A 144,179-nucleotide genomic window follows, 5' to 3' on the forward strand; every position below is an offset into this window, starting at 1 on the left:
CTGGACAACCTGGCCAATCTAGGACTCAAACAACTTGTTGACACACCCACCCATGTAGCCGGACACACGCTTGACCCTATCTTCACCTCCTGCAATCACATCTCCTTCGATCGCACCACAGCTCTCCACTGGACGGACCACAGCTGTGTTCACTTCAGCTACAAAACCACCCTGATCCACAACCGCCCACAACCTATTCCTCGGAGAAACTGGAACAAAATCACCTCCGACCAACTCCTCACATCACTCAACCAAAACCCTCCCACCCTCTCATTGGACCCAAACCAAGCGGCCACCAATCTCAAGCAATGGATCACCCACAGTGCTGACGAATTAGCACCCCTGAAAAAACACCAGATCAAATCAGCCAGCAAAAAGGCTCCCTGGTTCAATGATGACCTTAAAAAATCCAAGAAGCTATGCCGTACCCTGGAGAAAACATGGAGAAAAAAACCAACCACCGACAACATATCCACCCTCAAGGCAGCCACCCGCAAACACCACCAACTGATTCGATCCGCCAAGAAATCAGCATTCAAGGATCGTCTCGACAACAACACTCACAACAGCAAGGAACTTTTCAACATCGTCAAAGAATTCACCAACCCCACCGCAGCATCTAACGACATCACTCCCTCCCAAGACCTCTGCGATGCGTTATCCTCCTTCTTCTACAACAAAATTGCCGACATGCACAACAGCTTCGAGAATACTCCCGGCGCTCAACCGTCCCCTCCCCCCCCCTCAGATCCTACTCCGCCAACTAACAACCTCACCGCCTGGAACCCAATCACCACTGAAGACACCATCCGCCTAATGAACTCCATCCACTCTGGCTCGCCAACTGACCCCTGCCCCCACCACATCTTCAACAAAGCGGACTCCATCATCGCACCCCATCTCCGTGATGTCATCAACTGCTCGTTCAACTCTGCCACCTTTCCAGAAAGCTGGAAACACGCCGAACTCAGCGCCCTTCTGAAGAAACCCACAGTAGACCCCTCTGAACTTAAAAACTACCGACCCATATCCCTCCTCCCATTCCCGGCCAAAGTCATCGAGAAAGCCGTCAACAACCAGCTCGCCGCCTTCCTTGAATCCAACAACTCCCTCGATCCATTTCAATCCGGGTTTCGAGCCAAACACAGCACCGAAACCGCCCTCATTGCAGCGACTGATGACATCCGAACACTACTGGACAACGGGGAAACAGTGGCCCTCATTCTACTCGACCTCTCCGCCGCTTTCGACACAGTCTGCCACAGCATCCTTATACAACGCCTCAGCAACATCGGAATACAACGTAAAGCCTTGGACTGGATCACCTCATTCCTCGCTGGGAGAACTCAAAGAGTCCGACTTCCCCCATTCAACTCTGAGGCCACTGAAGTCATCTGTGGCGTTCCACAAGGATCGTCACTCAGTCCCACCCTCTTCAACGTCTACATGAGTCCACTCGCCTCCATCGCACGTCAACACAACCTTAACATCATCTCTTACGCCGACGACACCCAGCTAATCCTTTCCCTCACCAAAGACCCTAACACCGCCAAAACCAATCTTCACGAAGGCATGAAAGAAGTAGCCGAATGGATGAAACATAGCCGCCTAAAACTCAACTCAGACAAAACGGAGGTGCTCATCCTAGGATCTTCCCCCTCTGCCTGGGACGACTCTTGGTGGCCTTCCGATCTGGGCACAGCACCCACACCCACAGACCACGCACGTAACCTTGGCTTCATACTAGACTCCTCTCTCTCGATGTCCAAACAAGTCAACGCAGTCTCATCCTCCTGCTTTAATGTACTTTGCATTCTCAAAAAGATCTTCTGTTGGATCCCCCTCGAGACAAGAAAGACTGTCACCCACGCACTGGTCACGAGTCGACTGGATTATGGTAACACACTATACGCCGGAATCACAGCAAAATTACAAAAAAAACTCCAACGCATCCAAAACGCATCAGCGAGAATCATATTAGACATCCCTCGCCAAGATCACATCTCCGGACACCTAAAAGACCTCCATTGGCTTCCCGTCAACAAAAGAATTACATTCCGCCTTCTCACCCACGCACACAAGGCCCTCTAGGACCCGAATGCCTCAACACCCGACTGTCCTTCTACAATCCCACCCGCCAACTAAGATCGTCCAATCAAGCCCTCGCCGCTGTCCCGCGCACCCGAAAATCCACCATGGGTGGCAGATCCTTCTCCTTCCTTGCTGCCAAGACCTGGAACTCACTCCCCACTCACCTCCGCCTTACTCAAAACCACATCTCCTTCAGAAAAGAACTTAAAACCTGGCTATTCGACAAATAATGAACCCCTTACCCAAGCGCCTTGAGACCCTCTGGGTGAGCAGTGCGCTATACAAATACCTGAACTTGAACTTGAACTATCCTGTGTAAGCAATTTAATCTTCGTTTTTCTTCTTTTCATCATATTTTTTAATTTCGTGAAATCTCTGTGTTGTTCCACACGTCAGACATCATGCCAATTTACAAAGTTTCCTAATGTTCAGATTTGTCCATCTGGACCTTTTTCCAAGAACAAGTACAAACGCCCAACTCCATCAAAGGCAATATTTTATTAACCCAATGCATTTCGGGCAATTCCAGCCCTTCATCAGGGGTAACTGCCTCTGATCAACAACATATTCCTCCTCCTCTCTATGTTCAACAAAAAGTGCATTGAAGTAATATAGTTAAGGCCATGGCCGATGGTGGCTATTTCACGGTCCTGTGTTTGGTGCACAGCATTACCATAATTTTTCAAGACTTTATGAAAAAAGAAGACCGAGTCAGCAACTTACTGACCACCTGAAGAAGAGTCTGCACACATTTCAGCCATTCTTTTAAAGCCCGAAAGCAGCTGAGGATCATTCAATGTGATAATAGAATACCAGTAAAGCACTCATCCAGGAGGTACCAACACGCTGAAACTCAACTTATCACATGCTTGAATGTCTGTTTGAGGAGTACAGACCAATAAATGAATATATCATGCAAAGAGGGGATGCTACTGTGAAAGGCATGATCATTGAGATGGACCAAGGGGGCCTAGTTAAATGCATGACAGAGAAGCTACTTCCTTTTGAGCTCTTCACATGTGAAGTCATCAAGGAGGAATGGACTATGGGCCAAGCTATCCCATTCTTGCACATGCTACAGGAACAGCTGAAGGTGGTGTCTGCAATGTATGCAGGTGTGGAGGAACAAAAAGAAGCATTTGAGTTGGTGGAGAGTTTAACCATTTGCTTATCTGAAAATACAAGGGTGCAAAGAGGTATTGTGTCATCCAACCATTACATTTGTGCCACAATTCTGGATTCACTGTACAAACCATTACTGCACACTTTCATTCTTTTTTCAGACCAACTACAAAACTTGGATAGCTGTGAAAGTCAGTCACTTAGAAGAAATAGAACGGCTGAGAATTAGAGGCCTGCTCTTCCAGGGCACACTAAGTACTGCAGGGCAGCCAGCTTCAAGTTCAGCCTTAGAGCCTGAGAGCAGTGCAATTGGCTCACAGCAGCCAAAACTACCAAGAACAACATCAACAGCAACAAGAACAGGAACATCAGCCCTAAAATCGGCACAGGAATGGTTTTTACAGCAAGGGCTTGTTAAGTCCAGTGCTGATGCATAGGCAAAAGAGGCAGAGGAATGCGGAGCACCCATGAGCATTGAGCGGATGGTCTAGGCCTAATTGGACGACCCAACAGAGGTCTACATTGATCAAAACCCATTGCGGTATTGGTATGGGAAACAGCGCCAATGGCCAGTGCTCAGCAGGCTTGCCTTGTCACAAGTAACCCTGGGCGTAGTTCGCGTAGTAGCGCTACGCGAAGCTACGCGAAGTGCACTTCGCACTACGCGAACTTCACGTAGCACTACGCGAGCTGCCTAGTAGCATGTTCGCACTGTGCAAGATGCGTTTTCAATGATTGCAGAATGCGGACAAGCATCCGGCACTGTGCAAGCATTGAAAACGGCATCTTGCACAGTGCAAGCTGTAGTTTTCTGCTGCTCGAGTAGATTATTACTCGAGCGGCAGCTTTCTCGAAGTAACAGGTAGTTTCTCATTGAGAGCGGTTGCGAGCATGCGCAACCACTCACAATGAGAAACCTGACCTCCTCGCGTTAAGAATCTCGCCGGGATGTCATTTTGCTTGCTCGCGGTCGCGAACATGACGTTCAGGACCGCGAACAAGCAAAATATGACCGCTGCACTACGCTGCGCTGCACTACGCATGTTCGCACTGTGCTACGTGCAGCTCGCGTAGTGCGAAGTTGCGAAAACTTCGCAAACTCAGCAAGCGTAGCGTAGAGCTTCGCCCAGGGTTAGTCACAAGTGTCTCTTCTGAGTGTGTTTTCAGTGCTGCTGGTGCCGTTCTGACAGTGAGAAGGACCCGTCTGACCAGTTGATCAGAGGTTAGCCTTGATCAAAATGAATCAGCACTTTATACCACCGGATTATACCATACCTGTAGTAGCAGAGCAGGAAGATGATGACAGTGACTCAGGTGATAGAAGTAGTGTGTTAGATGACCTATTTCTGGGCAAACCACCAGAGTTTGAGGATGAGCTCTACTTCCCTGACAACTAGGTTCTTTCAATTTCCAGTTACTTTCTTTCTTTCTTTGACGCCCCCCAAAAAAAAAGTTATAGCTAAGGAACAATATTTACTTTATTATTTATTTGTGTGTGTGACTATCTTTCTGGTTCACAAATCCATCACCCCGCCGTCTTATTCTTTTTATTGCTGGATCAGAGTTGCAACTGTGTAAAGTCAACAAAGAAGTAAAGTCCACTCCTGACTCGCCCAAAAGCCATTTCTCAAGCCAGACATCGGATAGGGACTTCAAACAAATGTGTGCCTGCCTCCAACACTGGGTCATGACTATCTATCTATCCTTACCTAACCTAGACGTACTGCCCCGGAAAAACAGGTAAATGATGGCATGCATTGCATGATGAGTGATTGTTGTTTGTTGTGAATGTCTATTCTACAAAGTAACACAAGTCAGTCTTTCCCTTCTCGTTGTTCATTAACAAAATGTTACTACTACAGGCCGATCCCTTGCATTTTGAGTCAGGAGTGGACAAGTGTGGAGGACTCACTCGGGAGTCAGACACTCTTGATATGGACTCGGAGTTGCACACCATGACCACCATACTTGCAGCCAGGGTCAGGTCAGGAGGATCAGAGATGATTGTTGGAATAACTCAGGGCATGTCACCAGAAGAAGACAGATTTTTTCTCATTCACTGTAAACAATCAATTTGGATGATTGATGATGACTTTGAAGTGGCCTAAAGGTAAACAGCATCAGAGACCAGACCTACATGTCTGTGTGGTGGTGGTGGGTGGTGAGTGTGGTGTGACTGACAGCAGTGAATTGATTTTGTACTTCATTTGGAAAATGCATGTTCCTGTGTGTATACTGTGTATGTGTGCTCAGTGCTGTCTGACCCAAATCCGAAGCTAAGTAGAGTTTGGCTGGGGGTGGCCTGTTGTTGGAGGTAACTGCCGTCAAGAGAGTCTGATTAAGCCATGCTGCCTCTGAAAGTCTTCTTGTTGCACTCCTCCTTATGCAGTTTAATCTTTTGTTTTCTCCTTGATTCTCAAATATCTTTTTTGGTTTTCCATCTACAGGACCTTTAATCTGTGCGATACTGGGAAAACAACTCGCACTTACCAGACCAAACAGCATCCGCCAGGCACCCAAAATTCATGGGCGGACAGTCCAATAGGAATGCGTAGATGCAATTCCCAATTTATAAAGTATCTTTCTTTTTTTCTTCAATCATTACAACTGTGTGTGCTGTGTTTATGTTTGCTTTTTACTCCTACAAATCATTTAATTGTATTTGCTAGCTTTCTAAGCCCGGTACAAGAGAACGTAAATATAATGTATTTACCTTGAGTCTCGCTGGGGGAAGACAGACAATTGCATAATTATTATACTTTCCTGTACTTGTCTAGCACCACTCATCATCAGGCATGCATTTCCTTTTCCTTCTATACCAGATTTATGACGGCCGGCCACCAAGATGAGTGTTGTCCATGTGTAGTGTTTGTCTTTATCAAACCTTTCCCTCAATCCCCTTTCCCAATCTTTCATCAACCCCTAACCCTCTTCCCCCAGGCGGTGTGATTTATTGAGGTGAGACTTAACAATGTTTACACCATTAATTGATGACACACTTGGAGGGGCGGATGTGTTGAAAGCAACACAACAACTCACGGCAGGGTGAGAAGAATCTTATTCTTAACTAAGCTCATATAGTCCACACTGGCAGTGTATATATCATACAATTTCCACCCCAGCCAGCACAGTATATGATATATTTTTGCAGAGGAATATCTCATTGCCAGCATCATCATTTAGGCACTAAATTAATTTGCATCTGAGCTGGTTAGGTACAGTACATAGTAGCTAAATATTGTTCTGATTAATTCAATTTTCCATTGCATATCATACTCTTTTCTTGTGTCTGAGAGTGAGTCTGTTCTAGTAGTCTAGTCTCTGTTGACTGTTATCAAGCTTGCATATAATAATAACGACATTAACCTATTTTTTTTAATTTTAGTTTATTAACTTCCCGTTCGATGCATTGTCCCCACTCTCCGAGTTCTTATCCCACAGTTCTAGTTCGCCTAGGAGAAAGTGGAACCTCGCTTGATGAGTTTGCCTTCAATATCAAAAGAATCACTAGCAATGCATGCTGCTACTACTACCACCTCCAGGATGGCACCTGAGGAAACCATGGAGTCCTTGCTTCATCTAATCAGGTAAGAGAAGTGAACTAAGGTTGATTGATCATTGTTGAGCTGCCATAATTCTATACAATGGTAATTCACCCCCACCCCCTCTGAGTCCTTAGGGGTTAATAAATTATATAGTAGTAGCAGCAGAGTAGACTGCAGAGACTATGACGAGAGAATAGTAGGACAAGGGAGGGTACCGCATCACAATTTTGTTTACACTATAAGCAGACTTTTAAAACTGTGTGCAGCAAAGGAAGCACTGAGAAGTACAACAAACAATCAATATCCCCACCACATTTGTCTGAAATCATTCAGAATCATAAAATGTAAAAGTATGAAAAGTGTATTATTCCCTGAACAAAATACCAAATCCACAATGGCCCACCCCTCTCCCCAACCCTAACCCCAACCAATGTCCAAGTAGTGTTCAAGAAATGTCCATAAATAAAGAAAAAGCCAACAATCCCCTAAATCCCACCCACCCACCAAAAAAAGGATTTGAAAAGTGGGGGAAGAGAGCACTAACGGCGGGTTAGGAGCTTCTGGAGGTGCCTCTCCACTCTTTCCTGCCTGGCTTCAATATCTGCCAGTCTTCGCAAGATGTGGCGCTCATAATGGCTGAAATAGGGGGGAGCAGCAGTGGTGGTGTGGTGGTTGTTGGGGCCTGGCCGGGGCCAAGAGCATCTGCAGCAGCTTCTGCCTCATCCTCCTCAGCCACCACCCACTGGTATTCGCCCCTGATGGCCTCCATTTTCCTCCACCGGGTCTGGGCTGCAATCTCCTGCCTGGTCGGTGGAGCAGCAGGAGCAGCTACATATCAAGAAAAAAAAGTCACATTGTAAACAATGCTCTTAGCAAAACACGTAGGAAATTATGGCATGGGTATGGACGGAGGTGATTGATGATGGGTGGGTAGGAAGGAAACATAATATTGCACTTGAAAACTACAATGAGTCAAGGGAGGAGTCTGAAATACCACCTCCTCAACCATTTGAAGAAGAAAAAAAAACATTCCAGGCAAGTAAATGTGAGACAAACATTACTACTGAGAAGCACCATAGTTCCTTATTCTCCTTCCCAAGAAGTTTTACATTCATCATTGCATTGTTCTTCGTGTATTTTGTTGTTTATTCTTCACCCTTGGCTTTGCTACTCACCGCCATTTAGTTTTTTGTACATTCTCTCAATCCACTCTTTACCCTTGAAACTACCCATCCATCCATATAGCCATCAATCCAAAGTTCCAAACATGGCTCTCTGTCTCACTCTAGTCTCATGATCTCAAGTACAAACCTTTCACCAACATACATTTGTAATTTGACATTAACCCACCCATGTATTTTTAAATGTATTGCATTAAAAAAAACACCACAGTATTCTAATCACCCACCCAGGCAGGTATCCTTCCACACACTCAGGCAAGCTTCGTTCCTACCCGTATACCAACCTTTTATCCATCCTTCACCCACCCATGCATCCTAGCTATCAGCCACCTATAGTACTAATTATGCATCCGGAGCTTTCTTTCACCCATGCAACCTTCGCTTTCAGTCATATTTAATACATTTCATCCAACCTTTCCCCTTCCATCCTTCCCTTTCCCAACCACCCATAGTTCAAGGTTTTGTTCTTGAAACGTTTTCTGCTGAGTTGAAGATAAGAGTGGCCATTAGTTACTCAGATCAACTTCAACTGCTGCTGTGTTCACCTGTTGTTCAGAAGTCAGCAAAACTTCACCTTTACAGTGAGGTTATAATTATAATTAATCTATATATATAAAAACGAAAGTATGTCTGTCTGTCTATCTGTTTGTCCTCTATGCATTACTACACCATTCATCTGATCGCCATGAAACTTTGGGAAGTTGTTGTGTATACTCCCGCGAAGGTTTCTGGCATAAACATTTTTTAAATATCGGCCCCAAAGGGCCCTCATGATCTTTCGAATACTGATGTACGCACCAGACGGTAAAACAACAAATCGTGTTTCCACAAGCACTCGAATAAATAAATTGAATTAAAACACCATTCATCCGATCGCCATGAAACTTTGGGAAGTTGTTGAATACACTCTCGCAAAGGTTTCTGGCATAAAAAGTTTTTAAATATCGGCCCCCAGGGCCCTCATTATGTTTCGAATACTGATGTACGCACAAGACGGAAAAACAAAAATCGTGTACCCACAAGCACTCGAATAAATAAATAGAATTAAAACAGCATTCATCCGATCACCAGGAAACTTTGGGAAGTTGTTCAGTACACTCCCGCAAAGGTTTCTGGCATAGATATTTTTTAAATATCGGCTCCCAGGGCCCACATTTTCTTTCGAATACTGATGTACGCGCAAGACGGAAAAACTAAAAATCGTGTATCCACAAGCACTCGAATAAGTAAATAGAATTAAAACAGCATTCATCCGATCACCAGGAAACTTTGGGAAGTTGTTCAGTACACTCCCGCAAATGTTTCTGGCATAGATATTTTTTAAATATAGGCTCCCAGGGCCCACATTTTCTTTCGAATACTGATGTACACGCAAGACGGAAAAACTAAATATCGTGTATCCACAAGCACTCGAATATGTTAATGTTATGTTATGTTATGTTAACTGGTTTTTTTGTAGAGCGCACGGCTACTCAAAAAGAGTGTCCCGGCGCTTTTAATTGAAGCAGGCTGCAGTAAACTAACATAACACCTTTAAGAGAATAAAAAAACAACAAAATGGAAAACAGAAAACAGCACACAAAGACGACCTACTGGACAAACAGCCAGGTCTTAAGGTCCTTTCTGAAGGATAATAAGCCAGTGGATCCCCGAAGTGAGAGGGGCAGGGAATTCCATAATTGAGGCGCCAGTAACCCAAAGGAGCGACCACCCAGACGCGCTCTCTTCACCCGTGGGACAGTAGCCAGAAATAAAGATTCTGATCTAAGAGAGCGAGCTGGTTGGTAGAAAGTCAGTCTCCTCTGGAGATATTTCGCTCCCGACGCATGAAGGGCCTTAAATGCCAATGTCAGAGCCTTAAAAACAATCCGCTTGTGGATTGGGAGCCAGTGCAAGGTCTGGAGCAAACCCATAGCGCTGGTACGCCTGTTCACTCCATAGACCGCCCTTGCCGCAGCATTCTGTACAACCTGAAGCCGCTGTAACAGGTACTCCGGCAGGCCCAGGTAAGTAAATAGAGTAAATAGAATTAAAACAGCATTCATCTGATCGCCAGGAAACTTTGGGAAGTTATTGAGTACACTCCCACGAAGGTTTCTGGCATAACATTTTTAAAAATATCAGCCTCCCAGGGCTCTCATAATCTTTCAAATACTGATGTATGCAACAGACGGAAAAAAAAATCGTGTATCCACAAGCACTCGAATAAATAAATAGAATTAAAACGACAGTTTGAAATGTTTTCCATATTAAAATGAATAAGTTTCAATAAAAATTACACAATGTAAATTGAATGTTATAACGAGTTTCCTTGAATTTCCTTCATTCGGAGATCGCAGCAACGAGCGACGGGTGAGCTAGTTGTCAATAATAAGCAAGCAATATGACTTACCACCGCAAACCACTGCCACTGGCTCACCCCCTTTTGCTGCTGCATCTGCAGACTGGCTGGTGCCGTCTGTGCTGGCCCCAGCACTGGTGGTCAGCGCAGCTAGAAAAAAAAGATTAGACATTGCTTCGATGCCAGATACAACTCCCCCTATTAATTGTTTTATAGCAAAATAAAAAAACACCACACACATCATTCACTACAATTTGGATACATTACAGACAGTATCTCCTATAAAAAAATACCAGGAAGCATGATTTTGTTTTTTGAAAGTTTAAAAAAAGCCTGAAGTCAAGGCAAGAGACAAGCTGTTAAGGAGTCGCTGGAGCTATTGATTGATGAATCTGATGTTTTGAAAAAAATAGCATATGACCTTTGTTGGCTATTGCAATGGGGCTGTCCTCCTTGTACATCTTCCCACACATGGTGAACAGTCATCAGTTCATTAACTGCTGCTAATAATACTAAGAAGCCACAACTTTGGGGGTGCCCAACGTGACCATTGACACTCTTGTTTTTGTGATTATTAGCCTTCTCATCTGTTACATGTGTAGAATACCTTACTTGGGCAATGGGCATGCAATCTGCACGGGAGAGGAGTAGTAGTACTACGTGACCAATGGGTTCTCTGAGTATTAGAGTATTACCACTAGGCAGTCCACAAAAGGGTAGAGGGAAAGCTGACTGAAAAAGCATAAGAAAGGAAGCTATAGACAGACAAGTAAGTAACTAGAGACAGTTTGACGTAAAGTAGAGAAACTTGAAATATAGAAAAGAAGTAAATAGGATAATGCAGGAATAACAGGAATTTAGAAATGGATTTATCGAAGAGGATTTGGAAAAATAATATATAAACGGGTAGACGTCACATTATTCAAAAAGGAGCAGAAAAATTAGGGGAATTAATATATTAATGTTAACACCAGGAGGACTTACTGGGGTCAGCAGAGCCATCGGCCGAGGAACTCTGGGAGGCACTTTCAGGTCCAGCTCCCGGACCCTAACCCACCTCAGCCCTCTTCTTGCCCCTCGATGCTGATGTAAAACATAAAGATGAAAAAATATTACTGGCAATAAATAATATCTCCCCAAAATATATTTGACAGGCAAAGACAATCACAAAAACATTGAACTTTTCAAAATCAGATCAACTAGTAGTAGTATATCGCGGGCCAGCCTATCCTATTCAAAATTTCCAAAACATACCAACCTGGTCACTCCTGTTAAAATTTTAGTAAACTGCATTTTGGAATTACTAATAAAAAAAATCATGATGTTTGCTTCTCAAATCTCATTCGCAATCTCTCAGACTCAAGTCAACTCCCTTTGAGAGGCTAATGCACTAATCACTAAGGGTTACAATGATGTTGGGCAGACGCCCTTATGGTTCTGGAACTGCCCGGCCTTAGGATGGCGTTGCAGACACGACGACTGCACTAGTCTACTACGAACTGATGTGATCACCCATAGGCCATAGTGCGGTCGCGAACCTCCATTTGTCAATGGAAGCTTGTGTGGCAGGCGAAGAAGACCTGCAGCACAAGCTTCCATTGAAACATGGATTTTGATGTTCACAAACATCCCTGCACCATCTGTGCGGCATTGGCATGCACCATGCAGTTACGAAATTACAATAACTAATTGCAGAACGTCTTACATAATCAGCAGTAATCACATCTGCCCAAGCGAGTGGCACCAAGTATGATTTAATAACTAGGGGGTCGATTACGATGGCGGACGGAAGGACGACCGCCGGACTGGAGTAGGCGGAAAATGCCTTTTTTCAGTCCGCCTGCCGCGGGCACTCCGTCCGCCATATTAGGATGGGAAACACTGTCAAATGTCCGTACGCGGCGGAAAAGCACGCACCGCCGTGGAAGTACACCCGACCCCGCGGCGGACGGAACCAATCCAGAGTCACTGCCATACGGAATGACGTCTCCGACTGTCCTCCAAATCATGATGGCGGAAAACACACATCAATTCGCTGCCGAAAAACAACCTGCCTGAACACGGCGGAATCACCACAGCGGAGATACAACACATTGCAGAGATACCCACCACAAGCAGGTTGCCGTCATGGACCCAGCGCTACACGCATTTCCGATACTCTTCGTGCTCCATCACCAGCAAGTCATGGCCAATCGCCGACGACGACGCAGGTACGCCAAAACACCAATTGCTGTCAATAGGGGAATACCTGCCAGGGCTGTGACGTAGGGGGGGGAGTGTCATGTCTGAGAAACTGCATTTACGATCGCACCAATATATCAACAATTCAAGTACACTACCAGGAAAGACAACGACAAACCACGACACATGATTGACTTGCTTTATTAAACATAATAGGGGTATAATCGTACACTACCCAAGAGCATGGGCACTGGGTAAAACAGAGCAGGTACATCTGAAGCAGCACATGAGGGCACAATGCAGTATCATAACAGCAACAGGGCAGTGTTTACAAAAGAGCAGGTACATCAGAGGCAGCACATGAGAGGGCACAATGCAGTATCAGAACAGCAACGGGGCAGTGTTTACAACAGAGCAGGTACATCAGGGCAGCACATGAGAGGGCACAATGCAGTATCAGAACAGCAACAGGGCAGTGTTTACAACAGAGCAGGTACATCAGAGGCAGCACATGAGAGGGGCTAAGTGCATCAACAGTCTATGGCAAGGCACAGGTACATCAGAGGCAGCACATGAGAGCGGCTAACTGCATCAACAGTCCATGGCAGAGAACAGAGCAGGTACATCAGAGGCAGCACATGAGAGGGGCTAAGTGCATCAACAGTCCATGGCAAGGCACAGGTACATCAGAGGCAACACAAGTACGTGGGTCAAGCGCCCCGTCCCAAGGACAGTAACAATGCAAGGGTGGTTACAAGGGACAATCGAGACACAAAGTCAAATTACATGTGAGTGATGGGAGCTACACCTCACAGCACAGAATCTGGTGGACTGCTTGAACTAGTCGCCTCGGACACACTGCCAGCACCAATACAGGAGTGTGAGACACAGCCACAGCTCGAGTGACTGACACTTGAGCCATAGACCCAGACACACTGCCAGCACCAGACACAGGAGTGTGAGACACAGCCACAACTCTTGTGACTGACACATGAGCCATAGACCCAGACACACTGCCAGCATCAGAAACAGGAGTGTGAGACACAGCCACAGCTCTAGTGACTGAAACATGAGCCATAGACCCAGACACACTGCCAGCACCAGAAACAGGAGTGTGAAACACAGCCACAGATGTAGTGACTGACACATGAGCCATAGACCCAGGCACACTACCAGCACCAAAACAGGAGTGTGAGACACAGCCACAGCTCTAGTGACTGACACATGAGCCATTGACCCAGACACACTGCCAGCACCAGAAACAGGAGTGTGAGACACAGCCACAGCTCTAGTGACTGACACATGAGCCATAGACCCAGACACACTGCCAGCACCAGAAACAGGAGTGTGCGACACAGCCACAGCTCTAGTGACTGACACATGAGCCATAGACCCAGACACACTGCCAGTACCTGAAACAGGAGAGGGCACAACTGACACAGTGCTACTACATGATGCATGACAGCGAACAACAGACACAGTGCCACTATCTGACACATGAGAGTGAACGGCAGCTGACCCACTAGGACCACTGAAGTGATGAGCCACAGGGCTGTATGGGCCAGGAGGCAGGGTGGCTCTGGGAGCTGGGGACAGCTGTACTGGAGCGACATTGGGGTGGTCAGGTCTCACTGGTGTGTGTCTCCGTTTCTTTGTGAAATGTAGCGGCACCCTGGACATGACTGGACTGGTAAGTGTTGTGGCCTCATCAGACACCAAAGAAGGATCATGTGCTTGTGGTGGTCTGCTCTCTGTGGACGTGCTGGACCCTGCTTGACGTTTGCTGTGGCCCTGCCTTCTGCCCTCTGCATCATGTGTAATGCGGGATGCAACAACAGTGTAGTCCTGATTCTGCTTCTGGGGGGTGTGGATGGGAGTTGAGGTATGTGGGACTCCACCGCTGACACATGTGTTTTACGTTCCTTCAACAACATCAGCCTCAGGGCAGCCAGGGGTGATGTATGCCTGTCCTTGATGGAGCTCATGTCCATGGGAGAACCCTTGGCCCTGGGATGTGCCTTGGACGTAGGAGGTTTCCTGTCTCTGGAATGTCCCTGATCCCTGGATGGTGCCCTGTCCCTGGGAGCAGACTTGTCCATTGTAGTGTACCTGTCCTTTGAAGTGTCCTTGTCCTTGGTAGTGTCCCTGCTCTTGGGAGGTGCCCTTTCCTTTGTAGTGTCCTTGTCCTTGGGAGTGTCCCTGCTCTTGGGAGGTGCCCTTTCCTTTGAAGCGTACTTGTCCTTGGGAGTGTCCCTGCTCTTGGGAGGTGCCTTTGCCTTTGAAGCGTCCTTGTCCTTGGGAGTGTCCCTGCTCTTGGGAGGTGCCCTTTCCTTTGTAGTGTCCTTGGGAGTGTCCCTGCTCTTGGGAGTTGCTCTTTCCTTTGAAGCGTCCTTGTCCTTGGGAGTGTCCCTGCTCCTGGGATGTGCCCTTTCCTGTGTAGTGTCCTTGTCCTTGGGAGTGTCCCGCTCTTGGGAGGTGCCCTTTCCTGTGTAGAGTCCTTGTCCTTGGGAGTGTCCCTGGCCTTGGGAGGTGCCCTTTCCTTTGTAGTGTCCTTGTCCTTGGGAGTGTCCCTGGACTTGGGAGGTGCCCTTGCCTTGGGAGTACCTTTTGAGGGGGATGCGTCTGTTACATGTGAATCCCTTTCCCCCAACACCCCTTGAGAATCCTGTGTGTCAACTCCAGTGTAGCTCATGTCGTGATGGGTGAAAGATTTCCATGTCTTAGGGGACGGTGTCTGTGCCTTCCGTGCCCTGCCTTGCTGCCTGTGGCTGCTTCTAGTGCAATACCCCGAAAATGATGCATGGTCTGAAATTTCACTCTCCCCTGAGACATCTAGTGGTGTGGATGGGGGAACAGAAGCAGCACCCTGTCCATGCGACTGAAGAATAGCTGAAGACACAGTGTTTGCTAATGACTGTACTGTTCTGTGGAGATCAGCAACATCGCCATGCATCCCCTCCATGAATGCTTCCACCTGCCCCAACTTCCTATCGTGGTCTTGGAATGCATTGATCATGTTGGTCTGCCCTACACACAGCTGTCACAGCAGATCAACAGCCTCAGCACAAAGTGCACTTTGTGGCACAGGGGCAGAGGCAGCGGTGCCTGCGCTGAAGGCAACTCTGCTCCCCCTACTCTGGCGAGCACAAGCAGTACTTGTTGCAGTTGGTGGCAGTGTGGGCCCTGTGTGCTGTGTACCGACTGAAGGTGTTGATTGCCCACTCCCTGTCTGTGACAACAGTGCTGACTCACCACCACTGTCTGAGGATGAGGACGATGGTGTCTCCACATGTGAGTCCTCAGGGACGGTTCTGTCCCCCTCTCCGGGGCTGCCCCCTTCAGTGTCAGTCTGCGTGTGTGTCATCTCGGATCCGGACGCATTGCCACCACTCATCTCCGTCGTCTGTGTGTCAGTGCCCTCGACCAAAGCTGGAAGAGAGGGAAGAGATGTTAACCTAAGTGCCACACTCACGTACTGAAGGTTACAAATTCACACCTTTCCTTACAGTTGATTGACATGTAGCACCCATCCTGCACGCGAACCACCCCTACCAGACATCCTCATATCAAATAACCGGGGGTGCCTGTGAAACATGTACATCATACAAACAGGGCAAGTGCATGCAGACCACCACACATGTCATGCCATGGGACCACAGACCTCACCAGCATGTACTGAAACCCTCAACTCCAATTCAACTGGTATGTCCACCTGGCGGACATGGATGCTTACGCTCACTCCGCAAATGGCACCAACATGCAATTGCTGCAAAACATACGCACCACGGATGTCACTACTGTGTCTGAGCACCAATACGTGCATGCACTCACAAGTTACAGACACACACAGTCTGCTTACCGCTAGTTTGCTGTTGATCCCCTCTCAGCCGGGCAGACAGGTCAGGATGCGTCACAGCAATTATACGGTGCATAAGAGGGGTCATGATGCGTCGGGCAAGGCGGCTTGATCTTGGAATAATCCCCAGTGTCATCTCCGCAAAATTCTTGCTGAGCCTGGATATGTCGTCCCAGCGCTTGTGGCAGTGTGTGTGTCGTCTATTGCACACCCCCACTGCCCGTACATCACGTGCTATGGTCCTCCACACGGCCTTGCGAAGGTGCAGCTTGACCTACCATGATGGGAGACAAGAGGGGAACGTCAGTGGACAGTTTGACATTCACAAACATCGTAGAAACACGTATCTTCATGCAGCCATGCTCAGTACAACACATGTGAAGGTCCCACAGCACACCGCCAAGCTTGCAGAATCCAGGAGTCAGTGACCACCTCATGCCCACCAACATGTTACCCACTGCACTTACCACCTGTCCGGGGGCACCGTAGAGCTGTTCATAGTGGGTGAGCACACCGTCCACAAGGACATCCAGCTCCACTGCGGTGAAGGGACGAGACCGGACGTCTCACACTCTCTGCATGGCAAGGTCCAGGACTGTGACACAACAGCAGCAGTTGTTGGATAGCTCAGCAGCAGCAGGTCGAGGTGACGGTCGCAGGTAGCAGTTGTTGGATAGCTCAGGAGCAGCAGGTCGAGGTGACGGTCGCAGGCAGCAGTTGTTGGATAGCTCAGGAGCAGCAGGTCGAGGTGACGGTCGCAGGCAGCAGTTGTTGGATAGCTCAGGAACAGCAGGTAAAGGTGACGGTCACAGGTAGCAGTTGTTGGATAGCTCAGGAGCAGCAGGTCGAGGTGACGGTCGCAGGCAGCAGTGGGTGGAAGCAGTGACTGTGTGCAGAAGATTTTCACACATATATAGGGCGCTGAGCTCATATCTGTGGCACACGTCTGCAGCAATTGATTTTCCCTGGATGCATCATTCAAAAAGAGCCAATGACTCGTACTGGTGTGGCGGTACACGGCTTCCGCTATTTTTGAATGCACTTACGCGCCCCGCGTAACCTTTTTCTATTGGCTACATGTGCACGGACCATCACGGTCACACACTGGCAACCGCATGTGCGCGCTACCGCGACGGTGCATCATTTGAAAATAATCACTCACTGGCGTCGCTATGGCGGTGCACGCATTCCGTGGGGGCGGTGCAGGCTAACACATACATTTGAATATGCAATTTGAAATGGCAGTTGATACCCCCCTTACAGTCACATTGCGTCACCCGCCGCCGGTCCTGGCCGGTCACCCACTGTCAGTCCTGGCCACTCACCCACCGCCAGCACCCTGCGGTGGGTGACCGGCCAGGACTGGTGGTGGGTGACCGGCCAGAACCGGCGGTGGGTGACCGGCCAGGACTGGCGGTAGGTGACTGGCAAGGGCCCCCCATGCCATGGTGACCTCAATGCACAGGCCGCTCACCCACCGCCAGCACCCGGCGGTGGGTAACCGGCCAGTACTGGTGGTGGGTGACCGGCCAGGACCGGCGGTGGGTGACCGGCCAGGACTGGCAGTGGGTGACCAGCCAGGGCCACCCATGCCATGTTGACCTCAATGCACAGGCCGCTCACCCACCGCCAGCACCCGGCAGTGGGTGACCGGTCAAGATTGGCGGTGGGTGACAGGCCAGGACCGGCGGTGGGTGACCGGCCAGTACTGGCAGTGGGTGACTGGCCAGGGCCACCCATGCCATGGTGACCTCAATGCACAGGCCACTCACCCACCACCAGCACCCGGCGGTGGGTGACCGGCCAGGACTCGCGGTGGGTGACCAGCCAGGACCGGCAGTGGGTGACCGGCAAGGACTGGCAGTGGGTGACCAGCCAGGACTGGTGGTGGGTGACCAGCCAGGACCACCCATGCCATGGTGACCTCAATGCACAGGCCACTCACCCACTGCCAGCACCCAGCAGTGGGTCACCGGCCAGGACTGGCAGTGGGTGACCAGCCAGGACTGGCAGTGGGTGACCGGCCAGGACTGGCGGTGGGTGACCAGCCAGGACCGGCAGTGGGTGACCGGCCAGGACCAGCGGGCTGTGGTGGGTGCTGCAATGTGACTGTAAGGGGGGGATCAACTATCATTTCAAATTGCATTTTCAAATGTATGTTATGTTACACTGCATTTCTAAAGCGCACAGCTACTCAGAGTATCCCGGCGCTGCTACCCCGAGTCCCCACCGCTAGCTGAACAGAAAGAGCCTCTAAAAGAATGGACTCAGAACAAAAGTGTTTTTAAATTCTTTTTAAAAATAACCGGATCAGAAATCCTCCTGAGGGCGAAAGGAAGCTCATTCCAGGGTATGCCAGCCTTACGGGTGACAGAGCAGCCGCCTAACCTATGGCGAGAGAAGCGTGGGTTCTGAATAAGGAGTTGGTCCGAAGACCGCAAAGTCCGAGAAGGAATATAGAAAGAAAAGCGCTTCTGCAGAAAGAGTGGGCCCAAACCATATAAAGCCCGATGGACAATGGCCAGCATTTTGAATTTCAAGCGAGCCTCCACTGGGAGCCAGTGAAGGTGGCGGAGATGGACCCGCACGCTCTGCCTGGAACAGAGACCCGGAAGGAGACGAGCAGCCACATTTTGGACTACCTGTAATTTTTTTATCAGATGTGTTAGCCTGCACCGCCCCCGCGGAATGCGTGCACCGCCACAGCGACGCCAGTGAGTGATTAGTTTCAAATGATGCACCGTCGCGGTAGTGCGCACATGCGTTTTGCGTGATGTGACCGGGATGGTCCTTGACCATACAGCATATGTCAGGCTTAATTGCTGTGTCAACGATCATCTTCTGTGTTGGTTGAAGGCGTCCCCAGATGGCGTATGTACACACACTGCATGTCTCCGCACACATGTATTGTTCATAGTTATACATGTGTGTCAGGACATGTCCGGAATGCTGCAAGAATAATGATGTCAAGTCAATGGCCCGTGTCCACGTGTGACATTCATGTCCATTTGTTGCATGTGTGCTCATACTGTTGGCCTTGCCAGTGGTTAACAAGTGATGTGCACCCAAGTTGCGTCTGATGTGCATGGCGACGTGTTGACATCTTGGTTTTGCGGACACACGTTTCCATTTGTACACATCTACAGAGTACATCAAGGGTGTGTTCCCACATTTAGAAGCTGTTGTGAGTGTGTGGTTTGTGTGTGCAAGTAACAATGATGGGGGTGTACATGCATTCTGTGTATGCGTGTAGGTGGGGTCATGGGTGCATGAAGACAAGGAGGGTGTGTTCCATGTTCGTGTTGTGTGTGCACGTACATGTGTGTCTGTGGGGACGCTTGTCCACATTTGGGCCCTCAGTCATGTGTTGTTGCCAGATATTACTACATGTGTGCACGTTACATTGGACATGTTTGCACACAGGATGTTGTTTGTGGGTGAGCATTGTGTGTGTAGTTAGCTGTATTGCCTTATATATTGGTCACGTCACACATATGATCACTGTCTGCAACATGTATTATTTGCCTTGTGTTGGTCAAGATGTGATAGTGTGGCACAGCTATGCGTTGTTGGTCAATTGACATCTGCTACCATCTACTCCCACACAGGAGGGCTCCAAATGTGCATCGACCATACACTGTGCTGGAGGACATGGTTAACGAGGAGGTGATCCGCAAATTCTGGCTTGATCGACGTAGATTGCAGGAGCTTGTGGCACAATTGTCACCTCATCAGCAGCCACGCAGGACATATCCAGGAGCTATTACACCCACAGCAAAGGTGATGGCGGCACTTCACTTCTTTGCAACTGGCACTTTACAGTACACAGTTGGTCATGCCGGGGAATGTCCCAATCCATGTTCAGCATGGTACTGCGGGATGTTCTGAATGCCATGATGCATTACAAGGATGATTACATCCATTTCCCATGTCCGGCAGAGTTGGCAGCAGTCAAAGGGGACTTCTATGCCCTGGCCCAGATACCACACGTAGTGGGTTCCATTAATGGCACACATATTGGCCTAATTCCACCCCAGGCACGTGAACCTGTATTTCGGAATCGGAAGCACTACCATTCGAGCAACGTGCAAGTGATGTGCCTGGCTGACAACATCATCTCCCATGTGTGTGCCAGATTTCCCGGCTCCGCCCATGACTCACACACCCTGCGGAGCAGCATTGTCCCACAACTGATGGCTAATCTGCGTCCATAACGTGCGTGGCTTGTAGGTGACAATTGTGTTGTATGTGTGGCATGGTGTTTCCACCAATCCTGGTAATGATATTTGTGTCTGTCATCCCCCCACCTAGGCGACTCTGTGTACCCAAACCGGCCGTGGCTGCTGAGCCCCATACGGAATCCTGCTACCCCTGGTGAAATGTGTTATAATGATGCCCATGGGAGGACACGTCAAGTGATAGAACGTACTTTTGGACTGCTGAAGTCTAGGTTTCGCTGCCTTGATAAAACTGGAGGGGCCCTACCATACTCACCAGGCAAAGTATGCCAAATCTTGATTGCCTGCTGCATGCTCCACAACCTGGCCTTGCGCAATAACATTGAACTGATCATGGACCCTGAAGACCAACAGGTTGCTCCGCCTTCCATCCGACCCATGTCCACTGATGAGGATAGTGGGGAGGAAGAAGGTGTGGACCAGAAGCATCAGCTAATTGATCGCTGTTTTCTGAATGTGAGTAGCTACCTCTTGTGCAGCTAGACAATGCGTGATGTATGTTTGCTGGTGATGTGTGGGTGTGGTGTGTCTATGCTGCCTGTTCTGGTATGTTCTGTTTGCAGATGTGTGTGTGAGATGTTGTACATGCAATGCTCCCTGATGTGTGTCCTGTGATCCACTTAATTGGTGATGAGTGTGGTTTGTGGGATGTTGCAGTACAGTGTGTTGTGATGGGTGTGAATCACTTTCCTGACCTGTGCTTGTTGTTCTCTCATTATCCCTAGGTCACTCCCACAGAGGCATGATTCTCCAGAACATTGATCCCTGCACCTGGTAATGAAAATTTATTAGACAAACATGTGATTAAAACATGGAGGTCACACAGCATAGAGTGTTAACGTGGAGTTTATTCACAGGTTGTGGATTGATGTTGGTGCATATTTACAAGTAGGTGTTGGGGGGGAGTGAGAGTTGAAGGTCATGGCAGATGAAACACCGTGGGGACACCACATTGTGTGATGTCCACCTAGTCCAACAGACGTGTGCCAATGCTTGGCATTGTGGGGCAGGATAGTTGACTGGGTGAACGGCAGGCTCAAGGAAGGGTGAAGTCAGTGGCGGCCCATCTTCGAGCGGGTAGATGGTGCACTTCCACTGCTCTCAGCTGCATCAAGCCTCGGACGGCCCCTCCGTCTTGGAACCGGAGCGGGGACAGCTGTGGAGGCAGGTTGGTCAGGGTCCACCTCCCTGTCCGTGGCCTCAGGTGATGGTGGCAGTGGTGTTGGTGACCTGTCCCGCTGAGCACTTGGGTGAGGGGGTGGTGGTGTGGCGCGGGGCAACCACTCCCTCCACAGAGAAGTTTGCTGGCCCATGAGGTCCACTATTTGGCCAATGCGAGTATCGATGGACCGCAACAGTTGGCTGCTCTCTTGCGAGTCTTGGTGGGCCCGATCGGACTGTGCCTGCGACCGCTCATAGGAGGCATTGACTCTGGCGATGGCTCCCAGGGTCTCGGCCCCAGGATGGGGTGGGTCTCCTTCCTGACCTCGCCTAGCAACTACACTCCTGGTTGTGAGCTGTGGCCTCACCTGTGTCCTCTCCCGCCCACTCTCCCTGCTAGCCTGGGATGTCGATGGCCCATCATCGGGCGATGGGTCAGGCAGGGTGGCACAGTCAGGAGTGGTGGTGGTGGTGGTGGTAGCTGCACAGCTCACAATGGCAGGTGTTGGTGTAGTGACACAGGCCAAGGTGGTGGAGGCCGGGATGTCCTGGGAGCCTGATGGCCCTGGGAGTCTGCTTGGGACAGCATCGTCCTCTGCACCCGAGCTGTCAATGGGATCGTCCCCAGAGAGTCCTGGCTGTGAGGGAGGCGACTGGTGCTGGTGGTTGCTGCTTTCGCCGGTCAAGTTGCGATCACCTGAGGGACAAGATTTTCACAATTAATGCTGTGGACATGACATGTTTTTGGTAGCAACATTACAAATCACTATGGAATCAGGACATGGTTGTTGTTGTCATCATGTTGTTGTGGTTGACAGTAAAGGGCAATATGGTGGCGTGGAGTTGGGAAGGCAATACTTGGATATGTGTGGTCCTGTCCTGCTATTGGATGTTCCCCCTGAGAAGATGTCTATCTACCTATCAGTTTGCATGAGGAGATGCACTGGTCACCAAATGGTGGGCGGACTCAATCTTGCTCTGGGGTGAGACATGGGTGCTGGTCTCTCACACACCCCACCCACCTCTCACTCACACCCACTACCCACCACCACCCTCCCGTTTGACATGGGGGCCTGTTGGGAGTTGTAGTGCTGGTCTCTCTCACACCCTACCTGTCTCTCTCACACCCCCACCCCCCACCACCCTCCCTTTTGACATGGGGGCCTGTTGGGAGTTGTAGTGCTGGTCTCTCACACACCCCACCCACCTCTCTCAGACACCCCACCCACCTCTCTCATACCCCCCACCTACCACCACCCTCCCTTTTGACATGGGGGCCTGTTGGGAGTTGTAGTGCTGGTCTCTCACACCCCACCCACCTCTCTCACACACCCCACCAACCTCTCTCACCCCCCCACCCCCACCACCCTCCCTTTTGACACGGGAGCCTGTTGGGAGTTGTAGAGCTGGTCGTGCCACCGCCTCTGGATCTCGTGTTTGGTGCGTGGCACGGTCCCTGACGCATTCACTCTGGTCACTATCCTGTCCCACATGTTGTTTTTGGTTGCCAGGGTGGTCTGCTGGACTAGGGTGCCGAAAAGATGTGGTTCGACACGGATGATTTCATCCACCATGACCTTCAACTCACTGTCTGTGAACTTGGGATTTTTCTTTGGTGCCATGGTGTGTGATGTGCAAGGTGTTGGTGTGGTGGGGTGGGGTGGGGTGTGCAGGTGTGTGGTGTGTAGGGATGGTGTTGTTGGGGTTTGTGTGGTGGGTGTGTTTGTGTGCAGGTTGTATGTGTGTTTGTGTGTGTCTGCTGTTAGTGGTATTGTGGCTATTGCTTGCAGCTATGCTGTGTTGCAAGGGACTGTGGTAGTGGGAGGGATTCATTTTATACTCTGTGTGGTGGTGGTGTCCCAATGGTTGTTGGCAATGAGGTGTTCTGGTGGTGTGGTGATTTTGGTGCTTGGGGGGGTGTCATTGGGGCTTGTAGTTGCTGGGGGTGGGTGTTTCAGGTTGTTGGGTGTCCTGTTTAGTGTGTTTTCTATTTACTTCCGTCTGCCATTTTGTAAACGGCTTGACGGCAGTGATGGTATTTGTGTGGTCCATCCGCAGTCATGGTCCGTTTTGCGATGCATTGTTTCCGCGGCGGTCGAGGACGGTGGTGAGTTCCGTTGGTATGGCGGCGTTATTCTAATCGCGCGGCGGGACCCTCCGCAGGTATAGCCGCGGTTGGGCCTGTTCCCGCGGTCATGTTCATCCGCGGCGGTGGGTGTTTCTTTGGTACCGTCCGCTTACGGCGATCTTTGGTGTGCTCCGTCCGCCGCGGACGGTGTTTGATGTGATCCGTCCGCCGCGGTCGGAGTTTCTTGACATAAATATCCTAATCGCAACCGCGGATTCTCCGCGGTGCGGTCGGGAGTGATTTTGCCACAACCATGGCGGACGGAACACGTTTCTGTCTGCCATCCTAATAGACCCCTAGGTTAGGTGGGTAGCGCCACATAAACTAAGAACCTGTCTAGATTAACAGATTATTGCAATATATCTGAAAACTCAATTTCCTTGCATGTAAGCAGCATGCTTGCCATTATGTGGGAAATAAATATTAGCTACACCATAGAACACAGGTAATAATAAAAATGTATTGTTGGACCCGGCCTCATGGCGTGGTCCTACCCCTCCCGCATGGCGGGCCCAGAATGACATCGGCCCTCCGCCGAGCCTCGGGCGGCCCCTTTTGCCCGACCCTGCACGCCCCAACACTGCCGGTCCGGTTACCACCCCGGACCACCACTACCGGCCTGACTCCATCTTGGGCCCATCACGTCACAAACCACGTCCTGAGCACGAGGCCTCGCCCGACTCCATCTTGGGCCCACCACGTCACGAACACGTGGCCTCGGCCCCGGCCAAGGCCCCAGCGAAGCCCCGACATCGAGGCACCAAGATCCACCCAGGTGGTCGAGTGGCCACTCAACAGATCCAAGAGGAGGGAAGTTTCGATGGGCCTCCAGCCATCCCCGGACGCCTGGTATCGATCGCCCTCCGGCCTCCCTGGGTGCAGGCTCCACCCCCCTGCTGGGTGTCTGGACACCATCATCCCGGCCCCTCTGACCCCCAGGCGCGAGGGTCCGGACATCACAGGACTCCAGTCCTATATCTGGGCCAGCCCCAGAGTAGGACGCCAGTTGTATCCTGGACTGGAGAGCCCTGCTGACGCTGTCACGGCCGACACCAGAAGAACTCATTAGCCTGTAACCTGAAGCTACCCTGGGAGCCTGCTGGTGCTGCCGCGGCCCACCTTCGCTGAACCCTCTTGAGAGCCTGCTGGCGCTGCCGCGGCCCACCTTCGCTGAACCCTCTTGAGAGCCTGCTGGCGCTGCCGCGGCCCACCTTCGCTGAACCCTCTTGAGAGCCTGCTGGCGCTGCCGCGGCCCATCTTCGCCGAAACCACCTTGAGGCCTGCTGGCGCTGCCGTGGCCCCCTCTCCGTTAAAGACCATCTGTCGAGTCCTGCTGGCGCTGCCGCGGCTCGACCTCTCGGAACCCCCGGCTCGAGGATTGAGAGCTGTGCGCAGGGTATCCCTTCCTGCACCCGTACTGAGACTGTCCCGCTACCCTGTCCCTTATTTATGAGACTTTACAGATCCCTCGATCTGCCTGTACATATTGCTGAGAACAAGCAACCTTTATTCTTGATAAAGCCTACGGACTTAACTTCCTGTGTAGTATCCGTTTGTAGTGTTGTGGTTACTCTGCTGTACGATCCTAGGAGAGGACCCTCAACCAGGAGGCCTCTCGATAACGCTCGGCTACTTCTCGACGGAGAGGTGGACCTAGGGGTGGTCAGTCAGACATCTTCTGCCTCCCCCAGGATCGCCTTTCTAACATTGGTGGCAAGCGACGGGATCCGAGCCGACGCAGATCGTACAGAGAGTGATTCACCCACTACCGAGAAAAACACACTACGACCATGACTACTCAAGAAACCAGACCGACTACGGAATTCCAGAAAGATAAAATGGAAGATTACAGTCATAAGGAATTAAAACAATTCTGCAAAGACCTGGGCATCGCTACCACTGGCCTAAGCACCAAGGAGGACTTTAAATCGGCCCTACAAGCATGGGTGGAAGCCGGTGACATGCCACCCCAGAACGAAGATAACCCGGGCTCGAACGGACGCCCGGAGACCGAGACGACCCCAGCGGGGGAGAGACCCGCAAATCTAGGCACGGGCCTCCCCCACGAAGACGCCCGAGAACGAGAGAGGAACCGGCTCCACGAATTGGAGCTCGCCCGACTCAGGCTAGACGGAGAACTACAGCTGACGACAAAAAAGATAGCCCTCGAGCAACTACGGCTAGAAGGAGACCTGGAGGAGAAACGAAGACAAAGAGACCTCGAGGAAAAGAGACACATGCTCGAGCATGAGCGTGGCTTAAAGGAACTAGAAATCAAGGCCAAAGCGAACGATGCCAGCGCATCCGGGGGCAAGACCTCACCCCCTCCTGTGGACACGAAGGTGCACATACCCAAGGATGTCGTCAAAGAGTACCATAAGAATGACGACATCCAACAATGGTTCAAAGCCTACGAAGTAGCCATGACCGCCTTTCGAGTACCCCTCAAGGACTGGGGCGCCGGCCTTTGGGGGAAGTTCGTCAACGAGGGGAGAGACGCCCTGCTAGAGCTTCCTGATGCCGAGATGACCTCGTACGAACACATGAAAACCGCTCTCCTCACTCGCTACAGACTCACCCCCGAAATGTACCGGCAGCGATTCCGAGACTGTAAAAAAATCCCCGGTACCACATGGGTGGAGTACGTGAACTTTTACAGCAGAGCCTTCGAGGGGTGGATCAAAGGCAGCCAGGTCACCACCTACCAGCAGTTGGTCGACCTCATTATATGGGAACATCTTTCCAACAACTGCTTCGTCGAACTCCGGCAACATCTCCTCGACAGCAAATTGACAGAGCCACGAAAACTCGCTGTCGAGGATGATAGATGGGTGAGCACCCGAGTCACCCGGAGCCCGATGGGAGACTACGGCCGGGGATCCCCCGGAAACCACCGACCACGAGGCGGAGGAGGAGGCCAGAGCAGGGGCCGAGATCCCCCCACGGGGTTCTCCCCTACCTCTACTTCGCCATCCCTGGGACGAAGGGGGGCCCCTCCAGCACGACCGGGGCCCCGACCGAACGTTACTTGCCACAGATGCCAGCGACAGGGTCATTATGCGAATGACCCTCTCTGCCCGATGAACCAGCGACCCGGCACCACCGGTCCTCCGAACCGCCAGATCGCGGCCGCCGCCCTGGGTACAGAAGGAGGCGAGGAAGAGGACAACAACCCCGAGCAGGCCGAATTGGAGCCCGCCGCTATGATCCTGGCGTGCCTGGGTGAACGAGACATGGTCCCCCGAGACCCGATCCCAGGCAACACACAGAAATACCGCCAATGGGTCACCATCAATGGACGCCGGGCCGAAGCCCTCCGTGACACTGGAGCCAGCGTGACGGCGGTCCGCTGCCACTTGGTGACCCCAGAACAAATTCTACCCAATGTCCTGTGCCCGGTACGGTCGGCGGACAACTCCGAGAGTTTGTATCCCCTTCGAATGGGGAGGGGTGTCGGGTATGCTGAAGGTGACTGTCCGGGACGATGCCCCCGTGGACTGCCTCCTCGGGAACGACCTGGAAAGTTCCACCTGGGCCCACGTCGAGCGGAGAGAGCATCTGGGGATGCTAGGCCTTCCTGAGTGGGTCTGTGCGACCACTCGATCCATGACCGCCCGGGCCTCCGCCCCAATCGACGATGCCCTGCCAGAAGAACCGGAGTGGCCCGCACCTCCACCGCCCGCCGTCCCCGAGGACGCCGACCCTGAACCCGGCCCCCAGGGGCCCAGCCACGAAGACCTCACCGAGCTCGGCCACCTTCCAGAACTAGCTCAATGGCACCAAGAAGGTGGCCCCACCCGCGAACAATTCCGGCAGGAACAGAAAACATGTCCCTCCCTCGAGGGAATCCGACAGCAAGCCACCACTCAAGCCGCTGGAGACCCCTCGGGGTCCCACTGGGTCTATTGGGACCACGACCTTCTCTACAGTGAGCAGAAGATTGCCAAACTAGGGGCCAGCCGGGTGCTGGTCGCTCCCCTCCGATTCAGAGACTTCCTCTTGAACTTGGCACATGACGTGCGCCTCGCCGGGCACCTGGGGCAGGACAAAACTTACAGCCGCCTGGTGAACCATTTCTACTGGCCGAAAATGCGCAACGATGTGAGTAATCACTGCCAATCCTGTCCGACCTGTCAAGCCAGCGCGAAGAGCGGGGGAAGAGTCAAAGCTCCACTCCAGCCTTTTCCCGTGGCCACCACCCCCTTCGAGCGAGTGGAGATCGACATAGTGGGACCCTTGGACCCCCGCACCTCTCAGGGGCACCGCTTCATCCTTGTTCTGGTGGACCATGCCACCCGCTATCCTGAAGCCATCCCCCTCCGAACCATCACGGCCCCAGTAGTAGGCCGAGCCCTAATGGGGATCTTCTCCAGAGTCGGCTTCCCCCGAGAAGTCGTGAGTGATCGGGGCACAAACTTTATATCTAAATATATGCGGTCCCTGTGGCAACAGTGCGGGGTCACATATAAGTTCACCACCCCGTATCACCCCCAAGGAAATGGGCTTGTAGAGCGGTTTAACCGAACACTGAAGGGGATGATCAAGGGCTTAGAAGAGCCGCTGCGACGCAAATGGGATGTCCTACTGCCATGCCTCCTGTTTGCCTATCGCGAGGTACCCCAGAAGTCTCTGGGATTCAGCCCCTTCGAACTATTGTATGGGCACCCGGTCCGAGGCCCCCTCAGCCTGGTCAAAGAAGGCTGGGAGACGGCTGTCCGAGGTGCTCCACCAGATGTCTACCAGGGCCTCCTGACCCTCCGCAACCAGACTCGGAAGTTCCGGGAACTTGCCGAGGCCAACCTGGAGGCCAGTCAGGAGGAGATGAAACGCTGGTATGACCAGAACGCCTCGTCCATCGAATTCGAGCCGGGCCAGCAGGTCTGGGTCATATCCCCGGTTGAACCGTGTGCCCTCCAGGACAAATGGACGGGGCCCTTCAAAGTGGTGGAGCGCAAGAGCCCCGTCACCTATCTGGTGGACATGGAGTCCCCCAGGAACCCCCTCCGGGTTCTACACGCTAACCGGCTCAAGCCGCACTTTGCCCGCACTGAACTAAGTCTGCTGCTAGCGACCGATGACGGAGCTGAAGACGACTCCGAACCTCTAACAGATCTCCTGAGCACCACCGAGAAAGACGGCTCCGTCGAAGGGGTCACGCTCTCCTCTACCCTGACCCCAGAACAGCACCAAGACTGCCGGAAGCTGCTGGGGCAATTTGCAGATCTATTTTCCCTCACTCCTGGGGTCACCCGGTGGTGTGTCCACGATGTAGACACCGGAGACAGCCCGCCTGTAAGACACCGAGCTTTCCGAGTGCCCGACCGAGTTCGGGCCTGCATTCAATCCGAAGTGGCCAAGATGCTAGCTCTGGGGGTAGTCGAACCCTCCGACAGTCCCTGGGCCAGTCCCGTTGTCCTGGTCCCTAAGGCCGCCGCCCTCGGCCCGCCCCCGGAGCTCCGGTTCTGTGTTGACTACCGGGGGCTGAATGCAGTCACCAGGACCGACGCCCATCCCCTTCCCCGGGCGGATGAACTGATCGATCGCCTGGGAGCCGCAAAGTATCTCAGCACCTTCGACCTCACGGCCGGATATTGGCAGATCGGCCTCACCCCTGGAGCGCAAGAGCGCTCGGCCTTCTCGACCCCCGATGGCCACTACCATTTCGAAGTGATGCCCTTCGGCATGAAAAACGCCCCGGTCACCTTCCAGAGACTCGTGAATAGGGTGCTGGCCGGGCTAGAAGAGTTCAGTGCCGCCTATCTGGACGACATTGCGGTGTACAGCCTCCACTGGGATGAGCACCTGACCCACCTCTGGGAGGTCCTGACGGCCCTCCGACGGGCCGGACTGACAATAAAAGCCAGCAAGTGCCAGATAGGCCAAGGGTCCGTGACCTATCTGGGACACCAAGTAGGGAGCGGCCAGGTGCTCCCCTCCAGCCAAAGATTGACGCCATCCGGGCCTGGGAGCCCCCGGTCACCCAAACAGCCGTCCGAGCCTTCCTGGGGCTCACCGGATATTATCGGCGCTTCATAAAAGACTATGGAAGCATTGTGGGGCCCCTCACAGAACTGACCTCCAAGAGACTACCACAAAAGGTGCGCTGGACCCCCGAGTGCCATGCAGCCTTCGAGACACTAAAGACCGCCATGTGCACCGCCCCTGTGCTCCAGACCCCCGACTACAGCCGAGAGTTCGTGGTCCAAACTGACGCCTCGGAGCACGGCATTGGGGCGGTCCTATCCCAAGTAAACCCTGAGGGAGTCGACCTTCCCGTTGCCTTCATCAGCCGGCGGCTGCTGGCCAGAGAACAACGATGGAGCACCATCGAGAAGGAAGCCTTCGCCGTCGTGTGGGCCCTAAAGAAGCTCCGGCCCTACCTCTTCGGCACCCACTTCCGGGTCCAGACCGACCACCGGCCCCTGCGGTGGTTGATGCAGATGCGAGGAGAAAACCCGAAACTATTGCGATGGTCCATCTCCCTCCAAGGGATGGACTTCACTGTGGAGCACCGCCCCGGCAACGACCACGCCAATGCTGACGCCTGTCCCGATTCTTCCGCCTCGGCGAGGAGAACCCCCAAGAAAATGGGTGACTCTCCCCTGCCTTCAGCTGGGGGGGACGCGTGTTGGACCCGGCCTTATGGCGTGGTCCTACCCCTCCCGCATGGCGGGCCCAGAATGACATCGGCCCTCCGCCGAGCCTCGGGCGGCCCCTTTTGCCCGACCCTGCACGCCTCAACACTGCCGGTCCGGTTACCACCCCGGACCACCACTACCGGCCTGACTCCATCTTGGGCCCATCACGTCACGAACCACGTCCTGAGCACGAGGCCTCGCCCGACTCCATCTTGGGCCCACCACGTCACGAACACGTGGCCTCGGCCCCGGCCAAGGCCCCAGCGAAGCCCCGACATCGAGGCACCAAGATCCACCCAGGTGGTCGAGTGGCCACTCAACAGATCCAAGAGGAGGGAAGTTTCGATGGGCCTCCAGCCATCCCCGGACGCCTGGTATCGATCGCCCTCCGGCCTCCCTGGGCGCAGGCTCCACCCCCCTGCTGGGTGTCTGGACACCATCATCCCGGCCCCTCTGACCCCCAGGCGCGAGGGTCCGGACATCACAGGACTCCAGTCCTATATCTGGGCCAGCCCCAGAGTAGGACGCCAGTTGTATCCTGGACTGGAGAGCCCTGCTGACGCTGTCGCGGCCGACACCAGAAGAACTCATTAGCCTGTAACCTGAAGCTACCCTGGGAGCCTGCTGGCGCTGCCGCGGCCCACCTTCGCTGAACCCTCTTGAGAGCCTGCTGGCGCTGCCGCGGCCCACCTTCGCAGAACCATCCTGAGAGCCTGCTGGCGCTGCCGCGGCCCATCTTCGCCGAAACCACCTTGAGGCCTGCTGGCGCTGCCGCGGCCCCCTCTCCGTTAAAGACCATCTGTCGAGTCCTGCTGGCGCTGCCGCCGCTCGACCTCTCGGAACCCCCGGCTCGAGGATTGAGAGCTGTGCGCAGGGTATCCCTTCCTGCACCCGTACTGAGACTGTCCCGCTACCCTGTCCCTTATTTACGAGACTTTACAGATCCCTCGATCTGCCTGTACATATCGCTGAGAACAAGCAACCTTTATTCTTGATAAAGCCTACGGACTTAACTTCCTGTGTAGTGTCCGTTTGTAGTGTTGTGGTTACTCTGCTGTACGATCCTAGGAGAGGACCCTCAACCAGGAGGCCTCTCGATAACGCTCGGCTACTTCTCGACGGAGAGGTGGACCTAGGGGTGGTCAGTCAGACATCTTCTGCCTCCCCCGGGATCGCCTTTTTAACATGTATAATTTGCATACTCACCTAGCCCCGAACCTCAACTCCTAGCAGGTGCAGCAGATCCTGTTCTCGGTCCTGGATGTCAGACCAGCGTTGCGCTAACTGCTAATGTGTGCGCCGGACCCCAGAGCAGCGGTAAACTGCCCGGAATGTCCTCGCCCAAGGAAGGTGGCTATGCCTTGGTGCGTCCTTTTCTGCTGGGCTGAAAGAGAGAAAAAAAAGAAACAGGGAACAAAAAGCAAGGACTGGGTAGTAATAAGGAAGTAGGAAAGCCAAAAAATAAAATACAGAACATACCAAAAACACACAGTAAAGTAGGAAAAATCACAAATACACACTTAGAAAGACAAAGGGTAAGATAATAAATAAAAAAGATGGGGGAAAAAGTTTTAAAAGCCAAGGATTACAGAGATTAAGGAATGATGAAAAAGTAGGCCCCAGCACCACAAACAGTAAGAAATAAGATGGCCGCGCCTATGTGCGACCGCGTGGTAAAGTTCGCACAATACTTCCACCCGACACATTATTTGCGTTGACTTATGGTGGAAAATGTCATGCAAATGGGCAGGACAAGCAACTCTGCATGCTTGCGGAACTCCGCGTAGCGCAGCAGATTTTTTTGCAACTTCGCGAGGTTCTGCGCGTCTACGCGAACTCCGCCCAGGCTTGCCTCCAAGTAAAGGCAGATGGAAAGAGACTTTGGGGTCTCAAGCAGGGCCATTGTATCCACTGGGCCACTGGAATGTGGCCATGGGGCTACATGTGGTGTCCCCCCAAACATCCATGCACCGTGTGCCCGGCACCACATGGTGTCTGGCACACTGTGCATGGAAGTTTAAAAGCATCCCTTTTACTACTGCGGCTTGTGCTGTGGCCCTTCTCCGGGCCGCAGCTAAGCTGTAGTAGAAAAAGGCATGATTCGCACTGCATACACAGCGGTCGTATCATCATATTGTGGGTGGGACCACCGACTACTTGTCAGGCGGTCCCAATCCCTCTGCAATGGCGGTCAGACGCTCGTCCGACTGCTATCGTAATACGTATCTATGTGTAATTGTTAAATGTCCAGGTATGTCTATGTCTTGGTATCTTCAGGGGGCAGGTGGGGTATCACTGGTGGCTTTTTTAGTTCATGCAATTAATCATTTTAAGGTGGGGATAGGTGGCAGTTGCCCTTTTATGTGTCCTCTAGGTAGGATATCTTTTAGGATTTTGCCCCTGGGTTCCTAGAAACTTGTGCTTTTTGTCTTTTGTGGTTACCCTCCCATGATGTAAGAAAACAGGCTTTTGTGCAGTCCCCCCCCCCCAACTTTTTGCCCCATTTGAGCAATTAACTTCTGTTTTTTTGACTTTGAGAGTGCACTGAGGCCCACTGTCCAGAACTCAGTGACAGTGTTCTGATCCCATGAAAAAGTACTTTTAATTGGATACACCCAATTGGCAAAGACTGACTTACTTCTAAGTCCTTAGTATATGGTACCATGGGTACCAAGGTCATATAAGGCAGAATTTTCACCCAGGAGTGCAGCACTGGTTGGGCCACTGTACATATGCCAGAGACAAAATGGACCCCAGCCTGCCACTGCAGCATGACAGGGCAGCGTTTTACACTGCTAATTCGACTTTGCCATTACACCTAATGTCAAAGCTACCACTTCCCTTAAAGATATATGTAAGTCTCCCCTAAGGAAGGCTTTTGGAGCCCTGTGTCAGGGAGCTTATTATTATTTAATAAGACATATTATTTTCAATATGTCTTAGAAGCAGCCCTTCTAAATAGTTGTTTTGCTGTGGAAAGGCTAGGAGCCCCATTTGCTAATGCAGGGTTACTGGCTGTCACCCCAGGCTGACTAAATTCTGAATGGGACTTCCTAAAAGGGTCAAGTAAGGAATCAAATTAATTGTGACATTATATCCGACCTGATGCCCAGGCCAGAATTAAAGTCACTATTAACGTTAATCAACTTTTAGAAAGTTGCCATTCTGCACTCCAGCTAGTCCTGTGGCATCACAAAGTTCCTGACACAGACAGATTTCTAACCGCCTGGGGAGATGTGTCAACGTGCTGGAGAACGAGGTGTGACGTCCTCTGCCAGTATGGCCACTCAGGGTGTTAGCCCAAAGGAACGCTTCAATGGTGAAGCCACCTTTCAAGTGCTACTTGGGACAACATCCCTGAGCAGGTTGCCTTTTGTTCCTGCAGACAATTAGGGGAGAGAGCCAAGGAAGGGAAACCTGTGCCCAAACCGGTTTCCCCGTGGAATGTTGTCCACTTGTAGCCACAGTTCTGGGGTGTGCTACCCTGCCCCTGGCAACCAAGGAAGGGTCGTCATATTGAAGTGGGCAAGAATGGGGCACTCTGAGATAGCACAATGCCACACATCATTGACTAGTGACCATGTGGTCTCTTTGTGGCTCTTTCCAGGGATAAATAATATGGCACCCCTGTCACTCTTCCCTTTAGTTCACTCTAGAGAAGAACTGCCCTGCTTCCTTTAGTTTCCACAAAGAGAGGCTGCACTGTTGAGAGGACTGCACTTGTTGCACTTTTGGGAAAGTGAGACTGAGACTATGTAGCCCACGTGATTTAGTAATTGTTTTCCTTTCTGTTAAATGATAAATTTGGTGGCCTCTATCACTGTATCTGTATGTAGTGTAATAGTATAAATATGTAACATATTTTAACATTTGCATGTTTGTTACTAATATTTTAGAAAATGCAACTACTTCTATTTTGTATACTTACATGTCTGTACTTTTGAGATGTTTCACGCGTTGGTGGAGCTTTTCTGTTGGGAGTGTTTTAATGTAGAGCAGGTCATATCTTTTCTGTTGAATAAAAAAAGTATGTTACAATTTAAATGGTGTTTTGTTGATAGTTTGTAGAGGTTGAGGTTTATTTTTGCTTGCTATTTGGGTAAATTTATAATTTGTTATTTATTTATGTATACTTACTTTCTTATATCTTTTTTCTAGTTTGTGATAGTTGATGTTTTCTGTCAGTTTATTGGTTTTCCAGTTGTAGATTTTTCTTTTAGGAGGTCTATGAAAAAAAGCTAAAAGTTGGAGAGTGTGTTAGGATTTATTTGCTATTTTATATTTGTACGTTTTATTTTAGTTTTAGTTTGAATATAAGTATTAATTACTTTGGGGCTGAATATGATGGCGGTGAACCCGCTACTGGCAGGCTACCGGTGGTGAGTTCACCGCCATCGTGCGCCCATTTTCCGCCTGCCAGATTATGATGGCGAAAGGAAAGTCAGACCGCCATGGGTCCGACAGTGGCAATCATTCCGTTTGCGTGTCGAACCGCCCGCATCCCTTGAATGGTGGCAGTGCCTAGCATGTACCACCCACCTAATTAGGATGCAGGATTCTCGACAGCCTTTCCATGGCAGTTCAACTACCATGGAAAGGCTATCGGGATGGACTTTGGGGGCCTGTAGCGGGCCCCCTTTGCCCTCGGGCACCTTGAACTTCCACTTGGGGGGCCACTTCCCTGCACCATGTGGCAGGCACTGCATGGTGCACGCCATGTAGTGCAGGGAAATGTTCAAGGTGCATATTTAACAAAGTGTTGGGTGCAGCAGCTAGCAGCACCAGCCGTAATGTTAAATGTTGCAGATGCGACTGCCGTGGTGGCGGTCCCATCGTGATTTCATGTGTTTATATATATATATATATATATATATATATATATATATATATGTGTGTATATATATATATTAAACACACAGAGTAAGCGTGCTTTAGCCTCTTGGACGGCGGGCTCACGACGGGGTACGCCAGCCCCTATTATGCACACACTCCTGGCCACTCTTCTTTCATGAAAAACCAGAGTCGGAGCCCAAATGCTTTACGGTGCTGTCAGTTTATTTGGCAGAGCAAACCCAACGCGTTTCGAGATCCGCCGATCTCTTGCTCACGGGTGGGGCTTTGCTGGTACTGACATTCATTTAAAGAGACATAGTGTTTACAAGTTATGCACGTGATTGTGAACATAAAGAAAATACCATTGTAAGCTAAGTCTGTTAGTTGTAAACATAGTTTCATGTAAACAATTGTAACAGTTCCAAACAAAATTAGGAATTATTTAGGAAGCCACATTCTTGACTTATTATTCAAATTATAAGAACAATGTTCGTATTCATGAGACAGACCAAAATAATTTATGCTGTCCATTTAACATGCGCCCATACGCCAGACATAATTTGCGGTACTGTGTTAGATTCACACAATTACCCGAGTCATTGTTCATGTATTGTATTGCCCCAGTGGGCCAAAGTCCATCAATTAATTAATCGGAGTTGACTTCCAATAATGCCCATGTGGGCGATGGTATCTCCCATATCCTGTAACGGAAAAAAAGAAAACAAGACTGTAGCTGTACTATTGGATATTTACCTTTTTAGATCAGTGCAAACATCTTTTTTAAAAAACTTTTTAAAATTTAAACTTCAGATACCAAAAAAGCAGCTGCATATTATACATCGCAGAAAAACCATACTTTATGTTTGGAGGTGAATGGCTAACTCTTCACCCAAATTGTGTCCTGTGGGCTGCAAGGTATTATACATTATAATGTATTTTGATTCGAGTTTCCGTAACTCAAGCCACCTGTTACCTCCCCTCTCATTGAGTTCAACGCTGTCCAAAACACAAAATTTCATCAGATTAGGATTTTTGTTATGTGCCAGCGCAAAATGCCTTGCTACAGGATATTGCTGATTCTCGTTTCTTATTGCTCTCTGATGCTCCAAAATTCTTAACTTTGCCTGTTTTGTTGTACAGCCTATATAAAATTTCTTACACAGACACTCTAGAGCATAAACCACATACTGCGTTGTACAACTAAGATGCTTAGTAATTTTATGAGCACCTCTGTCTTTAGACAGTTCAATTGATTTCCGAGTACTACTGTATTTACAGGCTTTGCATCTGTAACATGGAAAGAAACCTTGAATAGAATTGGTTTTTTCGCTCTCTTTTATCAGTGTACTACTCAATGTGTCCTTAAGCGATTTGGCTTTCCTGTACGTCAGTGAAGGAATTTCATGGATTGCCTCTTTAACATCATTGTCCAATTTCAATGTCTCCCAATACTTAGTTAAGCACTTACGTAGTTTCCATGATTGACTGTTATAGGTCGTAATAAAACGTACCTTCTCATCTTTTTTATGCTCCTTGGGGACTAATAGGTCCTTCCTGTCCATCGCATTGACTTTTGTCAGTGCCTGCTGTATTATTTTTTCACTGTATCCCCTCTCAGAGAATCGCTGCATCATAATTTTGCTTTCTTCAAGAAAACCCTCTGCAGAGCTACAGTTTCTCTTGGCCCTTATTAGTTCACCCATGGGAATACTACGTATAAGGCTTTGGGGATGACCACTCCCTGCATGAAGCAGGCTATTTCCAGCTGTCAATTTACGAAATAACGTGCTTATGAGATTACCATCCTTGACTGCAAGTTTGATGTCTAAGAATTCCAATTGATCTTTACTGATTACACTGGTGAATTTTAGATTAAGAGAGTTATTATTCAAAATAGATTTAAATTCGTGTATTTGGTCCAAGGTGCCATCCCAAACACAGAAAATGTCGTCTATGTACCTCTTCCAGAGGATGACGTGGGCACTATAGTGGGCGATCTTCTTCACTACTAGCTCCTCCCACCAGCCCAGATATAAACAAGCTAGGCTGGGGGAAAAACAAGTACCCATCGCCACCCCCCGGATCTGTTTCAACATGGATTTGTTGAAAATGAAATAGTTGTTATTCATACACTCCCAAATCATGTCAAGTAACATGTTGGTGTGTGATAGAAGGGAAACCGATCTGTTTCTGAGATAGAATTTACATGCTTCTACTCCTAGCTCCTGTGGGATACTGGTATACAAACTGGCCACATCAAAGCTAACCAGCCACTTTTTGCAGCCTTATGTGAGTGATTTACCCTCATACGTTAGGGACTCATCTGATTTCTTAGGTATCATCAAGGATATTGTGTGGAGTCCCCAATATTGGCTGGTTAGCTTTGATGTGGCCAGTTTGTATACCAGTATCCCACAGGAGCTAGGAGTAGAAGCATGTAAATTCTATCTCAGAAACAGATCGGTTTCCCTTCTATCACACACCAACATGTTACTTGACATGATTTGGGAGTGTATGAATAACAACTATTTCATTTTCAACAAATCCATGTTTAAACAGATCCGGGGGGTGGCGATGGGTACTTGTTTTTCCCCCAGCCTAGCTTGTTTATATCTGGGCTGGTGGGAGGAGCTAGTAGTGAAGAAGATCGCCCACTATAGTGCCCACGTCATCCTCTGGAAGAGGTACATAGACGACATTTTCTGTGTTTGGGATGGCACCTTGGACCAAATACACGAATTTGAATCTATTTTGAATAATAACTCTCTTAATCTAAAATTCACCAGTGTAATCAGTAAAGATCAATTGGAATTCTTAGACATCAAACTTGCAGTCAAGGATGGTAATCTCAAAAGCACGTTATTTCGTAAATTGACAGCTGGAAATAGCCTACTTCATGCAGGGAGTGGTCATCCCCAAAGCCTTATACGTAGTATTCCCATGGGTGAACTAATAAGGGCCAAGAGAAACTGTAGCTCTGCAGAGGGTTTTCTTGAAGAAAGCAAAATTATGATGCAGCGATTCTCTGAGAGGGGATACAGTGAAAAAATAATACAGCAGGCACTGACAAAAGTCAATGCGATGGACAGGAAGGACCTATTAGTCCCCAAGGAGCATAAAAAAGATGAGAAGGTACGTTTTATTACAACCTATAACAGTCAATCATGGAAACTACGTAAGTGCTTAACTAAGTATTGGGAGACATTGAAATTGGACAATGATGTTAAAGAGGCAATCCATGAAATTCCTTCACTGACGTACAGGAAAGCCAAATCGCTTAAGGACACATTGAGTAGTACACTGATAAAAGAGAGCGAAAAAAACAATTCTATTCAAGGTTTCTTTCCATGTTACAGATGCAAAGCCTGTAAATACAGTAGTACTCGGAAATCAATTGAACTGTCTAAAGACAGAGGTGCTCATAAAATTACTAAGCATCTTAGTTGTACAACGCAGTATGTGGTTTATGCTCTAGAGTGTCCGTGTAAGAAATTTTATATAGGCTGTACAACAAAACAGGCAAAGTTAAGAATTTTGGAGCATCAGAGAGCAATAAGAAACGAGAATCAGCAATATCCTGTAGCAAGGCATTTTGCGCTGGCACATAACAAAAATCCTAATCTGATGAAATTTTGTGTTTTGGACAGCATTGAACTCAATGAGAGGGGAGGTAACAGGTGGCTTGAGTTACGGAAACTCGAATCAAAATACATTATAATGTATAATACCTTGCAGCCCACAGGACACAATTTGGGTGAAGAGTTAGCCATTCACCTCCAAACATAAAGTATGGTTTTTCTGCGATGTATAATATGCTGCTGCTTTTTTGGTATCTGAAGTTTAAATTTTAAAAAGTTTTTTAAAAAAGATGTTTGCACTGATCTAAAAAGGTAAATATCCAATAGTACAGCTACAGTCTTGTTTTCTTTTTTTCCGTTACAGGATATGGGAGATACCATCGCCCACATGGGCATTATTGGAAGTCAACTCCGATTAATTAATTGATGGACTTTGGCCCACTGGGGCAATACAATACATGAACAATGACTCGGGTAATTGTGTGAATCTAACACAGTACCGCAAATTATGTCTGGCGTATGGGCACATGTTAAATGGACAGCATAAATTATTTTGGTCTGTCTCATGAATACGAACATTGGGGCATATTATCAAGGGGCTTTATCTCCGCTTTTTTGGCTTTAAAAGCCAAGAAAGCGGAGATAAAATTATCTCCCTATTACCAAGCTGTCGCTAACACCAGTTAGCGACAGCTAATAGGAGATAGTGACCATCTTGGGCCCCGCTTTGCATGTCAGTGATATTTATCACTAATGACATGCAAAGTGGGCGTGCCAAGATGTTAGCGACTGAAAACAGTCGCTAACATCGCTATCTCCTATTACCAACTTTTGGAGATATTCGTGCTAAGCGCGAATATCTCCAAAAGCTAACACCTGCCCTGAGCAGTTCTTAGCCATGTTATCCAATGGGAGGTGGATAACATGGCTAAGAGCATTTGCTCGATAATGCATGAATATCGCTGACTTTTCAGCGATATTCATGCATTGCGGCCGTTTTTTATCGCATTTGCGATAAACCTTGCTAATAGCAAGGTTTATCTGCGATAAAAATCGCCGATTTGCGGCGATAATTTTTGTCTCTAAACAAGTTAGAGACAAAAATTATCTCATTGTTCTTATAATTTGAATAATAAGTCAAGAATGTGGCTTCCTAATTAATTCCTAATTTTGTTTGGAACTGTTACAATTGTTTACATGAAACTATGTTTACAACTAACAGACTTAGCTTACAATGGTATTTTCTTTATGTTCACAATCACGTGCATAACTTGTAAACACTATGTCTCTTTAAATGAATGTCAGTACCAGCAAAGCCCCACCCGTGAGCAAGAGATCGGCGGATCTCGAAACGCGTTGGGTTTGCTCTGCCAAATAAACTGACAGCACCGTAAAGCATTTGGGCTCCGACTCTGGTTTTTCATGAAAGAAGAGTGACCAGGAGTGTGTGCATATATATATATATATATACATATATATACACACACACACACACACACACATATATTTTGTAATATTTAGTGTGGGTTTCCATGTATGTAGTTAATGCACATTTTTGAGGGTGTTTATTGTAGTACTGGGCGGAGTCCTTCTGAAGTGGGCTCTTATTCTAAGTCACGCGCGAACAGCAGCACACAGTCCACATGGGCGCGGTCATCTCATTTTTCTGCTGTCTGTTACGGTGCTGGGCCTAAATTTTAATCTCTACTTAACCTTTGTAATCCTCCCCATTTAAAAAATGTTACTGCATATTTTTATTTCTCATTATAGTGTGTGTCTGTTTATTTTAAATTTTTGAGTACATTCGTTCGTGTTTTGTGACTTTTAGACTTATTTTATTTCCCCTTCTGTCCTTATTTCTTTCTTCTTTACTTTACTTTCCCTTCCTTTTCATTCTTAGTTAATATATCTCCACCCAGCTCCTTGGTAGAAGGGTGACTTCCTTGTGGGCAGCACCCCCGCCCAGGTCTGCAGCCCCGGGCAATCTTTGGAGAGGAGGAGATGGCAGCACTAGTTTTTTTCATGTAGCGCCACCTCCCCTCTATGCTGGCAGCAGGCGACAGGCCCAGTGGTGGCTACACCCTGCAGGAGCGTCGGTGTACTGGGGGACGGTGCGCCACTGCATGCGGTGCACCAGCCGGGCTTGACGCACCGACTAGCAGCTGACGCACCGCTGGGCAGACATTCTCGACCGGGAACAGGACCTGCTCGACCAGCTCGGAGTAGAGATTCTGGGGCTTGGTGAGTATTAATTATTTGTTGTGTTTGTGTTCTACAATGCTAAGAATGAACAATCTGAATAGCATGCTGCTCACTGTTAGAGTTAAGTTATGTTTAGTAAAGTTTACACTGATATATTACTGCAAGATACAGTTTCTAGTTTCTGCAAGGTAGGTGCCGCTATGTGATTGCATTCATCATGCGCCCGCTTTGGCTGATTAGTTAATAAGCTATTGCAGACTGTTTCTTTTGTCACTGTAGTGAATCACTGAGTAGCACGTTCTCTCTGTGACTTTGTTTATGTAGCTCTGACAGTTCCAGGTCATTTAATTGAATTCACAGTGATGATGTGAAGTATGCAAATTGCATCTATGCATTGCAAAAAAGGGCTACTATTTGGTTCATCAAGGGTGTTGAGAAATGAGAATAGATAGAATCAAAGATCATTCACTGCAATACATTAATTCCAAATACAGTTTTTGTTAAGGAGATTTGGAATATGGATTTAATGGCAGTCGATAGATTTGAGTTGAAACTAGTAGTACTATAGGTGATCTGTTTTAGCCGCTGTGTTTGCTTTTTATAAAACATTTTGTGGAGATTATTAACAGAATCACAAATCTATTTTTAATTATCTTCTTAATTTCTTTCATCAGTACCCAAGGGCATAAACACTGATGATTTGGAGGGTGTTGGATAAGCTGGTCAGCCAGCGCCAACCACCAGTGCCTCTGCTGGGGGCTCTGTTGATCCCAGTAAGTCATTTTATGATTGTTGTGGACTTCTTAGGGTAGAATGTAGAATCGTGGAGTATTGGTCTATTGGAATGTTAGTTCAATCTATCGTGATTTGTGAAGATTCAGATAGCAGGCCCAAGTAAGCTAGTATTTTAAATAAAAATCACCATGCATGTTAGTTCAGAAGGCTTTTCTTTTCCTGCTTACGCATAACACAATTCAGTTAATGAGACAGGGGCCATGGTCATTATGGACCACCCCCCACCCCCAATGTAGTCTGCTATCGACCTGTTCATTTAGAGTTACAGTATACCAGCAGTTTCCAATGATAGTGCAGCAAAGCTGAAAAACAACTATGTGGTCCCACTCCCATTGCATTTACCATCCAAAACCATTTATCTTTCATTGACCTTTATTCCACGCCTGGCTTGTCTAACTTTGTGAATCAACCAATCAAATGCCCAGAGTGATATTTGAAAGATACTGATGTGCTAACTGAATTGTGGTGCTTCATTGCTGTTGTATTAGGGGTTGCATATCTGGGATCCAAATTATGTGTAATGTTTTATTCTAGTCAAACAGAACATCGGTGATACCGGCTCTAGTGCCGCTGCAGGAAGAGATGGAGATGGGTTAGTTGGTGGGGTAGAAGCGGCAGCAGGGATGGGCAGTGGTAAGTCACATAATTTCTTCCAATTACTATGCTCACTAGCCATTGCCATGGTGTCACTCATCGTCATAAAAAATGACTGTGAGGTATAACCCTACCCCCAGCTTCACCAGCCCCCATGGTGGTTGAGTTATTATGGCCTCTTCTATCTGCAATGCAGCAAAATCTCACATAATGAGCTTTGATGGCTTGGGTGAGACATGAAAGATTGGAAGGTAACTTAAAACAAAGGAAATGGTATATGAGTGAAAGAGTGGGTAGATGAAAGTGTGAGTGGTTGATGAGCAAAAGGATAGGTTGAGGAACGTTTTGGTATGTATTGAATAGGTGGATAATGTATTGGAAATTTTGGTGAAAGACTGGGGGGCATATTCTCAAGGATTTATCGCCGAGTTATCGGCACTTTATCGCCGCCAAAGTGGCGATAAATTTATCGCCCCATTCACAAGCTGGTGCAAACAACCCATATCACCAGTTTACCTGCGATAGCAGCCGCAAAATACATCGCCACAGATGACCCGGACAACTATCGCTAATGAGATGCAAATTAGGCATTCCTTTGCAAAAAGCTGCAACAACACGACTCCGCAACATTCTCTACGACCAGCCAGATCAGCGCTATGAACCCAAAACAGGCGATAATTTGCGTTAGCAGCAGGAAATTAACACCTGCTCTTACCTAGTGTAAAGTCGGACGACAGCCTGAACCAGAAAAGGAAGTCCAGGCCAGAGCCACATCTGAAGGGCAACAGATGCCATGGAGCCACTGATTAGGCAACTGGGAGCCCCAACAGGGCCACAACACCCACCGCCACCACCCCCAGGACCCCCTCCCACCCCGGACAAAGACATGTCACATCAACTTCACGAAATCATTAACAAAACAATTCGCCTGATGTCGCACAATCACAAGTAACATGCATGTGTTGTCACAATAAGGAGCATCACATGTTCACCTTCAAATTACCAAACGATATATTTTATTAAAAAAAAACAACACAAAAATTCTGTTGGCTCATGACAGGTCTCCTCGGGACAATCTGAAGGTCACAGCCTGCAAGACAAAAATCCACATAAGAAGGTGTGACATGCGCTCATCAAAGGACAGAGAGATAGCGAAAGAGAGAGAGATACGGAGAGAGAGAAAGAGATGGAGAAAGACTGAAAGAAAGGGAGAGAGAGAGAAATATGGAAAGAGAGGGTGAGAGGGAGGGAGGGACAGAGGGAGAAAGACGGAAAGAGAGGGAAAGAGAGAGAAAGATGGAAAGAGAGGGTGAGAGAGAGAAAAACAGAGGTAGAGAGGGAAAGAGAGAGAAAGACGAAAAGAGAGGGAGAGAGAGAGAAAGATGGACAGAGAGGGAAAGAGATACACAATGAAAAGAAGAGAGGGCTAGGGAGAAGGAGTGCCGACACTGCGCACCCAAGCCTCACTGCTAATCTGCTGCCACCGGTGTGTCTCCAACCACGTGCCGGTATGCACTGCAGTTCAGCAGGTCTCTCATCTGAAACAGAGTCCAGATACCTGAATGGCAGAGTACATACAATTGCACACGCCATTATTGCTTGTCCGCCCCTGTGCACCCAGGCGGCTGCACTCCAGCCCCTCCCACCACCCAGGGGTGCATGTCCGCCCCTGCGCACCCAGGCAGCTGCACCTCAGCTCCTCCAGCCACCCAGCGGTGTATGCCCGCCCCTGTGCACCCAGGCATCACTGCTCACCTTCCACCACCGGCGTCTCTCCAAGAGGGCTTACCATGTGCCGATGCAAGCCCCAAGCCCAGGTCCCACGAAAATGGCACCCTCCACATCATGCAGCCCTGCTCCGTGGGCCACCAGGTCTCACACTTGATTCTGGGTCTCAATTTTGCTATGCCAGAGGACATATCAGTGCACCTGGCATCATCGCAGGATGCACACCCGCTCAGCCCTTGAGGGGCCACTAACTCTGTGACCTGCGAGGCAACGCCATATGGCGGTAGGCCAGCACTGCCTGCTGGCTCAGGCCTACACTGCGGTCCAACAGGGTTCACAATGATCCTCACCAGTCCGGGCTGCCAGGACAAGGCATCATCGCAGGCTGCACACCCGCTCAGCACTTAAGGTGCCCCTCCTACCTCAGTGCACCTAAAGTCACAGTCACGTGGCGGTGTGCCTGTGCTGACACAGTGTATCTGTGCCCCACAAGTCATGGACCCTCTATAATTGAGTATCAAGGTGCGGATGCCATCATGTCACCTCCGGACCTGGGGAATGTGATGTTGCAGGGCCCTAGGCCCTCATGCATGAATAATAACCACATGGACACACCCAGAGAGACAGTGGAAATGGTGTCGAGCACGTGCGCCCGGTCCTTTTTATTGGCAGGGTCACATGTCCTGTGACGCGTGTGCTGGATGGGTGTGGTGTGGGTGTAAACCAGCTCTGAGGGAGTGGCTGTGGCATGCTGACAACTAGACCTGTGATCAGCAGATCACTCAAGGGAAGAAATGGGACATGTAGCATTGTCATCCCCCCTGTGAGCGTAAGTGGAGTGGGCTGGCCTGGTGCATGCCAGTCCAGCATAAGGGCTTGAACAATGACCCCGGGGCTCTGGGCGTGGTTCCGTACCGGGCTGGACAAGGAAGTAACTAATGCGTGTTTCCCTGTTGTTGTGTCGGTGCCACCCGGCAATGTGTCACCCTGTGACCTAAGTTCAACGACATGAGCTATATGAATGTAAGGGGGAATCAATGACCCTACTTCCACACTTGAAAGATCATAGACATGACACATCTGTGTGATTATGAATGTTTAATGCACTTTCAGTGGAGTGTTGCAGCTGGAGCACTACAGGGCCATGCAAACCCCACTTTACAATGTTGGCCCGTGGAGGGCCAGCCAGAGTCCCTCAGGGAATGACAAGTCCAAAGGAAGAGGAAGAGTTCAGTCCGCAGTCTGATTGCTATGTCATTGGCGATCAAACAGAATATGGCAGTCCATTGCGAGGTCCAAGGTGAGTGTTGCAGAGTGTATCAGGGGGCAGTGGAAGGTGATGATGCAGAGGGCAGAACCAAGCAGAAACCGGCTCCATGGCGGAGATGAATACTACTGAGTCCTTCTTACCATGAAGGCAGGTGCATCCACATCTTTGTCCACTGCTGTTTCATGTACCTCACGTGTGGGGGGTGGTGTTATGTCTCCAGCACTGTGTGGCACTGATACTTCAGGGGGCGGAGATGTGAATGGAGTGGTAGCAGCAGCATGCATCAGCACCAGGCCTTGTGGCAGCAATGCCAAGAGGATAGTCTTGAGGTCATTGAGGAACCCAGCTACCTCTCGCTGGTGTGCAGCCATGGCAGCCGCTCTTTTCACCTGCATCCGCTCCATGGTCTCATTAACCTCTGCATGTGTCCCAACTCCTGTGTTGCATCGCTAGAGCCACTCTGACTGGACAGTTGTTCTTGTCTCTGAGTCAGGACTCCAGCAATATCTGCCATGGTCCGTTGGAGAGTATGGAGTGGACTGTGGGTGTCCATTAGGGACTGTGAGTGACACCCATGTATGGCATCTAGTTTGCCTGCCATGAGGTCGAACCCCACCCACACCTGTTCAGCCAGATTCTACTGGCACACCAACACATGGCGGTGGAAGGCCATGTGTTCTTCGTGGGGGTCATGGGAGGCTGGTGTGGTGGTGGGTGCTGCCTGCTGTGTGGTCTGTGCAGGAGGTGTGGTCCACTCATAGCAGCTGGGCTGCCCTGCTCCTGGAAGTGGACTGCGGAGGCTCTCCACGAGCTTTTGGAGGGCGTCGTAGTCGAAGGTGTGGTGGTCCTCTTTGTCATCAGAGAAGAGAGATTCAGGCTGCTCTGCAGGAGGTGTTGGATTTCCCTCTGCAATGTGAAGGGGTGATGCAGTTTAACATTCTGTTCACATGTATGTTGATTCATTGTACATGTTTACATACAGACTGCATGACATGGTACATTGTGACTGTTTGGGAGGAGCTGCCTATTTGATGGGGGACAGTGGACATTTCAACAACATCACGGATGCGTGTTAGTACTTGTACAATATCGACTCACATTTCCCTGCAATGTCAAATGTGACTGGCCAGTTTCTACACACATGCGGCACCAGTTGTGTCCTGTGTTCTGTTGTGGACGTGTTGCGGTTCGTACCACATCATTGTCAATGTTGATGTGCTCTATATGAGATGTGTGTGTGCTGCATTTGGGGGAGTTGCCCCTGCAGCTGTGATTTTGTTGCCCCTTCTCCCTTACATGTGGTTTGCCTTGATTTCTATAATTATACAGTGCTGAGATGTTGCATACTTGGGTACATTAGTCTCTTGGTGGGAGTTAGGGGTTTGGGGCATGGTTTGTCTGCAGATATGCTTTACTTAATTGTGCATGTGTGCCATTGTGCTCATCTCCCCCGTCCCCCCAGTCCCTGGTCATTACTCACCCTGGTGCTGTTATGTCCAGTCATGTTGAGCATTGTCCGACTCTCCAACTCGTGCCACCGTCTCCTCACTGATAACTGTGGACACAATTTCCTCCATATCGTCCAGCTCCTACTGTGGCACAGGACTCCCACCTCCAGTCTACAGTGCTGCCTTCCAGTTGTTTGCAAGTTTCTGCTTGGTTTTGAGCTTGACATCATTCCAGCGCCTCTTGACCTCTTCCATTGCCCTCTTCAGGACTCCGACTGCATTCACTGTGTCCACGATGGACTGCCATATTCCAATTTTTTGTTGCCAATGACTTAGTGGTGGTGACGAACAGTAGTTGATGATGTTCTACCACCTCTGTTATTAAGATTCTGTTTCCCTGCGGACTGAACCACTTCTTCCTACTCTTCTTCTCTTTGCCCTTCCCTGACACTGAGATCCCAGGCTGGTCCTCCAGGGGGCTTGTGGGGTTCTGGTTGTCCTCTACTTGCTCCGCCATTATCCATTGTGCTTCGCTGTGGTTTGGCTTTTGTTTGTATGTTTTTTTTCTACTTTTATGGTGATTTTTCCCGCCTGATGTCTATCACTAGTTTTTGCTGATTTTTGTATCGCGATTGCCTCACAGCAACTTTTTTTGCGTTCCTGTTTCGAATTTTTGCGGCATTGTGTTGACTTTATTGTGGAGATTTGATGCGTTATCATGGGCCTATCGCATGGTACCGCCTTGTAGTGAATATGGTAACTGCGTTATCTTCCCATGATAAACTGCGATGTGAAGAGTTGCGTTAAGCTAATTTTGCGGTAATTATCCCACGTTCTTAAGAATATCCCCCTGGATGAGAAAAAGTAAAGCTTAATCATGGTGACTATGGGAGAATTAGAATGAAAGGATGAATGAATATTTGGATTGTTTGGATGAATAAGCAAGGCAGCTCTTCTTCAGTTCTGATGAGGAGCGTGCTGTTGCTCACCTACTCTGCCTACTTGGTTTCTTTTCTTCACTATCATTCAAACCTATAGTTCTTCTAAGTGGGGGATATTTATTTATTTGTTTTCTTTGTTCCACTTCCTTGACTTTCTGTATTTGTTAAGTGAACCAGATCTATCCAACCTATCATTCATCATCCCCTCTTCCCGCCCATGGCATTTCTCCTAACTATATCCGAAGTGCAGTGTGGGGCAATCAATTTGTGACTGCATTTTTGGCTATATAATGTGCGTCTACTTCAGTTAATGCAGCATTTATAATGTTTTCAATGCATTGCAAACTGAACAAACAAGGTGTGTTGTCCCTTCATCCACTCAGTCACCTCTTAGTACATCACTCCTTATTTTTTTTTTCCTAAGTTCTTCCGTCCCAGCCTTCCAAATTGTAAAAGCCATTCTTGGCATGTGCCACATTTAATCTTGAAATATCCATTTGAAGTGATTCCAGAACATATACCATGGTTTCCCATAACAGATTTAATTTTCACTTGTCCAGATTTTTGCCTTTTAAATTGAACAATGACTGAATAATAAGCTAAAGATGATGAATTGGTGATCAGTGTAGTGGCTCTACGTTACCTATCTAATCACTCTACCCTTTCCCCTGCAGTAGGGAAAATCAAGTTTCCTTTCCTTGGTTACTGCCCAGCAAATGAATTTGTTGGAAATATGTGGTGGAGGGTGAGGTCACAGAGTAAAGTGAGAGTAAGTGCATGATTCGATAATCCGTTCCTTTACCTGTAGTGCAGTCCATTAGATTCATTTTCTTCAATGTCTACTTACGGCAGACATGATAATATATTAAGATCCGCATTTCATACATGAGGTGTGTGGCTGATGTAGTATCTTATTTATTATTCATCTGCCTCTTTGGAGACAGGGTGGAAAGAGAAATACATTTGGCGAAGAGCAGGGCAATTGGATTTATAAATAGATAATTGTCAACTACAGCTACAGACATGAGCAAACTAGCAGAGGCACTGGCTAGCAATGAGCATGCCTTCATTATTTTAGCACAACACACAACTTGTACTCCATATAGTGCACAATGCCGTACTCCTCAATGAGAAGTAATTTTCAACTCTATGACCCTGATTACAATGCTGCACCATAGCGGAAGCAGGACTGCCCGACTAGACGTAGATGGTCCAGCTGCCCGGATTACAATGCGATCGCCTTTACAGCAGTAGCAATGTGTATATTTTCTATTGTGGCATGTGCTGCAGCACATGCCCCCCGAAAAATAAACACTCTGAAAATATCCCTACACTTTGTGGCAGGCCCCATAGCGGAGGGCTAGGAGAGAAGGGCCCCCCAAAGCCACTTTCCACCTGCCTTTTCATGGCGGGTGAAAAACTATGAAAGGGCAGGAAGAAAGGGACATTGTAATCCCTACGGCGATGCCTGAGCAGGCGCTGCCCTTATTGTAGGGATTACTGACCCCAACGCACCGACAGGCTCAAGGAAGCACGGCCGTTGGTCCCTCCACCCGATGCCTCCACTCACCATATTGTAATGCGGCTGGCAGACCGCAGGGGCAGATCTTGGTGGGTCTGATACCGACGAAATGTCAGTGTTGGACCCACTGACATCATAATTAGGCCCAAAGTGTCCGACTCTGTTTATGGTAGTTACTTGGAAAAAATAACAAAAGGGGGACTCAGAGTATCACTTTTGCCATAAGTCCAATACACAAACACACATACACACACACAGCAGCATTTCACAAATGCACCCCTCTCTATTCCACACTCCTCAGTACTAGGCCTCAGACTCTTGGTTTACCTTTGAACTCAAGTTGATAGTATACTCAATAGGTTCTTGCTTCTAGCTATTGATGAGGTTGTCCTGCAGCTCCCACCCTGAGTTCCTCCATGATACTCTTCCAGTCCTGACTCAAAGTAACACCGTCCCACACCATTCCTCATGATCATGATTCACAAATTGCGATGACCTGAGCAAGATAGGCGTGGAGTGCAATGCACTGCTGTTGAAGAAAAAGTAGAGAATGAAACAGAATTGCAGTATTTTGCATAGGTTTTTGTTTGTTAACTAAAGTGACTGTTCTGGTCTCTGGAAAAAGGAGAATATCCTGCAATTAATTAAATCTCGCTAAATGTGAAAGGGCTGATCATTACCTACATGGGCAAAAAATCAGTGCTCATCACTCAAGCCCCAAACAATGCAAATCAATATTCATCTCAAGAAATTTCCCTTATTCCAGCACACAACACACCCTCAATCAGTGTCTGCCACCACATGAATCCTCAATCAACTTAAATCATCACTCACTCAATCAGTCACTCACCATTGCAATAGTTGAAGTTACCTCATCCAATTCAAGAATGGGTAGATTAGATATCTATTCAATCATCTTTGATGCAGGCAACACATTGGAATTTGGTCTTGGAAAGCAGTCTTGTAGGATAACAAATACCTTTATTGGGCAGCCTTTTTAGTTCCAAGTGATGCAAAAAGGAATAGGCATTAGGCAATAGGCATGTGAATTCCCCAATGTTATGAAGGAAATGAGGAGGCTTCTTCAACGTAAACTGGTCCAACTACAATCCGGCAATATATATGTGATTAATAAAAAAGGTGGGGCAGCATAAGTTTGACATAAAAAAAATGATGTTACTCTAGCTAGTTTTTTTTGCAAAGAAAGAACTAAGTTCAATAAGAAAATGTTTAACATTCTATAGGGGCACTGGCATACTTAGTCTTGGAGGTAGAGTTTGTCCTCAAACTCAGGTGGTTCCCCTAGAAGTTGGTCAGATAACACATTTGCTTCAGTTTTGGACCCATCACCCTCTTCCTCCTCATGTGCTGCTGTTTCAGGAATGGTATAATTGTGTGGTATAAAATGTTGGCTCATATTGATCATGAGTTTTCAACAAAAGGATTATGCAGTTCCTCTGAACTGAGAGACAACACACAAGAGTTTAAAAACCAACCTGACCGGTAGAGTTCAAAGTTGGGAATCCATTGTATGGGATTATAATGCCCTCACACACCTTGTCGGTTGTCATGCTTCATCATTGGGCTACTCCTCGTCGGGTCGGCGGTGCACACGTGGCTCCCCCACCCGCACTTCACCCAATGGCTGTTGGAAAAAGATCTCCGCTAAAGTACCCCTACTATAGGGAGCCTGTCAGGTATTGCACAGCCGACCTGACAAGGAGCAGCCCAATGATGAAGCATTACACCTGGCAGGGTGTGTGAGGGCATTATAATCCAATATAATGGATTCCCAACTTTTAACCCTACTGGTCAGGTTGGTTTTTAAACCCTTGTGTGTTGTCTCTCAGTTCAGAGGAACGGCATAATCTTTTTGCTGAAAACTATTCGCCTTGGGCATTTATGCTGGACCTTTCCAAAAGCCCCCTGTCCCCTCTTTGTTGATTGGTCATCGCACGGGTCTGCCCCGTGGGACCTTTATAGGTGGGTAAAGCTTGTGTTGTCCCTCTTAATCTATCTTTGCACAAGGCCACACCTGAGCCTGTGTTCTTCTTTTTGAGCATTGAGCATCCACACTTCCATCTATCCCTCCAGCACACTTGTTCCTAGCATCATGGAAGGACAAGGATTGACCTATGGAGACGACGTAGTAGTAGAGATATTGAGGGCACCCTCCCTTCTGGGAGCGGAAGGAGGGGCAGCAACTGGAAGCCAGCCGGAGGACTAGCAATCCCTATCGGCCATGAAAAGGGAATGGGTGAGGATTACCCTACATGGGGCCCTAATGACTGAATATCTGAGGGCTAATATAGCACCAAATGGCCTACTGATTAGAAACTTCCCACAGATTGTTCTCGAGGACAACACATTCAAATTAGAATGGTCCCAAATTTATTGGAAATATACACAAGATCTATTGATATTGATAATCAGTACAGCTAAGAGACTTGCTGACAAACTCCTAGTGAGGATCCAGATAGCGAAAGCACTTTGAAAAGTGCCACCCCTCAGACAAGCTTTAAAACGAAGCTCACAGAATTCAATAATGAAATCGCGGAATGTAAGGAATAGCTTATGAATCAAAAAGTAGTCAAACTACAGAAAGATATCCGTAGATTTGACAAGGAGAAAGTCTATCCCTACCTGAAACTTTGTCCCCCCAGATTCCAACAGTGTTTCGGATGCGAGTTACGATTCCTCTATGAGGGGCTCCTCTAGCAATAGCGATTCTAGCACAGAGAATTGGAATAACAACTACCCCAGGAGAAGGGGCCAACAGGGCTTTCAGGGATTCTCCATGCCCCACTTCCAGGGCCCGGCATATTGGCAATACCCCATGTTCCCTCAAAGCCCAAAACCCTTTGACCCACCAGGCCCACAACCCTTTGACCCTGCAGGCATGAGCCAACCTTTTTTATGCCGATGTTCGGGCAAAGGTCGAGGGCGAAGAAGAGGCAATCCGCAAGACAAGAGGGGGCAATGGGAAGAACCACCACAATGAGCAATGGAAACCCGGAGCAATACCAAGAAGAGAACCTAGTTATGAACCTATCTCCCAAATCCTTGAATGAGACTGAACACAGGTTCCTACAAAAAGGATTAGGGTTTGTCCCCACCCCCAAGGAATACAAATTCAAACAACAATGTGAACTGGAGAAGTGTGGCACACTGGTTAGAAGCGGCAGACCCTGAAGCAGAGGTCGGCCCGGGACCAGGGTTCAATTCCCGACGCGGCAGGGTCTTGGGTCAATGTCTGCGGACTCGATAATTCTCGCCTAGGTGCCTACGCTAACCATGGGTCCCACTCTGCAACTCTGGGCAATAGCTCGCTTAATCTCCACAACGGCCCTATCAGCGCCGGGGATGCCTGGCTTCACCTTGGGGGTGCCCAGGAGGGACCATCTCACAGGGAAAAGCCAGGACGGGTTCCCCAGCGGTATACAGCGCCAGGACACTCCGATATGGAGAAACAGTGCGCTTTACAAGTATACATACATACAACTTCAATGATCTGCAAAGTACGCCTGAGGGCCTTCTTCGATGGCAGACAACCACAGGAAGTCAATGACTCTGGCCTACATAACTCAGCTACTTTTACTCCCAACACCAGTATGGTACCGAACGAGGTAATTACTTTTGAACAAGCTGTCCTCAAGGATTTACGAAGGGAATCCAACTCCAGACGACCATATACCATCACCAATGACGAGTTGATGGCTGTGTCTGCCTTGTCAAATGATAGCTCTATCACGATCAAACAAGCAGACAAAGGCGGGGCAACTGTAATAATGGTCACCACTGACTATGATACTGAATGTTTGTGACAACTGAGTGACCGGCAGTACTACACCCCTATCACTACTAGTCCAGTGTCACGTCTTAACACTACTATGAACACACTCATTTTTTAGGCCAAAACACAGGGCTGGATCAGCAAGAAGGAGGCCGACTTCATCATGAAAAAAGATCCCAGGACCCTCTACTTTTATATACAACCTAAAATACACACGGGGTCACACCAGTCCCTGGACGCCTCATTGTATCTGGTATAGACTCAATACTCAAACCTTTGTCACAGTTTTGTGACCATTTTTTACAACCACTTATGAGGGAAATACCATCCTATATACAGGACACTACAAATGTTCTACGCTTAGTGTCGGATTTCCAACCAACAACCTACATTGATCTCTTCATCACCCAAGATGTAGAGGCGCTCTATACTAACATCCCTCAGAGAGCGACCCTGGATGTGATAGAGGAGGCACTTAATTTGGCACCCTGGGACTCCAAAACATTGCCCAGTTTTGTCCTTGAGTGTGCTTCTCTGGCCTTAACTGAAAACATCTTTGAGTTTAAAGGACAGCTATACCACCAGACGCAAGGTACTTCAATGGGGAGTACCTTCGCTCCGAGTCTAGCCTGCCTCTATATGGCTTCCTTCGAAAGTGAGCAGATCTTCCATAATTCAAATCCATATCGATATAATATACTCCTATGGAAAAGATTCATAGACAACATCTTGATTTTCGGGTCAGGCGATTTGACATCTTGTGAACAATTCTGTGTTTGGATCAACACTCTGAACCTGTATCTGAGGTTCACCAGTACAGTCTCCCAGAATCAGATACCATTTTTGGATCTCACAATAAGACTTGGACAGGGGAATCTGACCACTACTATGTACAGGAAAGCAACAGACCGTAATAGCCTGCTGCTTTACAGTAGTCATCATCCTCATGCTTTGAAAGTACTTACTAAAAAACTGGTGGCGCGACACTACCCCGCACGTAGCATCGCCCTCAGCAGCAAGAGAGCTAGAAACAATAACCGTGAAGCACTCTTAGATCTGAGGACAAAGACCCCAAGTGACACCCTGACTTGTGTGACCACCTTCACACCTGGGTCTAATAGACTGAGCAAAGTGATCAAGAAACTTTGGGGGATATTGAACGCTGGTGCCTTGACACTAGATGCCTCGCGTTTTGCCTTCTAGCACTTATGCAACTTGAAAGATATGTTAATACACACCAGACCCAAGACAATGGCTCCGGCTGTCCAAAGAACCCTCTGGGATCTACTACCGGTTAAAGGGCACTATCCTTGTGGGTCCTGCACAGCATGTGCCTTTACAACCACGTGCAACACCATCACTTTTTCCAATGGTTTCAAATGGGTACTTACGGGCTCATTGCTACTGTAATACATCTAATTGTATATACTTGATTACCTGCCCCTGTGATGTACAATACATAGGGATGACAACCCACACCATTAAGACACGTATTGCGAAACACCAGAGCAACATCCGGTGTCAGAGAACAAACACCAACATGTGCTCCCACTTTCTGGAACAACACCACTCACCTGACTCACTTAAATGGGTGGTGCTAGAAACATTCACGAAGATCATCAAACACGCCCTGTTTCTTAAAGAGCAAAGATGGATACATCGTTCATCCTTACATGCACAAGGGTTAAATGATGAGATTCCGTGGAGTTCACTGAGGATATGACACTCATTGCTTGCCCACCAATGGGGTCTGTTAGCTAAGACCTACCGCTATCTACCTTACCAGATGAATGGACCTATTCACTTAATGTAGCCTACCAGGTGACATGTTCCCTCATGATTGTCCCAGTGACACCCTTAATTATAAACATTATAGGTTGTCCAACATCTCAGTCCTGCAACACATGACCACTAACTGAGAGCCCTTTGTACCACCTTCCCAGCTCTATACCTATTGGTTAATTCCCTTTCACACATTGACCATTACAAGTACAGATATCATCTCTCTGCAATTACTATGGGCCAGATGTAGGTAAATATCATTTACCGATTCTAAAATACCGAATTTTACCGATTTGGTATTTTAGAATCGGTAAATGATATGTAGCTAATGATTCGGTAAATTTTAACGAATCGGTAAAATTCTGTAAATACCGATTCGATATTTTCCGATTCGGTATTCCCCATTCATTCCTATGGGCCTGGAGGCCCATAGGAATGAATGAGAATTACCGATTTGGTAAATACCGAATCGGTAATAGGAGGTAGACTTACAAGGGTGGCAGGGTGTCACATTGACACCCTGTTGCACCCCTGAATAGTGTATGGGTGCACATGTGGCACAAATTAAGTATGGGCTGAAATTCCGTTCCGCTCGCGGAATTTGCGGATTTTTGGCAATTTCGCGGTCTGCGAATCCCGCGAATTTGCCCAAAATTCAGCAATTCGCAAGCAGTCGGATTTTTTTGCTTGATCGCGCTTCAAAAATACAATCTCGCGCGCGCGAGGTTGACTTACCGTGATTCTGAGTTCGCCGAGTTGTTTTTCCTCCTGGTTTGCATGCGCGGCGCCATTTTGGATCTTGCTGCGTGATCATGCGAGAGTTTTTCGACCGCGAGTACGTCATCACGGCCCGCCATCTTGCACAGCGAGAATTTGACAACGCGAGAACGTCATAAGGGCCAGCGATCACGCATCGCGCGAGTAAACAATTGCGAACACGTAGATGCGGCACGCAGCTGACTTCCGGCGGGAGATTCAAACAGCTTGCTTTCCCGAATTTGCAAAAATTGCCATTCTGCACAAGAAATGCACCGCAGGCAGCATAAACCTTCTGAAAATGATGATTTTGATCAGACTAACTCCTCAGATTGACATTTGGCTGCTCTTTTTTGTGCAAGGAGTCCTTTTATTTGGGGGGGGGCGGGAGGAAAGAAGTGCTCCAGAGTCTCCAAGTTCCTGTCCAGTAGGCTCCTCCCAGTGCTTTGTCCATGTCCTGGTCACTTTTCATTTGGATCTGGAGCTGGAAGGATTACTTTTTGTGGCTGCTGCTGGATATTTGTATTTGAGGACTTTTTGGACTTTGGATCACTTTTGGAATTCGAGATTTTACAAGTAAGTTGGTGTTGTTTGTTTGGGGCATTGCAGTTGCTGCAACTACAATTTTAAAACTTTTTTACAACTTAAAAAAATATATATTGTGGGTAGCCACAGTATCCAGTAGGTCCTGGGTTAGTCATGGGTATATGATACAACTGTTTCTGTGAGTTTTGTTGAACTTAAATCTCATTTATGTCATGGAATTTTGGCTCACTGTTATATGTTGAATATTTTTTTTTATTTTGGGGTGCCTGTAAAGCCACACTAGCCAGTAGGCCCAGGGGTAGTAAGTGGTGCATGGACCAAGTCTTTCTGTGGGGTGTCTTGAATTTAAACATCATTGAGGGCATGGATGGCATTGGATTGTGGTGATTTTTGTGTGTTTTTTTTACTTTTTGGGGTGTTGTTGGGGCCTGGCCTTGTGTGTGAGGGCCATTTTGAGGCCTGATACAGGCAGGGCCTGGCCATGTGGGTGGGAGTCAAGGGGCCATTTTGAAGCCAGGAAGTGTGCTCGGGCCTGCACCCAGTTTGCCTTGCTTTCATCCATTATGCCCAGGGGTACTCAGTGGTGCATGGACCAAGTCTTTCTGTGGGGCGTCTTGAATTTAAACATCATTGAGGGCATGGATGGCATTGAATTGTGGTAATTTTTGTGTGTTTTTTGACTTTTTGGGGTGTTGTTGGGGCCTGGCCATGTGGGTGGAGGCAATTTTGAGGCCTGGTACAGGCAGGGCCTGGCCATGTGGGTGGGGGTCAAGGGGCCATTTTGAAGCCAGGCAGTGTGCTCAGGTCTGCACCCAGTGTGACTTGCTTTCATCCATTATGCCCAGGGGTACTCAGTGGTGCATGAAACAACTCTCTCTATGAGTTCTCTCTTCTATTAATGTAAACATCCATTTTTGATTAGAATTGCAATTTTTATTTTGGGTGTGTTGTAATAATAATAGGTGCTTAGTTGCAAATATTAATTGAAGCACGACATATGCAACATTTATTTAACTGATATTCCTCTGGCTTCCTTTGCTTTTAGGTGCACAAAAGAACCACATCAGTCATCGTTCATCATCAGTGCCAGGAAGAAGTCCTGCAGCGGTGTGTGCAGCATAACGTCACGTGACGTCACGTGTGGCCACAGACAACTCTGCAACTCGTGCAACTGCGGCCTGCTGTTCTGACATCTGAAGAAGATGGCCCAAAGAAAGGTGGCCGTAGCTCCTCTACCAAGAAAGTTGCCAGTGCCACTGCCAGTAAGAAGGAGCAAAAGAAGCAAGTGGCGCCACTTGCCAAGCAGACTGGTGTGCCCACAGACACCTTTTTTAGGAGAAAAAAACCTACGCTTGCAGCAGCAGCAGCGGTGTCTGCCGGGGAACAAGCTGGGAGCAGCACCTCCGCTTCATTGGTCTCAGTGCCACCACGCCAAGTTAGGCCCAAGGCCATGAGTGCCGCAGAGGCAGCCACTTTAGTTGCTCAATCACCATCGACCAGTGATGTTGGCCGTTGACTCATCGCAAGAAAGCAGCATCCAATCAACGCAGGGTGTAACTCATCTGACGAGTGTTCAACCACAGCCGCAACGACAACCACAGGTGCAACAAGGAGAGGCGCAAGTAGAGGCGCACGGAGAGGCGCATGGAGAGGCACAAGTAGAGGCGCATGGAGAGGCGCAAGTAGAGGCGCATGGAGAGGTCGCATGGAGAGGCACAACTGCCCACAAAGCTTGTTCCTCCAGAAGTGGCGGCACATGAGGAAATCGAGATTCATGCGGAGGTATCAGCCGAGCAAGCCACTCCTCCGAGTCCTGATGATCCATTGTTGTCTTCCAGATCCCCAGCAAGGAAAAGGTCAAGGAGGGTTAGTACAAGTTCTTCTTCAAGCCCCTTCCTTATGATGATCTTGATCGGGATTGACACCCACCAATGCAGTCTGAGAGGGAGGCACGCTATGAGCCGACAAAGTTTGGTAAAAGGAAGGTTCCCGCAAGGCTTCTACTTCTGGGTGATGACGAAGAAGAAGTAGAAGTGGTGTATTCTGCTGCTGATGAACAGTCTGACGATGACGACCCAGTCATAAGGGCCAGCTTATGCCCATGGGTACTCAGTGGTGCATGGACCAAGTCTTTCTGTGGGGTGTCTTGAATTTAAACATCATTGAGGGCATGGATGGCATTGGATTGTGGTAATTTTTGTGTTTTTTGACTTTTTGTGGTGTTGTTGGGGCCTGGCCATGTGGCTGGGGGCCATTTTGAGGCCTGGTACAGGCCGGGCCTGGCCATGTGGGTGGGGGATAAAGGGCCATTTTGAAGCCAAGCAGTGTGCTCAGGCCTGCACCCAGTTTGCCTTGATTTCATCCATTATGCCCAGAGGTACTCAGTGGTGCATGGACCAAGTCTTTCTGTGGGGTGTCTTGAATTTAAACATCATGAAGGCATGGATGGTATTGGATTGTGGTGATTTTTGTGTTTTTTTACTTTTTGGGGTGTTGTTGGGGTCTGGCCATGTTGGTGGGGGGCATTTTGAGGCCTGGTACAGGCAGGTCCTGGCCATGTGGTTGGGGGTCAAGGGGCCATTTTGAAGCCAGGCAGTGTGCTCAGGCCTGCACCCAGTTTGCCTTGCTTTCATCCATTATGCCCATGGGTACCCAGTGGAGCATGGACCAAGTCTTTCTATGGGGTGTCTTGAATGTAAACATCATTGAGGGCATGAATGGCATTGGATTGTGGTGATTTTTGTGTTTTTCGACTTTTTGTGGTGTTGTTGGGGCCTGGCCATGTGGGTGGGGGTCAAAGGGCCATTTTGAAGCCAGGCAGTGTGCTCAGGCCTGCACCCAGTTTGCCTTGCTTTCATCCATTATGCCCAGGGGTACTCGGTGGTGCATGGACCAAGTCTTTCTGTGGGGTGTCTTGAATTTAAACATCATGAGGGCATGGATGGTATTGGATTGTGGTGATTTTTGTGTGTTTTTAGACTTTTTGGGGTGTTGTTGGTGCCTGGCCATGTAGGTGGGGGCCATTCTGAGGCCTGGTACAGGCAGGGCCTTGCCATGTGGGTGGTGGTCAAGGGGCCATTTTGAAGCCAGGCAGTGTGCTCAGGCCTGCACCCAGTTGCCTTGCTTTCATCCATTATACCCATGGGTACTCAGTGGTGCATGGACCAAGTCTTTCTGTGGGGTGTCTTGAATTTAAACATCATTGAGGGTATGGATGGCATTGGATTGTGGTGATTTGTGTGTGTTTGTTTACTTTTTGGGGTGTTGTTGGGGCCTGGCCATGTGGGTGAGGGCCATTTTGAGGCCTGATACAGGCAGGGCCTGGCCATGTGGGTGGGAGTCAAGGGGCCATTTTGAAGCCAGGAAGTGTGCTCGGGTCTGCACCCACTTTGCCTTGCATTCATCCATTATGCCCAGGGGTACTCAGTGGTGCATGGACCAAGTCTTTCTGTGGGGTGTCTTGAATTTAAACATCATTGAGATCATAAATGGCACTGAATTGTGGTAATTTTTGTGTGTTTTTAGATTTTTTGGGGTGTTGTTGGGGCCTGGCCATGTGGGTGGGGGCCATTTTGAGGCCTGGTGCAGGCAGGGCCTTGTCATGGGGGTGGGGGTCAAGGGGCCATTTTGAAGCCAGGCAGTGTGCTCAGGCCTGCACCCAGTTTGACTTGCTTTCATCCATTATGCCCAGGGGTACTCAGTGGTGCATGAAACAACTTTCTCTATGAGTTCTCTCTTCTATTAATGTAAACATCCATTTTTGATTAGAATTGCAATTTTTATTTTAGGTGTGTTGTAATAATAATAAGTGCCTAGTTGCAAATATTAATTAAAGCACGACATATGCAACATTTATATAACTGATGTTCCTCTGGCTTCCTTTGCTTTTAGGTGCACAAGAGAACCACATCAGTCATCATTCATCATCAGTGCCAGGAAGAAGTTCTGCAGTGGTGTGTGCAGCACAACGTCACGTGTGGCCACAGACAACTCTGCAACTCATGCAAATGCGGCCTGCTGTTCTGACATCTGCAGAAGATGGCCCAAAGAAAGGTGGCCGTAGCTCCTCTACCAAGAAAGTTGCCAGTGCCACTGCCAGTAAGAAGGAGCAGAAGAAGCAATTGGCGCCACTTACCAAGGAGACTGGTGTGCCCACAGACACCTTTTTTAGGAGAAAAAAACCTACGCCTGCAGCAGCAGCGGTGTCTGCTGGGGACCAAGCTGGGAGCAGCAACTCCGCTTCATTGGTCTCAGTGCCACCACGCCAAGTTAGGCCCAAGGCCATGAGTGCCGCAGAGGCAGCCACTTTAATTGCTCAATCACCATCGACCAGTGATGTTGGCGTTGACTCATCGCAAGAAAGTAGCATCCAATCAACCAGGGTGTAACTCATCTGACTAGTGTTCAACCACAGCCGCAACGACAACCACAGGTGCAACAAGGAGAGGCGCAAGTAGAGGCGCATGGAAAGGTGCATGGAGAGGCACATGGAGAGGCACAACTGCCCACAATGATTGTTCCTCCAGAAGTAGTGGCACATGAGGAAATCGAGATTCATGCGGAGATATCAGCCGAGCAAGCCACTCCTCTGAGTCCTGATGATCCATTGTTGCCTTCCAGATCCCCAGCAAGGAAAAGGTCAAGGAGGGTTAGTACAAGTTCTTCTTCAAGCCCCTTCCTTCTGATGATCTCGATCTGGATTGGCACCCACCAATGCAGTCTGAGAGGGAGGCACGCTATGAGCTGACAAATTTTGGTAAAAGGAAGGTTCCCGCAAGGCTTCCACTTATGGGTGATGACGAAGAAGAAGTAGAAGTGGTGTATTCTGCTGATGATGAACAGTCTGACGATGATGACCCAGTCATAAGGGCCAGCTTCTGCCCATGGGTACTCAGTGGTGCATGGACCAAGTCTTTCTGTGGGGTGTCTTGAATTTAAACATCATTGAGGGCATGGATGGCATTGGATTGTGGTGATTTTTGTGTTTTTTGACTTTTTGTGGTGTTGTTGGGGCCTGGCCATGTGGGTGGGGGCCATTTTGAGGCCTGGTACAGGCAGGGCCTGGCCATGTGGGTGGGGGTCAAAGGGCCATTTTGAAGCCAGGCAGTGTGCTCATGCCTGCACCCAGTTTTCCTTGCTTTCATCCATTATGCCCAGGGGTACTCAGTGGTGCATGGACCAAGTCTTTCTGTGGGGTGTCTTGAATTTAAACATCATGAGGGCATAGATGACATTGGATTGTGGTGCTTTTTGTGTGTTTTTCGACTTTTTGGGGTGTTGTTGGGGCCTGGCCATGCAGGTGGGGGCCATTTTGAGGCGTGGTACAGGCAGGGCCTGGCCATGTGGGTGGGGGTCATTTTGAAGTCAGACAGTGTGCTCAGGCCTGCCCCCAGTTTGCCTTGCTTTTATCCATTATGCCCAGGGGTACTCAGTGGTGCATGGACCTAGTCTTTCTGTGGGGTGTCTTGAATTTAAACATCATGAGGGCATGGATGGCATTGGGTTGCGGTGCTTTTTGTGTGTTTTTTGACTTTTTGGGGTGTTGTTGGGGCCTGGCCATGCAGGTGGGGGCCATTTTGAGGCGTGGTACAGGCAGGGCCTGGCCATGTGGGTGGGGGTAAGGGGGTCATTTTGAAGCCAGGCAGTGTGCTCAGGCCTGCACCCAGTTTGCCTTGCTTTCATCCATTATGCCCAGGGGTACTCAGTGGTGCATGGACCAAGTCTTTCTGTGGGGTGTCTTGAATTTAAACATCATGAGGGCATGGATGGCATTGGATTGTGGTGCTTTTTGTGTGTTTTTTGACTTTTTGGGGCGTTGTTGGGGTCTGGCCATGTGGGTGGGGGCCATTTTGAGGCCTGATAAAGGCAGGGCCTGGCCATGTGGGTGGGGGCCAAGGGGCCATTTTGAAGCCAGGAAGTATGCTGGGGCCTGCACCCAGTTTGCCTTTGCTTTCATCCATTATGCCCAGGGGGACTCAGTGGTGCATGGACCAAGTCTTTCTGTGGGGTGTCTTGAATTTAAACATCATTGAGGGCATCGATGGCATTGAATTGTGGTAATTTTTGTGTGTTTTTCGACTTTTTGGGGTGTTGTTGAGGCCTGGCCATGTGGGTGGGGGCAATTTTGAGGCCTGGTACAGGCAGGGCCTGGCCATGTGGGTGGGGGCCAAGGGGCCATTTTGAAGCCAGGCAGTGTGCTCAGGCCGGCACCCAGTTTGACTTGCTTTCATCCATTATGCCCAGGGGTACTCAGTGGTGCATGAAACAACTCTCTCTATGAGTTCTCTCTTCTATTAATGTAAACATCCATTTTTGATTAGAATTGCAATTTTTATTTTGTGTGTGTTGTAATAATAATAAGTGCCTAGTTGCAAATATTAATTGAAGCACGACATATGCAACATTTATATAACTGATGTTCCTCTGGCTTCCTTTGCTTTTAGGTGCACAAGAGAACCACATCAGTCATCGTTCATCATCAGTGCCAGGAAGAAGTCCTGCAGCGGTGTGTGCAGCACAACGTCACGTGACGTCACGTGTGGCCACAGACAACTCTGCAACTCATGCAACTGCGGCCTGCTTTCTGACATCCGAAGAAGATGGCCCAAAGAAAGGTGGCCGTAGCTCCTCTACCAAGAAAGTTGCCAGTGCCACTGCCAGTAAGAAGGAGCAGAAGAAGCAAGTGGCGCCACTTACCAAGGACACTGATGTGCCCACAGACACCTTTTTAAGGAGGAAAAAACCTACGCCTGCAGCAGCAGCGGTGTCTGCCGAGGACCAAGCTGGGAGCAGCACCTCCGCTTCATTGGTCTCAGTGCCAACACGCCATGCTTTGGACGCCATAGGTGTGGCAGGGTATGCTCAGACGCGAGTCCCTTGCTCACTTTGCCACTGGATTCAAGCAAGCCGGGCTGAAGACGGCTGTAATGCCAGAAACCGGTCCTCTGAAGCTTGTTTCCGGTCCAGGGAAGGCATGGCTTGGAAGTTCGGGCTGGACTGTTCCCATGAGGCACAGGGTCAGACTGATTTGCTTATGGCCATGTCTGAACTGGGGTGGCAAAGTGGGCTAAAGAACGGTGATGGATCAAACCCAGATCTTTTGACTGGGTGTGAGTGTTTGATTGGTTCAGATGCTCCGTCCATCACCACCCCCTTTTGTACTGCTTTGGCCGCCATAAGTGTGGAAGGGTATGCTCAGACGTGAGTCCCTTGCTCACTTTGCCACTGGATTCAAGCAAGCCGGGCTGAAGACGGCTGTAATGCCAGAAACCGGTCCTCGGAAACTTGTTTCCGGTCCAGGGAAGGCATGGCTTGGTAGTTCGGGCTGGACTGTTTCCATGAGGCACAGGGTCAGACAGATTTGCATATGGCCATGTCTGAACTGGGGTGGCAGAGTGGGCTAAAGAACGGTGATGGATCAAATCCAGATCTTTTGACTGGGTGTGAGTGTTTGATTGGTTCAGATGCTCCGTCCATCACCACCCCCTTTTGTACTGGTTTGGCCACCATAAGTGTGGCAGGGTATGCTCAGACGTGAGTCCCTTGCTCACTTTGCCACTGGATTCAAGCAAGCCGGGCTGAAGACGGCTGTAATGCCAGAAACCGGTCCTCGGAAGCTTGTTTCCAGTCCAGGAAAGGCATGGCTTGGCAGTTCGGGCTGGACTGTTCCCATGAGGCACAGGGTCAGACTGATTTGCATATGGCCATGTCTGAACTGGGGCGGCAGAGTGGGCTAAAGAACGTGATGGATCAAACCCAGATCTTTTGACTGGGTGTGAGTGTTTGATTGGTTCAGATGCTCCGTCCATCACCACCCCCTTTTGTACTGCTTTGGCCGCCATAAGTGTGGCAGGGTATGCAGTCCCTTGCTCACTTTGCCACTGGATACAAGCAAGCTGGGCTGAAGACGGCTTTAATGCCAGAAACCAGTCCTCGGAAGCTTGTTTCCGGTCCAGGGAAGACATGGCTTGGCAGTTCGGACTGGACTGTTCCCATGAGGCACAGGGTCAGACTGATTTGCATATGGCCATGTCTGAACTGGGGCGGCAGAGTGGGCTAAAGAACGTGATGGATCAAACCCAGATCTTTTGACTGGGTGTGAGTGTTTGATTGGTTCAGATGCTCCGTCCATCACCACCCCCTTTTGTACTGCTTTGGCCGCCATAAGTGTGGCAGGGTATGCAGTCCCTTGCTCACTTTGCCACTGGATACAAGCAAGCTGGGCTGAAGACGGCTTTAATGCCAGAAACCAGTCCTCGGAAGCTTGTTTCCGGTCCAGGGAAGACATGGCTTGGCAGTTCGGACTGGACTGTTCCCATGAGGCACAGGGTCAGATTGATTTGCATATGGCCATGTCTGAACTGGGGTGGCAGAGTGGGCTAAAGAACGGTGATAGATCAAACCCAGATCTTTTGACTGGGTGTGAGTGTTTGATCGGTTCAGATGCTCCATCCATCACCACCCCCTTTTGTACTGCTTTGGTCGCCATAAGTATGGCAGGGTATGCTCAGACGTGAGTCCCTTGCTCACTTTGCCACTGGATTCAAGCAAGCGGGGCTGAAGACGGCTGTAATGCCAGAAACCGGTCCTCGGAAGCTTGCTTCCGGTCCAGGGAAGGCATGGCTTGGCAGTTCAGACTGGACTGTTCCCATGAGGCACAGGGTAAGACTGATTTGCATATGGCCATGTCTGAACTGGGGTGGCAGAGTGGGCTAAAGAACGGTGATGGATCAAACCCAGATCTTTTGACTGAGTGTGAGTGTTTGATTGGTTCAGATGCTCCGTCCATCACCACCCCCTGTTGTACTGCTTTGGCCGCCATAAGTGTGGCAGGGTATGCTCAGACGTGAGTCCCTTGCTCACTTTGCCACTGGATTCAAGCAAGCCGGGCTGAAGATGGCTGTAATGCCAGAAACCGGTCCTCGGAAGCTTGTTTCCGGTCCAGGGAAGGCATGGCTTGGCAGTTCGGGCTGGACTCTTCCCATGAGGCACAGGGTCAGACTGATTTGCATATGGCCATGTCTGAACTGGGGTGACAGAGTGGGCTAAAGAACGGTGATGGATCAAACCCAGATCTTTTGACTGGGTGTGAGTGTTTGATTGGTTCAGATGCTCCGTCCATCACCACCCCCTTTTGTACTGACCACGCCAAGTCAGGCCCAAGGCCATGAGTGCCGCAGAGGCAGCCACTTTAATTGCTCAATCCCCATCGACCAGTGATGTTGGCGTTGACTCATCGCAAGAAAGTAGCATCCAATTAACGCAGGGTGTAACTCATCTGACGAGTGTTCAACCACAGCCGCAACGACAACCACAGGTGCAACAAGGAGAGGCGCAAGTAGAGGCGCATGGAGAGGCGCAAGTAGAGGCGCATGGAGAGGCGCATGGAGAGGCACAACTGCCCACAATGCTTGTTCCTCCAGAAGTAGCGGCACATGAGGAAATCGAGATTCATGCGGAGATATCAGCCGAGCAAGCCACTTCTCCGAGTTCTGATGATCCATTGTTGTCTTCCAGATCCCCAGCAAGGAAAAGGTCAAGGAGGGTTAGTACAAGTTCTTCCTCAAGCCCCTTCCTTCTGATGATCTCGATCGGGATTGACACCCACCAATGCAGTCTGAGAGGGAGGCACGCAATGAGCCGACAAACTTTGGTAAAAGGAAGGTTCCCGCAAGGTTTCCACTAATGGGTGATGACGAAAAAGAAGTTGAAGTGGTGTATTCTGCTGCTGATGAACAGTCTGACGATGATGACCCAGTCATTACAGTCATCACTCCAGCTGCAGCGGGCATGCAGCAGACAAACATTTTTACCCGATCCGAAATGCTGCCCTGCAGGATGTGGGCGGCGAGGCACCGATACCACATCCAACACAGGTACTAACTACTACACCAACACGACCTACAGCTGCTATATTTTCTCGTCAGAAGGACCGGCAGGGACCTCCATCCAGCTTGACCTCCATTACCTCAAGTAGTGGTGCTGTAACTGCACAACAGAGTCAAATTCCGCCACGCCCATCCTCCACTTCATCTGGCATTGAAAGTAGCACCTCCACCACCCCCAGAAATCTCAACTCCCCAGTTTGGGACTTCTTTAGTATTAGCCAAAAGGCGGATAACCTAGTCACTTGTTCGATTTGTAAACAAGTAGTTAGTCGGGGAAAGATTGGTACCAATTATGGTACCGGAGGCCAGAGAGGTGATCTCCAAAAACACCACATTATCCAGTGGGAGGCGCACCTAAGTAACATCCGGAAAAAAGCCAAAACTGCAAATCCAAATGTATCCATTGATATTGCATCTGATGATGACAAGGAGCTGATCGTGCAGGGGAAGGTGAAGAACCGGGAGACATTTTTTCTGGTACCCACAGTACCCCTTGGTAGCGCCCACACGCTCCTCTACCCAAGCAACATCTAGGAGGCACCGTAAGAGTCTGGTAGAGACACCAATGTGAAAAAGTACATCAATGAGCCTAACTGGGTTGAAGAAGTCTGGATCATCATCATCACATATGAAAACGGTCCAGACCACCATTAAAAGCATGTTTTGGTCGGAGGCGCCATTTGAACGCAACCACCCAACGGCACGTCTGTATAACGCAAAGCTGGCTAAAATGCTAGCGCTGGATCTTCTCCCTTTTTATTTCGTGGAAGGGGTGGGTTTTCTAGAATTTGTGGCAACAGTCTGCCCTAAATTGAAGGTTCCTATTTTGACAGAGTTGCGGTTCCAGCACTACATGAAGATGTGCTAGAAGTGATTGGGTCAGCTTTGCAGAAGAATGCTGTTCACACTATCCACCTGACTACAGACATGTGGACCAGTTCCCAAGCTGTGGATTACATGTGCATCACTGCACACTGGGTCTCTTTTGCGAGGGCTAGAGAAAAGATGTCTGCAGGTGTTGACCCTGACACAATTTTTTAAGCTAGTCGGAAACATGCAATAGTAGCCATGTTTGCCATGGAGAAATCTCATACTTCAGTAAACATTTTGGAGGAGTTTAACAATAAGGTCTCTAAATGGCTGGTGCCAAGAAGTCGCACGATTGGTTATGTTTCCACAGATAATGGCAGTAATATAGTTAAGGCCATGCATGATGGTGGCTACTTCAGAGTGCCGTGTTTGGCGCACAGCATTAACATTATTGTTCAAGATTTCTTGAAAAGAGAAAACACAGTCAGCAAGTTACTGACCACCTGCCGAAGAATCTGCACACATTTCAGCCATTCTTTTAAGGCCCGGAAGCAGATGAGGATCATTCAACGTGGCCATAGAGTGCCAGTGAAAGGACTCATCCAGGAGGTGGCAACACGTTGGAACTCAACCTTCTACATGCTTGAGCGATTGTTTGAGCAGTACTTGGTAATCAATGAGTATGTCACTAGCATTAACATACGGTCTGCTGCTATTAAAGACATGAGGCTAGAGGCAGAGGAATGGGACTTAGTTAAAAGCCTGACAGACATGCTTCGTTTTTTTGAGGTCTTCACCCGTGAAGTCAGCAGGGAGGACTGTAGTTTGGGCAAAGCTATCCCATTGTTGTGCATGCTAGAGCAACAATTGAAGGCGGTGTCTTCAACGTTCCAAGCTGATGTTCTCAAACCAGACGCATATCAGTTGGCGGAGAGCTTATTAAGCGGCCTACTTGTCAATGAAAGGCTTAAAAAAATACATTCAGAACAACATTACATTCGTGCCACTATTCTGGATCCACGATACAAAAAGGCACTGACCAGCAAAGTATTCATTCCTTTTGATGAAGGAGATTCTTCAAAGTACAAACATTGGCTAGCTCTGTCAGCCACTCGGTTAAAAAAAGAGCGGCAGGAAATTGAAAGAAACACCACAAGTACTACTGAAGCAGCAGGCCATCCGGCGTCAAGGTCCACTTCTGTGGCCGACGGCAGTCACTTTCCCTCACAGCCATTACCGACCGCAGCAACAGTATCATCATCACCTGCACCAGGCCCAGCCATAATATTGTCGGAAGCGGATTGGAACACTCAGCAAGGGTTTGCTCGCTCCAGTGTTGATGCAAAGGCAACACATGGTACGCAAAGTGGAGCACCCAGGGAGCCCTTGAGTGGATGTGCAGGCCTTTCTGGATGACCTAACAGAGGTCTACATTGATAGTGACCCATTGGTGTATTGGTATGGGAAAAGGCCTCACTGGCCACTGCTCAGCAGACTGGCTATAAATTATTTGGCTTGCCCACTCGCAAGCGTGTCTTCGGAATGAGTTTTCAGTGCTGCTGGTGCCATTGTCACTTCAAAAAGGACCCGCCTCTCACCCAAAAATGTATAGGTCAACAATGATCAAGATGAATCAGCACTTCATACCACCAGATTACAAAATACGTGAATCAACGCAGGAAGAAGAGGACACCGACATAGGTGACAGAAGCTCTTCTCTGTTAGCTGACCTAATCCATGTTCAATTCACAGAGTTTGAGGACGAGCTCTACTTCCCTGACAACTAGGCTTGGAAAACTTACTTTTTGTTTTCTTCCGTCCATATTGACTTTTATTTCTGTGTGTCTTTCTTTAATTTGCAACTTTTAGCACAACAAAACTTTAAACACAACAAATCCATCAGCAGCACTGTCTTTGTCTTATTTTCCATATTGAAGGTGCCGCTATCTGCATTCCTGAAGTTCACAAGTTCGCAACTCAGTCATGCTCCTCTATCCTCCTCCTCTAGACTCCCCTTATCCATTTCCCTCAAGGCAGATGGCAGGATTACGCAGAATCTAGAAACTGTCGCTTCAGTTCGTACACGAGTCCCCTCAAAAGAAGTGGGACTGGAATGACTCACTATGCTGACTGCACCTTCTGAAATTGACACAAGAGGCTGCTCTGTGGCCCTTCACTTAAGAATAAGATGCTGACAAGTGGAACAGGTAATGAATGATGAGATGGCATGCAGTGGACAACACTGGCTGTCTGGCTCTGATGAAAGCAAATGTTGTGTGTTTGTTGTGCATGAAGTGAATCCTATCTATGTGTTCTGTTATTATTATTTAATCTTTTACACACTAAATGTAACTCAACTGTACTCTTTTACCCTGTTTAATACAAATTGTACTTCTACTGCAAGGGGCCAGACAATACGTTGCATTTTTCAATATGGAAAATCTCCTTGTACTCACTGTGTGTGTAGACTGTGACTGCATGAACACCATTGAGTTTGCCATTATACCATGATGATGATGATGATGAGTCTTGATGATCAAAGTTACATAATATCTTTATTCTTTACACAGTCACTCACTGGGATGGATGGATTATCATCGTCGGTTTACGGAAGAACTATGGCCGTTTCGTGAGTGGCAAATAGGTAAACAAGTCAACAACAACCACAGCAGACCTACATGTCAGTCTAGTCATAGTATGGGAGTGGTCGAGCCAGTGTAGTGTTATGCCAGAGAGTCAGAGACCAGGCAGCAGTTCATGTAAAATTGCGGCTATGTGGCTTGCTAGATAAAATTAGTTATGCTTTGTCTGTCTGTGTCAAAGAGGTATGCTACATCATCAGATTGGTTCACCTAGTGGTGCCTGCCTTGACCGTCTGCCTGGCCCTGGCCTGCTATGTGCTAATTACTATCCTTGAAAAGGAGACTCAGATCTTAGAGTATGCACTTTAGAAATGATGCTTGTATGTAATACTGTCGCCTCTGAAACTGAAAGTATTATTTTTGCACTAAACACCGTACCTTATATTTTTTTCTCCGTGGTGTTTTAATATCAATTCCTGTTTTTCCATCAACAATTACAGGCCGGCTTTTACCCTGTGCGATGGGTAAAACGATTAACACAGGCTTACCATTAGCGATCCGCATCTGCCAGACAGGCAGTGGACAGTGTGTCTGGTCACCAAGATTGATCGACGGAGCGTCAGATGGAATGGAGGAGTACCGCGAATAAGAGGAATGGCTGGATACATGCAACTTCCCAAATTGAACAGGAGTCAGGACAACTACAACATACAGTTACAGTATCCTCTTCACTTCTCCTTATCTTTTAAATAATGTTATTGTTGTGAACTTCTATGAGTGTGACTCTGTGTGTTTGTTTGCTCTCTGCCTGAAATTCACCCCTCCAGCTGTTTGATAAGTTTCTTAGCTATTTTTGAAACTAATGTAATGTACTAATAAGTGTTTATTCTCTCTGAGGGCAGATAGGCAAGCAAAATAAATTGCGTAATTACTGCAGCCCTGTACTGTCAAATTGTTTCTTCATAGTTACTAAGTTGTAGTAAGTACTACTTTTCAGTAACCTAACCATCCATTTAGCAAAGAACTTCATGCATGCAGTACACTTCCTTTAGTTCCCTTAAAGGTTTTATGGATATCTTTTTTTTCCTCTCTCCACAAAACTTTCCCAAAAAAAAACATTCCCATCCAATTTTCAAACCCTAACCCTCTTTCCATGGGCTGTGTGGTTTTCATTGTGGTGTGACTAAATGACAACAATAATTCCACACCCTTGCTGGGGAGGATAAGGTGCAAACAACCTCCTCAAATCAATTTTAAGGCAGCTAGACGAATCCTAGGATATTGTAATTCTGCTTAAAAAAACACCAATGAGTATTTTCAAATCAATTCTGAATTTCATGCCCACCATCGATTGGATCCATCGATTCATCAACAGCATCCTCCTACATGTCAAGAAATGTTACGCTGCTGTGTCACTGTTCTTGTTGTAGCCATAATCATCCATGCAAATATTTTTTTCCCAAACTTATCTTCAGCATTGCTTAGACTACAAATATATTATTCCTTCTAATACTCCTCTCAGGCCACTCAATATCTCATTTCCTTTTTTTTTCATATGCTGCTACTGCTAGTGTGGTACCACTCCTACTACCACCACAACAATGGAATTTCTGTCCTGGATGGATTTCATGGGCAACCGTAATCGCCATTTGCCATGCAGCCAGCGCTGTGCCTAGCTCTATTCTCAAACACGAATCCCAGGTAAGATAAGCATTTTGGGGAGATATAATAATGGGCTAGGACTCGGAGGAGAGGAGAGACTGACAGTAGTACTAGTAAAGTACTAGTAGGCCAATTGAATTCACAAAATCTGTTAGTGACACGTTTGTAAATTTTTGGACGTTTTAGATAATTCATGCTGGTAAGTTTGAGGAAACCAAACGTGCAGTAACCCCCGTCTACCACCCCACAAAATAATATGAACGCGTACACTATGTTGAAGTATGTAAAATAAATAATTATATTTTCCCTAACAAAAAGAAATGATTCAAAAGATCCAACCCACCCCCCTCCCTAACCCCAACAAATGTCCTTATGAATGTTCCTCAAAAAGTCCCAACACCCAATTCCTACCCCCCAACGGTCTTTAAAAAAGGGGCAAGGGACAGTCACTTCCGGCGGTGTCCTGTGGACAGGTGGTCCCGCAACTCTTTGCGGAGGTCCTAGAGCTGGTGCTTCAGCTTCTCCACCGTGAGCTCCAGGTAGTCCACTCTCCTGCGTAGACGGCGCTGACGTGCCATCCAGGCTCTGGGGGGGGCAGCTGGTGTTTTACTTGCTGCTGCGCGGTGGCGGCGGGAGGCTGTCGGACCACGGCGCTGTACAACTGAAGGCTGCTGGCTGGTGGCCCCAGGGGCACTGGAGGAGGATGCAGTTGTTGCTGCCTCCTCCTCCTGCTCCCGAGCCCACAGCCGCCGATATTCAGCACAAACGGCCTCCAGCTTCCGGGCCCTGGCCCGGACAGCCATCTCCTTCCTGGTGAGCTTGTTTTGTGGACCATCTATATGACGAAAGAAAGAAAAATACTGTAACCAATACTCTAACATTAACACAAAATAATTCAACAGAAAGTTTTCTCACAGCAACACTAGCAACTTGCAAGCACAGTATAAGATTTTGGCATGTATCTTTCCGCCGTCTTTGTAGGCCTGTAACATTAGTGGGAGTTTCAGGAATTCTACTAGCAGCACCTTGGACTCACTACATAGTCAGAGAGTCAGAGAGTACACCAGTCGTCTTCTTTTTTCTCTTGTTTTGCGAAATAAATTACTTGTACGTGAACTTGTGGTAGCCGGCATAATGCCAGCTCAGTCAGCTTGCACCCAAGAAAGACACAAGCCATGATGACGCAGACTCGCATTACTTTAAGCAGTACATGCAGGTGGGGATAGGGAAGCTCTTACTTTTCTATAGGGGTGGCACTGGCCATACTCGGTTACATCAAGGGCTACTGCTCAATGTAATTTATATTTCGCACTGCCCCCCCCGGGCCTTGACTACTACAAAAGGAAAATGAAGATTATTCATATATCCAGCCAATCACATGATCTTTGCTTATATGATAGATGACTTTAGGTGCTTTGTTTTGATAGATTGAGTGAACAACAGCGATAGTCCACCCATGATTGACTCAGCTGAAAGAAAATTTTTAACATAGGGAGTGAGTGTGGTACCCATAGTTGCCGGAGGAAGGGACTTGACTTGATATAATGTCAACTATACAATACATACACAATATATGCTGTGCTGGCAAAGTAAACTACTGTACTGTTAGTCAAGGGAGTATTTCTGAACAATCACAACTTCTAGTATTTGGATTTCCTCTGCTTTGCTACTCTGGCACGGACATGCTGTTCAAAGTAACAATCTTCATCCACTGAGCGTCTGCTCTACATACACCTCTGCTATCTATGAGGAAGAAGATACCATCCAGGCTTCCAAAGTAAACGTCTATCATTCTTCTTAATGTCTCAACTGTACCAACTTTACTTTTTCTCAACAACCAACTAACACACTTTTCATTTTATTTGGTAAACCACCGTCTTGACTTGCATTTGAGTTTCACCCAAATTATATATTGCAATGCACACCACACATGCATTTTCTGATTCACCCACACAGGCAGTCATCTTTTCTTTCTCCTCCAACTGTCCTTGATTCAAGCAGCCATGCATCTGATTTAGCCACCTCTGTATGCATTCAAAAACACGTGTCATTCTTTACAGTCATAAATGTTACGACTCGCTCGTCCTTCCTTACACCCTTCTTTCCCTTTTAGTTCATCACAGCCCTCAAGTTCATCTGATCTGACTTGGCTTCACGGTAAAAGTTTCACAGATGAGTTGAAGTCAAATGGAGGGGGCCATTGCTTACTCGAGAACTACCGCCGCTAATGCTATTGCTAAGTCAAGGGTGACTGTCTTCTCCGTGATTGGCAAACAAAAATGTAGTTCTAAAGTAGTAACTGTTCTTAACAGTACAGTGTACTTGTACTATTGTACTGTCTACTGTACAGTACATCATACACCCCTTTGCGAGCCTACTCTAAAATGTCAATAAGTAAGGAGTATAATAACTTACCACCGTCGGCCGCTGCTGAGCCATCCCCCACAGCAGCTCCTCCTGGTAGCACTTGTGGCGCGGCCGCATCAGCCCCTGGAGTAGTGGACGCCTCCGCGCTGCTGGCCCCGGCACTGGTAGTAGGAGGTGCCGCGTCAGATGTTGTTATGACGCCTAGAAAAAACATGTCATATTTTTAGATGCCATACACCACCCCCTATTTCGTCTCGTAATGGAAGAAAATGTTAATACATAAACAATTTTTAATTATTGGGACTGAAAAAAAGTCATGGTTTTGGGGAGGGTGTTAACTTATATGCTTTGCCATAACATGCAACACTTTTTGGCACAACTGATGAATACTTGCTTTTTAACGTGCACCATTTTTCTAATTACAGACAGAAGATTCCATTGCCCTTCTGCCAAGAGCTTTACAATTTTCACCACCTACTCCTCAGATTCACCACCAGTACTTGAAGTTCCAACAAGGTGAGGGCTCCCGCACAATTACTATAATAATTAGATGTGTTAAGTTGAAGTATATTCTAGGGAAGGGTATTTAAACTTTAACGTCATCTATCACCACTGCTCGCTGGGGAAATATTCAATAAAAATTTTCTGAAATAAAAAGAAAATAATTTAAAAAAAAAAAGAATTTTTTTTATGTCTTATTTGAAAATAAAACTTTAAAACTAAAAAAACACTGTGTGGTTTTTGTTCACGAGTGAGTGGACGGAAGGGTTTGCAGTTGCACTACAGCACTTTGCAAGCATGCTTCCGTGACTCTGATAGGTCGGGACTCGGTAGTCTTCTTCTGTTCTTCTTGGTCGTATAATCATTGGTCAGACACACTAGATAGTCGGTCAGAGGATTGGGGGTTCAACTTCTGTTCTGACTGAGGTATGTGGAAAGTCGAACTGCACCTATCATCAACAATGTCCTATTTCTCTTGTCCATACTTCTGTATGTGCAGAATAGTCAGTGAAACACTAGCGGTATGGTATGTGCGCCTATCAAATCAAAAAGCCAACTACTAGCTTATTCTTGGTGGACATTGACATTTTGTTGTTGGGAATTGTCAAAGCACTAACATTAAGAAGACTGGAATAGACAGCAAGGGCAACCCAGAGGACTGCACTCAGTGCCTAGAGCTATTGCTGGATCAGAGTTTTGTTTAACACCGTTTGCCGACTGGGCCAGCTTAGCTACCTACACAGACCAACTCATAATAATAGTAAATAGTAGTAGCACAGAGAGTGATAGTAGAGGCAGGATAATAATGTAGAAACAGTCCACAAGAAGATCAAAGACTATTTTGTAAAAATAGAATTAGGAAACAGTTTGGAATGAATAGGTGCTGTAAAAGTTAGGGAAGTATAATTATTAATATTAACAACAGAACAACTTACTGGGGCCAGCAGAAGAGACCGCAGAGGACTGATCCTGCCCACCTTGTTCCGCCGGTGTCTCTGTCGTGGTCTTCTTGCCCCTGGGAGGTGCTGATGATCATGAAATAAACACAAGCATGGATGATTGTTTTATTTAAATATTTGATTTCTTTGACCACAATCTAAAATTATCTTGGGGAAACAAATTACCAACAATTGCACTACATGTATTGACCTATATGATCTGGTCAACTAGGATAGATAGTACAGTATTGCTGGATTCACAGACCGTCTACTTGGAAAGATATGTAAATCACTAACTAAACCAACAACAAAAAGGTTCTACTACGACTGCCAGCACTCAGCAGCACGCAACGTGACAGACACAGTCTATCAACATGATTGCAGACCACTAAAAAATGTCCTACTACTAAATACCAAGTCATAATATACTCAACCTATCAATCCACCACTATCTCTTCTTAGTGGCAGCAGGGGTACAAAGAAAGGACTAGACTTGAGTCTCTAGTCTCTCTAGCTTTACGCAGTTCTGTAAAGTACTACACTCATACATAATCAATCAGGCCAAATGAGCACAAAGTTCCAAACAAGTAAGCATAGTTGCAACGCCACTGAGCAGGCGAGCACCTGCAATCACAGAAGCTATTTAAAAATTCATTTACCTACAATGTAATCGAATCGGCAGCATTCTTGCTCTTCGGGAAAAACATATATTAGCAATATAACACAGAGCAGAAGAAATAAAAGTAGTTAATAAATAGCTACTCACCAAGGCCAGGGATCTTTACGCCTAGCAGGTGGAGCAGGTTCTGCTCCCGGTCAAGGACGTCCGACCACCTGTGCGTCGCCTGGTTATAGGTGCACCGGACCCCCGACTCCCTAAACATGGCCCGGCACACCTTAGCCCAGAGCTGGCGACGCTCCCGGAGGCCATACCCTGAACTGGGCCTGCCCCCTGCTGCGACGGTCTTCGGGAGGTGGCGCTGCACATAAAAGATAAGTGAGGCCACCTCCACCTCACTAAAGATCTCCCTGGCTTCCGTATCCTCCACCCTTAAGCGCCCGCAAGGGAGCCGGCTACGGGGTGCGGGACCCTTCCCCTTAGACTTGCCGGCTCCCTTTGCCATGGTCCTGGGTGAAAGAAGAAAAGAATAGGGGAAAAAAGTAAGTAAAAGAAAAGAAAGAGCTAAACAAAAAAAGTAGTTATTAAAGTAACAAAACGATGAAAAAACACAAAATATAGATGTAGAAAAAGAGAGGGATAGATAATGAGTAAAAAAGATTAAAAAAAAGTTCAAACAAACCAAGGATTGCAAAGATTAAAGCAGGATAGAAAAAGCATGCCCAGAACCATAGCAATGAATGAAAAACAAGATGGCCGCCCCCATTGAGGACCATGTGGGTAAGTTTGAGCGATATTTACCCCGCAAGCACGTAAAACGCACCCGACCACATAATCGCGCCCCGCGCACAACGCGAGCATGCAACTAGCACCTGGAAATGGAAATACGCAACGCGAACAAGATGGCCGCGCCCATGTTCGACCGCATGGGTAACTTCGCGATCGGCGCGCTGAAAGCGGCCCGCGAACACGCAAAGTGCCCCGCGAACACGCCAAAAAAATCGTCAAATTCGCACAAATTCGCGGATTATGCAGATCGCGAATTTGCTTTCGCACGAATTTGCGTACCGCGCATTTTCAAATTTCGCCTATACTTAGTATAGCAGACATGGGGTTGATTGATGCAAGTTGTAGTGGGAAATGGTATAAACATCAACAACAAAAATGTAAATATACACAAAAACATTTTTTATTGGAAAAAATAATTTAACAATTAGTATTACTTGAACAAACGTAAACATTTAAATAATTAAACATAAGTAAAGTTATTCTCAAAGATATAATAATACGTTATTAATTACCTGCTATCTCATTGCTCAACCATCCATGCAGCCTAAGCCAAAAAAGGCTGAATTTGGTTGAACGCACAAAATGGCTGCCAACCAGTGCCACATTGTCATCAACAAGAACACTGAATAGGAAGGCTTTCATTGGGAACAAGGGGAAGACATGTAGGACTATAGGGAAAGCACACTGTCTGGATCCACAAAATGGCTGCCACCCACATGCTCGGAACAAGAAGCAGGAGGCCTAGAAGAATAAAGAACGCATGCAGGCCTATGGCAAAGGCACACTGGCTCTATACACAAAATGGCCACCAGCCAAATGGTCACACACTCACAACAAGAAGCATAAGGTCTAGAAAACAAAGAAAGCATGCAGGCCTATGGCAAAAGCAGTACACTGGCTGCCTATACAAAATGGCCGCCAGCCACATGGTCACAACAACAGCAACCAGCAAGAAGGCATGGCCAAACAAAGTAGAAGACATGCAGGTCTGTGGCAAAAGCACACTGTCTGGATACACAAAATGGCTGCCGGCCACATGGTCACACAACAAGAAATAGGAGGCCTAGAACAAGGAACGCTTGCAGACCTATTGAAAAAGCAAAATGGCTGCCTACATAAAATGGCCACCAGCCACATGGTCACAACAAGAAGCTGGAGGCCTAGAACAAAGAACACATGAAGGCCTATTGCAAAAGCACACTGGCTGCATGCACAAAATGGCCGCCAGCCACATTGTCACTCACAAGTCACAACAACAAGAGGCAGGAGGCCTGTAAAACATACAGCACATGCAGGCCTAGGGACAGTCCACTGACTATACAAAAGGGCACCTGGAACAACGCCAAATGGTCGTCTATGGCAAACACACAAACACACACAATGGCCAGACAAAGGAGGCATAGTAAAACAGAGAAAACAGCATTAATTCAGCAGTTCCAAAAATGAAACGTATTTGACTACAAAAAAATCATTCAAAGCCATTACTCCACCTAGTCCTATACACAGTATCCATGAAGAAAACATGAAATACCACAAAAAAGCACATTTTGTATATCAATCCAAATTCATCCATGGCCTAAATGCTGCATACACACCACATAAACTGTTGTTTCATGCACCCAAGACTAGCACTGAGCCTGCTGGCTGGAAGGCCAAATGGCAGACTAAGCCACATAGTGAATTCAATCATTTTTCAAATGTATTACAAAACATGGAGAAAATGTAGTAACCTGTGAAACATGTTTCCTTCACAAAAGAAGAAAACAAAAGGCAAAGAAATCAGTGATCACTAGGCCCCTACTGAAACAACAGTCAACCCATCATAATAAATAAAAATAAAAACATTAACAGTACAAATAAAACCAGTTTTTAAACTTACTTGTGAAATCTCAAATACAAAAGTACTTAAATGAAATCCAATGGGATAGGCAGCAGAGTGGACACAGAGAGTGATCATTCCAGCTCCAAATCAAAATGAAAAGTGCCCAGGAGATGGACAAAGCCTTCTGGACAGGAACAGGTAGTTGGAGACTCTGTGGCATTTCCTTCCAATTGAAAAAAAGTAAAAACAAAAACAAGAATCCTCTCACAAAAAACCCACCACCAAATGTCAATTCGAGGTGGTTTTTAACTCCAACTCATCAGTTCAGGAAGATGTTGATGCTTCTCCAGGAGAGAATCTTCCCCAGGTGGCAGTTGCGATAGATTCTGCATGTCCGGGAGGGAGTACAGCAGAAAACATCTGCCGAAAAATGCTGGCACGCCCAAATGACGTGTTGGTGACTGCAAAATCTCGTGGGAGTAGGCAGCTGGTTAGCAAATCTCGTAGCACTCGCAAACGGCCCTAAAAATGATGTAGGCAATCGCACGCACCCAGCAAGATGCTCCTGCGCACACAAAATGATGCTTCGAGCTCACGGGCCAAAAAAAAAGCCTCTGCTCCGTTGCGGAGTGCGGAGTTTAATGGTAACTCCGCTTTCTCCGTGGACCGCCGGGCTTAATCATGATGCATCGCTGAAACAGCAACTCTGGCAAAATAGGTCCTATTTGGTACTTTCCATTTTGGGCAGATGGCTGCCACAAATTCTAAGAATCCCAATCCTTCCACAAAAGAAAAAGGGTGGAGGTCCAACTTTAAAAAAGGTTCCAGCTTCCCATTGTACATACGTACAGTTGAGTGGATTCGCTCATAGGGCCCCTCCTGTCTAAACATGCCCGTAATAGTAGCCTGGATTTTCTTTTCGTGGGGTACTGACATAGGCGTCTTTTGAGAAGTAGATGCTAGTGATAGACTCAATGTGCTTTGTGGTGGTGGGGCAGTCGCTGTATACCACGGTGTCTCCATCATCTCACTCTGAGTCTTCTTGTGCCATTGTGAAGTCGCTGAGGTGGGTGAATCTGATGGCACACTGCTGATAACAGGGCTGCCCTGTGTGAAGTTGAAACCCTCTTACTCATCATCATCACTTTCCCCCATAATCGGAGTTGTAGCTGATGTTGTAGCTGATGGTCTCTCCCCACAACCACAACCATGTTTTTAAAGTGCTCCTCCCACTTGATTGTGTGGTGTTTTTTCACATGGGTTGTCTGGCCTCCAGTACCTTAATGTGTACTAGGCTTACCTTGATGAACATTTGTGTGGCTAATGGTGTATACTGCGATGTGCTCCCCCTCTTTGCTAACTGTAAAAAAGTCCCAAACTGGGGAGGAGTATTTTTTTTTACTGGGCTACTGCCAATGCCGGAAGAAGAACTGGAGGTAGGTGAGGGTGTCATAGATGGCCTCTATGCTTCTCCTGAGGCAGGGGTTGATGCAAATCTCAGCTGGAGCTTTGCAAATATGGGAGGTGCTGGTGGTGCTACCTGTGCAACATCCTTGGAGCTGGTTGAATAGTAATGACAGATTCCTCTGTGTCACCGTCCACCATGACTACCTCGTCATCGTCCTTTTCACCCCTTCCATAAGTCTAAGTCTTTCTGGAACTTTCCTTTTCCATTGCTTCTCCTGTTGTCTACTGGTCTCTGTCAGGGTGCACTCTATGTCCCTATCATCATCATCAGAACTGGTGCATGCAGAAGATGGTGCTAGAGTACCCTTCCTTCTCCTTGCTGGAGACCTGGGAGGCAATGATTCTAATAGAGGAGGCTCAACTTCTTGCTCTGAAGGAAGCTCAACCTCCTGTGCTGCTCCAACATCAGACCAATGTACCATTTCTGGCTGTGACTGTTGTCCACTTTGCTGTATTTTCTGAAACAATTGTGCACTATTTTTCGAAAGGGACAAATCCAATTCAACATCACTACTTGTCTGCTTCGACATGATTGCCTCCCTGACAGACATGGTCCTGGGCTTAGTTTGGGGGGGGGCTGGTGCTGTTGATGCAGGAGTGCTGCTCTCAGCTTGCGCGCCAGAGGTGCAAAACCGTTTGCGCGCCAGAGGCGCAAAAATATTTGCGGCCGGCACCCCAATGGTGGAAATCTGCTTCTTCTGCTCCCCACTAGCCACTTTCTTGGCAGCACCTTTCTTTGGGGCCTTCTTGAAGCTTTCAGTTGGCTGTGGCACTTAGCTTCACAACAAGCTGAGGAGAGGACTGTGTTGTGTCGTCAGTCATGCGGCATGCCATGCACAGGCCTTCGGTCTGGAAGTACTGTGGGTGATTTCTCTTCTCTTCTTCATCTAAAAGCAAAGAAGCAAGAAAAACATCAGTGAAAAGTGGCATTGTTGCAGTTCAAGAAGTAGTACAAACAAACAACACCATTTAGTGTGGCTACTTAAGGTATTATAAATAATTAACAATACAGTGTTCATTTGAAAATGGAAAACTACACAAAGATAAACTTTCATGGTGTACACTCAGGAAGGATAAGAAAGAGCAACAACAACAAAACAAACAACTGTAACTGTTTGCCTTATGTGCATTATGTGGGATGTGGCACTCAGGGAGGTGCAGCTGACACATGACAATCGAATAATCTTTACACAATGAATGCTGTTGCGCACCTATAGTAGACATGGGGTTGATTTATTGATGCCAGATGTTATGAAAATGGTTTAAAAAATAATCTTAAAAGAACATAAATAAACAAAATAAAAAATATTAACAATTAAAAAATATTTGAAAAAATTAAATAATTAAACTAAAATTGAAAACAATTAAATAGAAAAATGACTAAATAAGTGACATTATCCTGAAGCATATAATTTTAATGTATTTTACTGCTATCTCATTGCTCAACCATCTATGCAAGCATATGGCAAAGGGCCACCCTGGCTGGACACACAAAATGGCTGCCTGCCTTCGCCACATGGTGAACATGGAGAAGACATGCAGACCTATGGCAAAAGCACAGTGGTTACCTACACAAAATGGCTACTGACTGACCACATGGTGAACCCGCAAGCAAGGAGGCATGGCCGCAACAAAATGATAGAAGAACAACACATGCAAGCCTATGGCAAAAGTACACTGGATGCCTACACAAAATGGCCACCAGCCACATGGTCAAACAGCAAGCAAGGAGGTATGGGGAACAAAGAGAAGTTATACAGACCTATACCAAAATCACACTGACAGGCTACACAAAATGGCACAAGCCACATGGTCAGAATAACAACAACCAGCAAGTGGGCATGGTCACCAACCATCAGAGAAGACATGCAGGCCTACGGCAAAAGCGCACTGGCTGACTACACAAAATAGCCACCAACCACATGGTCAGAACAACAACAACCAGCAAGGAGGCATGGCCACAAACAGAGAAGAAATGCAGGCCTAAGGGAAAGCACACTGGCTGGCTACACAAAATGCTACCAGCCACATGGTCACAACAACAAGCAGAAAGATTGCATGGCCACAAACAAACAAGACATGCCTGCTTATGGGGAAAGCACACAGGCTTTCTACACAATATGGCTGCTAGCCACGGGGTCAGAACAAAACAAGGAGGAGGAGACCTAGAATACAAAGAACACATGCAGGCCTAGTGTGGACACTGACTAAACAAAATGGCTCCTGGCCACATGGCATAATGGACAACAAAGTTAGATGGTAGCCTATGCCAATCATACGTACATACACACACTGGCCAGACAAAAGAGGCACAGTAACACAGAGAAGATAGCAATCATTCAGAAATGCCAAAAACAAAAATTAAAAGAGCTAAAAATGTTCTCAACAACCCACATCCTCAAAAGGCATTACCCAACCTAAACACTGTTGGCAGGGGAAACAAATTAAATTCCACAAAAACACATTTTGTATTTTAATCCAATGCTATTCATTGCCTAAATAATGTCTCAATTCTACAGACACCACAGAAACAGTTGTTTCATGTACCCATTAATAGTACAGGGCGTACTGGCTCGAAGGCCTATTGACAGACTAGGACACATAGTGAATGAAATCAATCAATATTGCGAATTATTAAAAATCTTGGACGAGAAAATGCACTGAACTGTGTAACATTTTTCCTTTAGAAAAGAAGATGCATTTCAAGCAAAAAATTAACTAGGCCTGTACTAAAACTGCAGACCACCCACCACAATAAATTTCAAAAATTAAATAAAAGTACAGATGAATCCAGGTGCATGCCCCCGGTCAAACAAACAACACCATTATACACCGGTTTTTCATCTTACTTGTGATATCTCAAAAACAAAGGGGCAGATTTATGTTGGTAATGCGCCACGTTTGCGTCCTGCAACTGTGGCGTAAACGTGGCGCATCCCTACGACCCATTTACAACATGACGCATCTAGGCAGATGCGTCACGTTGTAAAGCCCTGCGCCACTTGTGGTCGTTCAGGCGCAGGGTGGGCGTTCCAGGGCAGGTGCGTTTTGCAAAAGTGGCTGAGTGAAATCTATAAGATTTCACTCAGTCACTTTCAGGCCAATGCTGCGTCAAAACCCTGCGCCTGCTTGAAGCAGGCGTAGGTCTTGACGCAGCATTGGTCAGATAGGGCACCCCCGAGCCTTGCTGGAGCTGCGTCGCGCTTGCGACGCTACTCCAGCAATGCGCCACCTTTACGGCACAGATGCGTCACGCATCTGTGCCGTTTTTGCCCCATGGTGCGCCGCATTGTAAATGCGGCGCACCATGGGTGGCGGAGCAGCGGCGCAAAATAACTGCCGCATCCCTGGGGATGCGCCAGTTATCATAAATCTGCCCCAAAGTCCTTAAATCCAATGGCACATAAGCAGCAGACAAGGAAAGTGATCCTTCCAGCTCCAAATCTCAATGAAAAGTGATCAGGAGAGGGACAACACACTGGGAGGAGCCTGCTGGACAGGAACATGAAGTTGGAGTCTTTATGGTACTTCCTTCTGGTTTGTAAAAAAAAAGTTTTAAAAAATGGCTTCTCGCACAAAATAAACAACTCCAACGGCCAGTTTGAGAAGAAAATCCGCTTCAAATGCCTCTCAGCTGCATTCTCAAGCAGAAAAGCTGCTTGACTGCTCTGTTTTCAATCAGCACTAAGAATGCTAGATTGGTGCCATCACGGCCAGAAGCCATGCGAGTGAGCTCCAAAAGAAAACTTGTGCTCGCAAACGGAAAAAAACTCTCCACTTCACGGTGGAATGCAGGAATTCCGCTTTCGTTTGCAGTTTGCCTGAATTATGCAAACTCTGCGAGCGGAGCAAAGTTTACCGCCTTGGCTTAGTTTATTGTATATAATTTAGATAAATAATTTTTGGGGGGTGAATGGTAAATATTTTCTTGATGCAATATATTTTTATTTAATTTAAATATGTGTATAACAAGTTTTGGGTATACTAAAATATTTATTTAATGTGAAAAGTGTTTTAGACTTTTTTAAATTAATGATTATTTAATTATTTTGGTGATAATATTGTACTCAAAATTGTGTTTTATCGATATTTTTGACATTTACTATGTTTATTTAAAGGTAGCAATATTTTTGTTTCCAATATGTTTGTGTTTGATATATGTAAAAATCAATATGGTTGTGAGTCTCCAAGCAATTCTAATATGTCTTCCAAGAGTACTGCCTGTGCTGTTATTGTAGGTGTCCTCTCCCCACCGTTCCTCCACCAATGCCTAGAGCTAATTCAGCACTTCCTGGTGAGTTCCTACTTGGGAGCCAGAGAGGGGATTAAAGCTTTCCAGAAGGAAGGCAGTCATTGGAGCTATGTGCCAGGTGGTCAAGCCCATAAGTTACCACAAGCTCCCGGTCATTAACCTACTTTCTGAGTCATGCCCCTATGTGATAATCATATCAGGCATTCCAGAATTGCAGGAAGGTCAGAGGGAAACACATGATGAATTGGTTAACAAATATCTAAATTGGCTTGCGAGGAATACGAATTTCTAGGTCTCATTTGCACACAACATCCTTTTCACACACTGAGCTTGTTGGATTAGGTGGGGTCGGCTAGATCGCCCAGGGAATTAAGTCATACTCAATTTCAGGGACCCTAACCTGGTTGGAAGATTGTTATTCAATGTTCATAAGCAGGATAGGGAATGGAATTTGGTTATTTTGCCGTTTGGTTACTTATATAAACCCAGGTACTATGTAAGAAGCGACTATTCCTACCTGCTGCCCTCAGCATCCATCCCCTAGAAAGGCACTCTTCAACGGTCAACAATGTCACACTAGGAACTATAGTAGGCCTGGGTGGAGTTTGCAGAGTTCTGCTGAGCGGAACTCTGCGAAGTGGTAAAAAACTCAGCCCCGTTACGCGGAGTTCCGCGTTCTGGCGGAGTTTGCCGGGCGCTTGTTCGCGTTGCCATGTACAATGCAGAGTGCGTCCTCGCATTGCAAATTGGACACAAATGGCACTACGTGGTTCTTATGTGTGTCCTGGCTTTGGAAATCATGCACAAACAGAACTGCACGATTCGCATGGCCATGGTCATCTTGTTTTTCTGCCATCTGTTATAGCGCTGGGCATAATTTTCATCCTCTTTAATCTCTTTAATCTTCCCTTTCTAAAACGTATCTACTCCTCATTTTTATGTATTATATTAGTGTGTGTTTTTGTGTTTGTGTATTTTATGTTTTTTTGAAATTCCATTGGTGTTTTTGTGACTTTTGTTGTTGTAAATGTTTCCTCTTATTTCTTCTTTCCTTTCCTTCCTTTTCTACCCCAACCATTGCCATGGTAGAGGGTCATCTTCCCTGCAGGCGGCGGTGCCGTCCCGGTGTGCAGGACTGGGTGATCTTTAGTGAGGAGGAGGTGGTAGCACTAGTTTTTTTATGTAGTGCCACCTCCCCTCCATGCTAGCAGGAGATAGAAGGCCTGGCAGCGGATACCCCCTGTGGGAGCATCGGCTGCACTGAGAGAGGGTGCACCAGTGCGTGTGGCCCACCTGCTAGGTTCAGCATATTGTCCAGCAGCTGATGCACTGCTGGTAGGAAGTTAGCCTGTGACATAGATCTGGTAGGCGGCGAGATTCCAGGGCTCAGTGAGTATTAATAATTTGTTGTGCTTGTGTTCTAGAACTCTAAAACAAAATCCGAACAGCATACTTCTCACACTAAAGTTACTTTTAGTTCACGTTGGAATATTATTATTCTGTGGTCCATTTTCTAGTTTCTGCTAGGCATGTGCTCAGCACTACCTAATCATACTCATCATTGATGCTCGCTTTGGCTGATTAATGAAAAAGTAATTGCAAACTGTCCTCCTGTCACTATAGTGAATCAATGATATTAGTGAGTAGAGTGTTCTCTCTGTGACTTTGCTTATGTAGCTTTTACAGTTCCATGCTATTTCTCAGCAATGTGTAGCATGCATCTATGCATTACAAAAAAAGGAGACTGAGTTGGTCCAACAAGGGGGGGTTGAGAAATGATAATAGAATCAAAGATAATTCACTGAAATGCACTAGTTCCAAATGTAGTTTTTATTAAGGAAATTTGGAATAGGAATTTTAGGATTAGTATGGGCAACTCAACGATAGTCGATAGACTTGAAACTAGTACTATAGGTGATCTGTTTTAGAGAAGTACAATGATGTGTCTGCGTTTGCCTGTCACGATCATTTTCTCACCAACAACACCAGTCTCAAAGCAGCAACTCCCATCCTGGAACCTAGTAACAACATTCCACTACCCCAATATTCTACCCTAAACCCACAACAATCATAAAACCCAACATTAGGGAAATAATATAATAAATGACTTACGAGGGTCAGCAGAGCCCTCAACAGCAGTGCTGGTGGTCGACGTCTCTTGACCAGCTTTTCCCAGACCCTCAACAACATCCTTCTTCTTGCCCTTGGGTGCTGATGTAAGAAATGAAGAAAATAAAATGGGCAAATCAGCGATAGTTGATTCACTCGCAACTAGTACTATAGGTGATCTGTTTTAGAGAAGTATGTTGTGACTGCGTTTGCTTGTCATCAAAATTTTGTGGAGATTAACTGAATCACTAATCTTTTTTTTACCTTCATTTCTTACGTCAGCACCCAAGAGAAAGAAGAGGGATGTTGTCTAGGGTCTTTGTCAACTGCAGCTGCAGACATTAGCAAAATACCCAATGCGTTGGCTAGCAATGAGCATTGCTTCATTATTTTAGCACAACATTCAACTTGTATTCCATGGTGCATAATGCCATACTCATTAATGAGAGGTAATTTATTTTTCTACTCAAATTGTCTGTTTATAGTTACTTGAAAAGCTTTTAGATGAGAAAAAAAATCAAACCACTGATTTTTTCATCCGGTGGTATTCTGCCTTAATACTTTTCTGCCACAGTCACTGCTTTTTATGCAAGGTATATGTGGGTTAACAAAACTGGCCTTGTGACTCTCCTAATCATAATTCCAATGGCCCTAGATGACCAGCAATGTACTGATACTATGTCACCCACTAATTTAAAACAATTGTTTGCACAGAGCATTATTTACAATTTGTTTTTTTTCTTTTTGGTTTTCTCACTGTAGCTACTCCTGGTGGTCCACCCGTGGGACCCAACAGGCAGGAGATAGCGGCCTGTCTGTGACGGCAGAGGCTGGAGCATATCCAGCAGTAATACTGGCAGCTGGTGACCCTGGAAGAGAAGGAGGAGGAAATGAATGCCTCTCTGCCTGTCCCCAGTGCAGACGGTCCCCCTCAGCCTCCAGCCTACTGCCATCCCATTGACGGTACCGCCGTCAGCTGACATCAACTACTGCCAACCCCTCTCACACTGACAACAGCAAGCCATTGCTGTGGTGCACCCCGCAGCAGTTGGACTCCATAGAGAGCCGGCTCACCATAAAAAGGGGCATAGCCTGGACCAGCTCTGCAACAAATCCAGAATGCCCTCTTTAAAAAAAATGTTTTGGTGGGTGGGATGTGTGTCTGTGTGGGGAGGGTGGGAAGAGAGTTGGGACTGGGCTTCTTTGGACATTTCATAATTTGGGACATTAGGGCTTGGGTCAGTTTGTTTAAAGAGGGGATAGGCATGTTGTGTGGTTGAAGAGGGTGGGTTTCTTTGTAAAACAATAAAGGGGAAACTATTTTATTGATATTTATGCAAAAGTAGTTTGTTTTACTCCTATTTTTCACTGCTGCCTTCAGTTTTTACACATTCTGTTTATGTGCTTTAAGAGAGAGTGTACCGCTTATGTATAGAGTTATACTTCTCTAACTATCTTGACCATTAGGGGGGATGCTGCCATGACCTATATTGTCTTCGACAACCTAGAGAAACTATAACTTGTAGTAGCAGTTAGTTAGTTAGTTAGTTACTAACTAACTTTACGAGTTCACTTTGCTCCACAATTGTCCTACCTGAATATAGATGAAGCATTAACAGGGAAGGTATCACAACTTCACAAGCGATGTGCCACTTCCACCCATGTGAGTTCCAACCATAGGATTAATTGGAAGGGTTATCCATAGTAGCCAACTAAATGAAAATTAAAACACTGAGTCAGTGGGTTATATTAAAGCTTTATAAAGAATTGACACCATAATACTACATGATAACACAACAGGAATTCCTGCTAGTGATAAAATAATAGAAAATAGCAATAGCAGTAATTTGGCAAATGGGGAGCTACTAGTAACTTACAAAATAAATCCTTAAGTTATAAAATATGGACTCAAAGTCTGGAGTGGACAAGCTTAGGTTAGTGGTTTATGGTTATGCAACACTAGTCCTGAATGATGATGCTGACGACTGATGTTCTTTGTTCTATATCTAAAATATGTATCACTTTTTATGGGCGGTGGGTAAATGGGGCCAGTGTGGGCTATAACTTGGAAGATCCTGCAGTGAGTTGGTGTTGCTTTCACCACATTCACCGCACTAAGTGTGTGATCCATTGATGGTGTAAATAAAGCCACACCTCAATAAATCACACAGCCCAGTGGAAGAGAGTTAGGGGTTTGATAAATGGATGGAAAGGGTATTTGTGGAAAGGTTTTTCAAAGACAAACAGTACAAAAGGACAACGTTCATCTGGGCTAAGAGCAGCACATCATTCATCACCATTTAGCTGTGGAAGTTAAGGAAGGAATGAGTATGACAGAGTATAGTTAAATGAATTGCAAACAGTCCTCCTGCCACCGGACCCAAGTTATCAGATATCTAAATGTTCTGTCTTCTAGGTTGGGAGTAAACTCACCCACTCAGTTCTCCAAATATGATTGTTAAAAGGAAAATGACACTGTAGTGCACAATTAGGTGGTGCATCTGCATTCTTCTAGAGGATGTCAATCACTCTTGGGTGCCTGTCTGGACTGGTCCGGTAGGAAAGTAGGAGTGTTGAGCTCAGCTTTCCCCTTCCATTGGTGCAGAAAACTAGAAGGCCAGCGGAATGTAAAGCAGAAACTGTATTTTGGAATCAAGGAGAAGAACAGAAGGAAGTTAAGCTTCATGAAAAGTGTATCAAGAAGGCTCAGAGGCAGAACAAAAAAAACAAGAGGGGGACTCAAAGTTTTACTTTTGACATGAGTGCAACACACACACACACGGAGCAGCATTTTACAAATAAATGCACCTCTCTTCATTTCACATAGCTGAGGTCTAGGCCTCAGACTCTCAGTTTACCTTTGAACTGAAGTCAATAACTTCTTTCTTCTAGCTGTAGATGAGGTAGTCCTGCAGCTCCCACTCTGAGTTATTCCATCTTCCTCCTTACTCAGAGTAATTCAGTTACAGACCAGTCATCATGACTCGAGCAAGACTGACGTGTAGTGCACTGCTGTTGAAGAATAGTAGAGAAACAGAAATACAGTATTTTGCATAGGTTTTTGATTGTTAACTAAAGTGACTGTTCTCATCTCTGAAGAACCAGAAAAGGAAGAGAACTTTGTAAGTAAATCTGGCTACGTGTGAGAGGACCAATGATAATCAGGGAAAAAATGATCGTCCATCACTCAACTTTGCAAATCAATCATCTCAAGCAAGTTTCAGTTCAACACCCTCCTTCACTGTCTGCCACCACATAAATCATCAATCATTACTCACAATCACTCGATAATCAGATCACTCATTGGTGCAATGCTTACCTGATCCAGTCGAAGCATGGTGGTAAGTACACTATCTCCCCTTTGATGCAAGCAATAGATTGGAATTTTAAGGTCTTGTAAATCAAATTATTATTTGGGCAGACATCCTAGATGATGACAAAAACAGAAGGATCATAGGAGTTCACTGTACAATTAATTTTCACTAAGTAAGTTTGCAAAGGCTAATCACATCCATGGACAAAATGATCGCCCATCACACAGGCCATAAACATTGCAAATCAATGATCTCAAGAAAGTTGCCACATCACAGTTTAACACCCTCCCTGACTGTCTGCCACCACATGAATCATCAATCATTATCACTCACACAATTACTCACCGTCCAATTCAAGCATGGGTAGTTTAGGTATAGGTATTCATCTTTGTTGCAGTCAATACATTGGAATTTGGTATTAGCACACTTGTAAATCAACTATCTTCTGGGGCAGACATGCTAGTGCTAAGGGTTGAAAAAAAAGGATAGGCAATAGGCATGTGAGGGGGCCAGGCATTGTCTCTAATGTTATCAAGGAACTGTGGAGGTGTCTTCAGTGCACACTGGTCCAACTGCAATCAGGCAATATCTGTGGCAAAAAATAGCTGGGCAGCATAAACCTGACACAAAAATAATAATGTTCCACTAGCCATTTTTGTTGTTGTTGTTGTTGCAAAGATAGAACCTCAACGGGAAATACTTAAAATTTCTATGGGGGCACTGGCATACTTAGTCTGGGAAGTAGACTTTGTCCTCAAACTCAGGTGGTTAACCCAGAAGTTTGTCAGCTAACATACTTGATTCTGATCAATCCTCCTCTTCCTCCTCCTCCTCCTGTGCTTTTTCAAGAACGGTGTATTTGTGTTGTATGAAATGTTGGTTCATTTTGATCAAAGACAATCTCTCCACTTTTTGAGGCAAGAGACTGGTCCTTCTCACTGTAACAACCACACTAGCTGAACTGAAAACATGCTCAGCAGATACAGTGGCTACAGGAAGAGCCACATACTTTTTTGCCAGCCTGTTCAGCTCTGGCCATTGGTGCATCTTCCCATACCAATACATCAATGTATTTTAATCCACATAGATCTCTTTTGGATCATCCAAATACTCCTGGAATATCCTGTGGATGGTCATTGGGGTTGCCCCTTGTTCAGTCTCTTTTACTATCACCTCTGCACTGACTTAAGCTCTGCTGATTGCAACCAATACAATGCAGAGGTTGAGTTTGGTCCTTCTGTTGCAGTTTTTGCTGGTGTTCTGGTTGATTGTTTTGTTGGCTGCTGTTAGACAAGAAGTTGAAAGCTGCACCCAAGAACTGTTGGGTGGGCCTCTAAGCTCCAGCCATTCTTCTTCCAAATCTCCGGCTTGCTCTACAATCCACCTCTTGTATTTTGAAACATCCCATTCAGAAAAGGGAATGAAAGTGGGCAGATTTTTTTGCACCATGGATCAAGTAGTGTGGCACAGATGTACTCTTTGGACATGATGATGTCATGTTGCAGCCTTGTATCACAAGCCAAGCAAAGGATTAAACTCCCAACCAAGGCATTTGCTTCCGTGTTTCTATTCACACCTGCCGGGACGAACCTTTCAGACATCTTCTTCAACTGGTCTTGTAGCATATGTAACAATGGGATAGCTTGCCCTTTGTACTGTCCTTCTTGCTAACTTCCTGTGTGAAAAACTCAAAGGGGAGTAGCATCAATTTCAGGGATTTGACTTGGTCCTCATTTGTTTGCATCCATGGTCATAGCTTTCTCAATTGCATCCCCTCCTCTTAGAATGACATAGTCATTGATCTATTTGTATTGCTCCAAGAGACGTTGCCACATGTAATAAGTCGAGTTCCAACGTTTTGGCACCTCCTGTATCAGAGCTTTAACTTGTGCTCTGGTATTACGCTGAATAATCCACAATGAGTGAAAGGAGTGCAGATTCTTCTGCAGTTTGGCAGTGTGTTGCTGACTATATCTTCTTTTTTTAGAAAGTCTTGCACAGCCACGACCCATGCAGGTAAGAGCGGTGGGGGGGGGGGTAGGATTTGACAGACAATGATGAGGGAAAATTAAATAAATAATTAATTTCCCCTCTTCGTTGTCTGTCAAAATCTCCCCCCCCCCCCACTGCTTTACCGCTCTTACCTGCATTGGCTGTGGCTGGTCTTGCACCACCAGTTTGATGTAATGGGCCAAACACAGGACCTTGACACAGCCTCCTTCTGATATGGCCTTGACTATGTTACTGCCATTGTCCATGGCAACAAATCCAACTCTGAGACCTCTGGATCACAGCCATTTATACCCCTTTTTGTTAAATCCTTCCAAGATGTTTACAGCTGAATGTGATTTCTCCATGGTGAACATGGCCACTATTGAATGCTGTGGAACGCTCTTACAACTTTCTTTAAGGCCAAGGTCTGCAGATATGTTTTCTTTAGCCTCGCAAAAAGGCGACAATTGGTAAAAATAGTTCCAGTGTGCAGTGATGCACATGTAATCAGTCGTCTGACAACTGGTCCGAATGTCTTTCATCAGGTGGGTAGTGTGAACACTTTGCTGCAAAGCTTGTCCAACCAACTGCAGCACATCATGATGCAGCGCTGGAACAGCAACTCTGGCAAAATAGGTCCAACTTTGCACCTTCCATTTTGGGCAGATAAATGCCACAAATTCTAAGAATCCCACTACTTCCACAAAAGAAAAAGAGAGGAGGTCCAGCGCTTTCATTTTTGCCAGCTTCCCATTATACAAAAGTGCGATGGGGTGGTTCCGCCCATAGGGCACTTCCTACCAAAACATGCCTGTAATACTACCCTGGATTTTCTTCTTTTCCGGGGCCACTGGCATAGGCATCTTTTGAGAAATAGATGGTGGTGGCAGGGTCAATGTGTATCGTGTTGGGGCAGTCACTATATGTTATGGTGTATCCATCTCACTCCAATACTTGTGACATTGTGAAGTCGCAGTGGTGGGTGATTCTGCTAGTGCACTGCTGGGGACAGGGCTGCTTTGCGTGAAGCCACCCTCTTCTTCCTCATCATCACCTTCCACCATGATTTGACTTGTAGATTATGTTCTCCGGCCTCCTCCCCACTGTGACCACGTTCACCAATTTGTTTAAGGTGCTCCTCCCACTTGATTGTGTGGTGTTATTCATATGTGTCATTTGGCCTCCAGTACCATAATGTGTACATGCTTATCTTGGTAAACATTTGTGTGGCAAATGCTGAATACTGCAATGTGGTCTCCCTCTTTGCTAACCACAAACTGAAGAGGAGTACTTTTTTACTGTGCCACTGTTAAACCCAGTATTTGTAAAGTGCAAACTAATCACCCCTAAGGGTCTCAAAGCGCTGGTTGCCATCACAGAGATTAAGTGAGCTATTACCCAAAGTCACATGATGCTGTGCTGATCTGCCTCCGGCATGCAGGATTGAACCGTGAGCCCTGCACTCTGGAGTCAGCCATCCTGGCTGCTGCACCACACCTCTCCACTGCCAATGCCTGAAGAAGAACTGGAGGTAGGTGGGCATATCGTTGACTGCCTCTCTTCTTCTCCTGAGGTAGGGGTTGGTGCAGGTCTCAACTGGGGCTTTGCCAATATGGGAACTGGCAGTGCTATCTCTGCTACATTCCTCGGAGCAGGTTGAAAAGCAATGTCAGACTCCTCTGTGAAACCTTCCACATTGAATGCATCATCATTCTCCTCCTCCTTATCATCCCCCTTCATAAGTTTAGGGCTTTCAGGAACTTTTCTTTTCCCTTGCCTCTCCTGTTAGGTTATTGCTCAGAAGGAAGCTCAACCCCTGTTCTGCTCCAACATCAGGAAAATGTACTATTGCTGGCTGTGGCTACTGTCCACTTTGCTCTGTTTCCTGAAATGATTGTGTGCTACTTTTCAAAAGGGATCAATTCAATTCAACATCCCTACTCCTTCACGTTGGGATCATTGCAGTGGCTCTGTCGCTGACAGACATAGTCCTGTGCTTAGGTTGAGGTTGTGCTGTTGACATAGGAGTGCTACTCTCAACTTGCTCCCCGGAGACAGCTGTGGTAGACACACAACCTGGTGGTCCAAAAAAGGTTTGGGACAACATGCCACTGGTGAGAAGCTTCTTCTTCTCACTGACCACTGTCTTGGAAGCATCTTTCTTTGGGGCCATTTAAAGCTCTCAGTTAGCAGTTGCACCAAGCTTCACAACCCGGGGACTGATGTGTGATTGCACAGGCCTTCTGTTTGATAGTACACGCTGGTGATGTCGCTTCTCTTGTGCACCTAAAAGTAAACAAGCAAGAAAACCATTTAGTATGAAATGTGGCAATTTTTGTAGTTTGAATTAGTACAGGCAAAGACAATATTAGTGGGGTTGTTCCGTTAACTTAGGTAACCACTTTAAAGTCAAACCACACCAACATACGATAATTTTCCATCAGAATAACACACAATATGCAGAATGAGAGAGCTCTTTTCTTTATGTTTATATATTTGAAAGGAGACACCAGTGGCACTTAGGGAACTAAATGGGCAAATGGAATAGTAATCTTTAAAAAAAATGTAGATTAGTGTGCTCCTATGGCAGATAATGTGGCCAAGGGGGAAATGGAATAATAATCATCATCATTACACAAATGAATGAATGATGCTAGAGTCTAAAGTGCACTGCAGCCAGGGTGTCCAGGAGGGAATTTAATTATATCCCTAAAAAACCGAATGCTGCAGCATGGCTGTGCACCTATGGTGGATGGATGAATGGATGATGGATCGACCACGGCAAAAGTTAAAACGGGAAAAAATTATTTTCAATAAAAAAATTCTAAGTGCAAAAATGTATTAAAACATTAAAATGTAAAAAATTAACCATAAGTGTAATTATCCTCAGGCATATCATTAAACTGATATCTCATCCTTTCATGCGAGCCTATGATAAAGGCACACTGGCTGGACGCACAAAATGGCTGCCAGCCAGTGCCACATGGTCAACACCAACACTGAGCAAGAAGCCATGGGAAAAAAGAACACATGCAGGCCTATGCCAAAAACACTAGTTGCCTACACACAATGGCCGTTAGCCACATGGTCAGTCACAACAACCTGCATGGAGGCATGGCCACAACAAAGAACACATGCAGGCCTATGGCAAGAGCACACTGGCTGCCTACCCAAAATGCCAGCTAGCCACATGGTCACAACAACCAGCAGGGAGGCATTGCCACAACAAAGATGCAGGCCTATGTCTAAAGCACACTTGCTGCCCAGTGCCTACACAAAATGGCCGCCAGTAACATGGCTACAAAAACAAGCAGGAGGCATGGAAAACAACAAACAGATGCAGGTGAAAGGCAAAAGCACACTGGCTGTCTAGTGCCTACACAAAATGTCTGCTAGCCACATTTTCACACCAAGCAGGAGGCCTGGAAAAAAAGAAAAATGCAAAAACAATAATTGATGGACAGAATGCAGAACAATGTCATACATTCACCCCAGTACAGAGATCTGGGCCTAAATCCATCGTTTTTTTGCACTCCACACCACCCCAGGTCAGACATGGCCATATGCAAATCAGCCTTGACCCTGTGCCTCATGGGAACAGTCCAGCCCGAACTGCCAAGCCATGTCTTTCCTGGACCGGAATCAAGCATCCAAGGACCGGTTTCTGGCTATCAGCCGTCATCAGCCTGGATAGCTTGACTTCAGTGGTGTGGAGAGCATGGGACTCACGACTGAGCATACCCATCCCACTCGGGGTGACAAATGCAAAAACAACAATTGATGGACAGAATGCAGAACAATGTAATACATTCACCCCAGTACAGAGATATGGGCCTAAAATCCTTCGTTGTTTTGCACTCCACACCACTCCATGTCAGACATGGCCATATGCAAATCAGCCTTGACCCTGTGCCTCATGGGAACATCATGGGAACAGTCCAGCCCGAACTGCCAAGCCATGTCTTTCCTGGACCGGAATCAAGCATCCAAGGACCGGTTTCTGGCTATCAGCCGTCATCAGCCTAGATAGCTTGACTCCAGTGGTGTGGAGAGCATGGTACTCACGTCTGAGCATACCCATCCCACTCGGGGTGATAAATGCAAAAACAACAATTGATGGACAGATTGCAGAACAATGTCATACATTCACCCCAGTACAGAGATATGGGCCTAAAATCCATCGTTGTTTTGCACTCCACACCACTCCATGTCAGACATGGCCATATGCAAATCAGCCTTTACACTGTGCCTCATGGGAACATCATGGGAACAGTCCAGCCCGAAACTGCCAAGCAATGTCTTTCCTGGACCGGAATCAAGCATCCAAGGACTGGTTTCTGGCTATCAGCCGTCATCAGTATGGATAGCTTGACTCCAGTGGTGTGGAGAGCATGGTACTCACGTCTGAGCATACCCATCCCACTCGGGGTGACAAATGCAAAAACAACAATTGATGGACAGAATGCAGAACAATGTCATACATTTACCCCAGTACAGAGATCTGGGCCTAAAGCCATCGTTTTTTTGCACTCCACACCACCCCAGGTCAGACATGGCCATATGCAAATCAGCCTTGACCCTGTGCCTCATGGGAACAGTCCGGCCTGAACTGCCAAGCCATGTCTTTCCTGGACCGGAATCAAGCATCCAAGGACCGGTTTCTGACTATCAGCCGTCATCAGCCTGGATAGCTTGACTCCAGTGGTGTGGAGAGCATGTGACTCACGTCTGAGCATACCCATCCCACTCGGGGTGACAAATGCAAAAACAACAATTGATGGACAGAATGCAGAACAATTTCATACATTCACCCCAGTACAGAGATCTGGGCCTAAATCCATCGTTTTTTTTGCACTCCACCCCACCCCAGGTCAGACATGGCCATATGCAAATCAGCCTTGACCCTGTGCCTCATGGGAACAGTTCAGCCCGAACTGCCAAGCCATGTCTTTCCTGGACCGGAATCAAGCATCCAAGGACCGGTTTCTGGCTATCAGCCATCATCAGCCTGGATAGCTTGACTCGAGTGGTGTGGAGAGCATGGGACTCATGTCTGAGCATACCCATCCCACTCGGGGTGACAAATGCAAAAACAGCAATTGAAGGACAGAATGCCGAACAATGTCATACATTCTCCCAAGTACAGAGACCTGGGCCTAAATCCATCGTTTTGTTTGCACTCCACACCACCCCAGGTCCGACATGGCCATATGCAAATCAGCCTTGACCCTGTGCCTCATGGGAACAGTCCAGCCCGAATTGCCAAGCCATGTCTTTTCTGGACCGGAATCAAGCATCCAAGGACCGGTTTCTGGCTATCAGCCGTCATCAGCCTGGATAGCTTGACTCCAGTGGTGTGGAGAGCATGGGACTCACGTCTGAGCATACCTATCCCACTCGGGATGAAAAATGCAAAAACAACAATTGATGGACGGAATGCAGAACAATGTCATACATTCACCCCAGTACAGAGATCTGGGCCTAAATCCATCGTTTTTTTGCACTCCTCACCACCCCAGGTCAGACATGGCCGTATGCAAATCAGCCTTGACCCTGTGCATCATGGGAACAGTCCAGCCCGAACTGCCAAGCCATGTCTTCCCTGGACCGGAATCAAGCATCCAAGGACCGGTTTCTGGCTATCAGCCGTCATCAGCCTGGATAGCTTGACTCCAGTGGTGTGGAGAGCATGGGACTCACGTCTGAGCATACCCATCCCACTCGGGGTGACAAATGCAAAAACAACAATTGATGGACAGAATGCAGAACAATGTCATACATTCACCCCAGTACAGAGATCTGGGCCTAAATCCATCATTTTTTTGCACTCCACACCATCCCAGGTCAGACATGGCCATATGCAAATCAGCCTTGACCCAGTGCCTCATGGGAACAGTCTAGCCCGAACTGCCAAGCCATGTCTTTCCTGGACCGGAATCAAGCATCCAAGGACCGGTTTCTGGCTATCAGCCGTCATCAGCCTGGATAGCTTGACTCCAGTGGTGTGGAGAGCATGGGACTCACGTCTGAGCATACCCATCCCACTCGGGGTGACAAATGCAAAAACTACAATTGATGGACAGAATGCACAACAATGTCATACATTCACCCCAGTACAGAGATCTGGGCCTAAATCCATCGTTTTTTTGCACTCCACACCACCCCAGGTCAGACATGGCCATATGCAAATCAGCCTTGACCCTGTGCCTCATGGGAACAGTCCAGCCCGAACTGCCAAGCCATGTCATTCCTGGACCGGAATCAAGCATCCAAGGACCGGTTTCTGGCTATCAGCTGTCATCAGCCTGGATAGCTTGACTCCAGTGGTGTGGAGAGCATGGGACTCACGTCTGAGCATACCCATCCCACTCGGGGTGACAAATGCAAAAACAACAATTGATGGACAGAATGCAGAACAATGTCATACATTCACCCCAGTACAGAGATCTGGGCCTAAATCCATCATTTTTTTGCACTCCACACCACCCCAGGTCAGACATGGCCATATGCAAATCAGCCTTGACCCTGTGCCTCATGGGAACAGTCCAGCCCGAACTGCCAAGCCATGTCTTTCCTGGACCGGAATAAAGCATCTAAGGACCGGTTTCTTGCTATCAGCCATCATCAGCCTGGATAGCTTGACTCCAGTGGTGTGGACAGCATGAGACGACTCACGTCTGAGCAAAGCCATCCCACTCGGAGTGACAAATGCAAAAACAACAATTGATGGACAGAATGCAGAACAATGTCATACATTCACCCCAGTACAGAGATCTGGGCCTAAATCCATGGTTTTTTGCACTCCACTCCACCCCAGGTCAGACATGGCCATATGCAAATCAGCCTTGACCCTGTGCCTCATGGGAACAGTCCAGCCCGAACTGCCAAGCCATGTCTTTCCTGGACCGGAATCAAGCATCCAAGGACCGGTTTCTGGCTATCAGCTGTCATCAGCCTGGATAGCTTGACTCCAGTGGTGTGGAGAGCATGGGACTCACGTCTGAGCATACCCATCCCACTCGGGGTGACAAATGCAAAAACAACAATTGATGGACAAAATGCAGAAAAATGTCATACATTCACCCCAGTACAGAGATCTGGGCCTAAATTCATCGTTTTTTTGCAAGCCTATTGCAAGAAAAAGCACACTGGCTGCTATACAAAATGGCTGCCAGCCACATAATCACAATAACAATCAGCATGGAGGCATGGCCACTACAAAGAACACATGCATGTCTTTTTTTATTTTTTATTTTATTTTTTTGCCACAGCCGAATTCAAAACAATCCATGAATCAAATAAATTATTACTTCATACAGGTACATTCATGTAATTTGCAAATGGCCCCCAGATATCTCATCCAATTTTCCGTTTCCTCACTCCTTTAACAGCATACAGGCTGAATTCCAAATTAAATAAACTAAACATTCTATGTCTCCATTGAAAAAAGGATGGAGGATCCAATTGAAGCCATGCAGCAGCAATACACAATCTTGCTACTGTCATTGAAATAAATATTAAGTGACGATGTTGATAGGAATCCCCACCCGTACTAAATTGAACATCAGAATCCAGCAACATAGTTGCAGGTGTTATAACAATTGTATTACCAATCAAATCGCTTAAAATGTTTTCAATATCAGTATGATATTTCATCAACTTCCCACAGCTAAAAAAAAATCTAACATATCTGCATCATTGACTTTACATCGGAAGCATTTCCCATCATGTCGCCTTTTCCACTTTGCCATATATGCCGGAGTGTAATATAAAGTAAAAATGGTTTTATAACATTGTACACATAAATTGACAGACATTAAAGATTCTTTTGATAATGTAATCACAAATTCTAACAATGGGGCCTCAGTCCTTAAAGTTTCAGACCATTTATCCCTTTTCTTCTGGAGGTCATCTTTCCTATATGCTAATAATAACTGGTAGACCTCCCCAATTTTTGCCTGACATTGTACGGCATTTATAACTACATTAGGCATACATACAATACTTCGCCACATTATAAAATCACGGATCTGTAGATACTTAAAAAATTGTTGTTTTGGTAAATTAAACAAGCGCGATAACTCAGTAAAAGAAATCAACGCCCCATCTTGTCCTATGAGGTCCCCCAATTGAGCAATCCCTTGTGCCCGCCAGCCTGTCATCAAAGCATCCAAAAAAAATGGGGGCCAGTAATTTAGTAGCATTAGTTGGAGTATACCAAGACACCTTCCCCACTTGGGATAATTTTTGAACCTTTTTCCAAACATTAAAAGCGGATGATAGAACCTTAAACCTAGTGCGTTTAAAGTAGCTCCCATCTATTTCTTTGAATAACGATTGTCTAACTTCTGATCCCAACAACATTTGATAAATTTAGGGAGCTTCTGCTTCATTAAGTAAGTCTTCTCCAGTTAGCATTATCCTCATCTTTAGCAAAAAACATGTATAAAAATACAACAAAAAGTCAGGCATAGCTAGCCCCCCCCCCCGATCAACCGGGAGAGTAGGGAATCGCATAGCCCTTCTTGGCTTCCCCGGGGCCCACATAAGTTTTGAACAGATGGCTTTCTAATTGCTGCAGTTGGGGCCCCGTAAATTCTAAGGGGATTGCTCTAAATATATACAACACCTTTGCTAACACATTCATTTTAACCACATTCACCCTACCAATGAGAGTGAGATGGAGACGTGACCATTTATCAAGTGAATTCCTAATGTTAACCACCAATTCCCCCCAATTCACATCCAATATTTCCTGCATAGATGAGCGAACTTTTACACCCAAATAAAGGACTTCTTTTTCCACACGTGGATCATTCATTATAATAGAATCCGATATTTGTGTTTTTGTTGCATTCAATGTATAACCAGATGCTTGACAAAAGATGATCGACAATCTTTCTATCTCTTGTAGTGCTAACGCGGGGTCTGAAGAAACTATTGCAACATCATCCGCATAAGCAAATAGAGTGTATGGAATATTCTGCACTACGAATGGTATGATCCGCGCATTATTGGCTAGCAGTTCAATAAACTGGTTAATATAAAGGGCAAATAATAATGGTGAACTGGGGCACCCTTGTCTGGTGCCTCTAGTAATATTAACTGTTTTAGACATCAGACCCATCGTAGAGATCTTAGCTACTGGTGAAGAGAACAAAACCTTAATGGACGTCAGAAAGCGCTGACCGAAACCTAAGAGTCGCATTAGTTCCCATAAATATGACCATTCAACATGGTCAACCGCTTTCTCCACGTCAAGTAAAATTAAGCCCAAATCACGTCTCTCCACTAGTGCGATATCAAATAGTGTCACTACCTTATTAATGTGTGAAGTAGTACTACGGCCCGATATAAAACCATGTTGCATGCTTGATACCAATGAATGAATAACCCTTGATAGACGAGTGGCCAATATTTTCCGAATAGATCTTACTATCGCAATTAATAATGATATCGGCCTATATGAACCGACCAATTCTGGATCTTTGCCTTTTTTATTAAACACTACTATAGTAGCTTTTGCCCATGACTTCTCGGCCCATCCAGCTTGTGCCGCCCTAAAAGTTTGAAGCATATCAGATTTAATTACACCAAAAAGCAACTTATAGATTTCCCCGGTTAGTCTATCAGGCCCAGCAGCGTTCCCTAAAGCTAACCCCTTAACTGCTATCTCCAATTCTTCCATAGAGATTGGTTCTTCTAATGCTATTTTATCCATAGGGTCTAAATATTTCAGGGTCCCTTCAGTCAACTGTAAAAACTCTCTGTGTTCTTGCGATTGTGAAGTGTACAAATCGGAGTAAAATCTATGAAAAATTGATAAGATCCCTTCGGGTTCTGAACATGTAGTCCCATCTCTATCTTTCAAAACTTTAATCCTACCCATAGCTTCTTTCCTGCGCAGCTTCCACGACAAACATCGACCAACCGATTCTCCGTATTCGTGCATTTGTTTTTTGTTAGCTAAGTATTTTCGTGCATTATCTATATTCCAAATCCCTTGAATTCTCGCTCTAACTTGTTCCGTAGCCTCTTCATACTCCGCAATATTACTTGCCCCTAGACTAACACCTTGCACTAAAATTTCTTCAGCCTCCTTTAATTTTTCATACAACGCACATACCTCCCGCTTTTTTAATTGATTTTGCTTAAAGACAAAACTTAAAACTTCCCCCCTGAAGCTCGCCTTAAATTAATCCCAGACGTTAGAACAGTGTATGAATTCCTATTGTTCATAAAGAACTCACTACTCCATTGGACCAGGTGTTCTTTAAATCTTTCATTCGCACAAAGTTTACGATCAAAAGAAAACATCCTTAAAGATGGACTATGACTTTTAGCTTTCAGCGTCATTAAAGTCGGTGAATGATTGGACGTGATCCTAGGGAAGACTTGGATTGTAGCCTCATCTTTCAAAGAAGAGGACAAAAAAACATAATCAAGACGCGCACATTTCTTATGGGGATATGACTAATAAGTGAATCCAGAGCTTGCCTGATTCAAATAGCTCCACAAATCTATTAGTGCATGATCATTAATAAAATTATACAGAGCTTTAAAGACCCGGGGTTTCCGTCCTTTATATTTTCGTGGACCATCATGTAATTCTACATTCATTAAATTAATATTCATATCCCCACAAAGTATAAGTGGTAAATCCCATGACGCTAGCTCAAAATTTAATTCAGCCAAAACCGAAGGTTCATCTAAGTTAGAGCCATATACAACACAAATTGTAAATTTAACTTGCCCTGAAAGACATTGTGCAACAGCCCACCTTCCACAGTTGTCAGCTAGGCATCGATTCATTATAACCCTATTCTTATTAACTAAAAATGCTACACCTCTAATCATAGAAGATTGATGAGAGGCAACTATTAGAGAGTAACCTAGATTTTCCAATAGCGCCCTGTGTGACCAAGGTACATGTGTCTCCTGGAGACAGACAACATCAGGCTGAATGTTCCGAAGCTCAGCTGTCACGCGATTCCTTTTACTCCAGCTATTTAAGCCACATACATTCCAAGTGCAAATTTTAACACCAGTTACTGCCATATTAGATGAAAGGAGAGCCTAAATGTGACCACCATCTCATAACACTCACTGCCACAACATCCTGAATCATTTGTTTGCATTTGCCAATTTTTTATTTTATTCAGTTTCTGCATTTTTGGAAACGCTGTGATTTTTCCCCTTTTTCCCCACCCTAGTGACCCCTGTACCACCCCTACCCCTCCTACCAACCCACTCCCCCCCACCCCCGCCCCTCAAACGAGGCTTTAGGACTAATGGTCCTTTAGATGGAGGCTAGCGTATACCCCCTGCTAACTCCCCCAGCTCTGACTACAAATCGGAGTGCAATGGCATACTGATCCCAAAGCAAATTTCAAATATAGACACAAAATATAAACCAAGAATATGCCAGTGCACTCCTATACCTCCATAATTATAAACAATACCATGCTACAGCCGCATGCCATCAAGTTATTCCTATTTCAGAGACTGTAAGAATTTTTTGGTTGACCCCTCATTCGAAAAAAAATATGTACGTTCCTTATAAATTACTTTTAGTTTTGCCGGATTCAGCAAAAAAGACTGAGCCCCTTTACTTTGAAATTGCGGGATCAAATCACGTAACTGCCATCTTAATTCCACAGTATACCGACAGAAATCGGGTTGAACAAAAAATTCAAAATCCCCCCAGAGCGCTTCTTATTTTTTTTTTCCCCAAAAACTTTTATTAAGAAACAAAGCATCACATACAGCCATCCGCCTACAACCCAGGGAGGGGGCCGGCATCAAAGTAGAGGCAACAGGTACATTTTTCCTGATGGAATCTCATACAGCCAATGAGCCGACAACCCGGAGGTCCGGCGGCGATAGGAAAGCAAGCCATGCGATATAAAAATAGAAATCTGGAGACAGAGATGGCTTTTGGCGTTTCACCATGCCTCCGTCCTTCCCCAAATCGTTCTCCAATCAAACAAAGCATTCACTCCCTTCCCGATCTACCGTATCAACCCTCCTAGGGACGAACTAAGACAGGCAGCCTAGGATGCATTAAAACAAAGTCCAATCCCAACAATCCCCCCCACCCTCCATTTTCAGCCTACAAACCCACATCCAGTCGTTCCGAAATCACACTAATGTGCATGTCAGCACTGTACGTCCTTAATAAGCCCGATTCCCCACTGCAGCCCAATTGCCTCTGACAAGAATTCAGAACCCGCCCAGAGTGAAGACCACTACAGAGTGCCTGCCTACTAAGTAGATGATTAGAATCCTCTAATCCATCCCCCGTGTATATCCCCCTTCCCAACTTCAACAGCATCTTACACTATGTATGTAATGCGCTAAGTCCCCTCAGTTACCCCCTCTCCATGGCCAGTCTCCTCCTCTAGATCTTCCTGACTCTCACCTGCCTCACTGAGTGCCGGCCGCTCACTATTTCCATTGTTTAAATATGTCTGGTAGAGACCCCAAAAATTCTTAGGTCGACTCATGGGTGGGAGTAGTTCGCTATAAGTTTCCGACTGTGTGCAGCAGTATAGCACGTCCCTTGCCCACCTAGCTTTGGTCGGGGACAGGCCTCTCATCGAGGAGCAGGCCACTACGCGTCTAGCCATCAGTAGGCCTATATCTGTCAGTCGGCGCAAGGCTACCGGCAGCGGCTTGGAATATCCCAACATAGCCAATGCAGGGCTCGGAGGGAGATCTGTGTCCAGTATTGCCCTCATTTACGAGAACACCTCTTGCCAGAATTTGCTAATGCCCGGACAATTCCACGCCACGTGCATGAAATCCGCTACCTGTGCGTGACACCGCTCACACTCTGCAGTTTGTCGAAGGCCATACCTATGTAGTCTCTCTGGGGTGTAGTATACTCGCTGAAGGAATTTGAAATGGATCAGCCTGTGTCGCCCGTTAAGAGACACCTTCTTTGTGTTGGAGCAGCAATATTTCCACATATCATCGTCTATCTGCGTTTGCAGATCGTGTTGCCACGCCAGTCTAGCCTTCGAGGGCAGGCGAGTCTTGCGTCGAATCCCTATCTTCACCAGATTCGTTACCAGCTTCTGTGGAGAAGCCGTTTTGATCACGTATGTAAGTTCCTGGGATTCCGGTGGTTCCGTCATGTCTGGACCCAGAAGGGCGGAGAGGACACTACGAACTCTATGGAACTGAAAGCGCTGCAGTACCGTAACTCCCACTCTCTCGGTGGCAATCTGATCCCAGGTCTTCACCACCCCACCATCAAATAAGTCTTCCATCTTTGTGACACCCAGCCTATTCAGCGCTCGTATCACTCCTCTCTCCTCCATTGGCGCTAACCACAATGCCCACTCTATCAACATAAGAGGAGAGCATAGTAGAACACAGTCCTGCCCCCTCAGCAGTGCACGCCAGGCATGAGTCGTTGCCTTAATGGAGTCCAGCCTGCCCACCCTGCGATCCAGCGGCCAGCATACCGTAGCCGGCAGCGGGGTTGGGTCTGCGAACAGACGCTCAAGAATCACATGAGGAATATCCGGGTTCCCATGGATCCACGTATGAAGATGTGAGGCCTGTGCGGCTCTGTAACACTGCTCCATGTCTGGTGCACCCAGCCCGTCCATCTCATAGGGAAGTATCAAAACTTTCCACTGGACTCTGGGCTGCTTGCCGCCCCAGGCAAGTCTGACGAGTGTTTGCGTCAAAGTGTTGAAGAAAGCTTTGGACAGAACCACCGGTATATTGTTAAAAAGGAACAGAAATCTGGGCAACACGACCATCTTAATAAGGGCTATCCGTCCCATCAGAGACAGGGGGAGCCTGCACCAGTTGTCTACTAATTTCGTGTAAGCCACCCGTAATTTTCCCTTATAAGAACGTCAGGATCTGTGTGAAGTTTAATGCCCAGATACCTGACCGGCTCTGTCGACCATTGCAGTGGATATTCCATCTCAAATTGCAGCGTCGTCGGTGTTAACGGGAAAGCCACCGATTTGTCCCAGTTCACTTTCAGCCCTGAAAGCGCACCGAATCGCACTACCTCTCTTAGTATCGATGAGAGGTTCAGTTCCGGGTCACGGACGTATAACAACGTGTCGTCTGCGTAGGTGGAGATGCCGATCTTGTATGTCGGAAAGTTTATTCCCTCCAACCTATGGTATTCTCCGAGCGCGCAGGCCAATGGTTCCGCAACCAGCGCATATAGCAAGGGCGACAGAGGGCAGCCCTGTCTAGTGCCTCTACTTATCTCAAAGGCGTCTGTGACACGGTCACCCATCCGCAGTCTTGCTGTGGGCCTACAATACAAGGCTCCGATCATTTGTAGGAAGGGTTCGCCCAGCCCTAGCTTCCGCAGGACTCGGATCATGAAGGGCCATTCAACGGAATCAAACGCTTTCTCCATGTCAAGGAAGATCGCGATCGCTTTATTTTCTTGGCGCACATGTTGCATGGTCCCCAGTACCGTCCGGATGTTATAGGTGAGGTTTCTGGAGGGTATAAAACCAGCCTGTTCCGGTGCGACCAGCTCCGGCGCAAGTAGTGCCAGGCGAGTGGCCAAGACCTTGGCATACAATTTGGCGTCCACATTGAGTAGGGACAACGGCCTATATGAGCCACACTGGTTAGCCGGTTTTCCAGGCTTTAGAATTGTGATCAGCAGAGCTTCCCTCATGGTGCCGGGCATGCTCCCCTCTACACAAATGTCATCGAAGAGGTTCGATAAGTATGGAACAAGTTTGTCTATGAAGGCCTTATAGAAGCCCACTGTTAACCCGTCCGCACCGGGGGCACTACCCGATCTCATCCCCTCCAGCGCCTCTATTATCTCCTCTCTTTGAATATGCGACATCAAGAATTCCCTCTGTGCATCGGACAGGAAGGGCATCCTAATGTAGCTCAGATAGTCATCAATTTCCTCTTCTACTCGGGAGGACCTGGATTTGTACAAGCTGGAGTAGTAATCTCTGAACTCCTCAAGTATCTCTTCTTCACCCTGGAGCACTTCCCCCGTGGAGGTCACCAGTTCCGTGATCACCAGCGGTCGTCTATCGTTACGTATTATTCTAGCCAACAGAGAGCCCGGGCACTCCCCCTCCCCATAAGTACGTGCTGTGGCGTATTTGCCCATATGTTGCACTTCCCTGTCCGCCTCCGCGTGATATTCAGTAAGGAGTACTTTAATCTGCGATGATACGTCTGTTCCGGGAGTGTGCCGCAGTTGCGCCTCAAGGGCAGCTAGTTGCGTTTCCAGCATCCTCAACCTTTGTCTAATAGATTTGAGCACACTAGAGTGTTTAGACATGGCAATTCCCTTTATAAAGACTTTGAACGCTTCCCACACTGTCTGAAAGCTATCGACCGTCCCCACATTGGTTGCAAAGAACGTATCTATTTCCTCTGCCAGTTCTCCTCTGAACACCTCGTCTAATAAAGAGTAAGGGGGAAAGCGCCACGTGAAAGGGGGAATTTTCTTTACCGGTGTCTCTAATACCAGTAGGAGAGGGGAGTGATCCGAGAGGGTGCGAGGTAGTATCGCACAGCTCTTAATGTGCTTAACAAGCGCCTGGGACGCCAACCAGTAATCAGTCCTGGTGTGGATATCGTGATATGCTGAGTAATGGGTATAGCCGCCCTGTGTGGGGTGTCTGCTCCTCCAGACATCTACCAGATCAAGCTTAATGAGTTCTGAGTGTATGAGGGAGGCCGCGGCCGACGGCCGGCGGTCTGGACTCGCAGACCTGTCCAGCCCTGGGTCGAGTACCAAGTGAAGGTCGCCCCCCAAACCATGCTGGAGCACAAATAATGTCTGCATTGCACGGCCAGTGCGTCATAGAACTCTGGGGAGTCATAATTAGGACCGTAGATATTAACCACTATAAGGTCGTGTCCTCTGCCCACACATCTGGAAATCAAGTAGCGACCCGCATGGTCCACCGTGAGTACCTGAAGTTGTACTTTTGATTTCGGGTTGACCCATGTAATCACCCCCCTGGCGTGTGTTGTGAACCCAGCGACTAAGCTATGACCCTCAAGCCCCCTGGTAGTGAGCATCTTACTCGTAAGAGGAAGGTGGGTCTCCTGTAGGAGTGCCAAATCTATGTGGTGTCTATGCAAATGACTCAAGACCTTTCTGAGCTTGCGATAATCATTCAAACCTCTCACATTCCACGTCATCACTCTGAGCGTTTCACGAGCATCGTTCTGAGTCATCGTTTCATCATCAGCCATCACAGAAGCGCAGGCATACAGCCATCTAATATTGAGTGCTGATCCCTATGTGCAGGAATCTGACAGGCATATAGTAGCACGTGTAATCCATGACAAACAAGACGGGTAGGCATGTCACAGAGCAGCGTTTCCCCCCAATACACCAAACAGTTCCGCAGTACCCCTTCCCCCCTCCCACAGCCGACCACCCCCAACCCGGCCAGACAGTATTCCATCCCTCCCTCCCTCTCAACAACATTTAAACCATCCCGAACAGTCCCCAAACAGGTCCCTCTGGGGACATTTAGAGCTAACAGCATTAGGGCAGAGGTCACCAGAAAAAGAAAATAACAGAACTGCAGCTTTGTGACTCTCAAATGCGCTCCGGCGCCAGTACCCCTGTGGTAACGTACAACAGAAGCCCACCCCCCCACCCCGCAGGAGTTCAACTGCATGTTCCCTCAAACCTTCATGTCAGTAATAGCACACCAAAAAATGCAACCAACATAGGCAGTGCCACGTATCTACAGCCCGCCTCCATATATAGCACATTAGTCTAACATTTTCACAATCTGTCCCAGATAGAAAGGAAAGGTCTCACCCCTCCGAGTCAGCTCTGATTAGTCCCAAGCCACTCACTCCCCGCGAGGCAAGGAGCCGTCGCTCGCCGGGTCGGTGTTGCGAAGGTCCAAACACTATGACCACCGACCAGTTCTCTGTGTGCGTTACACCGGGGAGAGGCTGGGCAGACCCAGGTTGATCACTCCTGGTCATCCAGGTGGCTATCCTCATTCTGCTCTTCACGCTGAGCCCGCGGGCTGTTCCTTCGCTCCTTGGACCATTCCTTTAAGGACTTCTGAAGTTCTCTCGGGTCCGTGAAGAAGTGGGAGTGCCCCTGTCTATTGATCCGCAACTTTTCCGGATACAGCATGGCATAGTCCAGGCCCAGTTCGCGAAGTTGCTTCTTGTGCGGCGCGAATCGACGTCTTTCTTCCTGCACTTTCGCAGTGAAGTCTGGGTACAAGGAGATGTCATACCCTCGAATTGCAACTTTCCCTTGTCTCTGGCCACCCTCAGCGCTGCATCCCTATCTCTGTAGTTCAACAGTTTTGCTATGATCGGTCTCGGGGGCGCTCCTGTGCGCGGGCGGGGTCCAAGTGTGCGGTGGGCCCTCTCCACAATAAACATCAGGGAGAAGACATCGTCTCCCAGGAGAGCGACCAGAAGCTTCTCTACAAAGAGTTCCATTTTCCCAGTCTGTGTCGTCTCCGAAACTCCCGTTATGCGGATTTTCGAGCACCTCGAGCGGGCCTCCAAGTCCTCTGACTTATCCTGTATGACCTGAAGTAGCCTACTAAACTGTTTGCGGTCATTGTCCCATTCCATTTGTGCTTCTTCCACTTCAGTGAGCCGTCTCTCGGCCGTGTCCGTTCGTTCCGCCTCTTTGTCTATATGTTCCGACATGCGGTCCATGCGGTACGTGAGGGCGTCAATCTTCGAGTCAATGGCCGCCATACTGTCCTGCAGCCCTTTCTCCATAGTTACCAGCATACCCTTGATCTCCGCACATAGCGAACCCTCCGGGCTCTCGCCACGTGGTGAAGGATCCGGGGCTTGGGATTCCGGCATCTTTGTACGCCGCTGGTCAAACAGCAGCTTGGTCTGGGTCTTGTTGCCCTTGCCCATGACTAGGCAGCAGATTGTCGATACTCCCAGTCTCTCTCGGTCAGCAGCAGAGGTCAAGGCAAAAGATGACAGTCCCAAGGCACGCTCCCAATTGTTCCCTCACCTCAGTGTGTCACTGTCCCACCAGGCTCTCCGGGTCTCGTAACCAACGCAGGCCGTTCTATTCCCTCAGCGTAGAGCAGGCCCCACTTACACGTAGGAGCAAGTCGACGTGTCTCACTCGTGTAACCGTCGCAGTGCAGTGCGCAGTCCCAGCTGCTTCCGGCCAATGGATCGCAGGTGTGTCGTGCGGCAAGGTTGTCGCTGACTTGGCGGGCCCACCTCCACGTCCTGTAGTCCCTGCTCTAGCCGCTCCGTAACCACAGCACTGAAAAAACGTTGGCACTGCTTAGCTCCAGGCCCAACCCGGGGGCCCCCACAGCCGCGAACGTAGTAAAGTCCGTCTGGGTCCCTCTTAACGTCTCTATCTGAAGACAATGGTGCCGCTGCGGTGGTGGGGACCCAGCAAGTCAGAGTCCGTGCTCAGTGGCGGCCCACGTACCGTCCCGCCCCACTAGTAGGCCGAGCTCGACACCGATCGCTAACGTTCAGGCAGCGTTCCAGCCCCACAACTGTCCTACATCAAGCACTTGCAGCATTCGCGGGCTCAGTGTAAACGCCCCACCTCCGCAGCGAGATCCGCAGCAGCGAGCCTTGTTCGCAAAATGGCGCGTGTGGGGGGGAGGAGGGGGAGCCGGTCCAGAAGCCCTCCCGCAGGCTTGTGGGCTCCCCTCTTGCCTTCTCAGGGGGGGTCGACTCCCGGTATCCCCCAGGCACCTTGAGATTCACTTTCAGCAGTCACTTGGTAGGCAGGCAGGGAGACCGGGGATCACCCCAGCTGCGGTCCGCCCCCCCCAGGAGCAGGCGCACGCGGCCCTCCACAACAGACTCACCCGCCGCAGGCAGCCGTCCTCCAATGCAGGCCCAGGGAAAAATAGCTTTAGCAAGTTCGATGGCTGTGCAGCCGCAACGTCGTGGGGCCGTCGGGCTCCCACCTGGAGTTCAGCCGGATTGTAGGCCCCCCACAGGGCCTCCGGTAACTTGTCTCGCCTCCGAGGGTATCCCCCGTGCGGTGCAGCCGCTTTGTGAAATCGGGTCCGGGAGGTCTGGGTCCGACCCCTCTGGGAGGCCGCACGCACCGCGACGCACACCGGGCTGCTCAGTGGGAGAGGCCGGGGATCGCGGCCTGGTCCGCGGTGGTGCCACTCCCGAGGAGAACTCCGTCCCCGGGGGCCGGAAAGGGCAAAAGTCATCACCGGAGGGTCCGCCGGCCTCAAGTAGGTAAGACCCCTCTCAGGGGGGGGAAGGCTCCGTCGATTAAGGATAATAGTGCAGGATTTTATGGGGCAATGGCGCGGAGCTTCTCCTTTACGCGTCCACCATGCGCGCTGGCAAGCTCCGCCCCCCCAGAGCGCTTCTTATATGGTCGGGCCAACTGAAATACTTCCTCCCTAGCCAAAAAACTATTGAGAGAAATTAAGAAGGCCCTAGGTTTTTCTTTTGCAGGATCTATGTTAGACAAGACACGTTTAACAAAGGGAAAACAATGTGCCCTTTCCACTTCCCGCTCCCAGTCCCATTTTAAAAGTTCCAGGAAGGCTTTCTTGAACAGTTCCACCACGAAGCGGCGAGGATCTTGACCTTCTTTTCCTTCCGGAATCTGTAAGATACGCTAATTATTCCGTCTCGCCCGATTTTTTATATCAGCAAGTTTCCAAGCTGAGTCATCCCTAACTGCCTGTAATGATGCAGTCGCTGCTTTTTGTTGAAGAAGATTGTCCTCAAGTGTGGATATTCTCGTCTCCACCTCATTAACTCGGCCAACAAAGTCCGTTTGCGATTTTGACATTCTGCGTACAGTGTTCTGAAGTTTCCTGCATATATTCTGTGTCTTCAGATTCTCCTCCTTTGTTTCTGAGTGAAGAGATAAAATTGACTGGTAGATTAAAGAGAGAGAGATCTCTTCTTCAGGAATTGCAGAGATTATTGTCTGCCCCTGGCCCGCACCATTTCCATTGACTCCAACTTCTAACATCGTCAAATTCAACTTCCTACGTACCGTGGCTGATTGGTCGGTTTGATCCACTAAATCGTCCAGTAATAAGCTACTTTGGTCGCTTCCTTTGTTCATGCTCATTTGTGCGGCATACTGACCTACTAAATCTTCACATGAGGACATTGACTGTTCAGATAGAGAATAATAGTCCCCAGAGTCTGCGTCAAGTACTTGAGGCATAGTTCCATTTATTACCGTACATTCTTCCACCTCCATATTAAGTGAGGAAAGTACCACATTATCTTCTTTTTCAATCTCATGCCCCAGAGATGGAGCTATTGTTCTCTCCACCAAGGGGGTATCCACCTGATTTGGAGATTTTCCATCTGCTGCCACTGCCTGCACGGTTAGAATTCCAGTTGTAGTTGTAGTTGTAGTTATCGCTCCCGGAGTACCCTGTATTTGCATATCAGCTCCGTCGTCGGGGGGGGAAGTGAAGATAAAGACTGTGGGGGTTGTTGCTGTTGCTGTTTACCTCGTCGTCGTTCTTTACTACTGGAAAAAATATCCGGGATTTTCTTGACTTCTTGAATAGTTTTTGCCTCTGGAATATTGACCCCAGCTTTCCCTTGCTCAACATTGGCATTAGCAGAAGCATTTTTTAAACTGTCCATTTTGCTCGCCATTTTTCTCGCCTCTGCACTAACACCCCCCCTGCCTGCTCCGGCTCCCCGACTCTCCTCTGCAGCTGCCACTAATCCACCAGCTGCCCCTGGATCCTGAGGAAGGGCCGAGCTCTCCGGGGCGCGGGATTTCCCTCGTCCGCCTTTGGGCGGCATGCTGCTCACCGCAGTTCACTAGACGCAGCGCCAATTCACCAAGCCGCGCTCACCTCCGCCTGTAACCAGCAGCAGCCACCGCCTCCTAAGAAGAGAACTCTCCCGGCTTCCTCTCAAGGCGCCACACGCCACACACTGTCCTGAGCAACTTCACTTCCAGGGCTCAGCGATCGCGGAAACAGGAACCGGAGCGTGAGGCTCCACACCACCAAACGCCGACTGCCGCCGAATACTACAGCTCACCACCACCTCCACGCTCCACTCCAGAGCGATAAAAACAGCACCTTTCTCCCCGAGTTGTGGTAAGTTTTAGCAACCAGCAACAAATTATCCATAGATTTCACTTTCGCTGCGGTAGCGGATGCAACATAGTATCTCCCCAAGTCGCACCACAGGAGCCTCAAGGAACGCCGCCTTACACGTCCGTAGTCACGGGCACCATCTTGCCAGAACACATGCATGTCTATGGCAAATGCCCACTGGCTGCCGACACAAAAAGGCTGCCAGCCACATGGTCACAACAGCAACAACCAGCAGGCAGGCATGGCCACAACAAAGATGCAGGCCTATGGCAAAAGCACACTGACTGCCTAGTGCCTACACAAAATATCCGCTAGCCAGAATAACAAGAAGGAGGCCAAGAAAAAAAGAACACATAAAGGCCTATGGCAAACAAAACACACTGGATGCCTACACAAAATGGCCACCAGCCACATGGTCACAACAAGCAAGAGGCCTGGAAAACAAAGAACACATGCAGAGTATGGCAAAAGCACACTGGCTGCCTACATAAAATGGCCACCAGCCACACGGTCAGTCACAAAAACAACAACCAGCAAGTAGGTACGAGCATAACAAAGAAAACCATGCAGGCCTATGGAAAAAGCACATTGGCTGCCTACGCAAAATGCCCCCTAGCCGTATGATCACAAAAACAATCAGCAAGGCGGCATGGCCACATGCAGGCATATTAAAAAAGCAAAACGGCTGCCTACATAAAATGGTCACAAGCCACATGATCAAACAGCAATGAGCAGGAGGCATGGAAAGCAAAGAACACATACAGGCCTATGGACACTGACTATGCCCAAAAATGGCCCCTGGCCACAATGCATGGGGTACAGAGACAAATGGTGGCCTATGGCAAACACACACTGGCCAGACAAAAGAGTCATGGTAGCACAGAAAACACTGCATTAATTCATCAATGCCAAAAACAACACACATCCTCAAAAGGCATCAAATAGAATTACCTCACCTATACACTGATTGCAAAAAAAATGAAATACCCCAAACAAACACATTTTATAATTTAATCCAATGCCATCCGATGCCTAAATGATGTTTCAATCCAACAGACACCACAGAAACAGTTGTTTCATGCAACAATGATTACTACTGGGCCGAATGGGTGAATTGCCCATTGGCAGACTAGGCCACATAGTGACTTAAATGAATATTGCAAACTTATTTAAAAACATGGAGAAAATGTACTAAACTGCACACATTTTTCGTTTACAAAAGATGAAAAATTACATGCAGAAAATAACTACACCCCAACTGAAAGTGCAGGACACCCACCATAATAATTTTTAAAAAATCGAATAAAAGTCCAAATAAATCCTGTTGCATGCCCCCAATCAAACAAACAAAACCCTTATACACCAGTGTGTATCTCAAATACAAAGTCCTTAATCCAATGGTATATATGCAGCAGACAATGAGAGTGATCATGCCAGCTCCAAATCCCAATAAAAAGTGACCAGGAGATGGACAAAGCACTGGGCGGAACCTGTTGTACAGGAATAGAAAGTTGAAGTCTCTGGAGCGCTTCCTTCCTGTTGGAAAAGTTAAAAAAATAAAGGCATCTTGCACAAAATAACAACTTCAATGGCCAGTTGGAAAAGAAAATCCACTTGGACAGCTGCTTCTCGAGAACAAAAGCTGCTCGAGCGGTCCATTCGCGAACGGCACTACATTAGTGTCATTGCGACCGGAAGCAGTGCAAATGAGCGCGAAGTATCGCACTAGATTTCTAGGCGCCTGAGAATATCGTGGCATGAGTGGCAAAATCTTGAGCGCACAAACGGAAACAAATTGCTTCCTGTCTGGGAAGGTGGAATTGCGGAACTCAGTGCTGCTGCGCGGAGTGCCTGAATACCGCAAATTACAGGAGCGGAGCGGAGTTTTACGCCTGGGCCTAACCTATAGCATCCCTGTCACCAACGATTTGATGTGCTATGGACAGTCGACTGACTTACCAATGAAGAGGGCTCCCACTGTAGTATTACTCTCAGGGGTAACTAAAGACTCCCAGAGGCTGGGCCTTTCCACAGAGGGGGCAGGAGAAAGGTACTTCCCATTGCACAGCCAGATAAAGCTTGGGCAAAAATCGATCAACATAGTGTGCCGTCCGACACTCTGTCTGATGACTCCCTTACAACAATCCAAGTAGGTCCATCGACCCAAGCCTGTGTGATTCTCACTTGCTATTTATTAAGTCCTGTGGCTAGTGGATTAGACCCAACCATTTGTACACCCCCCTTTGATAAACAGGGAACCAATAGACCCAGCAAAGACAATAGTTCTGGAATGCTCAACGACAGGGTTTCCATCTTAGATAGAACCGACTTAAGAGGGTCATTAATCAGGGCATGGACCAAAGACAATTTAAATGCTATGCAAGCCTACCATTCAGCAAGTGTGCTTTCATGGAATGTCATTGGTCTAGGTACTAAATTCGATTGTATGGACTGGGGAAACTTCATCAACCAGTATGATGTCTGTCTCTTCCATGAATACTGGCAAACCACAAAAATGCAATGAGCAGGCTTTGCCTCCCACAGTAAAAAGACAATAGTAAGGGTGTGGAGCAGGTGTAGACCTTCTGGGGACTGCCTGCCTCGGTAGGCGCACATCTAAGGTGTTCAGTGGAGATGGTAGAGATAGCATCTGATGACATTCTTTGCATACATCTCTCTTTCCCATCAACATTGGATGTTTTAATCTATAACACCTATTCAAGGCCCATGGGTAACAGGCAGGAATCACCAACTGTAGGAACGCTTACTGAACATATGGCAGCTTTGCCAGTGGGAGTACTTAGAACACTGGGTAGTCGTTTCAATTGCCAATTAGATTCCCTGGATGTCTATTAGTGACCTTACACGGGTGGAGGATAGAGCTTGGTCTTGTCCGAACCTGTCACTGTCAACCAATAAGAGATGGTCCCCACTGGCCTTACAAATAAATGCCCTTACCCTAAACCAGTTTGTCTGTGCTTGTAATGGAAGGACCTTGCCAGATAGGGAAGGGAGGCATACCCTTAATCAAATTAGGTGCACTGGCCAAATAGATTACATGCTAGTCGATGTTAGACTCTGGTTGCATGTCATTGATATGGCAATAGTACTGAAACATGACAGCGACCATAATGTCCTTGCTCTTGATATAAATCTTCCAGTCAGCCGAGTAACAGGAACCCGGCCCGATCACTTTGACGGTAGGTATCAATTGATAACAAACAGACGTGGAATCAAATGGAACGTAAAGGTGCGAACACAGGAAACAGTAAAATCCATCTGTCAGATTGTTGAAAGGAGCCTCGGGGATCTAAGCAACCTAGATTCTTTTTTGGATCATGCAGGCTGTATCGAGAGGATTGATGAGATCCACCTCCAACTATTGAAGGTCTAAAAAGGCTTCTATGCAGAAGCCAAAAACGTGGGAGTTAGGTGAAACCCCGCCAACATGGTTTAATAGTCGTGGTAGACAGGACAAACAAGTATTAATTTACTAAATTAAGTACCAGGACAGAGGACACATTTAAGTTATGAGAGCGGCCTATAAAAAATTGCAAAGAAGGTGTAGAACCAAGGTAGATGTGAGTCCCTACTTACTGCAGTCAAATGCAATGATCATGCTACCTTCTGGAATATAGTAGCTACAGGGAATAGAGAGGGCACTGGAACCATAGAAAACAATATTGTGACATGTGTAAAGCACACTTTTCAACTCTGTACACTGTAACGCCTGGAAGTCCCACTTATCCACGTGTGGCTAAGAGTCAATCAAATAAGGTACATAAAGAGAGGGGTCCCAGTATACAGTATTTAAGACCAAACAGGAAAAGATCATATATTCATATATACAAATACACAAAGGAATATATTGAGAGAGCACACTGTTATTTAATCACAATGCGTATGAAGATGCAGTATATTATACAAATATCACATTTCGAATGTAGTAACATTAGTGCCCCAGGGAGTGAAAAGGTGGTATAAAGTGCATGTGAAAAGGAAGTAAGTGCAGGATTTTCACAAGTAAAAAAGGAGGGCTGATCGTCAGCTTCACGACGATTATTCCTTACTGGCGTCAACACAGAGCCCACTGCGAGAGGAACAAGTAATGTTCTATAAATATTTGTACAAAACCATGCTCAATGTTCTTAAATAAATGTCCTCAATTTGGATGGCGCAGGCTGGTAGGGGGAAAGAAAGGTTGTCGACGTTTCGAACACAAACGTTGTGGTAGGTATCGATAGAACCTTATAACGGGGTCTTCATCAGGACAGTGGTGGTGTGGGGGGGTCGGGTATCCAAAAACAATGAAATATAGTAAATGGAAAAAAATTTAAACCAGTACGGTGAATTATATTATAAGGAATGCCATACGGCAATTACCGTGCAAAAATCATCAATGGGTTGGGCCGTCTAGCTCCAATGCGGTGAGAAACAAAGTGAATCTGTAAAACATTACAAATGGGGGGGCATAGTAAGCTCAGAAAACTTTGTATTTAAGGAACAATCTGTAATAGGGCTGAGGTTTAGCAAAAATGCATTTACAACTAGCAGTGCAGAGTCGAAATCATGGAAGTACAATTCATGTACACAAGAGCTGCCACGTGGGTCAGTCATAACTAGAAAGTAATTAAAAACACGGAGGGAGCAGCAATCAAAGGCAGGCTCAGAGGAGGTATGCAATAAAGCAGGGCCAGCTTTAGCGCTGGTGGCGCCCCGTGCGACAATCATTTGCCCCCACCCCCATGACCTCTTCCTCTGATTCTCTCACTACCACCAGGCAAAAGTGTCCCTCATCTCCCCAATCATAAGTTATTGCTGAACAGAGCACCTCCGCCTGACATCAGCGCCTGCTCCACAGGTCAGCATCCAGTGCGGCCACACCTGTCCACTGCCCTAAACCCGGCCCTGCATTAAAGAGGGGTATCCATTCATCCTCAGCAATGAAGTAATTAGAGCTAAAGATTGTACCTCATAAAGTGCCCGGTATCAATAAAATACCTGGTGATTTATTTCTGACAGAAACTGCCATTTAGGGTCCATATTTTTAGTTGCTTTTCAATGCCATTCTGGAAGGGATGTCCATCCCCCACTCCTGGGTAGTGCTGGGTGGGAAACTCTGCTCAGTGGGTGAAGTTCAATGAGTTTTGCCTACTCCACGCTCCGCTTGGAGCACGTAGTTTGGCAAAAACTCAGGCCACTCCATGTGGCAGAGTTTACTGCCGTTCAGTGACACAATCCCGTTATTTTTAATGGATAACTCATCTTCCTTTTCTGGGAGCCCACCTTTAGTTCCATTTCTAGGTCCATTCATCTCCTTTGCTCTGCCTGCTGTTGAGTTAGGAGCTTCCTCCTCCTGCTCTCGCTGCATTGTGGGACCTCAAGAGCTCTCTGAGAGGGGATCTTCTGGCATCTTCCACGCAAGTAATCTATGTGGGCTGATGAGGGTGTGCATGTTGGTGTGTATTCATGTTTTCGTGCGCCAGACAACAGATAAGACAGCTCGCTACTAAATTCCACCTTCACTGTTTCCGCTTTACCGAAGGCTTGCATTAGGGAGGCTGCGCCTGCAATAAGAGAACTTTCACAGGAAAATTGTCACCAAATAAACACCATCTTCCAACGTGTTTCCCTGGCACTTCGGTGGTGACATTTATTCACAGCTCCCCAGCTCTACCATCTCAACACTTCATTCTCCATTGCCAGATTCCAGATGAATGAACCCTGGAACTCACACGCTTTCCCAATGACACATGGAAGAGCTGCCAGTGCCTTCCTCATTTTCTTCCTCCTCTTTGCTTGTGGGGCAGCCATATGCATTCCATGCCATCACCTCCTACATAGCTGCTCTGTCTGCTCTCCTTGTCAACTACATGGAATACTTTATAGATTATCTAATTTTCCTCAATTGAGAACCTTCTCTGAGGATCTGTTAGTCACTTTTAGGACCAGGCGGCGGCACTCCGCCCCATGCGGAACTCAGCGGATTTCATGGAGTGTTTAGATAACTCCGTGGAATTCTGCAGAGTAGAACTACGCAAGCTCTGCCCATCCCTATTCCTGCCATTAAAAATATTGGGGCAACCCAGTAAACCTCAGAACCTGGGCAATTACAATTAACAAAAAAAGGTGGTTCTGTTGGGTAGTACAACTGATTGGCAATGAGTATTAGATACACTGGAGAAAATATGCCTTAGTCATATATCCAAGTAACACACCAAGGAAAACAAATTCTTTAAGATAAGGAATTGAATTTCTTTACTTTATATTCATATAAAAGCAAATCATTATCATAGATGGCTGTCTGTGACATGAAACACATGCGGCGAAAAAACAAAATGACGATGGTGTACAGTTAGTGACTGATAGTGATATGTGGCATAGTGTTGTGCAAAAGTGATATAAATAACAGTTATAAATCGTAATTTTTTTTAAAAAAATTGCAAGTTCAAGATTCAAAGCATAAATCCCAACGGTAGTTATAATTTTACTATTCAAGTCAGGGAAATTGCAAGGACTAATTAAGACAATAACGTTGACGTTTCGACCCTAAACTGTTGTGCTGCTAATTCGGCATCTGAGGTGGGTCTTCATCAGGAAAGAGGGAAAGAGGAACCTGACAGCCAACGATTTTGGTTCCTATTACGAATATCCATAAAGTTGTGAACTAGCTTTTTATTATTCTTAATTAATTAGTACACCTTTTTACTATTTTGTATTGTCTCATGTTAAATATTTATTGGAATGTCTTTTATGGCGCAATGCGGACATAGTATTGAAATTATTTGAATTCATAGAGAAATCCATGCTCTCAAACAATGAGATATAAATCTTTATATCTAGAATAATTTCATGAAATTTGTCAAGCACATATAAAGCATTAAATGAATATACATAAATGTAACTTCATAAAAGATATGGTAGCATAAAATAGAAAGAAATCAGGCAGTAGGCTGTGTATGAATACGTTCCTTAAGCCATGCATGTTTCAAGCAAAGAAATGTTCAAAAAGTGTTATGTTAAAGACGTTATATAAAAAACATTATCATAAAAGCCTACTAATGGATTATGCCAGTTTAAGAGAGATGTATGTTGGTAATTAAACAGATCAAACATGATACTGAATATGATACATTAAAAATATTATGGCTTTAAAGGGAAAAATGGAAAATAATTGGTTAAAATGTTTATGCTTCATGACACAGTTTTAATTTAGTTACAAGATCCTGTGCATGTTTCTTATCCTGTTCCACCTTTCTTGCTATACTCTACTTTTCTTTGGCACTTGGTTCGACTCAATTTTTCTGCTTGCTATCATCAGCTTACTGAAAAGACAGTGAAGAGCGTCTATCAGAATTCTGATACCATTGCAGCGTATTAACCTTATTGCTGTCCCTTAAACAAAAACCATCCCAACTAGATTCCTGAAATACTACAGATCCAGTTTGACTTGGTTCTCTCTCCCTCTGTTTCTTTCTACTTTCCATTGCAGATTTGTCCTTAACGGAACATTTAATGTCACTTTTAGGTTTTAAATGTGGCTTGAAGCTCTTGTATGCAAGGTATGCCGACCCACAGAGTTGTAGACTTCCGAAATAATTTTCGGTGGTTCCCGTTCTCAGTCTTGACTGAAAAGACTTCAAGTCTCTGGATTATAATCAGAACTCAAATGTATTCCTTAATGTTGCTCAGGATGTTTGAGAAAACTGCAGAGAAGTTCTCCATTAACTTAATTTCTAAGTCCAGAGCAGCTGCAGCCTATATTTGTTTTGCGACAGTTTCAGTCCTTCAAGAAGAACTGCAAATGAAGGTGTGCCATAGCAAACATGCTTCCACATGTGCCATGCCCTGCTTCAGGGGGCACCATTCCAAGAGGACGACACATAGGGCCTCATGTAGGTTAATAGTATTTACCGATTCGTAAATACTGAATGTTACCGATTTGGTATTTACGAATCGGCAAATGCTATGTAGCTTAAAAATCTGTAAAAATTACAGAATAATTAAGATTCGGTATTTACCGAATCGGTATTTACCTATTTGGTAAATACCAATTTGGTAAAAGGGGCAAAACATTGAAGGGTGGCAGGGTGTCACTTTGACACCCTGTTGCACCCCTCAATTGTTTATGGGTGCACATGTTGCACACATACATGGCCTAAGGGCATGTATGTCTGCAACATGGCACTGAAGCAATTTGCATTAAATTGCTTTTTTTTTCTTTTCGTTATTTACCACCAACTTGTAGTTGGTTTTAAATAACGAATCCTAACATGGGATAAGCACTCATTTAAGTGCTCCCTACATTAGGAATTTGGTAATTTACCGAATCGGTATTTAAGAAATCGGTAATTTACTGATTCGGTAAATTACCGAATCCTTAATTTCGGCCCCCTACATAAGAAAAGCCCATTACTGGTCGTTAACGGTAGAAATTCGTTAATTTCGGCCGTTACCGACCGGTAATGAGCCACCTACATCTGGCCCATAGTCTTCTATACTTATTTTGAAGTATTGTGTGGGGGAAGCTGCTTCCAACTGGTTGGTCTTGTGAGCAATCCAGAAGGCCAACTCATTATACTTCATGGGCATCTTTCCCATGATAGCATATACTGTCTGTGGACTGATCAATTTACAGCAACCTGTTCCTTTTCTACTGGTACAGCTAGTGCTGGTCTAGAGTTTATTGTCTATAGTACAAACTGTATGAGTTTCCTGCATACGTAGATTATATAATCAAAATCCCTACCACATCAGTGAGTAGTAAGGCATCAGGATGTGTAAAGGGCATTTATTCAGCTAGTACTGGCCAAATAGCCCCTTCATTACTGAGGGTTCCCAATCAGACATTCCTGTGTGTGTGTGTGTGTGTGTGTGTGTGTGTCTGTGTCCTGGTTGTGTGTTGTGGTATGCCCTATGGTGTGCAGGGTGTGTGGTTACTCTGTAACTCTGAAACTGTCCTGAGGAAGTGTCTATAGCCTCAAACTCCACCCATGAGTAACATTTCTCAAAGGCATATACTGAGTGAGCAGCTATTACACATGTAACTACCACCCCTATGTCGGGGACACACCCATTCTTGTGATGTTGAATGACTACCGTCCGGTAATTTCCTCCTATCACAACAGGATCCACCATTTTAACCAAATTAATTTAAAATACATTGGATTAGAAAAACATGGGAAACCCACATGTGGGGAATAACCTTTTAAACGTCAGGCTTGAGAAACATATGGCAATACGTGCTAAGTAATTCCCGGTGAGAGGAAACATGATTACGATGGACGTCTCTGTAATGGTGGTTCACTTGTGTGTGCATATTAAAAGACGCTACTCAAGGGTTCAAAAAATCTGAATGGTCCACGTTGGGCTCCATGTTACATAAACTACGACTCTGACTTAGCTGTACGAGATTTGTTTTCACACCCACGGTGTCACGAGTGAACTTAGTGGTATATTTACAAGGAAATGGCAGAGCGTGGCACACAATTTAGCAGTGCCGCGCTATTTAAAAAAACCACAGGGATGCACCATATGTATAAGAATACGGCACATCCCTGTTTTTTTCCTTGTGCTGGCACTAAAAAAAGCTGCCTAGCGCCAACACAGACACCCTCACACCATAGTGCAAGGGTGCCTGTGTTGCAGGGATGATTGTTTATGTTTATGTAGCGCCAATCTAATGCCTGCTATTCAGTGGTGTTAGTTTTTGGAGCTGCCTCAGATTTACAGATCCATGTATAACTGGGGCAGCGTCAAAAAGCAATGGGTGTGCCGGTTGAACGCCCACAGTAAACACCCATTGCAAGCACATTTCATGCAGATACCTGCGCGAAAGAGGATGATATTTACAAAGCGGCAGTAAGCAACAGAAAGTGGCCTAACGCAGCTTTGTAAATGTTGCCACTGGAATGTCGACGAAAGTGACACAATGCCCTTGTAAATATGCCCCTTAGTTTAATTAACCAGCAATTTATTTTAAAAAAATCAGTTTGTTGTAGCCCTAAGCCCCACACTACCACACTCAATGCATAGTTGATGTGGTGTCTGGGCTTTCTAGGTTACTAACAGTCTAGGTATTCAGTGATGCAGTGACAATTTGACAACCTAAATTTGTTATTTATAGCATCAAACAAAAATACTGTATGCTTAAAAGTGTTTCTTTCAAAAGGCTCATCCTGTTGTTTAGTACATGTAAATACTAAAACAGCACTAATGCATGTTGTAAACAATAAAAAAACATGAAAACTTTTACAATACTGAAAAATTTAATCTAGCAACTTAACACCCTAAAACCTACATCTATGCGCTATACTATGACAGCATGGAGCAGCATAATTGCATATAGAGTTTATTAGGGAGAATCAATGCAATGAATACCTGTTTGCAGCAAGAGGCTGTAATTATCAGTAGCTGGGAGAGAGTGTTTCCACAAACGAAGATCAGGTATCAGCAGCTGCTCCTCTACTCTTAGACTTGTCTTGGTAACAGCTTTCAGCTCAGGGCAGGATGCTGCGGCATGCCAGCAGCATGGCAGTCTCTGTCAAGACCTCTGGTAGTATCTTGCATGATAATCTGGGGCGAAGAACCTCTCCTGCCAAGAGGTCACTTGACAGGCTGTTTATATTGTGGCTTATCTAATATAGGCAATTTCTGACATAACCTTATAAATGTCTCCCAAAACTTGTGTGCATCAATATGTTAGTCCTAGATGCATTATTACAAACAAATAAACAATTGTCCCAGACTGATGTGGCATCAGGTGTCTTATATTGATGCATTGTCTTAAGGACTTGATACTGTTACAGGTTCTTGGAAAGATAAGGATAGATGACATTTGCATCAAAAGCAGACATGATGATGATAAGGCAAAAATATAGAGCATGGAGTCGCCGCCTACTCAAGATGAAGTCTGGCCTTGGCGACTTTACGTCACCACAGTGATTAATTTGTGCAGGTGGTTGCAGGTGGGGACCTCCGACACTCATTTCGTGGATTCTGTCATTTATTTTTCTTCTGCAGAGTTTGAAAGTGGAGAGGCATAGAGTGGAGTGACAGAGTAGAGTGGTGTATATCAGAGTGATGTAGAGTGGTATGGCATAGAGTCAAATAGTGTACAGTTGAGTGGCATGGAGTGGAGTGGCATAGAGTAGAGTGATGTACACTGGAATGGTGTGGAGTGGCATAGAGTGGCGTGCAGTCTATTAGCATAGAGTAAATTAGCATAGAGTGGAGTGGCATAGAGTTGCATAGAGTAGAGTGGAGTGGTGTATAGTGGAGTGGTGTACAGTGGGGTGAGAAAGAGGATTAGAGTGGCGTAAAGTGGAGTGGTGTGGCGTGGCGCACAGTGGAATAGCATAGAGTGAAGTGGCATAGAGTGGAGTGACATAGAGAGTAACACCACAGGGAGGAAGGGCTCAGAGTGGTCTAGAGTGGAGTGGTATACAGTGGAATACCATAGAGTGAAGTGGCATAGAAGGGCAAAGAGTTGAGTGGTGTAGAGTGGAATAGCTTAGAGTGAAATGGCATAAAATGGGCTGGTATAGAGTGAAGTGGCTTGCAGTAGAGTGGGATAGAGTGGAGTGATGTTGAGTCAAATAGCCTAGAGTGAAGTGGCATAGAGTGCAGAAGCATAAAGTGGAATAGCATAGACTGGATTGGCGTAGAGTGGATTGGCGTAGAGTGGAGTGGTGTAGAGTGGAATAGTTTAGAGTGGAATAGTATAGAGTGGAGTGGTGGAAAATGGCATAGAGTGGAATAGAGTACATCAGAGTGGCACAGAGTGGACTAGCCTAGAGTGGAGTGGCATACAGTAGAGTGGCATAGAGTGGAGTGGAGTACAGTGCAATAACATAGACTGGAGTGGCATAGAGTAGAATAGAATAGATTGGACTGGCATAGAGTGGAGTGGCAGAGTTAAGTTGCGTAGAGTATAGTGATGTAGATTTGAGTGCCATAGAGTGGAGTGGCATAGTGTTGAGAGGTGTACAGTGGAACAGCATAGAGTGGAGTGGAGTAGGATGGCGTAGAGTGGAGTGGAATACAGTTGAATAACAAAGAGTGGTGATGAATAGATTGGAGTGGTGTAGAGTGGAGTGGTGTACAGTAGAGTGTCGTAGACTTGAGTGACATAGAGTGGAGCAGCATAAAGTGGAGTGGACTGGAGTGGTGTAGAGTGGAGTGGCATAGAGTGGAATAGCATAGAGTGGTGTGGCATACAGTAGAGTGGTGTAGAGTGGATTTGCATAGAATGGAAAAGTGTAGATGGAGTGGCATAGAGTGGAGTGGCGTAGAGTGGAGTGGTGTAAAGTAGTGTGGCATAGAGTGAAAAGGTGTAGAGTTGATAAGCATAGAGTGGAGTGTTGTAGAGTGGAATCATGTACAGTGGAGTGAGGTACATGGGAATGGCATTGAGTGGAGTGGTGTAGAGTGGTATACAGTATACTGGCAAAGAGTAGAATCGTGTAGAGTGGAGTTGCAAAGAGTGGTGTGGTGTAGAATGTAGTGTTTTACAGTAGACCGGCGTAAACTGGAACAGAAAAGCGTAGAGTGGAACAGCGTAGAGTGGAGTGGCATTGAGTGGACTGGTGTAGAATGGATGGGGAAGAGTTGAATAGCATAGAGTGGAGTGGCATATCGTGGCGTAAAGTGGACTGGTGTAAAGTGGACTGGCGTAGGGTGGAGTGACATAGAGTGCAGTGGTGAAGATTACAGTGTTTCAGAGTAGAGTGAAGTGGCATAGAGTGTAGAGGTGCAGGGAAGAGTGAAGAGGTATAGAGTAGAGTGGTGTAGACTACAGTGGCATGAAGTGCAGTGGTGCAGAATAAATCAGAATGACATGGAGTTATGCAGAGTTTAGTGGCATAGAGTGCATTGGCACAGAGTGCAGTAGACTGGCACAGAGTTGCGTGGTTCAGAGTAGAGTGCAGTGTCGTACAGTGCAGTATCACAGAGTGCATTACCGTGGAGTGGTCAGAGTAGAGTGGTTCACAGTAGAGTGTTGCTGAGAGCATTACACAGAGCACAGTGGTGCAGAGTAGAATCGAGTGGCATAGAGTGCAGTAATGTAGGGCACAATGGTGTAGAGTTACATAGCATGTAGTGCCATAGTATGCAATGGTGTAGAGTGCAGTGGTGCAGAGTCAAGTGGCTTTGAGTTCAGTGTTGGAGAGTGCAATCCTACAGAGTAGAGTGTCGCCGAGTGCAGTGGCATACAGTGCGGTGCCACAGAGTAGAGTGGCATAGAGTAGAGTGGTGCAGAGAGAAGGGGCATAAAGTAAAGTTGTGCAGAGAAGAATAGAGTGGTGTAGAGTGCAGTGACGTAGAGCACAATGGTTTAGAGTGGCATAGTATGCAGTGGCGTAGAGTGCAGGGGCATAGAGTGTTGCAGAGTAGAGTATAGTGCAATGGAGTGCAGTGGTGCAGAGTAGTTGGAGTAGAGTGCAGTAGAGTAGAGTGCATTGGTTTAGAGTAGAATGGTGTAGAGTGCAGTGGTGTTGAGAGGAGTGGCATAGAGTAGAGTGGTGCAGAGTAGAGTAGTGGGGTGTAGAGTGGTACAGCATAGAGTGCTGTGACATAAAGTGCAGTGACATAGAGTGTAGAGGTGCAAAGTGGAGTACAGTAACGTAGAGTACAGTGGCATAGAGCGCAGTTAAGTAGGGTAGATTGTTTCAGAGTAGAGTGAAGTGGAATCAAGTGGAGTGGTGCAGGGTAGAGTGCAGTGGCAACTTGCAGTGGAGTAGAGCGCAGTGGTATAGAGAAGAGTGATACAGAGTAGAGTGGCATAGAGTGCAGTGCATAAAGTGCAGTGGCACAGAGTGAAGTGGGATGGGGTAGAGTACAGTGGCGTAGAGTAGATTGTTTCAGAGTAGAGTGAAATAGTGTAGCGTGGAGTAGTGCTGGGTAGGATGGAGTGGTGTAAGTTAGAGTGACATAGAGTAGTGGTGAAGAATGCATTAGTTTAGAGTGTAGTGGAAAGAATAGAGTGGCATAGAGTGGAGTGGCGTACAGTGGAGGGGTGCAGAGTAGAGTGAAGTAGCCTAGACTGGAGTGGTGTTAAGTGCAGTGGTGAAGAGTGCACTGGTGCATATTAGAGTGGTGTAGAGTGAACTGGCATAGAGAAGAGTTGTGCAGAGTAAAGTAGAGAGGAGTAGAGTGAAGTGGCATAGAGTGCATTGTCATAGAGTGCAGTGGTGCACAGTAGATTAGAGGGGTTACAGCATGGTGGTGTAGAGCATAGTGACATAGAGTGCATTGGTGTAGAGCACATTGGTGCAGAGTGCAGTAGAGTGGCAGAAAGTAGAGTAGCGCTGAGTAGAGAATAGTGGTGCAGAATAGAGTGGCATAGAGTGTAATGGTGTAGAGTGCAGTGGCATAGAGTGCAGTGGTGTAGAGTAGAGTGTTGTAAAGAAGAGTGTAGTGGGGTATAATGCAGTGGTGGAGTCGAATGACATAGAGTGGAGTGGCATGGAGTGTATTGGTTTTGAGTAATGTGCTGTAGAGTGCATTGGGATTGAGTACAGTGGTGTAGAATGCAGAGGCATAGAACAGAGTGGCATGGAGTGGAGTGGCGCAGGGTAGATTGCAATGGCGTTAAGTGGTATGGCGCATAGTGGAATAGAGCGAAGTAGAGTGCTTCAGCGCAGAGTAGATTGTTTAACAGCAGAGTGTAGTGGTGTAGAGTGAAGTGCCATAGAGTAGTACAGAGTAGATTAGAGTGGCGTAGAGTGGATTAGCATAGAGTGGAGCAATGCAGACTACAGTGGTATAGCATGTAGTGGCATACAGTGCATTAGCGTAGATTGCAGTAGTGTGGTGAAGAGTACAGTAGTGCAGAGTAATGTGAAGTGGCATTGAGTTCAGTGGTAGAGTGTGTAGTATTGCAGAGTCGAGTGGTGTAGAGTGAGGTAGCATTGAGTGGAGTGGTACAGAGTGGGTGTAGTGGTGCAGGCTAGAGTGCAGTGGTGTGAGTGGAACGATGTAGAGTGTTGTGCCGGAGAGTGTAGTGGCATAGAATGCACTGGCTTACAGTGGCATAGAGTGGTGCAGGGTAGAGTGCTGTGGAGTACAATGCAGTGTCATAGAGTAGAGTGGCGTAGAGTTCAGTGGCAGAGAGTGCAGTCTTGCAGCGTAGACTGTTGCAGAGTGCAGAGATGTAGAGTAGAGTGGCGTAGAGCGCATTGGTGTAGAGTGCATTGGCTCAGAGTACAATGATACAGAGTAGACCAGAGTGGCATAGACTGCAGTGACGTAAAGTACTGTGAGCATTTGGGTGTACTATATGATATGGCCGATCGGCCTTGTCAAAGAGTACATTCACAGACATCATCTTGGGTCGAGTCAGTATTATTTATTTGACCTTAGCTCGATTCTGGATAGATGTGGCTGTGAGCAGTAAGGTTTGGCAAAGGAACTTAATGTGAAGCATTTAACAGCACCAAAACCAGAATAGGAAAACCCCACACCAATAAAGAGACACAACAAGATCATATTTTAAAGAATTTTTGGAGACCTTGATCAATAAATTCCACTTGAGGGTTTTAGAGATACAGATTTTAGAAATGTTTTATCACTTTTAAATGTAACTGTAAACAAGCATTGGCAAACATAAAGTTTGAAAACTTTTGAAAAGTTTGAAAGAGTTAGTGCGAGTACTCCAGCCTGACTTGGGTGACCACATCCAGCAGTGATAAAGTTTAGGGAGCAAGAAAGGATACTTTGGACAGCTACCTGGCCACCAGAACATTTTTTAAGCAAGTTCCAAACTTTACAGGATGACCGCCATAGAAGTCAATGGAGTTGCCCTGATGCTGAGGGATGCAGGCAAAGATGCTCTAAAGGGTGCTCTGGTTGTGGTGCGGTCTACGTGGTAATTCCTTGGACCATGGGTGATGTGGGGTGACTTTGGTCACAGAGATCAGGGTCCCTCAAAGTCCTCTACGCTGCAGTAGTTGGACAACCAATGCTGCACTACTGATCACGCTGCCCCGTAGTTGGATGCAATCTCTTTGTTTGGGGCTTGTGTCCCTCGCGAATGACAAATCAAAACTTGGACAGCACTCTCCGGTCTGCTAAACTCAGGTGCATGTTACGGCTATTTCAGATTTGCCTTTTGTTGTACGGGGCGAACGGTGGCAGTAAAACATCTGCAGTGGCTACAGCTTTATTCATTTGGGCTCTCTCAGCTCTTGTTGTCCTGAAGATGATTCTAGGAGATCAGCAAACTGATCCTCAGAGTCACCGGTCTTGTTCAAGCTGGGAAATCCACTTTTCCCGGGATCACAGGCACCAGGCACAGTCCCAATCTCACTATCCCAAATGTGCAGCAGGTGCAGTCCTTCTTTGTGCAGTTTGAGGGCTGCAGGGCAGTCCTTCTTCAGTCTTCTCTTCTTCTCCAATGTGATCTGAGGGCCAGGGTGCCAGGGGTGCCCTACTTATCCCAGAAAAGTGCCCCAAGGGTTTCCATGCAATCACTAGCCAACTTTTACTGGGTCCGCTCCTCTCTAGTGACAAAGTTCCCATGATGTGTGGCATCTGGCTATCCCAGTGTGCCCCATTCTTGCACGCTTCAAGAGGGCATGACCCTTCCTCGGGAGCAAGGTAGCACACCCTCGAGGTTTGGCTACCAGTGGGCTACATGTTCAAGGGAAAACTGGTTTGGAAACAGGATTCCCTCCCTAAGTTCTGACACCTAATTTTCTGCAGGAACAAAAAGCATCCTGCTGAGGGATGTTGTCACAAACGGCCCTTTAAAGGCAACTTCACCTATGAAGTCTGCCTTTTTGGCTAACATCCTAGGTGGTCATTCTGGGAGAGGAGGTGACACCTCACCCTGCAGCAACTGTCTTTATTACTGGGCCTGGGAGGTATTCACATGTTTCCCCAGGCATTCAGAAACCTGTCTATGTGTCAGTACCTTTGAGAGATCATTGGACTAGCTAGAATGCAGAGTGGCAACTTTCTAAAAGTTGCTTAACTTTAATAGTAACTTTAAATCTGGCTTGGACATCAGGTCGGATTTAATGCCACAATTAATTTAGTACCTTCCTTGACTTTGTTTGGTGGTCCCATTCAGAAGTTAGCTGGACTGGGGTGCCAGCCGGTAACCCTCTGTTAACCAATGGGGCTCCTAACTGCTTCACAGCGAAGCAAACAACTTGGAAGTGTTGCTGCTAAAATATATAGACATTCATATGTCTTAGTTAGTAATATACAGCTCCCTGGTTATAGGACTCTACAAGCCTTCCTTAGGGAAGACATACATATATTACTTAAGGGAGTGGTGGCTTTGCCATTAGGTGTAATGACAAAGTTGTGCTGGTAGTGTCACACAATACCCTGTCAGTGTGCAGTGGCTGGCCTGGGTCCTTTTTGGCTCTGTCATGTGCAGGGTGGCACAAACGGAACTGCAGTGCTGGATGAACACTCTGTCTTACATGCCCTTGGTACCTGGGGTACCAAATACTAGTGACTTATAATAAGTCAGTACTTGTCAATTGGGTGTATCCAATTCAACATAACTTGGTATAGGGTTAGAACACTGGCACTGGGGTCTGGTTAGCAGGCCTAGGTGCACTCGCAGAGTCAAGAAACCAGCAGCATCAGTCCATATATTTGGGGGTGAACATGCAAAAGGAAGCATTTCCTTACAATGGCATAAAGTGTAGTGATATAGAGTGCAGTGGAATAAAGTTTTGCAGAGTAGAGTATAGTGATGTAGAGTGCAATGGTGCAGAGTAGATTGGCATAGCATGCAGTGGAGTATAGTGCATTGGTTTCGAATAAAATGGCGCAGAGTGCATTGACATAGAGTGCAGTGGAACAGAGTAGAGTGTAGTGATGCAGAGTAGAGTGGAGTGGCGCTGAATGGAGTGGGGCTGAGTGAAGATGTCGCCATGTTCAGTTATGCTGAATGCAGTGGTGCACAATGGAGTGTTGCAGGGTAGAGTATAGTGGCATACAGTGCAGTGGTGAGAAGTAGTTTACCATAGAGTGCAGTGGTATAGAATGTATTGGTTTTGAGTATAGTGGTGTAGAGTGCATTGGCACTGAGTGCAGTGGTGTAGAGTGCAGCAGCATAGCATTGAGTGGCATTAAGTGGAGTGTAGTACCAAAGGGTAGATTGCAGTAGCGTAAAGTGGAGTGTCATAGAGTGGAAAAGAGTGGTGTAAAGTGCAACGGCGTAGAGTAGATTTATTTCAGAGTAGAGTGCAGTGGCATACTGTGCATTGTGGTATGCATTGTGGTACAGTTCATTGGTGCAGAGTAGATTAGAATGGCTTAGAGTGGATTGGCATAGAGTGCAGTGGCTTCGAGTGGAGCAATGTAGAGTAGAGTGCAATAGAGTGTAGTGGCATATGTTGCATTGGTGTAGAGTGGTATAGAGCAGAGTGGTGCAGAGCAGACTGCCATGGCATAGATTACAGTGGTACAGAGAAGAGTGAAGTTGCTAGAATAGAAAAATGTATGTTCGCGCATTGTTCTATGTATGTTAGCATTCGCTGCGCCATTGTCTTGTCTTTGAGTGGCAAGTTCGAGCACCGCCCCCTACCATACTTTGAGGGTCAGCACAGCTTCCTGGTGTGTATTTCGCGCATATAAGCACTGCATGTTTTTACTAAGTGCATGACTCGGTCATAATTGCAATTGGACTGAATCTAGTTGGTCTCTTCCCAGATTGACCTATTGGCTTATGCACAGCGTGTGACTGCGGCCCCTGTGCATCCGGAATTCAACAAACCCCCTCCTTCTCCCCATGTGTGAGTATAACCCACCGGCCACACTGTATAAATAGACATAACTGTTATTCCCTCTCTGACACAACACCTACCTCTCTTTCCAGAACCCCTTTGTCTTGATAAAGATCCGCGTGACCACCAATCGGGGCACACTAGGATCGAAACGTCGACGCATAATTTTGGTCAAGAACCCTCCAGGAACAGGCACAGTCACCATCTGTCTCCTTGGAGTATTAACTCAGAACTCTGACCGCCAAACCCTTTCCCCTTGCCCATTTTTACATGTATAAATTTTGTAAATACTTGTAAATAAGTGTCACTAAAATTGTTGCACTTTTCACCTTGTTCACCAACAGTCACTTTTTCACTTACAATTGAAATTGAAATGGAATGAAGTAATTCCGGTGTTTTAATGTGACTTTGTTCTTCATAAAAATACTTTGAATTTTATTTTTGTTGTCAGAGAGGTTTTCTCTTAAAATTCGTTTTTTCTCTTAAAATTTGTTCTCTCTTAAAATTTGTTTTCTCTTCAAATGTGTAACTTTCTGTTATGAGCTAAATCTAGCCTTCACTTAAAGCAATTGATTCACCCGACGGAACCATTTTTTGTCTTTAATCACGCATACCCAGGTTCTGAGGGACACAGGGTCACCCCTTTTGGTATAAACATTGTCTATGCCAGCACCATTTTGTGTTATAATCGAAACGTATACTTTGCTCTTTCCGAGTAAAGGCCTCTGTTGGGTTATGTTTCTCCAAGGCTAGGTTTTGCTTCACTAATGAATACACTGTTCTTATTAGTGCATACCTTTCCCTCTAGATACAGGCCTTCTCCAACTTGTCTAGTTGCGGGCAAGGGCAGAACGACATTGAATAGTAAATAGTCTGCGCCCGGCCTCAGAATAGAAACGTAATTTTTATGTACTTCACTGTTTTGCTACATCTGCCTGGAGTGGAGTGGGATAAAGTGAAGTATGCATAGCATGGTACAGACACCACCTCTTCAATTGAAATGACCATTATATATTGCAAAGACGCCCTCCATTAGGGCGTTGGAGCGCCGCCCTCACGCCACCACCCGAAAAGTAAAACAATAATAAAATGGGTTTTAAGCCCGTTTTATTTTAATCCCCAAGGATTCCGAGTCTTGGGGGTGGGTCCAGGGGATGACACTGTGGTGGGGGAGTGGTAGAGCACTCCCTTGTCCCTTAACTGTGCATGAGGGTTTGCCCAGCTGTTTCAGGCCGGACAAACCCTCATGCGCAGTTAAGCTTTCTCCAGCCCCAGCAGCGTTGCTAAGGCTGTAGAAAGCAGTCACAGGCTCCTAGTGTGCCTGGGAGCTCAAAGTCCCAGTGTTCAGGCCAATCCTGACTCTGCTTTCCTGCAGCATCCCGATTGGCTGCAGTGCTTTCTGGGAGCCTGTGCCTGCTTTCGCCAGCCCCAGCAACACAAAGCAGCGGGCGGTGGCGATCGGGTAAGTAATTTTTTTTAAATTATTTTTATTTTGTACCCTGACCCCACCCTACCCCCACCTCCCCCTTCCGGCCCGCCCCCCCATTTTGGCAGGGGAAGAGCTGCTACTGGACATACATTGTCACGAGGGCCAATATTGCCCCTCTGCCCAGTTCAATTGTATTTGGCCCTAGGGGATGGGGGCTCAAAGGGCAATCCTACGCAGTGTGGAAAAGCATCAACCCCCCCGCCGCCTATGGCCGCAGGCCGTGCATGGTGTGAGGTTGGCTGGCTGGTGAGGGTTGGCTGGCTGGTGGGAGTTGGCCACAGGCCAGGGCCTGCAGCCAACACCTGGTCGTGCGCAGCCAAAGGCCATGCATGGGGGGTGTATTTACGTATGGTAATAAATTATTACTTCACATTACAAATAAAACTAGAAATTCACTGAAAAGAGAAAAGGTTCAAGTAACGTTATAGTTAGAGTTACAGTTAGGTAAAATGTTCATAAACAACGAAACATTTTAAACTCTAAAACCCACAGAAATTCACCAGTTATAGTTATCTCAAGTAACAATGACTACTGCCCTAAGATAACTATACCTCAAGCCCTCGCCATGCACTGCTAATTAGCCCAAATATTACATCACTAATGATGCCTTTTATGACATCATTGATAATATCACTACAATATTTGCAATTAAATTATTGATGAGAAAACGATGCATGACAGAGGCAGAAGTTATAGTTACCTTAGGGCATTAGTTATAGTTTCGTGAGATAACTAACTGGTGAATTTCTGTGGATTTTAGAGTTTAAAACAATATGTTGTTATTGTACATTTCATTTAATTTTAACAGATACTTTAACCTTTATTTTTTTTTTCAGTCAATAGAAATTTATAATTTATATACATCTGTGAGGGGAATTAAGGGTGTTAACGTAAAGATGATAAATATTCTAAAACAATATGAATGAAAGAGAATGATGAAAGAGTGCGCCAAATTCTCTGCTAATGGTGTCCTGAATGTGTAAGCAGCTACTCATGTAACGTGGATGGAGATTGAGTGGCAAGCCTACCAGTTTCTGATTGGTGAAAAGGGTATTGTTGTTGCCAGAGGCCTCTTATCCTTTGCAGCCTTACTGTCTTTGATGTCTTGGTCATGTTAACATGTGTCTTAGGCAGCACCAAGGTATTGGGTGGTGGATGGATGGATGGATGGAATGCTTGAATTAAAATATGGAATACCATGCCAACGCAAATAGGGCTGGCAACATCTCTGCCCCTTTTCAATCACTTAATGAAAGGGTACCTCCTGATTAAGCATCAGACCATGACAATCCCTTCATTTAATGGCCTCTTTTTCTCTCTGGAAACCATTCTTATTTTAAAATTTCAATCCAAGTATAACCTAATTGTTAGGCGCTGTTTTTATTTCTATTTACGATGACTTTTCAACAAAGAGGGTTATTTACTAACATTTTGCACTGGCATGCTGCAAAGCAATGCAGCGCATTGCATCGGTTAACCTACCGTTGAAAAGTCCAGTGGACGTCACGCAAAGCACCGCGGTGCTGTGGAATTGCCCACACAACCTTTAGTGTAACTTAGGCCAACTACCTTGCCCATGAGCTATATATAACTTCATCCCCCTTTGCGGACATGTTCTCTTTCTCCCTTTTCTCTTGAGCCAAGCCCGTTCTTTAAAAAAACTCCAATAAATAATGTATCTCAGCCAGTGGTAGTTACTCTTGGCTGCAATCCATTCCATCGTTTTTAGGTTGCTTATGCTATTACAGACAAGGACCAACTATGTCAAAATCAGTCGTAGCTCAGTTCCTAAAGGGGCAGTCCAGTCAGAATTGCGTTTCCAAGTCTCCCCTGAACAGAACCCGAGGAACCCCAGACTGGTTTCAGCAAAGTGAGCCTCGTAAGTGAGATATAGTTATTATTCCTGGGGCACAGCGAGTTCGGGGCCCACATCTTGGCATACCCGCCCCATTTAGGGACACTGGTTTACCAACAAGTATTGGCAAAGCCAATTGGTCTAGCCTTGATAAGGTACTGTGATGGTGGAAGAATGGGGCAAGTTCCTGAATGCTGGTTTAGCCTGCTTAGGAAAGGTAAGGCTTGGGGAAGTGAGTGTACTTTGGGCCCAACACAGGTTGTTGACTGTCTCTGGGTTGGTTTGTCTCATAGCTACCTTAACCAGATATCCCATTTATCATCCAAAGGAGATTGATACAATTAAAGAGAGTGATGCGTCTCTCTGTGAGCTCTGTGACATCATCTGCATTATACCTTATCTTCTGGGTACAATACAGGAGGGATTCCAAACAGAAGAGATCCCTTAGTGAAACCTGTTTGAAACCTCTTCTTTCTGCTGGGATAGACCTTGCATTGACTCTGTTCTACAATGGGCTAGTGTAAATTCGAGGCCTGCGTAAGTCTGTAGGTTTCATCAGGAGATAAGGGGTCGGGGTCAAGACTCACCTGATTCCCAGCCTCACCCTCTGGGCCATGATTTGGGGCGTCTTCTCTTCCTTACGGGGTTAAGTTTTTTCACGGGGCAGGACATTGCATCTTGCGCATGCATCTGTCGGCATGATTTGGATAGAGTGTCTTGGCCTATCTTCTCGAGATTGAAGATCCGGGGCGGCCAGGGTCATCTTCAAGCCAGAGTGGGATTGCCCTCGTCGTCCTCTCATGGTGTTACCCCGGTCATTTGTGTGGGTTGCGTGCTGGTGCTGGTCTGTGCCTCACACAAAGGTGAGCGGGAGCATCCTCTGAGCTCTGAGACAAGTCAGGATGAGCACGGAGGCTGTTGTCATGACGCTTGTTGCTGGGGTCATTGTGAGGTGGTGATGGCAACAGGTTCTGGGCACGAGCCCTGAGTGTGGCACGAGCATATGACGCCACAATCAGTATAACTAAAAGTTAAAAGATAGTTCCTTGATTTAAAGAAGAATCCTCCTTGTTCAAAAAGTGGACAAAAATAAACACACAATAAAATAACGAATGGCAAAGTAATTCCGGCAGTTTTAAATAAAATTTCTAACAAGGCACTAAATATAAGGCAATTACTGTCTCGTGTTGTTGTTCTGGAATTAGTAGGGCCCCCGCTAATTGTAAATTCGGGACAAGGAAATAACGGGGTCGATAATGGACCGATGGTAAGTAATGACGGCAAATTATACCTAAAGAATATAAGAGCTGTGATTGAAAGAGGAGAGCAAAGATGAAGGTTTAATGAGTGATTCCAAGCGCCTGGACGCAGGGTGGGTGACGGTCCCAGCGCCTAGAAACAAGGCGGTTGCCAGCGCCCAGAAACTAGGCCTACCTCGGAAGTAAACTGTGGGGCACACAAAGTGCCACCCTCTGGGTCCCAAAGGGCTCGGTAAGGACTCGGGGGCATATTTACAAGCCCCTTGCGCCACTTTTGCGTCACTTTTTAACATGGGGAAAGTGACGCAAAAGTGGCGCATGGGGCTTGTAAATCCGCCCCTCGGTAGTTAGAGGGCCAGAGAAATGAACATCGCACCAGCTGCGGGGTTACAGCAGCCCAGAGATCCATGGAGTCCATTACACTCTGAATATTACTGTATTTTACAACCCTTCTGAAGGACAGAGGACCGTTTGTCGTCCTTGCTTTAGGGCCCGTGGCACCCTTGAGGCTCCACTGCCTATGTGTCCAAAAGCTCGACGGTGGGGGGCACAGGGCGTTTCTAAGGCGCTAGACTCTTATTGGAGAAAAGTGTCCTGGATTCTTTTGCCAGACCTCATTATGACGCAGGAGAAGTCTAGCTGGTATGCTGGTAGCGACTGTCTATGGATTGCATATCCAAAGGTCGCATTTAGAAGACAGTGCTATTGTAAAAAGAAAAAAAAAAGCATTGATTGACAAAGCCAATAGGTCTCACCTTTGGGTCCTATGGGTATAGGTGCAGTGCAAAAAACAAAAAGTGGTGAATTTAAAATAGAATAGAGGGCAGAACAGTGGATTTATTAAGAAGCTGTCCTCTTCCTAATTAAAATCAACATGAACAGTGCAAGGATGCAGTATGGAAGCAAATTACTGCATTTATGGCCTTAAATGCAGTAATTTGCTTCCATACTGCATCCTTGCACTGTTCATGTTGATTTTAATTAGGAAGAGGACAGCTTCTTAATAAATCCACTGTTCTGCCCTCTATTCTATTTTAAATTCACCACTTTTTGTTTTTTGCACTGCACCTATACCCATCTTCAGTCTATCACTGGTTACTGAGTGCTTGTGGGCATTGACCCCGCTCAAATACAGGGGACATATGGGTCTCAATGATCTAGAGACACCAGATCCCTGAGGATGACCAAATGATAGAATTTGATCATACAAGTGTTTGATGGGAATCCTTAAAACCGAGCGGGTTTCTCTGTTACAATCACTTACACCTCTTTCTACTTCAGTTTCATCTCTTTCCTACCCCTACCAGAGTTTTCCAGCAAGCTTGCGCTGCGGTTTAAGGGTATAAAAGGTACCTTACTCTAGACCCCTAGGTGTTCTTGTGTTTAAATCATTGTGATGGGGGTTCAACCTAGGCATGGTCTCTAAACTCCCCTTAGACCCTGTTTTCCTTGTTTTGTAGTTCTGCAGCTTTCATACCACCAGGGGGGCAATGCTGGATAGTGTACACCGCAAGTGCTTGCCCGCCTAACTTGGTCCTTGCTCCCTGGCTTCAACACTACCAGGGGCCTCATTTATGAGGCCTTGCATCAGTTTTGCGCTTCCGATACGTCACTTTTTGTGACGCATCGGTGGCGTAAAACATGCCTCCTGTTGCGCACTATTTACAAAGTGACGCATCTAAGCAGAGGCGTCACTTTGTAAACCCCTGGGCTACATTATACCTGCGTCAGGTATAATGCATGCACAGGGGGCGTTCCCCTGCAAAAAGCCTCGTAATAGTGACGCAGTGAAATCTATGAGATTTCACTGCGTCACTTCTAGAACGCTGTTGCGTCAAAATCTTGCGCCTGCCTCACAGCAGGCGTAAGACTGACGCAAGCCCTTTCACATGGGGCTTTCCCCATGTGAAAGGACGCATTGCTGGAGTTGCGTCACTTTTGTGACACACTCCAGCAATGCGTCACTTTTGCGCTTACAGATACGTCAGAAATACTGACATATCTGTAACTCCTTGCGACATGATGCGTCATACATTAAATATGACGCATCAGGAATGTCGCAAGGAGTGTGCACTGAGAAGTGACGCATCGCTGCTTTCACGCAGCGATGTGCCATTTCTCATAAATGAGGCCCCAGGTACATTGGATTGGCGTGTATGTTTTGCGTGCTTCAAGTGTACTTCAGTTTTACTATGCAATCTCACAGTTTCAGCAGAAGAAACAATAAATTCACAATCCTGGGCACTGCTGCCCCTGCTGGCAACCAGTTGCCATGTAAAAGACACATTTTAGTTTATAATTCTAGCTCCGGTCAGCATTCCGGTGCACGTGGAACTCCGTGGAATTTCGCAGAGTTTTTAGGTAACTCGGTGGAATTCCACGGAGTAGAACTCCACGAGATCCGCCCATCCTAGGGGCCTCATTTATGAGGCCGTGCGTCACTTTTACGCCGCTGGTGCGTCACTTTTTGTGACGCACCATCAGCGTAAAAAATGTGCCTTGTTGCACCAAATTTACAAAGTGACGCATCTAGGTAGATGCGTCACTTTGTAAACCCCTGCGCTACATTATACCTGCACCAGGTATAATGTATGCAGGAGGGCGTTCTGACGCAAGAAAAGGTCATAGAAGTGACGTAGTGAAATCTATAAGATTTCACTGCGCCACTTCTAAGACGCAAATGCTTCAATTTCGTACGCCTGCCTCACAGCAGGCGTAAGACTGGCGCAGGCCCTTTCACATGGGGCTTGCTCCATGTGAAAGGACACATTGCTGGAGTTGCGTCACTTTTGTGACACACTCCAGCAATGCGTCACTTTTGCGCCATGCAGATACGTCAGAAATACTGACGTATCTGTAACTCCTTGCGCAACAATGCGTCATATTGTAAATATGACGCATCATTGGTGTCGCAAGGAGGGCGCAATGAAAAGTGACGCATCGCTGTTTTGACGCAGCGATGCGTCACTTTTCATAAATGAGCCCCCTAGTGTTTATATTAACATGCGCTACTAGATTCAGTAGAGACATTCTCTCCCAGCCCTTTGGCTTTTGATAGCAAGAACTCCTTTGGACTTTATTGAGGTCCATAGGGGTATCTCTCCCAAGGAGAAACTTTCATTTTAAACTTTCACTTATAGAAAATGCCTGCTGATTTATAGCTGAAAGTGCCTTCCAGCTTGATATTTCTTTGGCTTAATAGCAGAAGCTTCATGTTTATGCCGCTATTCTCTCATTGGAGCTCTTTATTGTGTTTCTGAGCTGACACCTTTTCCTGACTATTTGCCAATCAAAATCTTTAATTTAGTTTAGGGAAAATACTTATGGCACACACTTGTTGCATTATCACTGTTTTGACTATATTCTTTACTAATATTGTATTTTATCTCGTATTGAAAAAATGACTAATGGAATATTAGAATCTGTAACAATGATGACCAAAGAGAAATTACTTCTGAATAAAATACATTCTGAACTTACTAAATTGCTAACAAAACCCTTTAACTCACTCAAAATCTTTTGATTTACTACAATACATTTAAAAGGAATCTGTTGATAAGGTAAGGTCGAAGGTCAAAGGTCCAAACAACCAATAGTGGGAGTTATTTAATTATTACAGCCAAAAATCAAGATATAAACATCCCTGCTCCATCAGTAGCCAAGCTAGAAAACTAATTTACGAAATGTAGAAGATGGATGCACCATAAAAAGGTTAATCCTTCTATGCCTAGCAGGAAAAGACGTTTGCAAGTTGTTCAGATCACTCATGGTTCCCAATGACTTTGAACCACCTGAAAACCATAGTTTTGAGATACTCTTGCTTTGTCATGCAACGTAGAAAGTAGAATCAGCTGATGCATTTAATGAGCCCTAAATGATGAAAGTGAGTAAATCCATGCAGAGCTGACCCAGGGGTGCTGCTCTTCCAAAATGAAAGTCCTGATTCTGAGAGAACCAAGGATTTCCTTCCAAACCATATTGACCCTCCAAAGGTCCCGGAAGCTGCCTGGGAGTAGTGTAGCCCCATGCAGTTTGCCGTGATGAGCACACCCCATACACTGAACACAGGCAACAAGATGGAGGCTAATGACCAGAAGACTTAAATCGAAAGACAGAGGTGCAGCTGCATCAGTGGCAGTGGCAGTGGCTTTTATATCCACAAAGCAGACTGCCTGCAAAAAATAAGTGCTTGATGTGTGGCAAACTGAATCATTTTGCAATAGTATATAGCTCAAAGACCTCCTTGCCCATCCAACAATCCCTAAACATGCAACGCTACTAGTCAGGCAATTGGCTCGTAATATGTGGAAAACCAACAATAAATATGGATAAAGAATCAACTTGTGTCATACATGGTACACAATTCCATTCCTCACAGTAAACTTAACTGGAAGTGCCAGGTGGCTATAAAGGAACATACCCTTACCACATTCATCATCACTGGTGATACAGTCAACCTAATGTCTGGTGATTGGCTCAAACTGCACAGACCCACTCCTCTACTGTGAAATACCATAATAAAGATATGTAATGTGTATGGTTTGGTAACACCTCGCATATTCTCTGCAGATTAGGCTACGAAACTCATCTTACAAAAGCTGAAGTTTTTGACACTAAGCAAGCCTCAGAACCCTGCTCAGATGCTGGATTGCTGACAAGCTTCAGATAATCCTGTGTGCCATCAGCATCAGGGCCCGTGACCTAGACTGCATCTATGGTGCCTATATTGATCTTGTCAAAGACATTATATATCTAAAAGGGAAGTTAATAAAACTGCACATTGGTGACACAGTCCGGCCTAATGCTCTAAGCAACTAAGGGATTGATTTCCAGTTTGTCAAATTTGGTTACTAGACATAAACTTGATGGATATCCTATCTGCCATATTTAAAGTACCATAGAATACACTTCACTTGTAATGCGTCAGATTTGATGGCACTTGTAATAAGGAGGCAGAATATCCGTCATGTTTGTGACAGTGTAACTCATCCACCAAACCCTAAATCAGGCTCTAAGTCATCAATGAGTGGCATTTCATATATAAAACATAAGTAGTCGAATAACTTAGCAACCTCGAACAAGCTGAAAGGAAGCTGAATTGAAGGATTGGAGGGACCCTCCCCATATGTTCTGCCATAAGTAGTTGCCTGAAAGGACAGTGAGCTTGATGCTGTGTGAATGTGCATGAACAAGCACCTACCAAATATAGCACATTGAGGGCATATCACCTTCTATCTTCATTGGAAGACTTTGTGGCAGAGGTAAATGGGATATCATGGTTTTCAAAGCTCAGTCTCACACCTGACTGACTGACACACCAGCTGCTGCTGTTTAGTACAGAATGAAGAAAAATCATCATCTCTAGAATGCTTGTTGGCCTACAATGCTTTAAAGGCCTCCATTTTTCAATGTCCAGTGCAATGAAAGTATTTCAGGACACATTTTGATGGGTGCTATTCGGATTGATCAGTGTGAGCAATGGCATTATGGTACAGGCAACTACAATAAATGAAGACAATGATCACCTCAGAGAAACCATTGATAAGCCCTGGGCTCACCCTTTCATTGCTCTACCCCATACTCTGCCTCAACTATTCACCCACTATAATTCATACATAGGGCTCACCTCATAAAAGAACTATTCCCGCAAGGACTCTTTCCCATCCCATCCCATCGAGACACTTTTTAGACCACACCATTGGACACCACTAATGGTGTGAGGAGGAGCCCTATGATGAAGCATGCCACCTATTACGTCCCCTAATGATCCTCCCAATATAGAGTTGATCATAGTATTGGGTCCGGTACATTCTTTCGTGGTATTAGTAGAAATGGTGCGAGTGATGCACCGTGGTTTCTACGCTACTCCATTTCTGACCCCTTTGTGTCTTTCATTACAAGAGTGACTTGTCACCATCAGACATTCAGTTTTTCAGCCATCGCTCCTCAGCTATGGGAATAGCAACTTCGAGGCAGTGGCTACACCACGATTGGTATCAGAACACAGTTTATACTACCAATCATAAACTAGATTTACAAAAAACTCACATCCAAGACTGAACCTTTGTGAAATGTCCTAAAGGCCAACTCTACATGATGTTAGAAAGAGGAGGAAAAACAGGATTTAGAAGATATGAAGGATGCACTGCCTGCCTCCACCACTATGAAATATGATGTTCGAGCAAAGCTGATGCAATTGGCAGTTGATGTGAGTCGCACTGGGTTAGACGTAACCGTGCTGCAGCTACAGGCAGATGGAGAAAGGGCTTCTGTTGTGGATGCCAACAGGACGTTGGCTGAAACTGAGCAAAGATACTTGGACATTGAAGAGGAAGCAATAGTGATCCAAAATAGATGCAGGCACTTCTATTTATATCTATAATAGAGTAAGTGCCAGTTGGCTGAGGATCACAAGCCCCTCATTCCAATATTCAAGAGTTCCTTGTGCAAGCCTCATCCTTGCATCAAAAATGGATCTTACAATTGCAGAAATTCTCACTTGAAGTACATTACACAACAGGTACCACTAACACAACAGATTATCTGACCTGGTACGTCTGTCCTGCAGCAGAATGGGTAGTAATGCCAATGAAAAAGGACAAGGACTACTGGTAATGGAGAGGTCACAAGCCCTCCCAATCTCCTTGAGAGGAGGTTAGATAAAGAGTGTGAGAAGTTGGCCTGATATGCAGTGCTCACTATTCTAGTGATCACTATGTATCGGTCCAAACAACCCTTATTGATGATTGGTTGTAAGTCAACCTTATAGACCAGCTATCCTAGTAGCATGGATACGAGCAGTCTAAGGCTAAACTCTAGAGGGCGTGTTAAGCCAGCTGTTTTACCATCACATTACCCCTTGAACACCAAGTGAAAGGACACCACACAAGTTGTTATCAAAAATAAAGTATATTTATTTATAACAGGACTACCCTGGCTCTTTATGAGACAGGAAGCTAAGCACACAACAAAACTCTTAAAGAAATACTTAAAGTCGCACAATTTACACAAATGCCCGAGGGGCACGAAAAACCATATACACAAGAAGTGGAATGCGGAGTTACTAGCAGGTAAGTAATACTTTTCTAGACTGTAGAAACGCTAGGCCTACAATGCTGAACCCTTGGATTAGAAGCAGGAGGCCTAGGGACGCCGTGTGCAGAGTGGGAACTCTCACGCGTAATGCGGGAACAAGTCTATGGATACTAGCAATCACAAAGTTACTGTTCTCGGGCGAACCCGACTAGGTGGGTCGAAAACAAGAGTGGATCCGAACACTTAGGGTGTTGGACTATGCTGGAGCACCGGAGTACTCAGTTTACCTAGCCCAGGGGCTGCGGCTGCATAGGGTTCAAGTTGCGTCGGAAATCCTCGTTGAAGAACCAGGAGCCTGAAGAAAGAAGTTGCTGGCAGGCGGCCAGTGAAGAAGTTCGTGGTGATCCAAGCCTGGATCAGGGAAGAAGAAGACCTGTAAGCAGAGGGGACCAAGTTCTGAATCACTAGCCAGTGATTTAGGTGGGCACCAGGATGGCACCGGACGAAGTCACCTCGACCAGGTGAGTGGGCGCTGCTGGGCTCTGCAGTCTCTCGGACCAGGAGGCGTTGTCGGCGACCAGGATGGAGGTGCGAGCTGTCCCACGAAGGTATCTGCTGTCGACGTCGCTGGACCCAGGATTGGGGCAACAAGTCTTGGCAAATGCAAGCCCACGCGGTGGACTTAAAATGGAGTCTGGAGTGGACCAGGAGGGTCCAGGGTGCTCCTCTTTTGGAGGGAAGCAAGGGCTAGTCTGGAGCAACCAGACCAGCGGTGGTTGTCGTCGTGAAGCGTCGTAAGAGGGCCACTAGCCAACGGGCAAGTGACCTGGACAACGCGGTGAGCAGCAAAGAGCAGAAGGTCCCCACGCAGATCTCGTGGATGCAAGGGGGCTGAACTTCGGTGCTGGAGCTGCTCAGGGTCGGGGCTTCTCTTACCCCAAAGCACTCAGTCGAGGGTCACTCGGTGGTCGTGCTGGACAAGCGTTGTGCGGTTTTCAAAGATGGCCGGTCCCTCGAGGTCTCCTCACACCCTCGGATCACAGCTGGGCTGATGATGCAGGTTGAGGTCAGAGGTGCCAGGGAAGCCGGTTCTCGTCATGCTGGGCAGTCTTGATCCGGAGGAGAGACTTACAGCAGACCGCGATGCTTGGTTGGTGCCTGCTGCTGCAGGGTGACTACTCCTTAGTCACAAGGGAGAAATCTTAGGAAGAGTCTTGAGTTCCTCTCGTAGAAAGTCGGTTCAGGATTCAAAGATTGAACTGATTTGGAAGGGGGCCAGTTCCTACCTTTATCCTGCAAAAAGGGGCTGGCACGCGACTAAGTCCTGCCCTATGGGTGGGACTAGG

This window comes from Lissotriton helveticus, chromosome 1_1 (genome assembly GCF_964261635.1).
Source record: "Lissotriton helveticus chromosome 1_1, aLisHel1.1, whole genome shotgun sequence".
NCBI lineage: Eukaryota > Metazoa > Chordata > Amphibia > Caudata > Salamandridae > Lissotriton > Lissotriton helveticus.